Here is a 132714-nt window from a genome sequence, read left to right as displayed (position 1 = left end):
AGGCGTGATAACACCAGTAGTTCGGCATTCGCACAGTAAAGGGAAGTCTGTGTAAGCTCTCAGTCGTACAGGAGTTATCCATCTTCAATGAAGGTATTAAAGTTGTCTTCTGTACTCTGTACTCAGAAGACGACTTTAAGACCTTCATTGAAGACAGTAAAGGGAAGTTATTACTGCGCGGATTTCGAACTACTCCTGGTATTATTGCGCCTATTTATTGGCCTATTGCTTTAACCGAGTGCACTCCAGTTCAGCTTTACCCAAATCCACAAGGTCACAGCCTATAGGCCTCATTTGAAAGCTAAGACCTACAAAACTCATCTAAATGGAGCTTTTACCTCACATTTTCATCACTTTTTTGTCACTTTTCTGTTGCTCTTTTTTGACCTTTTTTTATTTTTCCATTGTTTTGTCGTCATGTTTTTGTCGCTATTTTGTTGCGTTTCCATCACATATTTTCATTAAGCTGTTATATTTGGGCGAAGCCAAACTGGAGAAAATGTTCTCGGTTAAGAGGTTGATGCCCTGATATTAATTTTGCCAGATTGATTTAATGCTGTTTAATGCCCTGTGGAAACAATTTGCCACAAACCTTTTGTTTTTTACGGATTGTCAAAAAACGGCACAAACGTTGTTGTGTGCAGGGTCCATTCAGTTTTCACACATTTTGTGTTTAAAGTGTATTATTTTAGGATAATTTGTGTAGTGTGTTTACCAATAGATTAAATATATATTGTTTTCTTATCAGACTGTTGTATCATTAAGTAAAAGTAGTAAAAGGAGTGGAGTTTTCCCAGTGTGTGGGTGGGTTTACTGCAGGTTTTCATGTCCCTCCAGTCCTACAATGTGCAATAGAATCTCTGCAGCTCAAACATGGGGTCAAATGCAGAGGATAATAATAAAGTAATATCACCTTGATCGAAAACTGCTTGGTATTGCAGCCGTAGCTCATGGTTTCAGTCTTTACCGCTCAAAATCACGAACGACGCGCCATAAAAGTGACTGATGCTTTTTCCTCCTCGCCGCGTCACTCCCGTCTCTCCGCTCATCCCGCTCTGATCCCTGAAGTTTTCCAAAAAATCCACCAAGAAATCCTCTACCAAGAATTCCCAAACTCAAACCTTATGGGGGAACGACAAAAAGGTCAAACCTCGTTACGTAACTGGGATATCTGGATGCACTGTTTTTCAGACGCATGTGCTGACTCACTTTGGCAAATGTTAGACTTTTAGTTGAACTTACAGAATGAAAAACAAATCAGTTTAGCGTTTTCAAGTAAGTGTCCCACCTAGATCCAAAAAGTGGCAAACAAAGATGTGTACATTTTGGTACGAGTGTCTTATATAATGTTTATTTTAACGCATGTGTTTCATTCAAAGTTACGCGGCTGGATCTGGTTTGGTTAAAATGCTCAGATGTGACAGCGTGTAGTCGCTCTCTGTGATATTTGACCGGGTATGTTTATGGTATAGAAGCTTCGGTGTTGTAAAAAAAAACACATCTGTACGGAGTTACGCTTAAAAAGTAGAAACAGACTGTGCAGGTACCAGAATATGGCTCGGTAAGTCCATGGTACTTACAGTGGTAAATACTAGTAGTTATGTGGTACATCTTAAAGGGACTATACAGAGTTTAAAAATGTTAAAAATAAGTATGTTCCTCCCCCTACATGTTCCCGCCATGTCCTAATGTGTAGAATGAGCCCAGATCTTTAATAATAATAATAATAATGCATCGGTTTTATATAGCGCTTTTCTGGACACTCAAAGACGCTTCACATTGCACTATTCATTCACTCCATACTTGGTGGTGGTAAGCTACTATTGTAGCCACAGCTGCCCTGGGGTAGACTGACAGAAGCGAGGCAACCAGTCTGCGCCATCGGCCCTTCCGACCACCACCAACCACTCACTCACTCACTACATTCGCTAGGCTTCCTGGTGTTACCAAACGGTCTCCCATCCAAGTACCGACCAGGCCCTTCCCTGCTTAGCTTCCAAGGTCTGACGGGATTGGGCATAGCAAAGGCGGTATGGCCACCTTTACACCACAACTGCCTCTAAAATCCTGCACTGTCACTCAAAAAGGTGTTAATTCGGGTCTGAAGTGCCTAATGTAGAAGCTGCAGTTACGCATAAGACCTGAGGTGGCAGTAGTGAGCATAAAATGACTAACTTGCATCTAGCCCCTTTAAGTAATTACAGTGGTACTTTTAGGTACATACAGTGGTAACTAATAGATAAAAAGGCTACGGTTTGCCCAACCTCCAAAAACATGCTGGTCAGGTTGACCCACAGCTCAGGACTAACACCTGAACAGTATGTCATTGCACGATTGTACAATGACAAAAAAAAGTACTTATTTCAATTCAGAATCAAATTGTACACAACATGAGCAACTTTTGAGCCAAAACAATGTGTGTAAAATGTGTACATTTCTGTATTTTTGACAAACCTTTGCAATAAAAATAATTGAGCAATGTCATTATTTTCCAAGCAATGTTATTTAATGCTCATTCTAATCCAATTTATTGCTTATCAATCACATTCATGTCCTTAATTTGAGCAAAATGTATTTAATGTCATCTGTCATGTTCATCTACAACATAAAAGTAGTTTTAATAAAAATCCTGGACCTTTCAAAGCGTGTGGGGCCATTCAGTGTTTTATTATAGGATTTATTGCTCCGATTTGGCTCCTTGTGAATGTTTTTTGCCTGATCTCCGCACCTCCGTTCCCTGTGTGTACTAAACCTGTTAATTACCACATTGTGAGTTCACATTGTTGTCAAACGCTCTTCCGTGACCTGTGAACTCCGCACTTCCTGGATCACACGGCGATTTGGGCAATTATATCAGGAAGCTGCGGACGATGTATGACAACCTTTGCTTCCTGTTTCTGTGGAGCGCTTACATAAGGAGCAGCAGAGACAAGATCCAGAGTTACTTAATTATTGAAGAGCATAATCCAGGGGAAAAACCTTGGAGGAATTCGGTTTTGTGAAGTTTCAGTGAAGCGACATGTTTACTTTCCAGGCATGGCACAAATGGTTAGTCTCATCTGTCAGATTCACTCCAGGGATTCTTGGTAAAAACAATATTTTTTCCCTCTTTGGAAAAATTGGTGCACATGTTAAAACCGACCAATTGGCAAATCAAATGTACTAAAATCATTTTAGTTTGTGCAGCTCAACAGCATCGCCCTCAAAAAACTCACTTTAGTTCTTCCCTTTTATTTTTCCCACAGACATTTTGTAGAAGAATGACAAAGGCTGACAATGTCATAATAATTTTAGATGCAAAATAATTTGAAATACTTGAAAATACAGCAAATTGCTTCAATAACTTTTTTTTTTTTTCAGATAAATATTGTAATTGAAATTGTGTGTTATATCCATGAGTTACACAGCTGTTTAAAGCTCTTATTGCCAGGCAATTCAATTGCAGTATATATGTCTTTACAGGGCCAGATTGTTCGGAGCCCCCACCAGCACCAATGGAAGCATGTGCAAGTTGAATAAGAGGGGTCCTAAGATTGATCCTTGGGGGACACCATGGGTGATGGCAAGTTTGCCTGAGGCACTGTTGCCAATTTCGACAAAGTACGTCCTGTCCTCTAGATAGGACGTAAATAAATAAAATAAAAATGCTAAAGTGTATTTGACCTCTTGACTCCCTTTTAAACAGAGCACATTTTCTCCAGTATGGCTTTACCCAAATCTAAAAGCTTCTTACAGCCTTCAGGCCACTGTAACGCCTCATCTAAAAACAAGATCTACAAAACTGATCTCAGATTTTTCCTTGTGTTTGCCATGCTGTCGTCACTTTTCCATCCTATTTTTGTCATGTTTTGGTAACTTTTTTTTATTGTGTTTACTATGTGTACTTTGTGGTCTTTTTGTTGCATTTTTGTAACGTTGTAGTTTTTTTTTTACTCCATTCTTTTGTCACATTTTTGGAAATTTTTAGTGTGTATTGTAACTTTTCTGTGTTGCGTTTTTTGTTTCTTTTTCATCACTTTTCGTTGTCTTTTTTGCTGCGATTTTGTTGCACTTTTGTAAAAATTTTGTTGCAAATTTGTTAATTTTTGTACTTTTTTTTTTGCATTTTTGTTGCGTTTTCATCTTCTTTATGTTCCCACTGTATAAAAGGACCATTACATTTTTGTTTCTGTTTGTTGTATCGTGTCTAAATCATCCCAAATCATGTATTTACATTTGTGCGAACACAGCCGTCCGTAAAGGTCACAAATCTGTCAGGAATCCTCAGAAACCAGACATGATTTTCTGAAAGCCTCTGCGGCGGGTTCACTGCGGTGCGTTCGAGTGGTCCGGGACATGTGACGGGGCGTTCGTGTGCGCTGGGAACTGCAAATCCTCGCCAGGCCCAGGCCGCAGCCCCTCTGGCGTTTTTACACACGCACTCGATGTGAACCTTTGAGGGGATTAACTGAGCTATGCCTGGTGTTTGGCCTGGCGCTCCCGACGCATCTGCGGAGCTTTGCTGGTCCACGCTGGAACAGACAGAGCGGCCAAAAACGTTCTCCGGCGCTGTTATTTGAAAACATTATTGTTCTGATAGAGGTGAAAAATAGCAGAGCAACTCAAGAACAATTTAGAGATATACCATTTGAGTCATTTTTTATATAGATACAGACGGCATCTAGTCATAGAAGGGGGCGTGGCTTCGCCGAGGGGGAAAATAGATTTTTTAGAGAAAAACTATTTTCCACTTTTTTTTAGCCATTTTCTGGTGGAATAGATACAGGCGGCATCTCTGGAATCGCCCATATATGGTCATGTTTGAAAACAGTTAAGGGGGAAAACAATTTTGAAAAAAATGTAAACTTTCTCAAATTATTCAAAAACTACTTTAACAAATGCTGAATTATGAATATAGTTTTCTACTAAATAAAGATACAAAGACACGCAGAGGAGCAAAGTGGTTCAACAGACCATAAATACATTAAAAAACGGAGAATCGGGCTAATGCTAATAGTCAGCTAGTGCTAGCTACAACTGCTGTTTTTTCACGTCTACGGAACAATCTGCTGTGAGAAAATATCCATATGGACCCGATTTACACTTGACTTTATTTATGTGATAAATAAGTTCATATTCCACCAGAAAATGGCTAAAAAGAGTGAAAAATGGTGTTTCCCAAAAGATTCTATTTTCCCCCTCGGCGAGGCCACGCCCCCTTCTATGACGAGATGCCGTCTGTATCTATATAAACTTATTTACCACACATAAATAAAGTCAAGTGTAAATCGGGCCCATGTGGATATTTTCTCACAGCAGTTCAGTAGAAGTGAAAAAACTGCAGTTGTAGGTAGCGCTAGCTAACCGCTAGCTTTAGCCCGATGCTAACATGAAGCATCAAGTTAGCATCTCCGTTATTTATGTATTTATGGGCTGTTGAACCACTTTGCTCCTCTGCGTGTCTTTGTATCTTTATTTAGTAGAAAACTATATTGATATTTCAGCATTTGTTAAAGTAATTTTTGAATAATTAAAGAAAGTTTAGATTTTTCTCCAAATTGTTTTCCCTCTTAACTGTTTTCAAACATGACCATATATGGGCGATTCCAGAGATGCCGTCTGTATCTATAGGAAAACAACAACAATTTAGACAGATTTTTCTCACGTGCTCCCCTCGTGAACCTTGGAAGGCAACAATAATTGAAATCGATGATTAAACAGGGCGAGATAATGAGCAGGTCACGCCAAAGCACATCTAGCCCCAGGACAGCTGCTCGATATACAGTACAGCAAATCATCTGCTTCCCGCTGTGCACTCGTTTCTATTGATCCTGTGTTGGCCTGTGGTGGTTCTCAAACTCCGGAGAGCGAACTATGGCTACATGGCTCCCGACAAGGGCAGGTTTGGTGTCGATGTTGGCAGGGATCAGAGGTTACATTCAGTTCATGTAGGCCTACTTGAGTAACTTTTTGAGGAGATTGTACTTCTTTAGAGTAGTTTTGTCATACACCGTTGTTCCATACTGAGATATGTTCTTACCTGAGCTTAGACGAGTTGATACGTACCTGTCTGGTCTTTGTGCCCGTGGAAGAGCGTGGTAGCTTCTAACTTCATTCCCATTTGGAGCTATAGGAATACATTGGGAGAGGCCAAACGCTAACAACATCTTTGGTCGTTTTGCGTGACTGAGGGCACAAAGAAAGACCAGACACGTACGTATCAACTCATCTAAGCCCAGGTAAGAACATATCTCAGTATGTAAAAACGGTGGCCTGTTCCTTTAAGAGGCAAATGCTTAAAATGGTCACAACAAGGCGCATTGAGTTGCCTTGTGTACGAAAGGCACATTTCACATTTATTTTGCGCCTTCCTACCTGCACTCAAAGCGCTTTACATCAAGGAAGCGCTCGTCCATTCATACACCAGTGTACGCAGAAGAGATGGCTTCGAAACACTGCGCTGGAGCCTGTTCCGGTAACAGCAGGTCACGTGACTAAAGTGTCTATTGTCTCGTAAAGGGCTTCACTCTGCGAGGTGTGTATCAGTGTCTCTAAACTACGGACATTTACTGGTCCGTACAACAGCGATATAAGTGATATATAAATATGCTGCGTTTCCCCCATTAACCAAGTTCATGTGGTGAAAGTGTCTGCGCTGCTGTGGGCCAGCCAGAATAAACGGCTATTCTTTGCAAAGTCCTGCTTTTGAAGAGACACAAAAGAATTTGTGGATGGCTGACGTGGTGAGGGAATTGTAAGGAGCGCCATCTACAGTAAACAGTGGCTAAATTAGCTCTGACTGAATGAAATGAAAAGGTCGTGCATTGATGTCCTGCCTCCGAGCAGCATAGGTGCAGGTGACTGAGACCCAGCCCACACAAGCTCTGTGAAGCACAGACCCACGTAACGTTACAAAGGAAATTACTCTTATTTATCGGCCTATTATTGATTTGATCATTCAAACGTCAATATCAGGTCTGTTTGAAACTTCTATTGCACACGTGATTGTGTTGGTGCTTCAGTCGTGTTCACGAGAAGTCGCAATAATGAAGTTTGTCCACATGAGGTCAGTGTTCAAACAAAATGGAAAAGCCCAGTACACTGTGTTGTTCTTGAGTAAAAGTATTTCAAAGTAACGTTACTCTGATTTAAGTAATAATTATGGATACTCTGCACAACTGGCAGGGATACAGAATAACCCCATGGGCAACACTCAAACCTACACCACCTTGGGTTTTGTGGTCTAATTTAGATCTGGAGTTCCCAAACCTTTCATCTCATGAGCACAATAAGGTCTTACTTTTTTGTCCTTATTTCCCCTCATTTTAGCCCTACCTGAATTAACCTCGATTCATCAGCCTTTGTCCCGTTGTTTTGGGTTGAAAAGTGCACGTGTGGCGTAGTATTGTTTGGTTTTAGAGGGAATACAATGCGTGCCCCTGAGCTCCAATACGGGACGGTCAAACAGAAGAGGCCAAAGCTTTTGTTTTTAGTTGTTCCCAGGGCAGTAGAATAAATAACCGTGTGTGTAACCAATGCTATGCGCCTCTTTGGGCTGTGTGAATGCATTTCCGTCACAAAAACTATTGCAGCGGCTGCGTTTGCTGAGGTATTTCTGGAAACTCTTTCCCACTAACCTCGATTTTTAAACATCGGTCCTGGTTTACACCTCCATAAGTCCTATGAATAAAGAGAGTCGGGAGTCACTGTGGGGGGAGGTGGTGCGTTCACAGGCAAACTCAGGTTGGGAAAATACGCGATTGACTAAATGGTCTCAATTTATATAGCGCTTTTTTTCCTTCATCAGGCCCAAAGTGCTTTGCAGCAAGAAACCAGTCACCCATTCACTCTCTCATTCATACACCAATGTGCGCAGACACAGGAGGTGAGGTGGGGGAAGTGTCTTGCCCAAGGACACAATGACAGTGTACATCTCCAGGAGCTGGGGTTTAAACCCCCAACCTTCCGATCATGAGACGACCCACTCTATCAACTGTGCCACAGTCGCCCTAGTAGCGCCTAAGGCTGGGACAGAATGTTGTTTTGCAGTATATCACAATATTACTACTATATTACTGTATCACAATACGTTTGATACTCAACTCAGTTATAAAAAAACATCTCAAGCAATTTTGAAAACATTTCCAAACGGAGATATCTGTTTTTGCAAATGAACTTTTCAAATGTTTTTGCCTTACAGCAACTCATGCCCCAAGAGTCCATAAGCCCCACTGCAGGTGTCGTAGCATGTTGCCATTTTTTTACTCATTAATTGTCCGTGAGAGTAAATACTACGCTGACAGAAAAGACAAATGGAGGGAGGGATATTGCACATCCAATTACACAATGGAGATAATTGTTTTCACTCAAAGTTGACTGTAAATACTGTTTAAGTGGCGCTACCCCGCAGTTAGCTTTGCCCGTTAGCCTGTTCTTTGTGATTCTATTAGTGTGTATTGGTGACTCCGACCCAGTGGCAGCAAAGTTGCAATTGTGGTTTTCTGGCCAGAGACACCAGGGGGAGATGAAAGACCCCATAATCATCCTTAACACTTGTATTACCCCCAGAACCACTAAAAGGAAAAGGATTTATTAAAGTAAACAAGTTACTAAGTACTGCTATAATGATAGTTGTGCAATGTCAAATACTGTATCAGAAGATTCAGTGCTTAATGAATAAATCGATCTGAGGTCCATGTTTAGCCTCTGGCCGCACTTTCCTTTGCCTGTGTTTTCGCTGTTTTTTCATATCTTGTTTAAAAATACTCCCCAGATAGCAATTTTGCAATAATCATTTGAACAAAAGTTCAAGGAATGTCCCGAAGCAATGAATGTTTTTTACAGTTATTTCGCCATTTCTGGAAATCCTCGCCACTTGTTTTTTTGCTCTTTGTTCTCTGAGGCATTTCTCTGGGACATGAGAAATGTGTGAAGTATTATCTGCGTAATCCCAGGAACAGGACATTGGTGTATTGACAAAACACGGTTCCAGTCAGATAGTGATCATTTTGTTTTGGGACATTTTGGAAAGTAGGTCTGTCGGTCAATGAGAGGATGTTTGGGGTTGAATAAAGTTTTGTCGGTCACATTTGATTGTTATTTGTGTCTCACGTTTCACAAGACACAGGACGCATGAAGAGCTTCGAGACGAGAAACTAGAAAAGAACGAGAAAATATTTGCTCAGCAGTTTTTACACTTTCATCATTTAACCTCTTAAACTGCGCACGTTTTCTATAGTTTGGCTTTACCCAAATTTAAAATCTTCTTGAAAAAGTGTTGAAAAAATGGCAAAAAATCCAAAAAAAAAGTGCTGAAAAGTGACAAAAAAAGTGATGAAAAAGTGACAAAAAATACCAAAAAAAGTGTTGAAAAGTGACAAAAAAGCCACAAAAAGTGATGACAAAGTGATGAAAAAGCGACAATAAAGCTGTGAAAAAGTAACAAAAAAGTGATGAAAAAGTGATAAAAAAAATTACAAAAAAGTGATGAAAAAGTGACCAAAAAAGATTAAAAAGTGATGAAAAAGTGACAAAAAAGGAACAAAAAAAAGACAAAAAAGTGATGAAAAAAGTGACTAAAAAGTGATGAAAAAGTGATGAAAAAGTGATGAAAAAGTGACAAAAAGTGATGGAAAAGTGACAAAAAAGTAAAAAAAAAAGTGATGTAAAGTGATAAAAAAAATTACAAAAAAGTGATGAAAAAGTGACCAAAAAAGATTAAAAAGTGATGAAAAAGTGACAAAAAAGGAACAAAAAAATACCAAAAAGTGATGAAAAAAGTGACTAAAAAGTGACAAAAAAGTGAAAAAAAAGTGATGAAAAAGTGATGGAAAAGTGACGAAAAAGTAACAAAAAAGAAAAAAAAAGTGATACAAAAGTGACAAAAATAAATAAAAAATTGACAAAAAAGTGATGAAAAAAGGTGACAAAAAAAGTGATGTGTGACAGAAAAGAAATATAAAATTGACAAAAAAATAAATTAAAAAAAATCTTTAAAAAGTGACAACAACACATGAGTTTTGTAGGTCTTAACTTTCAAATGAGGCCTTACTCTGACCTATAAGCTATAACCTTTGAGATTTGGGTAAAGCTGAACTGGAGGAAATGCACTTGGTTAAGGTGGAGGTTAACTTTGCTATACTGTGCTGTAAACCGGCTTGTTTTGGAGCTGCGCTGCTGTCGCCCACTTCCAGTCCTGACCTGTGGCTGCCCAGAGACGCGAAGGGTCAAATCTGACCTAACACAACTTTGTGAAACTGCACAGTATCTGCTCCCTGTCCTGTCCCGTCTTGTTGTTGCCTCCTTGTCAGTCAGTGCATCTCATCTCTTTTCTCAGAAGTACCTCTCGCTCGTCTTGCATAACGGGACATTCCTTCACGCTGATGTTCCACCTTAATATGACCCACTTCGGAGAAAGTCATGTACATTAAGGAACATCAACACAGCAATAATCGAAAATTAAGCTAAAGTTTCTTGAAGTACGATTATTTGACCTTGGTTTGAATAAGTAAATCATCTGCCAGGAATGTTTTTGCACTTAAAATAATAGTAAGAGGAAAAACAAGTATTACGCCTAAGATAAAGAACTTAAATGTTCCTTTTGATTTAATTTTGATAATGGCCTATTTCTCTTTTTCTTCACTATATCAGTATCATGCGTTAAAGTGGAGTCAAACTAGGCATATTTTCTTGGTTACATAACATTTTAAAAGTATTTCGGATGCTTTTCGTGATAAGTCGGTCTGGGTCCGGACATGAACCAGTGGGAGGACAGTGATTAAGACTGTCCTGTATCACAGCTGTTTTTCTTTGCTCCACAATCTCTTACTCGTGTCTGTGTTTTGAGATTTTAAAAGTGAAATGTGAGAATTTGTTGAGATGTGTGATGTTAAGTGGGCATCAAATCTAACGTGTTGTGTAAAAATGTTGTGGAAAAATTGCAATATTCTTGAATGTTGCAAGAACACTATTAATTCCAGACCATTTTTCACACTGTATGTTCCATTTAGCGCTTAAACCCCACCTGAACCTGAGCACATTTTCTCCAGTTCGGCTTTACCCAAATCTTCTCCATGCCTACAGGCCAGTGTAACGCCTCATTTGAAAGCTATGACCTGCAGAACAGATCCTAACTTTTCACGTTGTTGCAGCGTTTTGGATCACATTTTTGACATGTTTTTGCCTTTTTTTTAATAGCCTTTTTTGTCCTGTTTTCATCCATTGTCATCGCATTTTTTAGCTTTTTGTTGCCTCTTTTGTCATGTTTTTGTCACAATTTCGTCACGTTTTTGTCACAATTTCGTCACAATTTCGTCACGTTTTTGTCACAATTTCGTCCCATTTTTGTCACAATTTCATCACGTTATTGTCACAATTTCGTCACATTTTTGTCACAATTTCGTCCCATTTTTGTCACAATTTCGTCACAATTTTGTCACATTTTTGTCACAATTTCGTCACATTTTTGTCACAATTTCGTCCCATTTTTGTCACAATTTCGTCACGTTTTTGTCACAATTTCGTCACAATTTCGTCACGTTTTTGTCACAATTTCGTCCCATTTTTGTCACAATTTCATCACATTTTTGTCACAATTTCGTCACAATTTTGTCACATTTTTCTCACAATTTCGTCACATTTTTCTCACAATTTCGTTACATTCTTCCTCACAATTTCGACAAGTTGCTCTTTTGTGGCTTTTATGCTGCTTTTTCATCATTCTTTAGTCGTCTTTTTGTCGCTCTTTTGCCTCTTTTTGGGGGTTTTCATCCTCGTTATCATCTCTATTTTGATTTTTTTTTTTTTTTTCAAGAAGCTTGAAGACTGAACTGAAGAAAATGCGCTTGATTGAAGCGGGGGTTAAGAGGTTAAGTAAAAAAATAATAATTCTTGAGCCATTTGTTTTGTCATTGAACTGTGACTTTGCATAATCAGGACCAAAACCAGGCTAAAACTGAAGGGAATTGGAAAACTGAACATGGCTTCTGGTGATTCTTCTCAGGACGTTGATCACCTGATGTTGTGATAATGATCATTTTGTGCATGTTTGTGTTTTGCATCAGTCACCTCTGGATGCTCTGCTCTCTACTCGTGACAGACAGCTCCAAAAGCACAGAAGAATGTGGTTAAATGCAGGGCAGATTCAGGTCTTGCGCAATACCGAGGCACTAACTGTTCTTACTTATCCCCAACCCCTCTCTGTCTGTCATCTCAAAGAAAACCCAATTATTATTTTAGTCGATAAAACCTTCTGCAATTCACTTTCAGGGAAAAACTAATGTGCTCCTCGTGTTTTCCTTTGATAAAACTGACCATCATGATCTCTCCTGATTGGTTTAAGTCTGGGAAGTGGTCCTTAATGTAAACATGTTCTTGAAGCTCTTATGTAAGCTGCTTTGACCAAGTGGAAATATCAAATGAAATGGCCTCCCTTCATAAAACAAGCACTCAGATAAACAACGGAGGTGGTGATTGCTTTGGCTCAGGCTTGAAGCTGGAACACGGCGTTCCTGAGGCAAAGAAGTGAATATCATGGTGGAAATATGACTTAAAATGCATTAGACGAACAAAATCATAAAATATATAAGTTGAGACCATTTATATAAGTTGAGACCATTTACCATTTTACCATGTAGTTGTTTTGAAGAGTGTGATTTTAAGGTGATGTTAACCTCTTAACCCCCACCTGGACTGAGCATTTTCTCCAGGTTGGCTTTACCCAAATCTCAAAATAGCAACATAAATGATACGCAAACAAGTACGAAAATGCAACAAAAGAGCAAATAAATGTGACAAAAATGTGTGACAAAAACACAACAAAAAAGCCACAAAAAGTGATGAAAATGTGGCAAAAAAGGAATGGAAAATAATGTCAAAAATAGTGACAACAACACGAGAGTTTAGATGACTTTTCTCTTCTGATTGGCCGTTTCACAGGAAAGCTTCGCCTCATTGGTCAAAGTTCTGGCACCGGGGATTGTGATAAGTTGCTGAGATCAGCAAAGGGAGGGACTTCAGAAAAAAAAACAATTTTACTAAGGTTACGTCAGATTGCATGTTAATTACCGGTATATGCGATCTGTTACAGTTTTAAAGCAGCACTAAGTAACTCGTGCACCCTAGAGGTCATTAGCACAACTGCAGGTGACGTAGCAAGTTGCGATTTTTTTTACTTATTAATTGTCTTGGAGAGTAAATACTACGCTGACAGGAAAGACAAAGGGAGAGAGGGATATTGTACATCCAATTACACAATGGAAATATTTTTTTTCACTCAAACTTGGCTGTAAATACTGTTTATTTGACGCTAGCCCGCAGTTAGCTTTAACCGTTAGCTTCTCCTTCATGATTCCATTAGTGTGTATTGCGCCTCCGACCCGGTGGCAGTCAAGTTGCAATTGTTGTTTTCTGTCCAGAGACACAGGGGGGAGATGAGCGACCCCCAAATCATCCCATTAACACTTGTATTACTCCCAGAGGAACTACGAAAAGGATTTATTAAAGTAAACAAGTTACTAAGTACTGCTTTAAAACATTTAGCATTTAACATTCAGCAGTGGAGTCAAAGAAGCCATTTAAACATTATTACTGCAACCACTTACCTGCCGTCCACCTTGTGCAAGTTGTGTGTTACCCACATAGATCTTACACACATTTTCAAAGAACTACAAGGCCTTAGCTTGAAAAACGAGGCATTGCACTGGCCTATAGGCCCGAAAACCTAAAAGATACGCCACAACAAAACAACAAAAACAATGAAAAATGTGTCAAAAATGCAACCAAAACATGACGCGGTTTCAATGCAACCAAAAAAAACACGTTTATATTAGTTCTTAGCTTTCAAATGAGGCTCTCCAGTCACAAAGCTTTTAGAGAACAGATGCAGAACAGGAGAAAATGCACTGGTTGAGGTGGGAGTTAAGAGGTTAAACAATCTACAGCTTCAGCGTCCTCATAATGTGTTACTCAAAGGGCGGTGGTTTGCTGCCCTCTTGTGGTCGCAATGGCCAATCTCATCTCACAGCCACTGCAGCTGCACTTTGAAGTTTCCAGAGCCAGAGTATAGCCATAATATGTGGGGGTTTGGTGTGCCACTTGTCCCATGGGAAAAGGACAATGCAGAGATAGAGTGAGGGGGTGACGGGGTGGGGTGGAGGGGTGGAGGGTGGGGGGGTCCGGTGCAGGTGCCTGATAAAGATGTTTGGGCTGAGTTGTCCTTGTGGCTTGCGCATGGTGGAAAAAGGCAGAGTATTTCCTGGACATTCGGTGCATTTGGTTCTTATGTCGTTTGGAGAGAGTTTTGGTGGAAGGATAATGGATTGCAATAAAAAGAGGAAGGTCGTCCTCATCACCGGGTGCTCCTCTGGGATTGGACTCAGTTTGGCCGTAGCACTGGCCTCTGATCCCGAGAAAAGCTACAAAGGTAACGCCTGCTATTACTATGACTTGTCCCTCATCACATAAAGCAATGGAGACTGCCATTATGATGCATTTTTTACTGTATGAAAATGTACTGATATCTATGACAGGTCCATCCTAATGAATAAATAAAACAAATATATTTTGGTAATATTTTGGCAGGGGATAGAGCTACATTTTGCACAGAACATTCCCATATTATTCATTATTCCTTTTCATTAGTAGGTTCATAAAATTCTCGGTGCGATTGAGGGCCCGTATTTATTTCATTTATTCTTAACTGTGTCAATTAATAATGATTGTGCACTTGGAATATTGCAGAAATTGAGTTTTTCATGGATGGACACAAATGAAGTAAGTTTTAGAGTTTGCTGTAAATGATTCTCGAAAACTGGCCGAAGGATGTGCGAGCTTTGGGAGCAGAGAGGTTTATGCAGAGAATTTCCTATCCCCTGCACAGCCTTTCAAGGACACTTCTCATGCTGCATTGTTGTCATTCCTTATTAATAACTCCATCTACGCCCGGCGTCATCTCAGGGTGCTATTTGACCGTGAAAAACGCTTATCTGTTTTCCTTACAGAGGCCTTCTGCCACGAACTAATCATTGTGCCTTGGCCAGGTTGGCTCTTACAGCGTTACTGGCATTCTTGGCTCTCTTTTGACGCCACCTCTCAGACTTTTTAAACCCTCTCATCCGGCACAGTGTGTTGAGAATTCATGTCTCCTGGTCTCACGCTGATGGTAAACAAACATCCATGCCTCACTTTGCAACTCAAATATCTGCAACAGTAAAGTGTGTGGCTGGTTAACCGCGAGCTGAGGTATGGGTGGAGTTTGCCAATTGAAGATTTGTAACTAAACGGCAACCAATGAGTTTGCCTGCAAATGTGGAGGGAGGGCATTTTCACCAGGGAGCGTATGTTGTATGAGCAGAGCCGGTGCTGGCCCTTCTGGGGCCCTAAACAAAAATCCACATGGGGGGGCCCTACAGTACACGTCCCATGGTTGTTCGATGAAGAGCGAACTCATTTACTGTCAAAAACAGTTCCACTGCGCATTAGTGCAGGACAGAAGTGGAAAATAATGTTCTCAATTCAGGCCCTGCCCCTCTGTGTGAGAACCACTAACCACTAATCCACTGTGAGACTGGGATTTAGAACTACTACTAGTTTATTTCCCAACTTTTTAAAATGCTAAAAGGCAAACGGTGACATTCTCTCACCTCTGGTCCCTGACCCACAGTTTGGGAAGAAGAAGAAGATCTTTATTTATATAGGGCCTTTCACAGACATAGTCACAGACATAGTCACAAAGTGCGTTTGTAGCTTCAGTTTCAGTTTTCAGAGACTGACACACTGCACACGTCTGCGCCAACGGTCCCTCTGACCACCACCGTACATTCACTCACAAACATCATTCATCCTGTCCTATTGTACATGTTTTTAGTGGTAGGTGAACCTGGAGTACCTGGAGGAAACCTATGCAGACACGGGGAGAACATGCAAACTCCACACAGAAAGGCCCCTGATGGGAATTGAACCCGGACCTTCTAGCTGTGAGGCGAGAGTGCTAACCGCTGCGCTACCGTGCCGCCCACAACCACTGATTTATAAACTAACTGAAACCTGCACCTGACGGTTACTTCTGTCTGACCACTGAGAATGAGCCTGTGAGTCGCCCAGTTCGTTTTAGACATTCAGAGAACCAGAGTTACTGTAAGCAACTGTGCTCATGAGAACCGCGTGGATTCAAGTCATCTTTGAGACAAATAGGCCCGTAACAACGCATTGATTAATCAGTGAAACAACATCGTAGTTTGACTGAGATGCGGGGCCCTTAGGCTGCGGGGGCCTATGCATCGGAAAAAACGGCTCTGCGTATAACTCAACAGTTGCATGACCTTCGAAAGAGAAACAACAGAAAACTCACACATGTTTAATCATTATTTGCTTGGGATGAGGTCCGTAAATGTCTCAGGGCGACCAAAACACCACAATGGAACATGAAAGATGTCAAAACTAAAATTACTTCCTGCATCCGGGGTGGCTACAGTTGGTCAGCTCTAGACTCAGTAACATTACATGACCAACCAGCTGACCGTCTAATTACACTGAAACACCAGGTTATTCCATTTGAGGATTTCCTTCTCTTGCATGTTCTGTGTAGTGTACGCCACGCTGAGGACCCTGAATAAGAAGCAGCGCCTGTTGAAGAGTGTGACAGAGTTCCACAGAGACACTCTGGACATTCTGCAGATGGACGTGACTGACCGGGCCTCCATCATGAGCGCGCGGGACAGGGTGCAGGAGGGCCGAGTGGACATTTTAGGTATGCACAAGCCGTAAAGATTCTGAGTTTATGAACTAGTGATACGCATATAAAGATGTATATATATATAATGGCATTGATATTGCGTGTAATGGAATACAAGCACATTTAAGAGTCTATATAAATATTAATTGTAATGTATGAATGAGTAAAACCGGATTTATTCGCTTCACAGTGTGTAATGCAGGCGTGGGTCTCATGGGCCCTCTGGAGGTGCAGGACTCCAAGGTGATGAAGAATGTGATGGAGGTGAACCTGTTTGGGACGCTCCAAACGCTCCAGGCCTTTCTCCCCGACATGAAGTCCAGACGAGAGGGGCACATCCTGGTCACGGGCAGCACCGGGGGACTGCACGGTGGGACCATTCAAGCATTTCCAAATATTAAAGCTATTGTGTCATTGTAGAAAAACTTGTAAGTAATCAAATTAAATTATTTTAAAAAAAATACTCTCTGTTCGTAAACCTTATCAAACAAGGCAATAACACTGTCACTGCCACGAGTAAACTTTTAAATGACATCGATACTTGAGAGTGGGAAAAAGTGGCCATGTTCATTTATTTAACAAAGGCTTTTGATTCTGTTAGTCGTCAAATACTTGTAAAACAGAACACATTGGGTTTGAAAAAGGAATAAATAAGAAAAGACCGAAATTGTCTCAAACTAGCCTTCAAACAGAGCACAAGCGGTTGTAGCCGATGGTTTTCCACAGGGCTCTGTATTAGGTCCATTGTTGTTTTTATACATTTTTACCATTTTTATAACTTCTCTTGGGTACAATATCAAACATAGCTCTATTAAATTATATGATGCCAGTGCTCCCCCTGATGGCTGGATGATTTTGATGAAATTCAAAATTCATTCATACAAACTCAACCTTTAAATATTCATACATGTGGTGGCACAAATTATTCTTAAAACATATTTTTCAAAATCAGGCCATAGCCATAAATCTAAATCATCATTCAGGAACAAATCATGTATTCCCTTGATTTGCAGAAAAGTAACAAATAACTAAATAAGTGTAAAGCAAAAGGTCAGATTGTTTGATTAGCCAGATTCTTTTTTATTTATTCATTTTTTGTCATTTTGAAGCACTAATTAGCCTTTTTCAGGACATAATGTCACTGAAACATTAACATAAATATGAACCCTAAACACTGTGTACTGGTCTCTAAATAGATGGATCTTGAAAATTGCAAATATTTTTTTTCGTAATTGGTTTTTCCCTATAGCATCCCTATAGTGTCAGCAGAATAGCTGAAATTAATCGATGTCTAGTATACAGTGGCAATAAAAAAACAAAAAAATTAAAGCTCTTTTAGCTCATGTCCTGTGTCCTCTGTCACCAAATCATTCAAAATGCACATCTTTACCGCATTATTTCAGGCCTCCCTTTCAACGAGGTGTACTGCGCCAGTAAGTTTGCCATCGAGGGGCTTTGTGAGAGTCTGGCTGTTCTCCTGCAGCACTTCAACATACGGTGAGTCCTGTTATTAAGAACGTATTAAAAAACGATTAAAATTCTGTGATCGCTATTAGTAAATTCATTAATCATTCTAGCTTTAATGTAAATGCTCATTCCTGTTGTCTCCTCGTCATCAGCATGAGCATTATTGAGTGCGGTCCGGTGAACACAGACTTCATGTTGAATCTTCAGAAGACCGAGATCGGAGACTGCGCTCTGGACGCGCTGGACTCCCACACGCTCAGCCTCTACGAGAGGTTCCTGCTGCATTGTGGGACAGTTTTCCAAAACGCCGCGCAGGACACAGAGGATATTGTCAAGGTGAGTGCACAACCGACAGGTGAGGATCACACTTCTCTTTAATCCTCATGGGGGGTGTTGACATTGCTGCAATACCACCCTCTAGTGGCAAGGGCACTCCTGAAGGTTTGTTATGGAAACCAATGGGGACTTTACACGTCTCAAAAACAACTTAAAAGCCTGGCTCCAAATAGTTTTGTTTCTAAAAATACCATTTCCTCCTGTGACAACTTTGAGAAGAGAGTCAATGTGCCTTACCATGCTGTTTTTTGTTCTCTTGGATTTTAAAGTTTCACCTTGGGGCTTTGTTTGACAGGCCCTGGAGAATTGCCCTCCGCCTTTTTAGGAATTTGCTCTGTAAGAGGAGCAAGGAGGAGCAAGTTAATTTCACATAACACATGAGCCCATTACCATGAATGTGACGGAACAACAATAATGTATCTCTAAATATTATAACTATGTGCACAACACACAACAACCTGTTCATAGGGTCGTAGGGTCATAGGAGATTGAGAGTCCCGCCTTCGTTTTTGAAGCTGTGGAAGGAAATTTCTAATATATTTTCCTGAAGGTTGAAACAAATAAATAATCTTTTCATCTGCATTTGACTCATCCTTCAATGCCACTGGGGCAACCTGTAAAGAAGCAGTGGGCAACGACAGTGCCACGCCCGGTGACCCATCTCCAGATGTGGAGCCAGGCTGATGGTCCGAATCACCCGGCTGGAAGATTCACTTATTGTGCATGTTTTTAGTGGTAAGGGAAACTGTACCCAGAGGAAACCTACGCAGACACAGAGAGAACATGCAAACTCCACACAGAAAGGCCCCGTGTAGGTGGGGATCCCGGGACAAGCGTTGAGTGAATATAAATGGTCCCACGTAAAACGCTTAGTGACCATATCTGTGAAAGCCCTTGATTTCTTCTCAAGAGCTCAGAACGTTTTTTCCCAGGGACATTTACAAAGTATGTTTGACCAACTTGCAACAGCTACTGTTCAAAGCCTTATTTACTGTTGCAGGTGTTTTTGGATGCCATCCGCTCTCCAGAGCCGGCCTTCAGATACTTTGCCAGCGGAACAGTGCCTCCTTTTGCAAAACTGAAAACTACAAAACCGGACGGACTGGAGTACATCAGGGCGATGGGGGAACTCATCTTCCCACAAGACCACAAAGAACTACAGCAATAATTAATGTAGCAACATAAGTGATTAGAAATAAAGTAAAAGTCAGCTCATAAAGTGACTGAAATACTTTATTAATGATATTCGTGACTTTCTGCACCTGGAACACTAATGCATTTGTATCAGTATCAATAATCCACTAAATAAATATACATCACCCTGCAGTTATTGTCTTTTCCTCATGAACTACATTACAACCACAGCTTCTTCTTCTTCTTCTAATGCGTGGTGTAACTTTTTATGTTAGTTATAATGTTTTTGCCTTGTTTTGTGCCTGGATCAACCATCATTTAAAATAACTGTAGACCTGGTTTAATCTTATTTTGGAGCTTTGTGACAAACAAAGCAAACAACCAATGTGTTTGCAGGCTATGGAACATTATTTTAACACCAAGACACTTGCAATATCCGTTAGCTAACAATAACCATCAGATTCATTTTGTTTATTCATTTACTCAGTGTACACATTTACCTGTACCACCTGGTGGGAACAAAGGGGAGGTGTGGTCTGTGTCGGCCATTTTAAAATCTCAGGCCGAACCATGTGGCAGGGGGAAACTGGTTTAAAGTTTGCTTTGTGTTTCCTTTTGTGTATGATTTTTGATCATTTGTTGGAACTCATGAACTAATGGTACTAACCTGTGGGAGGTCCTTTCCCATTAGGGGAGTTATAAAAGCAGTCACTAGGGTGCCATTTTGTATGTGACATGTGGGTCACTGAGAAGTTTTAGAAATAAATGTGTGGCAAGAGCTATATTTGTCGAGTCTGCCTGCCCATTTTAACCCTCGTGGCCAGCTTCTTCACAGAACCAATGAACAAAAATAAGCCTCCACTTCACTGCAGACGCCGGCTCTTACGTACACGCCGTCCTTACCAAAGTCCATCGGCTCAAACTCGTCATAAACTCACCGTTCTTTACTGTAACTGATGTCATCCTGCCTGCGGGTTTTATACTTCACATCAATGATTGACATGGGCCCAGTCATTGAACTTTGCATGTGACGTTATCTGTCCCGTCACGTGTCACAGAGAGAAAGCTGCAACAAACGCCAAAACACAAACTTTCACAAAACGTCTATCGCAAAACCTACACCAAGCACATTTTCCCAAAATCTTAATACTTCTCAACTCGAGAGCAACTAACGCCTCATTTGAAAGCTAAGACCAACAAAAGTGATCATAACTTTTCAGTCATGTTATCGCCACGTTTTTGCTTTATTTTTGAAGCATTCTGTTGCTTTTTTGGCGAGTTTCGTCACATTTTTGACACTTTTTTCAAGAAGCTTTTAGATTTCTGTAAAGCCAAACAGGAAAAAATGGGCTCGGTTCAGGTGGGGGTTAAGAGGTTAAGCTGTTAAGCTGATCGTCGACAGTACAGAACGATTTGTCCGGGCGGTGTGGGGGCGACTTGTGTATATTTGCTCAAAGTCTGACTGCAAAGGACAAACGCAAAGACTTGGTTAAGCCCTCACAAGGACAAAAATTGGACGGGAAAATGTCAGTCAGTTTAATGTAAACTGACTGTCAGTAAAAACTGCAGTTCAACGTGTCTTGGTTCATAAATATTGCATCTTTACAGGAAAGAAAAGTCTATCGGTTATGCTATTTTCACAGAAATGTAGATTTACTGCCTGCTGGGATCAATTTCAATGTTTTTTAATGACATTTAAGACCTTCATTTTGTATCATTGATATAATTAATGCTTCGGTTGCCCTGTGGAAGCCCTGTGACTGAGTTGGTAGTTTCCGCAGCATATTTATGTAGGTTTTTTTTGTATAGTAAAGTCATTTTCCACCATACGTCAAACCTGATTTAGCCTATTCCAACTGTATTTTCTTCAGATACTGTATCCATACCATAATATGAGGACATCTGTTGTGGCATTTGTTTTATAGCAAGAAAACCCTGGGAAAGTTTTGATTCCCGGAGCATGAGCCTTTCTCTTTGGAGTCTCACCTCAAACATAGGTATAGGTTTCTACCCAGAGCTCAGGTTTCCCACTCAACCCGCCCAAGCGTCCAGCGAGAAGGATCCTATTACTCTACGAAAAATAAGGGAAAGGGTTTAGGGACGGGACCTTTAAACCTAAATGAGTCAAATCTGTGACTTAAGCATCGATTCTCCTTTCTCCGATAAAGACTTTGATTGATTTGATCTTTTCTTGAAGTCAGACTCCGACTGGACACTTATCTGGACTAATGCTGCTAATTACAGCGAGAAACAGAGAATCGTCACAGTTTAAGATAAGATAAACCAGCTAAACCAGTCAATCCCATCAGAGACACTGGACAAGAGAGATTAAAGAGGCCAGAGGAGCATGTTGCACAAAAAGACTATGCCAATGTCTTTTTGTGCAAAGAAAAAAAAAAGTTGTTTTTTTGAGATTCAAAACTCAACAAATCAGAGTAGGAGATAGGTAATTATCGAGGAAAAAAAAAAACTTACAATGTCCAACCCAATAACCCAATGCATTTTCTCCAGTTTGGCTTTACCCAAATCTAAAAGCTTCTTGATTGGAGCTTACAGCCTACTTCATTTGAAAGCTAAGACCTACAAAACTGATCTATTTTGCGTTTTCGTCACACATTTGTCTCATTTTTCCCGTCACTTTTCTGTTACTGTGTTTTCGTCACACATTTTTTGTCACCTTTTCATTGCCTTTTTGTCGCCCTTTTGTTGCATTTTCACACTCGTTCTCGTATAAATTTTGTTACTGTTTCAACACTTTATTCACGAAGCTTCAGCTTTCAGATTTGGGTAAAGCCAAACCGGAGAAAATGTGCTAGGTTCCGGTGGGGGTTAAGAGGTTGAATGGAGATATTGGAGACATTGCTCCTTAGAATTATGATTTCCCAAATGAATCTATGGAGAAACATTGAATCAGGGCAATAATGAGTTATTGTAAAGATTAGGTATTGTTTTCTTTCCAGGTAAAATGTATATTTATGGTGGCCATACCGCCTTTGCTCTGCCCAATCCCGTCAGACCTTGGAAGCTAAGCAGGGAAGGGCCTGGTCGGTACTTGGATGGGAGACCGTTTAGTAACACCAGGAAGCCTGGCAAATGTAGTGAGTGAGTGGTTGGTGGTGATCGGAGGGGCCGATGGCGCAGACTGGTTGCCTCGCTTCTGTCAGTCTACCCCAGGGCAGCTGTGGCTACAATAGTAGCTTACCACCACCGGGTATGGAGTGAATGAATAATGCAATGTAAAGCGTCTTTGAGTGTCCAGAAAAGCGCTATATATAACCGATGCATTATTATTATTTAAGAGAGACCAAATCAGAAAACTGGAAAAATGTCCGTTAGTTATGCCTGTAGTGTCATGTTTCCTATAGCAGTGTTTTTCAACCACTGTGCTGTCTGGTGATCGGCAGAGTAACAATATTATACTCTTCCATATCAGGTAGTTAATTTTCAATTAGAGAATTAGTGATGTATTGACGCATTGTGGCTAGTGAGACTATACGGTGTTCCTAGCCAAGACACTTTGATGAGAACATTTTCTGCTGGTGGTGTGCATCGTGATTATTTCAATGAAAAAAAATATAGTGTGTTTAGGAACCTGGCCTAAAAATATGTTTACATATTGTTTTTACTTTATTCATACTTTCCTTTCTGTCAGCAGACTTCTAAGAAAATATAATGATACCCATAGAAAAAAAAAAAAAAATCCAGGTATTGTGGCTATGCTCCAAGCCCCTCCCCCACCGCTAAATCACTGCGTCCTGATTGGCTGACAGTTTTCAGTTTCAGCCGTGGCTGCGCTACTACAACTTCCTACATCTCATTTCGCCGGGTCTGAAACGCGGAAGATAGATCTTAACTTCTTCGCCAGATATGTCTACCAGAACAAATCCGCGAGTTTTAAAGACGTTGTTGGGGTTTTCGGAGACTTATTTTTCAAGACACTCGAGGAGAGCGCTGCCACAAGCCAGGTTGGTTGGTTTCAGTTGCTTTCTACTTTCAATGGCAATGTAACTGTTGGCGTAACTTTGAAAAAAAAACATAAAACTTTCCACTAAACGGGCAAGACTTTTAATTTCCGTGTTTACCATAACAAGGATACTGCTGTCGATTTGTCAGTCGGTAATTGTTGCAGTTCAGCCTTAAAACGAATAAATTCAACAGTGTTCGGGAAAATCCGCTGTTACCATGGAGATCCGCCATGTTTGTGACTGTTAACATACATTTTCTATAGACTAACGTGAGCTAAAAACTGTATAAAAAGTGAAGAAAAGAGCCGTAGAACAACTGTTGAGTCACTGCCAGTAAATACATCTAATACTCTGTGGTGTCCAAGTGTTTTAATGTGAACAATAAAATAATCAATAAAATAAAATAAAATCAATAAAATCTCCGTTAGTTTATCATTGCAGCAAAGTACACCACAAACCTGAACTGGGCCTAACCTATTAGCCAAGAAGGCAAAAAAAAAAGTCAGATTATTATAACCTATGACGAAAATTCCCCTGAAACTAATAATAGCAGAGACGTTGTGGCCATATTCAGACAAGTTCTTCATTTTACTTTCATCTTCTTGGAAACGCATGTCGGGGATTTTGCGTTGTGGGAGCGGAGCGCATTCATGAACCGGTTTAAGCAACGCCGGAGGGAATTCGTCTCTCATGATTCACTGAAATATCTCACGCCACGATCAAAAATGAATGATGTTTGATGCGTCACGAGGGTGTAGTAAATGCTATGTCAAATACAATACAGGCTGGTCACATGATCATGGGATAGTCATAATTAATCCGGGTTAATAAGACCCACTTTTTGAAGCTTTTGATCTCTCATTTCTTTCTTTCTGTGCAGTTTGCAGGTTTTTGTCAGTACTCAAGTAGAAATAAAAGAAGGGGAAAAAAAGTACTTGAGTAAAATACTTCATAAAAATTCTAGGCTACATGAGCAAAGCCTACTACTACTACTTGAGTATTGAGTGAAAAGGTATGATTTAGGTATAAGTATAGTGGAAGTACTGTACATTTATACTTCAGTAAATGTAACAGAGTTCATCCTCTTGCAATTTTTTTTTTTTTACTAATTAGCCCCATTAGTCAAGATGCCTCACCCTGCCCTGGGGTGAATAGCGTGTTGTGATTGGTTTCGGTATCGAGGCCACAAGTAGAATGACAGCCATTTAGTGCTCTCAGTGTGAGTAGTGGCTGCAGAGTGACAGCTACAAGTCTAGATAATGAAAAGAGTAGAATTTGAAGCATGTGTGTGCATATATCTTCCATATTGTGTGTTTTTGCTGCTTACAGACATGTGGGCTCCTGTGGGACCTTGTTGTGCAGCAGGACTTCGGCTCCAGCTCCTGTCTCTTCCACAGTCACACCCAGCCGAGGCCTCATCAACCTGGCTGCCTCCATCAGTCAACGCAGGATCGAGCACTCTGAATGCAAGACGTTACAGTAAGTGCAACCGTTTTTACATTACAAAAGATGAGAAAAGCACGGGACGGGTTGTTCAAAATGGATCTTCTCAGGTACACACCGGAGCAGATGTATGACATCGTGGCCGACGTGGATCAGTACAGTCACTTCGTCCCGTGGTGTAAGAAGTCTCGGATGATGAAGAGCAGAAACGGCGAGGCTCTCGCAGAGCTGGAGATCGGATTTGCCCCGCTCCTCGAACGCTACGTCTCTGAGCTCACCTACGTCCCAAACCACCAAGTCCGGGTAAGAACTCCCAAACCATCATATTGTATTGTAATGTTAAAGGCAAATTCATACTTCACAAGACGCAAGAAGTTCTTGTTCTTGTTCTTGCACCCTGAGCTGCAGAACAAAATGAAGTCACTTTTGCCTTATGTCCATGGAAACGTTTTGTAACTGACGACAGTTCCATGGCAACAAGGCAAAAGTGACTTCATTTTGTTCTGCAGCATAGGGTGCAAGAACAAGAACTTCTTGCATCTTGTGAAGTATGAATGAACAAAAAGACATTTAACATGAACCTGGGAAGATTCGGACAGGAACAAAAAGGGGCGCTTTATGTATCATATTTGGTGATCCTGTGGCTTAACCTCTTAACTCCCACCTGAACCATCATTTACTCCAGTTTGGCTTTACCTGAATCTAAAAGCGTGGGAAAAAAAGCATGAAAAGCAGGCAAAACTAATTTGCCTGAAAGAATGAGTAACACAAGCACTGTGGATTTGATAAAACGGCCTCACAACTGAAGTTGAACTCACAACAAAGACCCCACACAGTGATGGAAGCAGACTTAATGATATGTGTCATGTTGAATAGACTTCTGTTTTCTCTCCAAACAGGCTGTGTGCAGAGAGGGGACGCTCTTCCGCCATCTTGAGACCGTCTGGAGCTTCTCCCCCGGTCCAGCCCCAAACTCCTGCAAAGTGGAACTCCACGTAAGGAACATTTAAAATAAATGTTTGTACGATGCTGTATTTGTGGTTTTGAAAATGCTACTGGAGGCTGCTTTACTTCAGGCAAGATATTGATTGGGGACAGTTCTAGTACCTAGAACAGTGGAAACAGGTTGAAAAATCACAGCTCATTATTATTATTCACTTGAAAAATGTTCTCTATACATGCGTTTTCAATGACATCACACAGAGTACCTTTCTCTGTGATTTTTAGCGTTTGTCATGGCAAAAGAGTCTCAGTCTGAGTGAGTGTTTAAGCTGCTCAAGACGTTAGCATGCCACCAGCAAGCAACTGTCAACCATTGTCATTGGCTTCAACATGATTAACACGTCCACATCTACTGAGGAAATACTACAGTAACAGCTCAGCTCTGACCCTTGTCACATGTTGTGTCCAAAGCTAGATGTTTGAAACGTGGTTCAGGACTTTCTCTTGGAGAGGCTAACCGGTAGCATGCTAACGTCTTAAGCAGCTTAAACACTGACTCACTGGTTTCTTCACATAAACATGCGTCTCTGGGGTCGTGTTTTTTACTGTTCTCTTCTTGAACAATGATTTCGAGTACATAAAAATGTCACTGTCAGTCAGTTGTCTTTCAGTTATAGCCTGTGTAACAATGTTGTTACATTTTGTAGTACTTAGTATACTAAGGTATTCAAAATGGCCGCCATAACAACAAAAGTCACATGTTATATTATATGTGGCCCGCAACCCGCAGTGGAAGCTGCATTTCGGCCCACGACCCAAAATGAATTTGACACCCATGTTCTAAACTGTAAAATGTATCAGTATTGACCTGTGACAGTAGGGGGCGCTTTATTACTGTCATTACCTCTAATATTTACCCTAATTTTCAGCTGAATTTGCACAAAAATCGTCCACTCTTCCGATATGGCATTTCCTTGTTTGCTTTATTTACACTACCAGTTTAGTTGATGTTTAATTCTGATATAGTAAGTTGGACTTTCTTGGCCAATGCATTTATTTAAAAGTCCAGCAGCTAAGATATCTGTATGTTTTCATCGTAGAAATAGCAATTACAAAAGCTGTGCTCGAGATGGTGACTGTGGTTAATCCTTTCACTCGTATTTGAGTAGAATCTCAGAGTCTCCTGTCTCATGTTGGTATTTCTCTTCTTCCAGGTTTCCTTTGAGTTCAAGTCGCTGTTTCACTCTCATCTGGCCGGCGTGCTTTTCGAAGAAGCTGCCAAAGAAATGATGGCGGCCTTCCAGTCCAGAGCTGCGAAGCTTTACAAAACTCGTTCCGCAGTATCTTTGAAGAAACCATCTTGACAATGAGCATTTTTATTTATTTATTTTCTTTCTTTCTTTCACTGAGAGGTTGTTTCTCCGTATGGCACATCATTACCACAAATATCTCTAACATGCGCCTTAGACTTGGCAAGTATTTATTTATGAACCGTGGGTTAATTTATTTTTATTGTAAATAGTAGATTTATTAATGTTTTTAAATTCTAGATTATCTTTTGCATATTTTGGAAGTTTGATCTGCACAGAACCTACCTCAGCAAATCATAATGTACTTGTGACTTTATTTTACTAAATAAAATTATGCTCAAGTTTATTTTCTGTTTTTCTTTCTGAAGCCACAGCAGTAAAACCTGAGCTTTCTTAGTATCTCCAGGACTAAACCAGGGCTAAGCTCTGTCTACCATAAAAACATTTCGAGGAGTTCAACTTTATTCACACATGTTTTAATAATCCGTCCTACACATGACTTTTTTTTATTGTTACAACGTTGGTGTTGTGGGACCAGTCCAGTTTATTGTTGAGGTGAACACCCAGGTACTTGAAACTGTCCACCGCCTTAATGCCTCCCCCTGGATGTTCAGCGATGTGTGCGGTACTTGTGTTCAAGCACAGGTGGTTGTGCCCACACCAGTCCACAAAGTCTATGATGACTGACCGGTACTCCAGGTCGTTCCCTCAGACACACAGCCCAGGAACTTCTGCAGATGACAGCTGTCCGTGTTGTGTGTGAAGTCCGATGTGAAGAAGGTGAAGAGAAACAGTGAGAGGACAGTGCCCTGAGGGCCCCTGGTGCTGCAGACGACCATCGATGGTCCATACAGTGAAATGTTCATCCACTCCTGCGTCCTCCAGCTTCCCCTGCAGCAGCGCCGGTCTGATGGTGTTAAAAGTGCTGGAGAAGTCAAAGAACATGACCCTCACAGCGATCCTGACGGGTTCCAGGTGGGCGCTCACCCACTGCCGGGGGTGGGGGCTGGACACGTAGGTGCAAGGGGGACTGGAGGCAGGTGAAGGTCGTCGGGGGAGGGGGGCAGTGTCCACTGGGCTGGAGACGTGTGAAGAGGAAGGAGCAGGGAGGCGGGCAGAGGGAGGGGGGGGGGAATCAAACCGGTTGAAATGTTTGTTGAATTCATCCACCCCGCGCTTGTCTCCATCAGCTGTCCCTCTGGCACTCTGTCCAAATCTGGAGATGTTCTTTAGACCTCTCCACACATCCTGTGCGTTGCCCTGCTCCAGCTTCTGCTCCAGCTTCTCTCCATAGTCCAATAATAGCCCTCTCCATATAGCGGTTGGCCCCAAAACACTGTAAAATTGATAATAAGTGGCTTGCTTTTTTGTTTGTTGTTATAATACTAATATTGCTACTGCTTTTATCCTGTCCCTTTCACATTAAAACAGGGGTGCCCAGAGTGGGATCCGCGGGCCAAATTTGGCCCATCAAAACAATTCTCTTGGCCCGCCAGAGAGTGACCTACTTTTGCGCTGCGTGTGGTTAATACTAACTCTCTTCCATGCATTCTCAATGGTAAATATGGATGCAATACACTTTTTGACCACCAGCGTCAAATTGGAGGCGCCGTTTCACTCCGTTCGCAATATTAAGGAAACACTGTTGTGGTGTCTTGGTATTTATTAATCACAGTGTTGTAGCAGCAACTTTCACAGTTTTCCAACTTTTATTGCAAAGGCTGTTGACATCAACAACAGTACATGTTAAAAATTGACTTATAAAAGAATTGAATAACGAATGAGGTAAAATTACTGTAGTGTAAATTGCTACAGATGTTGATTTTATTCTACAAAAATTAGGCTTTTGCTATAGTTACCATTTGTTTTAATATAGCATGTTATTTGCATAGATAGAATCAAATGCAAATGTGGGCTAGCGAAAAAATCAAAAGTAAATAAGACAAAGTAACTTTATAATTTGCAGTTACTCGACTCACAGGCACTTTTTTATTTTGGCCCTCGGAGACAAAACGTCTCCGAGGGCCAAAACGTTTGGGCACTCATGTATGCTGCCTGAGGTTTTGTATTTGTATTTATTTATTTAAAAGGGATCATGCATTTACACAAAGTACAGAATACTACCAAAATGCAGGATTATAGCTCAAGGTAATTTCCATCCTCTGTCCCCAACTGGACCAGGCCTGGCTACACACCACACACCCAGTAATTTGTGAAGGAGCATTTTCAGGAACACTTTTGGTCTGATGTGATAGATTGGGGGAACAAGCCAAAACATTTGCCAGAACACTCTCATTAGACACCATTATACCAGATAATTTTTTTTGCCGGATCCTCCAAAATATTTCCCGGATCCTTTACCCTGAACAAAATTGAATTGGGGGAATGCGTTCTCCAAACGGGGGATCAACTTAAGCACTGCACACACCACTCTCTCTGCAAAGCATCACACAGTCCTATACCCTCTAAAACCCACGCACTTTGCACCCGCACCCACCCGGATTCCCATACCCACATATTGTCCACCCGCACCCACCCGGATTCCCATACCCACACACATGACTTGAGGTGTTCCAAGTTTGAGAGGCTCGGTAGGAGAACACTGCCTGTCCAAAGGCACTTTTTCGGAAAGGAATTGTGCAATCACCTCTGGAACTTGCTCTTGTTGATCTGTTCTGATTCTTTTGAATACATTCTTGTAACGGGGGTGGGGCTAGTCCTTTGAAGATTTTACACACAAGAATGGAGTCCACATATTTGATGAGGTTTTCCCAGCTCAATATCTCAAACCTTTTCAGAATTTTACAATAATGGTATGTTTTGGTTTTCTATATAAGACCTTGAACGCTGCGTCTCGATAGGTTTCAGAGTGGTCTTGTCTGCACGCACCCAACTTGTCATACAGTACATCATGTGTGAAACAATCATTGCATTGAAATAAAGTTTAGCTGATTCAAGTGTTAGGTTATCTCTAATAAATCTAAAATTTGACAAGTTAAATTTCATTTTGTTCACTGTTTTTTTCACTTGTTGTTTAAATGAAAGTTTTGTGTCTACAATTACACCTAAATATTTAAATTCATGAACTGATTTGATTTAGGATCCCTGTATCAATACAGGAGGATTTGTATCTTCAGCATAAGCATTTTTTGAAGAAAACATGCTAACCGTTTTTGACACGTTGAGTACAAGTTGTGACTTTTGCAGCCACTCTGAAACCTCATGCATTGCCGACGACAGCTCTTGAGCTACTTGATGTTTTCTTTTTGAGTGGACAGATGATTGCATCATCCGCATACATCTGGCACTGTACATTGGGTGGGCAACTTTCAGGGAAATCATTTATGTAAAGACTGAATTATAATGGTGATAAGGCCAAGCCTTTTCTTGATAGTGAGTGCAAAAAATGACTAAGTGCATTTCCATGGTTTATTTTGAAACACAAGCTAATTTAACAGGCTGAATATTTTCTGATTATAAGGTCACGTAGGACATGATACACTGAAACTGTGTATCTGTGTCAACTTACATGTATAACCTGTAAGGTAGGCCTGTTACCAGAAATTCAGACTACATTTCCTGGTCTGGCATGTATAAAAGCTATTCAAAGCATCTCCCCACAGTACAGAGAAAGGGACAGAATGTCTATCATCATGTTGAAGACTGCAGTCCTGGTTTGCCTGATCAACTGGGCAGTGAGTGAGGAACATGTGGATCCATGCCGTGAAGGCTCTATGGCCATGACGTTGGGGGTCTGAGAGAAAAAGCTGCCCATCTCATGGACAAAATGAGCCAAGTGGAGACCAAGCTTCAAAACACAGAGAAAGAAGTTACAGAACTGAAAAGCATCACTAAAGGTTAGTAACATGACAACATTCTTCTGGCTTTATATTGTTGGGTCCATGGATCTAAATAGTGAGTTAAAGTAGACCTTAGGTGCAGAGTGGCAGCCACGTTCAAAAAGAATAATGTATTATTTTTCATTCTGATAATCATAGATTATCACACCAGAATGACCCAAATGGAGAAAGAGCTCACTGAACTGAAAAGCCTCACTCAAGGTAAGTATCATAACTACAGTAGCTCATGGTAGTTCATTTTATTCTACTGGTATCTTATGTTCTTGTGCTGTGGAAACATTTCAGGTTCTCCAAAAGTGGCTTTTTCTGCAGCTCTGTATAAGACAGGATCTGGAAACACTGGGCCTTTTAACGTTGATACTCCACTGAAGTACAAGAACGTATTTTCCAACATTGGCAACAACTATAATCCTGTAACAGGTACATGAAAGCAGTTTTAGATTAGAATGAATATATTTTATTATTGTTTGCTTCATTGCTCTGTATGGTGCTTGCCAAGTAAATGAAGGTGGAATGTTCACATTAACAACACTTTTGCATTCCATATTCATTACAGTCAAAACTAAAACCGTGCTTTTATTTATTTTACTGCAATAATAATCAGGTTACTTTCAAGGCAAAATGATCCAAACAGCTTATATGCTATATGTTTTTTTACACCACTAAAGTGATGTTTCGGGCATCAAATCAGCCCTTCATCAGACATGAGGCAAGAGAATGAAACACCTGTATTTTTAGGGGTATACACCTGTATACTCCTGACGAGGACTCGAGGCCAAAAATATATTTTTGCAAAATGCAAAGGTACCTTTGTGCAGGTCCATTTTTTACACAAGCAATGCAAAACATCAGATACATTCTCCTTAAATGTTGTGGCAAGTGCCCAGAGAGAAATTACAATCAGATCATATACAAGTATTTATAATTGGTTGATATTATCAACACCCACAACTGATATGTGTTATCGATCGAGTGTTGACAGGCAAAAAAAGGCACCCTCCACAATGGCGACGTGTTGATTTTTTGTCCGATAAGCAATGAATACACCACAGTTTACCCAAGATACATGTATTCAAAGAATAAATGCTATAACTATAAAAATAGTCAGTTTATTAAAAAAAATGGACAGAAATACAAATACACAAAATAGGGCTGATTTGACGCCCAAAATGCCACTTTAGGGGTGCAAGTAATGAAATCAGGTTAATAATCATCATTATAGTCAATCATGTTTATTTGTTAGTTTTCAATATCAACCTTTATTTAACCTAATTTTCTACCTCTGTCTTGTTTTAGGCATCTTCACAGCCACAGTTAAAGGCGTGTACTTCTTTCGCTTCTCAATGCATAACTCCCACAGGGCAAACTCAGTCGTGAGCCTGATGAAAAATGATGTGCGTGTGGTGTCTGTGTGGGACGCCCACACATCAGATAGAAATGACATGGGCTCTAATGCAGCAGTGCTGCCCCTGGAAGTCGGAGACAGCGTGTATGTGAAGCTGTATGTCAACAGAGAGGTCTACGACGATACCAACAATTATAACAGCTTCGCCGGGTTTCTGCTGTTCACCAACTAATTATCCAGCTTTAAACAAACCTTTTTTTCCCTTTTCATTCCAATATGTGGATGTTACAAGTTAAAACTAAAACTTAACAATTTAGACAAAAAGGCTATAGCTTATAGCTCGTATAGGGCTACTGTGTGCTTTGATAGACTATTAGACTAATGCTGAACTGAAATTTGAAAATGTACTGGTTCTAATCATGTTTCGTCTACAACAAGCTATAAGGGTGCGTGTGCATGTGCGTGTAGATCTGGTTTAGACTTGGGTTTGGGTAATACAGGTGTGATGAATGTCAACTTTTACTTTCTCAGTTTAACAGAATAATAAAGTGCTATTGCCACATGTCTGGAAAAGATTGATGTTTTTTGTTTATGTACAGTATTATGTTTGAATGCAGGTTAAAATGTTGTAAAAGCTGCACATGTTAATGTGAAAAATAATCATGTGCTTATGTAATGTACATTGAGCTCAGAATAAACAATCAATCAATTTTAATTTAAGACTTCATGGGCCAGATCTTGTAATGTGTAATGTGTAATTTAGATCCATGGACCCAACATATGTGCCATAGAGCACAAGTCATCTATGGCAATGTCTTTTTCTCCAATGACTCTACTATAAGGCTTCCCAGTGTATAGAAAAAAAGCTAGGTAAGACTAGTGCTCCCGTTATTTATGCAGTGCTCAATAAATGCTGCAAAGGCGTATACCTCAGAGAATGATGAAGACTGCCCAAATGAACCAAAATGCTAATGATAATAATAATCAGTGCTGCTCCATGGCTCAGTCTGACTCAAGGTTAGAGATATTGTCTGTTGCCATTATATCGGATTAACTTCCTGTAACCCTCGTCGACTTGGACCCAGTTAGTTCCGTTTACCCAGCCTCAGGAATCAGCGTTGTGATTGAGTGAGGCAGAAGTGGCCAGGTGTGGTGCACAGAGAAGGAGCACAGCAGACCCAGTGGTTCTTCTGGTTGTGGAACGTGCCGCAGGCAAATTTGTTCACAGTCAATGTCAGGTTATAACAGTTACTTGGCTCATGGAACAGAGCAAGAGAGCTATTAGTTGTCTAATTCTCACCATATAGGCCGCATATTAAATAACAATCTCTAATTATAGTGCAAACAGTAGACTGCTGCCACAAAAGCAGCACAGCTACACAACTGGACCTCATTAACAACTAGCGTAGTTTTCAACACAAATAAAAGTAACAAATCAAAGTTTTTAATTGCCAGAGAACAGGACCATAACCAATTAGGATGTCTCAGGCAAAATATTTAGTAAAAATAACCTGTAGATAGCTAATAAAAGCATAGATATTTATGGATTGCATTGAGAACAATAGACAGCGTGTAGGCTACGTTACGGAGTTAGAATGGAGAAAAATCGAAACTTTCTCTAATTATTCAAAAACTACTTTAACAAGTGCTGAATTATTGATTTAGTTTTCTACTAAATAAAGCTACAAAGACACGGAGAGGAGCAAAGAGCCCATAAATACATAATTGCTTCTACTGAACAAACTGCTGCAAATAAACATCCATATGGACCCGATTTAGACTTGACTTTATTTGTATGTGATAAATAAGGTTATATTTCGCCAGAAAATTGCTAAAAAGAGTGAAAAAAATCTATTTTCCCCCTTCTATCCAATCCAATCCAACTTTATTTATAATGCACTTTAAAAACAACATAGTTGACCAAAGTGCAGAACACAACAGCAAAAGGTCACAGTAAAAATTAAGAGCACATAGGTAAAAAGAAGGATAAGGAATACAGGCAAAAAAGATAAAATACAAAAGATTCTGAACTCAATTAAAAGCGACAGTGAACAGATAAGTTTTAAGAGCCGACTTAAAAACAGAAAGTGACTCGGCCTGTCTAAGGTGCGAGGGCAGTGCATTCCACAATGACGGGCCTGCAACTGAAAAGGCACGATCGCCTCTCAGTTTCCTTTGAGACCTTGGGACGACTAACAAAGACTGGTCTCCCGACCTGAGGCTGCGAGCCTGACGTGATGCCGTGTGTATCTCAATAACTAAAATGAAGCATTTACAAGCGCCCTACTCATAAACAAAAACAATCATGTAGGGCCTGTAATATTAAAACTTTGATCAAGTTGTTTTGCCTATTCATTGTGCTGGAGCTTTATAACCTTGTCTGCAAGCCAAAATGGCACAGTATTTGTGATTTGTAAACAGTGGCAGGCCTTCAGTAGCAGCCTGGGTTCACTCACTCAAACACATATAAACTGATCGACAAAGGTGTATTGATAAAACAGCTTTTTTACGTTTTTGTTCGCCAAAGGATGTATCAACAACGCTGTTTTAGATCATCTGGTTTTTATATTATTATTTAATTTATCTGGTGACACAGCTGGATTATCAGCTGTGTCACAAGATAAATTTAAACCATACATCAACAAAATGAGAATATAATACATCAGAACCTTCACACCTGTCAACTTTGCTTTGTGTATCATTGTTTGTGCGATCACAAGCACAATAGCACATTATCCTGGTCAGATTTTGTCAGTTGTCATGTGAGTCAAATAGAATAAACTTCAGCCAGTTACAGACGAGTTTTTACATTCACGGCACACATTAGTTTTTGTTTTTCCCATCACACTGGTGACATTTTCACAGAACTTAGGGTGCCAAAGTTTCATTTCGATGTGAACCAAAGCACAATTTCAGGTATGCTTTTGCTTTAATAGCTCATTAAAAAATAGCAAACTCAAAAGTTGTGAATGCGTGTTGCAAAATCGGAAAATCCAAACTCATTCGGTGAACAGCAGAAACCCAGTGAAGGTGTTGTAGTTCAAAACGTCATCGTAGACCATCCTGTCGGCGTGCAGCTGCACATACACGGTGTCTCCGACCTCGAGATGGAGCACTGCTGCGTTACTGCCGATGTCATTACCATCGGATTTAGCTGCATCCCACACAGTCACAATACGCACGTCGTTTTTCACCAGGCTCACGACTGAATTTGGAGAGTGGGTGTTGTGCATAGAGAAACGAAAGAAGTACACGCCTTTAACCGTTGCTGTGAAAAGGCCTATGGATGAAAAAGAACAGATGTATGGCATTAGAACTTTGCTTTGCTAAAGAAAAAAGTAGATAAATTGTCTTTACATAAAAAAACATTTGCATTGAAAAAAGTGTAGTATGCAGTTTTAAGTTAATTCTTCTCGTGCTTATATGTACCTGTTGCAGGATTGTAGTTGCTCCCGATGTTGGAAAACACTTTCTTGTACTTGAGTGGAGTATCAGTGTTAAAAGGCCCGTGGTTCCCAGAGCCAGATGCATACAGAGCTGCAGAAAAGGCCACTTTTGATGTACCTGAAATGACACAATCAAGGCGAGACACTGCAGGTGAATAGGGAAACTTTTTTAAATTCTAGGGATATCAATCTGAAATGTTTCCTGTCGATTACTGGCATGAATAATACATCTGTCATTTTATGTTTTCATCTGAAAGTAAGGCCGCTCATGCCTAAAAATTCCCCAAATTTGCTATATCCTACAAAATCTGAAAAATGGATCGAGCCACGTTAAAAAAAAAAATCTTGATACAAAGACTTTTTCAGAGCGGATTTTGGATATCTAGTTTTAAGATACGTTTAGGGATTAGATGTTAAAAAATCCATCAGAAAAAAAAATGGCACTCCTTTCCGGATCTCAGCAGCTAATCAAAGTGATGAGACGTGCTTTTCCTTTTCCTGGTTAACTTTTGAAAAATATGTTCCCGCTCTCCTCATTTTGCAAACGAAGAAGGCCTTTCTGGTTAAAGTGGGGACGAATTTGATTGTTTACATTCAAATTTCACTACATCTTTCCTCACTTTGCAAACTTACAGACTCTCGCTTTAAAGCATGCAGTCTTCATCAACACATTCATAAGTGCATGAAACGTCTTCCATGACGGAGTAAGATGTTAGTTGAAGGATTCCAACTGCCACAAGCTCCTGTCATATTAACCTTGAGTGAAGCTTTTCAGTTCAGTGACTTCATTCTCCATTTGAGTCATTTTGCCCATGAGGTTGTGAACTTTCTCGCTCAGAGCCCCCACAGCCATAGCCACAGAGCCCTCGCAGCAGGGAGGATGTTGAGCTCCATTCTGATCCACTTGGGGTTCACTCACTGCACTGCTGACCAGGAAAAACAGGACCACAGTCTTCATCATGTTCTAGACTCTCTCTTTCTGTCGCTCTGTCTCTCACTTCCCTTTTCTCTCTCTGCTGTTGGGTGAGGAGGCATCGGGAACTATTTAAGTGTGCCTGGCCAGGAAATGTCATCTAAAATAATATGGTTATATAATGACTGAATTCAATGTGAAAGTGTAAGTTGACAGGACGAAAACAATAAATGCATTTGTTATTACCTCCCTCAGCATTGTGGGTTTGTGTCCGGGCTCCGACAATTTCCTTTTTCTCTCACGAAATGGCCCAGTCCCAAAATGGACCGTTCATTGTTCATCTGAAAGTGTTGTTTCCTGTCTTGCTGATTTAACCTTGAAAATTTAATAGCTGTAAGAATCACACAACATAAAGACAGATCCAAGAACGAAAGCAGCATGGCAAACTAGAAAAAGGAAATCAAACTGTATGCAAAATTGTGTATGCAATATGTATCACGATAACACACACAGGACAGTTTAGTCGCAGGGAACAAGCTTTAATTTGCTCATACAATTTTGTGCCAATGATCTACTTGACCACCTTCAGAAACGCCCTCACACCAACACAATCAAATATTAGTCCCACCGAAACAATTTTGGTGAGAAATGTTGGTCACACACTTCCCCTTCTTAGGACCAGAAGCCTTACATTGAAATGAAGAGAGATCAGCTGAGAACTACAAATGTATGTCTGGAAAAAAAAGATAGAGTCATATTTATTTGTCCAATATGACAGGGATTCAAAGGAAGAGAGTTTTTACTTTTTCAGATTCACAGAGAGGGCAGGTAACATATTAAACTGGACACCTGAACCCTATTGGCAAACATATGTCAGTAAGATTTCCTTGAGCAACTTTTTTGTTTGTTTGTTTTGTTTATTGCTACCCAATGGCCGCTGGTTGTTCTGCTTCGTGACCACGACGCTGCCATTTCCCTCCATTGCTGCAGTACCACCATCAACAGAAAAAGCTTGTTTTCCATTAGAAAGCATTGCACCTGTGATATCGTTGGGTTAGGTAGAACTGGACACTTGAACCCCATTGGCAACCATATGTCAATATTTGCTCGAGTAACTTTTTTATTTGTTGTTGTAATACTAATATTGCTACCGCTTTTATTCTGTCCCTTTTACATTAAAATACATGCTGCTTACATTGAGGCTTTGTTGATTGTGAGTGCAATATATGATGTGCATTTCCATGGTTTATTTTGAAACACAAGCTAATCTAACAATGAATCATGAATTAGACCGAATGCTGAGCATGTTTAAACAGGCTGAATATTTACTGATTATAGGTCTTGTCTTGTCTTAGCCTTCAGAGAAATTCAGACTACATTTCCTGGTCTGGCATGTATAAAAGGTATTCAATGCCTCTCCCCACAGTACAGAGAAAGGGAGACACACAGACAGAATGTCGATCACCATGTTGAAGACTGCAGTCCTGGTTTGCCTGATCAACTGTGCAGTGAGTGAGGAACAAGTGGATCCAAATGAAACCAAACTATATCCGTGCTGTGAAGGCTTTATGGCCATGACGTTGGGGGCTCTGAAAGAAAAAGTCGCCAATCTCATGCACAAATTGAGCCAAGTGGAGACCAAGCTTCAAAACACAGAGAAAGAAGTTACTGAACTGAAAAGCATCACTCAAGGTTGGTAACATGACAACATTCTTCTGGCTTTGTATTGTTGGGTCCATGGATCTTTCCTTGCCTCAGTGCAGACAGTGAAAAGACTAATGCACTATTTTTCATACTGATAATCATAATTGTATAATAATGAGCGTTAGTTGTGTTAAAATATGTTTTTTCAGGTACTCCTCAAGTGGCTTTTTCTGCAGCTTTGTATGAGCTTGGCCATGGACCCACTGGGCCTTTTAACGTTGATACTCCACTGAAGTACAAGAAAGTATTTTCCAACATTGGCAGCAACTACAATCCTGCAACAGGTACATGAAGAAGACAGTGATCAGGCTTTGTTGATCATTTTTAGATTTGTTTTGTTTTGTTTCAGTTGGGAAATAAATAATGATTATTATTATTTTCCTCATTGTTGTCACTTTATGGCGTACAGTAATAAGGCACACATTACAGAGGCAAACTGTTCTATCAATATGTATAATTCTAATTTTGTCTTCTTCCAATCCTAGGCCTTTTCAGGGCAACAGTCAAAGGCATGTACTTCTTTCGCTACTCGATGCACAGCACTCATGTTGGTAACGCTGTAACGAGTCTGATGAAAAATGGTGTCTGTGTGGTGTCTGTGTGGGACACGGCTCCATCAGATGATCTGGACATGGGCAGTAACGCAGCAGTGCTCCCCCTGGAGGTCGGAGACACTGTGTATGTGCAGCTGTATGCCAACAGAAACATCTTTGGAGACAGTGACTACAATTATAACTCTTTCACTGGGTTTCTGCTGTTTGCTCTCAAAATCTAATTTACTTTCTTTAAATTCAAAAAATAAATAAAAGCAACATGGCTACTAACACTGTGTCCAGGCCTGTAGGTTTAGAATAATGCTAAACTGACATTTTGAATCTTCCTAGTTCTGATTATGTTAATTTTTACAACAAAAATAAACAAACCAAAAACAAAATGTGTGTGGTTTTACCTTCCATGTGAATCCGGTTGAGGATGCAAAGAATAACCTCTTAATCCAGTATGTGATCATGGGATAGAAGTCTGTCAGTAACTCATCCCCACTGACTAATTCACTTTAGCATAAACAACTTGTTATTACGACTCACGCAGAGGTCAAGTGTGGAGGTAATTTTAAAAAAAGTATACTATATCCAGAATTCAAAGCACAGCAAAGTGAAGGTATTACTGCGCAGATGTCGAACTACTCCTGTTATTATTACGCCTTACAATATAGTTCCCCTTTTTATCCGCTTAGAAAATCCACTTTATTGTGTAACACTTCACGTTCATTTAAATAGGGAAAACGTGGAAGAGCTTGGTAGCTTCTATCTTGACCTCGTTTGGAGCTATAGAGGAGAGGAGGAGAGGCTAAATGCTAACGCCGTCTGTGCTGTATTTACGTGACTGAGGACACGCATGAAGATCAGGCAGGTACAAATGAACTCATCTAAGGACTCTAAGCTAAGGTAAGAACATATCTTAGTGTGTAAAAACGGTGGCCTATTCCTTTAAATTCAACAGGAAAAAAATCTTTCTTTTTCTCCATCCATTTTCTTCCGCTTTATCCGGGGCCGGGTCGCAGGGGCAGCAGTCTCAGCAGTCTCAGCAGAGATGCCCAGACTTCCCGATCCACACACACCTCCTCCAGCTGTTCTGGGGGGACCCCGAGGCGACACCAGGCCAGCTCGGAGACATAGTCCCACCAGCGTGCCCTGGGCCTTCCACGAGGCCTTGTCCCACATTCACCTTTCTTTTTCTGCACAGGTGAAAGCTCTAAAGGCTGGGCCATTGTCTGAAAAGGAAGCTGAGTATCCAAAAAAGATGCAATATAAAATGTGCACTACTCGTATAAGAGTATTATTTTAAAGGACAACATTTGAGGCACAGTGAAACTTTATTTTAATTTACAAAAATAAGTTTTGAATAAACATAATCCAACATTAAGTGAGATTCACAGTATCACTGTTACAGCAAAAGAGAAGAGAATACTCTGTCTGTGCACATTGTTTTTGCCCAACTATCATAACATATTTAATACATTCATGTTGCAAAGCAAAGACCCGGATGACATAGCAATCTCTTGTATTGATTTCACTATAATTGCTTAACCTTTTAGAGATTAGATTTTAATTGCTAGACCGGATTAAATGATGATCTTTGTCTTGCTGTGAAAACTAAGACAGAGCAATAATAATGAGTGATGATGTGCATTCACTATTATTGTGCTTAGCCAGAGTGCATAATATAATTTGATTTAAAAGAATAGGCCACCGTTTTTATATACTAAGATATGTTCTTACCTAACCTTAGTCGAGTTAATATATCCCCGTCTGGTCTTTGTCCGTGTGCTCTGTCACGCAAACGGAGCACATACGCTGCCTCTCCCACATGTCACATAGCTCCAAAAAAGCTCACGATAGAAGCTACCAAGCTCTTCCACGTGTTCCCTATTTAAATAAAGTTACGTGAAGTGTTTTCATGCGAAGTATATTTACACAGAAATGTAACATGTCGATTTTATAAGCAGATAAAAAGGGGTACTATATTGTGAGGCGTAATGATACAGGAGCAAAACGTCCGCGCAGTAACTCCTAAAGACTTCCCCCGCTCACTTCCGTCAATAGAAGCTGCGTGACTTGTAGAGAGCCTTTTACAACAAGCAGAAAATATATTTTCGGAAAGTGCTGCGCATTCCTACCTCATGGTAGAGGTCCTGAGTCCTGTGTCGTCGTCCGGGGTGAGTTGGAAATCTGTGAAACATTACTACACTATATACTTTCTGCTTGTTATCACAGCTCGGTACGATGCACGTAAAAGGCATTGTTCACAAGTTATCGACGCTTCTTCAACTGTTCTCTGCGAGCTCTCTACAAGTCATGCAGCTTCTATTGACGGAAGTGAGCGGGGGAAGTCTTTAGGAGTTACTGCGCGGACGCTGTGCTCCTGTATCATTACGCCTCACAATATAGTACCCCTTTTTATCTGCTTGTAAAATCGACATGTTACATTTCTGTGTAAATATACTTCGCATGAAAACACTTCACGTAACTTTATTTAAATAGGGGACACGTGGAAGAGCTTGGTAGCTTCTATCGTGAGCTTTTTTGGAGCTATATGACATGTGGGAGAGGCTGCGTATGTGCTCCGTTTGCGTGACAGAGCGCACGGACAAAGACCAGACGGGTATGTATTAACACGTCTAAGGTTAGGTAAGAACATATCTTAGTATATAAAAACGGTGGCCTATTCCTTTAAACTACAGATATAGGATTTTTCTTTTCCTGTTGGGTAATAGCTTATTTTAACTACATTTGACTCATCCCTCAAAGTCACAGTGAGGGGGGGGGGGGGGCACTGTGCAATAGTTGTACAGTGCCTGGGAGTGGGATTCTTCTCTACTGCAGATTTTGTGTTTGTCAAATGAATGGCGGAAACCATCAACGATCCGACAAAGTTCACTCTCTTGTTCACCACATCCCTAAACACTTCGAACTGACTTCTATGTCATGGAAAACAAGGTTAATGCAGGCAGGGACAACAGTTTATGTGTTGTATGAATAGGACTCCGTGGGGCCATTGCTGCTGCTGGACGTATTTTGTAGGTGATAGACGTCTGAAAGAGAAGTACACTTTAAAACATTGCTCCACTTTGAACAAAACAAACAACTGTAGAATGCCATACTTCGTCTTCCTTGAATTCTGCTGATGAGGGTACTTAATGTAGCTCTACTAGTGCTCTGGAGAAAAAAAAAAATCAAATTAAGCACATTTTAAACCTTAAAATTCATAAGCTCAGTTCTCATCATTGACTCACTCTTGATCGATTGGAGCTAGAACTAGATGTTGGTGATTTTGTTACAAGGAGGGCACGGATCTGAAAGCACACATTTTTTTTTTACTTCTGTACATTACTGAATAAGATTTGACAGAAAACAAAAATTTGTCTGAAGTAAACTTACCTTAGAATCAGAAAGCGTCCCAAAGACAAGGATGAACAAACCCTGGAGAAAAACATAAGGACACCAGTTCAAATGACGTGGGATAAACGTTGGAGACTCCGGTCTGAGTTCATGCACATGTTGCCTTGATGAGTTAATCACTAGATTCTGTAGAGCAGCTTGATACTAAGTAAACATGAGTGAACATCTCACTCGATTGGAACGTTTCCAAAGACTTTGTAAAATGCAGTCATTCAGCCTCTCCTAAAGAAGAGCAGGTCTTGATGCCACAGTACTGAAACACTACTCCATACATATCGTACATATAAAACCTGCCATTTTACAGTGGACATGTCATGCATATGGAGTTTAAAAATAGACGTAAAATCCTTAATTTGGGTGCTTCAGCTTTGATATTTTACGTTTTATAGTTTGAAAATATGTCTCTGTAAGAATTTAATGGTAACAATGAAATGCAGGTTAGAGCTGGTGAAATCTTGACTGGGGCGCCTCCTCCTGGCAGCTATAGGAATCATTTTCTATAATGCTAGAATTTTCTCAAGGTTGTAGAACGGCGTGGTTAGCAACTCCAGCAGTGCGTGATGAACACACTTCAAATACAGAACGTCTCAGAATAGATACTGTTGGATTATGGGCTTTAAAAATGTGGGTTTAAACAATAATGCAGTTGTAATCAGGAAGTACAGAACAAGACGCTGATGCTGGAGAAGAAGAAATGGCTAAGTTGAATTGCTTTGTCGCTCTGTACAGTGTGAGCGTCTGCATCGTGGGGTCGTACACTTCTCGTATATGATTCAGACGCACAGTGTGACAAGGCTGGAACATGTAGGGGGAGGAAAATACTTAATTTTGACATTTTTTAACTCCGTATAGTCCCTTTAACAAGCTATAAAACAGCTTCAGTACATCCAGAATGTTGCTGCATAAGTGCTGGCTAGGACTAGGAAATACAACAATCAAATTAGTCCTAAGTGCTCAGATATCAGCACAGGTCAGTGAACCCTGTGCGGATAGCAGCAATCAACAAAGAAAGAGCGGTGTTTACTATAGATATGCTCAAATATGAATACGGACATGTATTGGCCCGATGTTTGCGCATTCGTTTTTGATTATATTAGAGTGTGGCTGTGTTTGCATGAACACCGGAACTTCATTAACACCTCGGCACTGTGGTGTCAATAAGTTGCCCCTTAAAAAGAGATTTGGATGAAATGCTGGCCATTTATCAAAATTAATAATGTATTCGACCAAAACTGCTTGGCCCAAACTGAACGTACCTGGAGGGAATTGAAGAATGCAAATGCGATGTGGAGCCCTTCGTTTGTAGGTGCCACCATCGTCCCCACTCCCAGAGACCAGGTCAGTCCGAATAAAGGTGTCAGGATGACCACACAGCGCACAATCACCTTCAGTGTGTGCGTCTCATCAGACGTCTCCCCGATCCCTCTACTCCTCAACATCTTGTACAGCACCACAAACAGAATGACAAAGTTAATAAACACTATAGTCAAGGCGGGTATGACCAAAGCTAAAAGTGCCATTGTCTCGTCCCAGTTCAACCAGCACGCCTCGGATTTTCGTATGTATCCGTTGCTCGGGGCGGTGGCAGCAACGGTGACGGCAGCGATGATCAGCGGAGCTCCATAACCCACGCAGAATCCGATGGCCAACATGGAAGACTTGGACATGTGCGAAAAGACCATGACGGTGCGGTGAAGCAACAACATCCCTGACACAAGCATCCAGAAGAACAGCGCTGAATAGAAATAGTGCATAAAAAATGTTGCTGCGCTACACGGTCCAACTGGAACCTTGTGGTTGTCATCTGGGTTTTCAAGAGGGTTCTTAGCAACAGAAGCTGCGATGATGAAGCATATATCAGCAATCAACAAAGAAAGAGCGGTGTTTACTATAGATACGTGTCGCATGAAAGCAGTGCTATTTCTTGTAACTTTTTTCCAAACATAGCCTTCGATTACGAGGCATATGACCAGGCTGGCCAAAGATATTCCAACACCAATGTACGTGATAATATCCAGAGCTTGCTTTATACGTTTGGGAATTTGCGTGGACATGAGTATGGAGAACGAGGTGAGATGGCTGCAGTTGCATGTCACTGTGTTGTTAATGTCCGAAACGAACGTACATCCCTCTGTGTCCCACGCTCCAAAGCGATCCAGAAGATCAAAATTCCAGAAGACGCATTGAGGACCCACCGATAAACTGCTATTCCGTTTCTTGTAAGCAAGCGTGACATTGTTAATCTCTCGGTTCACCTTGATGAGCACCACACCTGCATTGATAACATTGTTGAAAACGGGAAAACCAGTGGAATTGTCAGTGGAATTGGTTGTTGGGCTGCTGATGTTAAAATTGGCATCCCGCGGGGGCAGGATGTTGTTGAGGGAGTAGAAGGCAATGGTGGTGATGAAGACGTTGCTGAGTTGGGTGTCAAAGATTTCAACAGTGATGCTGGAGTTGAGGTTGGCACTAAAAGAGTTGCTGAATGTGGTTCTGTTGAGCATGATGCGCGGAGTGACGATGGAGAACACTCCCTCTAGGTCTTTGGACAGGTCTTCCAGGGCATTCAGTAGCTGAGAGCTGGCATTGCTTTTCTTGTTTGTGTTCAGGACTTGCCATGAGGCTGCGGCTTCTTCTGAGCTGAGCTCATCAACCACCTCAAGGACATTCTGTAAACAGGCAGAGCATACATACATCACAGTTTCTCAATTTTTCACCACCCCATAAATATTGGACTTTCCAAGTACAACTTTATAAAAATCACTTGACTTTCCCAGTTCGTTCAGGTCTAGATGAACATCAAATCATGACTAGACCAGTCTGATAAAATGTAAACTTTAAAGGAACAGGCCACCGTTTTGACATACTGTGATATGTTCTTACCTGAGCTTAGACGAGTTGATGCATACCTGTCTGGTCTTTGCGCGTGCCCGTGGAAGAGCGTGGTAGCTTCCAACTTCACCACATTTGGAGCTATAGGAATATGCTGGGAGAAGCCAAATGCTAGCAACATCTTTGGTTGTTGTGCGTGACTGAGGGCACGCACGAAGATCAGACAGTTACGCATCAACTCGTCTAAGCTCAGGTAAGAACATATCTCAGTATGGAAAAACTGTGGCCTGTTCCTTTAAAGCAGTACTAAGTAACTCTTCCCCCTAGAGGCCAGTAGCAAGTCAGGATTTTTTAACTTATTAATTTTCTTGGAGAGTAAATACTACGCTGACAGGAAAGGCGAAGGGAGAGAGGGATATTGTGCATCCAATTATACAATGGAAATATTTGTTTCACTCAAACTTGGCTGTAAATACTGTTTAAAGTGACGTTATCCCACAGTTAGCTTTGCCCGTTAGCCTGTTAGCTTCTTCTTCGTGATTCCATTAGTGTGTATTGCTTGCTCCGGACCGGTGGCAGTCAAGTTGCAAACATGGTTTTCTGGCCTGAGACACCAGGGGAGACCCTCCAATCATCCCAGAAACACTTGTATTACTCCTCAGGGACTACGAAAAGGATTTATTAAGGTAAACACGTTACTTAGTATTGCTTTAAATAAGCCTAAATTGAACTAAATTGTGTCTAAACTGGATGCAAACCATGACTAAACCAGAGAAACACCTACCGCAAATGCATTACAAAAAAAAGTCAAACATTTTACATGTCCTGGAACCATCAAAATAAACAATTGGCAGTTTTCGGATGACATACTAGCTTTATAGCTTTTGTCAGGTTCACACTTACAATCCAAAACCTCAATAGAAAAGTGCATGGACAACTACCAGCTTCAGAATACTTAAAGCTGCCATAAGCGATTTTTTTCATCAGTAGGTGGAGCAGTGAATTCTGCTCTGCTCCAACCCCCCCCCCCCCCCCCCCCCCCCCTCCCCTCTCCTGGCTTTCCCCTGTCACCCACTCCCCTCACTCCCCTCCACACTGTTTAGACCACACGCTGCTCTGATTGCATTCAATGAGCCACGGAAATCTCATTAATCTTGTGTGAACCACACATTCATCCGCATAAATATGATATGTACAAAGTAAATATATTGAGATTTACATTTATTTACTTTCATGAAAGTCTGTCACTTTTTTTGGGTCATTCAGAACATAATAATTCCATTTAGAACTAAGTTTACGGCGCAGTACTTTTTCCCCCCGCAACCCTTGAACGCCTCGGCCTCTCCTCCAGTGCTGCTTTGCTTTGTGAGGAAAAATAAGGAGGCAGAAGACCTGACAGCTCCTGTAGATATTAATAAACATTTCACAAGGATTTCCGCTGCATCAGAACAGGTCGGTCAGATGTTTGTCAGTTCACGATCTTTTTGTAAACTTCTATCACAATGCTAAACTGTTAGCCGCTAACTGTTGCTGCGTCTTCTGCTTCGAACATTTGCATCTCTTGTTCATCGCACATGGTGGCGCATCTTGAGGTGCTTATCGGTAATGCATCAGTGCCGGACCGGCGAAACGAGATCGATTCTTTTAGATTATTTCTTGTTAAGATACTGCAATAGAATAACAAACAAACCTCCATGACGGGTTCTGTCACTGTCACCGAGACGTTAGAAATTGTGTCAATCATTTCAACAATGGCCGAAATGGTGTTGGATGATTCAGCGATGGCCTCTTTCTGTGTTTCAACAACTTCACTTAGTTTATCTGCAAACTCTGGAACTTTTGCTTCATTCAAATCCTAAATCCAAAACAAAAGAGACATCGGTTTGAACTACAGAGTGATATGTTGCCATGTACATTTCAGAATACAGAATAAAGAATAAAATACCCCAGATTCGATTAACAACTCATTGATTTCTTCCACAATACAGACATCCTCAATGGGCTTCCAATTTCCATTTCTTTCACACTTTGCCGTCTTGTTGCCCATCTGGCCCGTCTCACAACCAATGACTGAGATGTCTCCTTCTCTGCCAATCCCATAGATGGCATCGTCACATGTGGGCACTGTTTGGTAGAACAAATAATGTTAAGCATCAAGAAAGCAAATGTATGAATAGAGATAGTACAAGCAATCCTTACGCTCCGGGAAGATGGTGAGTTTTGTGTTTTTTCTGTATTCTCTTAGGGTATTCTCCTGACATGTGTAGGTTTTGGTTATGACGCTCACACAGTTTTCCACAGTATTGTGTTTTATGCAGTAATCCCCAGCTTCAGGAGAGGAATCTGGAAGCAAAGATTCAAAGGGAGTGCGGTGAGTTGACAGAAAAGCTTCAGGTCATTTTTTATTTAACATCCAGAAATATTGCCTAACATTTGTAGAATACGGAAATCTGAACTGTTCAATTCATATAAGAAAAACATGCATTTGAGAATGTTTGAAGAGGTCTACAGACAAACCTTTTTGCAGGGTTTATGTATATTAAAGGAACACAGCCCACAGTTTTTACATACTGAGATATGTTCTTACCTTAGCTCAGACGAGTTGATGCGTACCTGTCTGGTCTTTGTGCGTGCCTTCAGTCACGCAAAACGACCAAAGACGTTGTTAGCATTTGGCCTCTCCCAGTATATTCCTATAGCTCCAAACGGGGGTGAAGTTGGAAGCGACCACACTCTTCCACGGACACGCACAAAGACCAAACAGGTAACAGGTGAACTCGTCTAAGCTCAGGTAAGAACATATCTCAGTATGGAAGAACGGTGGCCTGTTCCTTTAAGGCCTTTTGCGATGTGCTAATAACAACGATAGTTCAAACAGTTTTTCAGTATAGATTAGATGAGTAGCTTCCTACCTGCGGGTAATTCAGTTCCATCCAAAAACCATCGAACTCGATAGACTGACTGCACACAGCAAGTTAGTGCTATAGATGTGCCACATCTGGCATTTCTGGTGCTATCGAGTCGAATGTTGGGCGCTTGCTTGATGTTTTCTGCAGTTACGGACCCTTTTTGGATGTAGTTCAGGACTGTGCCTTTCAAAGTGCATTGATAATCTCCTGCGGCAGAGAATGAATAGGTTACCTTCAACAGCAACAGAATATACAGAATAGGATGGAGAATCATCTGAACCGGAATCAGCCTTCTCTGAGTGACCACTTCTGTCAAACGATTCCATGTGCATTGTGCAACAGGCTCATGCAGAACATCTCAAGGGATTTATGGCCTATCTATCATAATCAATATCAAGCTACCCAGCTGAATGCAAAGGACTGAGAGTGTCCATTTGCAAGGAGTTCAAAGACAAATAAACAAAACAAGTGAAGATTATCTTAACATATTTGAAGACGGAGCCAAACTGCAATATAATAGCAAAGATATGCAAAGCTATGAGTCAAGTTGAACAATTGTGGATTTTATGTTTAGATTTCCGGTTTAAAATGGTGCGTAAATGAAAGAAAGGCCGAAAAAACAATGCTTTGCAGACTTACCGATATCTGCCAAAATCACTTGGTTGATGGTGAGAAATGTCGTTGCCATCGAGTATCGACCTCCGCTAACAGGCAGTTCCTTAAACGTCCATTCAGCCCGACTGTCACTACCCAGGTTGATGTCTGGTGGTGGGGGGCCACACTGCAGCGTCATGCTCTTGCCAGTGTAGGTGAGAGGGGGGATAGTGATTGAGTCGGTGGCTTTAGGAAGGGTGTGTGTGAGTGTGTGTGTGTGGGGACGGGGGGTTTGGGGTATAAATAGACAGATAGACAAAAGGATTGTTAAAGAAAGATGTAAGACCATCAATATTCAACTGCCATATGTGACCTTTCATATTCTAGATCTTGTAATATGGACAAGAGACAAAGAAACAAACAAAATGTCTCTGATACTGACCAATAAATGAAGCAGTTACACCGCCAATGACAGGTGCCACCTTGTTCATCGCTTTGGTGACTCCTGCGTTTGCAGTATTCATCTCATCGGGATCAATCTGTGTGGCCTCAACAGTGTACTGTATCACTGTACTGCCTCGGCTGTAACAGAGCATAATATACATTATGAGTGCAGGTGAGTGAAATTACACACACTTCCAAACATTTCTTTCAGTGTAAAGCTTGTGTAACTTAAACATGTTTATAGTGGGTACAGTTTGATTAATCTTCTCTTAAAAGATTTTACCGGAAAGAATTAATAGTAACTCCAATAAATCCAGTAAGTCCGCTATAAGGAGTTTTCAGCTGTTGAGAGAAAGAAAAGGAACAGTTTATAAATGTATCTGTGTAAAAAAAAATAAAAAAAATAATAAGAGAGTACTATGTAACTCATGCCCCTAGAGGCCATAAACGCCACTGCAGGTGGCATGTTGCGTTTTTTTTTCTCATTAATTGTAAGGCTAAATATTACGCTGACAGAAAAGGGACAGAGGGATATTGTACATCCAATTACATGATGGAGATAATTTTTTTCACTCAAACTTGGCTGTAAATACTGTTTAAGTGGCTCTAGCCCACAGTTAACTTTGCTCATTAGCCTGTTAGCTTCTTCTTTGTGATTCTATTAGTGTGTATTGGTGCTCCGACCCGTAGGCAGCGAAGTTGCAATCGTGGTTTTCTGGCCAGAGACACCAGGGGGAGATGAAATACCCCCCAATCATCCCATCAACACTTGTATTGCCCCCAGAAGGACTACAATTGGAATTTATTTGGTAAATAAGTTACTTAGTACTGCTTTAATACTTACCACTGGCAGAACTTCATTTTCAAGGTTTCTAAAGGCTTCACTCAATGGATTAGACAGTTCTGGTTGAAACGGTTTGTCTAATTCTAATGACATTGTCACTTCCAATCCTGTGAATGGGTGAAAAAAAAAGACAGAGAAAAGGTTATCCTATATAGAAATAGATGAGGAGAAAACCCACCTACACTTGATGTGTGGAGAACATAGGTGAGCAAACTCCTAAAGTCCTCTGGCTAAAGAGTGAATATGCTGAACACTACTCAGGGATCATGCTGCTGAAACATTCCTTATGTAAGTGTTCAAGACATTTCACAATCTATAACACTATTCGAGTGATTGTGGCACAGTGGGCGTGGGTTCAACCATACCCACAGCGAGGACTGAACTGCCACTAACCTTTGGGTTCAGTATACCAGTAACCTGTCTAGCCATTTCATTTTCAAGCTATGCAGTCAATGGATGATGTTTAGGACTCAGTACCTTTTGCTGGGCTAGTAGCAGGAGTAGTGATGGTAGTATCAGTGATGTTAGTAGCAGGAGTAGTGATGGGAGTATCAGGAGTTGTATCAGTTGTATTGAGAGCTGCAGTTGTTGCATTAGGAGAAAAAAGAAATTCATATTAGACAATTGTACAACACAAGTACTTTTATACTCTTACTTGTACAGCAGTATTTTTGTAACCTTTTTTTCTAAATTTGTTTACACTTACTTTCGGTTTGAGTAGTGGCAGTGAGAAAGGAAATCAGAATTATTTTTCAAAATGCTTTATTGACAAGCTAGTATCAAAGGAGATTTTGGTGAAAATTCAGATGGAAGACCTCGTACACAGTTTTGCCATATTTTGTGGCATTTTGCGATGTGCATTTTGCATCAACTAATATTATAATAACAATAATTTAGCGATATATGTGCTGCCCAATTAAAAAAACAAAAGCAACTTATTCCTGTGGTCTGTGGAGTTGTGGTTAGAACTGCTGTAGCATCTAAAAAACATACCTTTGAAACTTAGAAATGAGGGATAATAACGAACTAAATGAAAATGTGTTAGTGACTCACTGGTGATCACAGTAGAGGGAGCCATTGTAGTGTTCATCTCTGCTGTAGCGTTAACCGTTGTGTCTGTGAAGATAAACCACGTCAAATATCTTTAGAATAGATTGACACTGTGTCATTTTGCAGCAGTCACTAAAGTTGTCACTACAGGACTTCTTATGGTTTTCTTTAAAAAATTGCTTGTTCCAGCCACTCTGTTATATTTATGCTTATGGTCCATAGAATGACAAAATGCTGTTGAGGAAAGTGAATAGGGGAAGGTCTGTGCGTTTAGCTGATGTCTAATGGTGTCCAGAGACTTTGAGACTCCAGAGACTGGAATCTTAATTATCACAGACACTTCAAACTCTGTTCCTGCGTATGGAAATGACATTTAAAAAAATAATAATTTCAACAACAATCAAGATTCCATGGCATTTTTTAAGTTAGATACAATTCTCTTATCCTGTTTTATTGTTACCTTACTGGTATTCGTAGTCATTGTAGTAGAAGGTTTTGAATGTCATGATCTCAAATGATAGACTTGGTTAAAATTATCAGAATTTTCTTGAAATTTGTTACCCGGCTGATTGAGTTGACAGGATGGGCCGTTCGTCGTCTGGTGTGTGATACATTTACAGGAATCTTGAACATTGTTATCGCAGACTTTATAGTTGTAGCATGTTTCATTGGACCAGCTGTAGCCGGACTCACAGCGACAATCGTACTCTGACACGTTACGGGGTGAATTGCTGCTTACAATATAAAAGCTATTGATGAAGCTTAACGCTTACTCATTGCTAGATATTGTCTAATTCATGGTATACCACTTGTCTTGTTCTTACCTTCAGTAGTAGTTATTGTAGTTGGTGCTGCAGTAGTAGTTGTAGTGTTTGGTGCTGAAATGAAATGTATACATAATTTAGATATTTTTTTTTATAAGTAAAAAACTGTTAAGTGTGATGTGCAAAGGTTCAGCCCCCCTTTCCTTTTAGTGCAAACAATTGCTTTCAGAAGTTGCCTGATGATTTCTGAATGATCACATGTTGACACAATGACTAAATAGAGTCGACCTGTGTGTAATATAATGTCAGTTCAAATACAGCTGCTCTGTGATGGTCTCAGAGGTTTGTTAAGAGACTATTGTGGAGCACAAGCATCATCAAGTCCTGGAACACACCAGACAGGTCTGAGATAAAGTTACTGAGAAGTATTAAGCTGGGTTAGGTTATAAAAAGATTTCCAAAGCTTTGAACATCTCTCAAAGAACAGTTAAATACACCATCCAGGAATGGAAAGAGCATGGACTGCATCAAGACCCGGCCGTCCTCCTCAACTTACTGACCTACCAAGGACAGCACTGACCAGAGCTGTTGCCAAGAAGCCTATGATAAGCCTTTGTGACAGAGTGGCATTTTTAAAAGAAAACCATAAGAAGTCCGGTTTTCTGTTTGCCAGAAGCCTCCATGTGGCCTCCATGTGGCTTCTGACGAACAGATAACAGGACTTCTTATGGTTTTCTTTAAAAAATTGCTTGTTCCAGCCACTCTGTTATATTTATGCTTATGGTCCATAGAATGACAAAATGCTGTTGAGGAAAGTGAATAGGGGAAGGTCTGTGCGTTTAGCTGATGTCTAATGGTGTCCAGAGACTCTGAGACTCCAGAGACTGGAATCTTTATTATCACAGACACTTCATACTCTGTTCCTGCGTGTGGAAACGACTTTTTTTTGTTTGTTGATAATTTCTATAACAATCAAGATTCAATTGGCATTTTTTAAGTTAGATACAATTCTCTTATCCTGTTTTATTGTTACCTTACTGGTATCCATAGTCATTGTAGTAGAAGGTTTTGAATGTCATGATCTCAAATGACGGACTTGGTTAAAATAATCAGAATTTTCTTGAAATATGTTACCCGGCTGATTGAGTTGACAGGATGGGCCGTTCGTCGTCTGGTGTGTGATACATTTACAGGAATCTTGAACATTGTTATCGCAGACTTTATAGTTGTAGCATGTTTCATTGGACCAGCTGTAGCCGGACTCACAGCGACAATCGTACTCTGACACGTTACGGGGGGAACACACTGGAAATAAACAAAAAGGCAACGTGAATATCAAGTGTTTTTCAAAATAAAAACTGTGGTCGTACCTGTTGTGATGTTGATTCCTGTGATCTGGACAGAATTGTTGAGTGTCAGGGGCAGTGACTGATTCCCCAACTCTTCTCTGAGCTTTTTCATGTCACTTACTCGGAGGACAACGCGCAGAGTGGTAGACTTCACAAATACTGCTGAGGAAAGAAGAGCCAGAGGGACAGGTTTATTTAAAAAAAGAAATCAGCAAATTCAAATTCCATTATTAATGAAACTTTTTTTTTAATAAAAAAGAAATACACCCAAAAATGCTGTTACGATTGATGGCGCTTGACGCTTAAGGCCTCTTTATACTCCACAAGACGCAAGAACTTTTTTCTTGTTCTTTTATCAGTCACGGTATTGCAAACAATTTGAAGATTGACTTCATGTTTAGCCACATCTCCCGCTGGTTTATTATGCCCGTGTGTTTCTCTCTGGGACTTTGTTGCCATGTGCGTGTCCTTGTAATCCTTCAGCGAATTATTTTACTGCCGCGAGCAGTGCCTCAAACCTATCCATGTTGTCTCCGTTTTCCGCACCGGTGTTAGGGCGTAAACATTGGATTCTCGCTTCCAGCTTCCGCCAAAATAACCCCACCTACTAAAAATCCAGCCAATCACAGCCAGAGTTCTCGCAGCCTTGCCGAAATAGTTCCGCTGAGCTGATGCGTCAGCAAGACCTGGCGAGCAGGAGCTGCGAGAACAAAATGACATCATTTTGTTCTCGCAGCTCTGGGTGCGAGAACAAAGTTCTCGCGTCTTGTGGAGTATGAATAGGCCTTAACTCATTGCTAGATATTGTCTAATTCATGGTATACCACTTGTCTTGTTCTTACCTTCAGAAGTAGTTATTGTAGTTGGTGCTGCAGTAGTTGTTGTAGTGTTTGGAGCTGCAGTAGTAGTTGTAGTGTTTGGTGCTGAAATGAAATGTATACATAATTTAGATTTTTTTATATATATATATAAATAAAAAACTGTTAAGTGTGATGTTCAAAGGTTCAGGCCCCCCTTTCCTTTTAGTGCAAACAATTGCCTTCAGAAGTTGCCTGATGATTTCTGAATGATCACATGTTGACACAATGACTAAATAGAGTCTACCTGTGTGTAATCTAATATCAGTTCAAATACAGCTGCTCTGTGATGGTCTCAGAGGTCTGTTAAGAGACTATTGTGGAGCACAAGCATCATCAAGTCCTGGAACACACCAGACAGGTCTGAGATAAAGTTACTGAGAAGTATTAAGCTGGGTTAGGTTATAAAAAGATTTCCAAAGCTTTGAACATCTCTCAAAGAACAGTTAAATACACCATCCAGGAATGGAAAGAGCATGGACTGCATCAAGACCCGGCCGTCCTCCTCAACTTACTGACCTAGCAAGGACAGCACTGACCAGAGCTGTTGCCAAGAAGCCTATGATAAGCCTTTGTGACAGAGTGGCATTTTTAAAAGAAAACCATAAGAAGTCCGGTTTTCTGTTTGCCAGAAGCCTCCACGTGGCCTCCATGTGGCTTCTGACGAACAGATAACAGGACTTCTTATGGTTTTCTTTAAAAAAAAATGCTTGTTCCAGCCACTCTGTTATATTTATGCTTATGGTCCATAGAATGACAAAATGCTGTTGAGGAAAGTGAATAGGGGAAGGTCTGTGCGTTTAGCTGCTGTCTAATGGTGTCCAGAGACTCTGAGACTCCAGAGACTGGAATCTTAATTATCACAGACACTTCATACTCTGTTCCTGCGTATGGAAATGTCATTTAAAAAAAAAAAAAATTCAATAACAATTCAATCAAGATTCCATGGCATTTTTTAAGTTAGATACAATTCTCTTATCCTGTTTTATTGTTACCTTACTGGTATCCGTAGTCATTGTAGTAGAAGGTTTTGAATGTCATGATCTCAAATGATAGACTTGGTTAAAATAATCTGAATTTTCTTGAAATATGTTACCCGGCTGATTGAGTTGACAGGACGGGCCGTTCGTCGTCTGGTGTGTGATACATTTACATGAATCTTGAACATTGTTATCGCAGACTTTATAGTTGTAGCATGTTTCATTGGACCAGCTGTAGCCGGACTCACAGCGACAATCGTACTCTGACACGTTACGGGGGGAACACACTGGAAATAAACAAAAAGGCAACGTGAATATCAAGTGTTTTTCAAAATATAAACTGTGGTCGTACCTGTTGTGATGTTGATTCCTGTGATCTGGACAGAATTGTTGAGTGTCAGGGGCAGTGACTGATTCCCCAACTCTTCTCTGAGCTTTTTCATGTCACTTACTCGGAGGACAACGCGCAGAGTGGTAGACTTCACAAATACTGCTGAGGAAAGAAGAGCCAGAGGGACAGGTTTATTAAAAAAAAAAATCAGCAAATTCAAAGTCCATTATTAATGAAACTTTTTTTTCGAATAAAAAAGAAATACACCCAAAAATGCAGTTTGCAATATAAAAACTACTGATGAAGCTTGACACTTACTCATTGCTAGATATTGTGTTATAGCACTTGTCTTATTCTTACCTTCAGTAGTAGTTATTGTAGTTACGGCTGCAGTAGTAGTTGTAGTGTTTGGCGCTGCAGTAGTAGTAGTAGTGTTTGGTGCTGCAGTAGTAGTTGTAGTATTTGGTGATGCAGTAGTAGTAGTAGTATTTGGCGCTGCAGTAGTAGTTGTAGTGTTTGGTGCTGCATTAGTAGTAGTAGTGTTTGGTGCTGCAGTAGTAGTTGTAGTATTTGGTGATGCAGTTGTAGTTGTAGTATTTGGCGCTGCAGTTGTAGTTGTAGTGTTTGGTGCTGCATTAGTAGTAGTAGTGTTTGGTGCTGCAGTAGTAGTTGTAGTATTTGGTGATGCAGTAGTAGTAGTAGTATTTGGCGCTGCAGTTGTAGTTGTAGTATTTGGTGCTGCAGTTGTAGTTGTAGTGTTTGGTGCTGCAGTTGTCGTTGTAGTATTTGGCGCTGCAGTAGTAGTAGTAGTATTTGGCGCTGCAGTAGTAGTTGTAGTATTTGGCGCTGCAGTAGTAGTTGTAGTATTTGGCGCTGCAGTAGTAGTTGTAGTATTTGGCGCTGCAGTAGTAGTTGTAGTATTTGGCGCTGCAGTAGCAGTTGTAGTATTTGGTGCTGCAGTAGTAGTTGTAGTATTTGGCGCTGCAGTAGTAGTAGTAGTATTTGGCGCTGCAGTAGTAGTTTGCAAATGATTATTAGTAGTGGGACCAAGAAGAGACACAACATGAGAGAAACGATACATAACTGATACATCGATGTTTGCACATAGATGATAACTGAGGGTAAACTGAACTCACTTGTGCGTGGCTGACAATACTGTCCATCTGTGGGCAGCCCATAAATGAAATCACATGAAGGCTGAATTGTGGCGTCGGCACATTCACTGTAGTTGTAACACTTGTCACATGGCCAGCTGTATTGGTCCTCACACTCACAACGGGTTTGATTAGATTCTGGAGCACAAACTAAAGACAGAAACATACTACTTTAATTATCAACAATTATTTTCTGTTGGTAAAAAAAATACAAATTAATACATGTATCACCCTTCAATACATGAAAAATATAAATGCAAAACGTTTTATAAGAAAATATAAAAAAGATATTTGAACAGTGGCATACGTTTCCATACTTTGTTTAGGTCTGTGGAAAATTCCATTCTTTTTTGTCGTTTATTAAAGGCACACTGCGTAACATTTTGGACTATACTGTTGCCATCTGTACAAAACATGCTCCTAATGACCAGCTCGACACAGAGCATTATATTTCTGCAGTGGGTAATCAAAGAATGTAATTGGATGCGAACCTGGCCTATTTAAATCTCAAATTCTGCTGACTTTAGTCACATCTCCATGGAGACGAGCTGGAGACGTACCCACTCCCGGTAAAGCTACAGTCATGTCTGAGGAGAGGTGAGCCACTCACAGCAAAGGCTCATATTTGTTTGTACATTTATGAAGTATTTTTCAATGATGAAAATAAATGCATGCATAAAATAAATGCTTGTTTTTCAATTTTATTTAATGGGTAAAATTCCAGGCAGTGTGGCTTTAAATAAAAATTTCAATGAGATTTCAAAAGACCATCACAGACTATAAACCTCCTCGACAAACCTGTGACAGTGACACCTCTCTGTTGAACGCTCTAAATGAATTCTTTGCTCGCTACGAGGCAGGGGCGGACTGGGACTGAAAAACAGCCCTGGACTCTGACTAGCCTGGCCCAAATTAGCGTAATTGTGCACTTCCACAAATACATATTTTAACCTCTAACCACCCGCCTTAACATTAACGAGTGCACCCAGAGGAGGAAAGTAAAACTGCAGTTGACCCTGATCACCACTTGAAGAAGCCCAAGTTCAGTGGTAAACGCACCACAGTTTGAGAAACACTGGCCTATGAGATAGAAAGGTACTAACATAGGAATAAATATATGATATGAAACACACTTTCAGGGTCAATTACCAAGAAATTTACACATATTTTACTCACACAGGTTTCTCTTCGTTACATATCATATTTGGGGCCCTATTTCTGTGTTACAGGCTATTTCAAATGTTCCTGCTTGCACTCGTTATTTAGCACCTGTCTTGATAAATGCCCCCTTTTATATCAGGATTGGTAAGTGTTACCTGTAGTTAAGTTGACAGATGAAACATTCAGTGTTGAGGAAAGTGAATAGAGGAAGGTCTGTGCGTTTAGCTGCTGTCTAATGGTGTCCAGAGACTCTGAGACTCCAGAGACTGGAATCTTTATTATCACAGAGACTTCATACTCTGTTCCTGCGTATGGAAATGAAAAAAACAATTTCAATAATTTAAATTACAATCAAGATCCCATGGCATTTTTTAAGTTAGATACAATTCACTTATCCTGTTTTATTCTTACCTTTGGGATTCATAGTCATTGTAGTAGCTGTAGTAGTTGTAGTATTTGGCGCTGCAGTAGTAGTTGTAGTGTTTGGTGCTGCAGTTGTAGTTGTAGTATTTGGTGCTGCAGTAGTAGTTGTAGTATTTGGCGCTGCAGTAGTAGTTTGCAAATGATTATTAGTAGTGGGACCAAGAAGAGACACAACATGAGAGAAACGATCCATAACTGATACATCGATGTTTGCACATAGATGATAACTGAGGGTAAACTGAACTCACTTGTGCGTGGCTGACAATACTGTCCATCTGTGGGCAGCCCATAAATGAAATCACATGAAGGCTGAATTGTGGCGTTGGCACATTCACTGTAGTTGTAACACTTGTCACATGGCCAGCTGTATTGGTCCTCACACTCACAACGGGTTTGATTAGATTCTGGAGCACAAACTAAAGACAGAAACATACTACTTTAATTATCAACAATTATTTTCTGTTGGTAAAAAAAATACAAATTAATACATGTATCACCCTTCAATACATTAAAAACATAAATGCAAAACGTTTTATAAGAAAATATAAAAAAGATATTTGAACAGTGGCATACGTTTCCATACTTTGTTTAGGTCTGTGGAAAATTCCATTCTTTTTTGTCGTTTATTAAAGGCACACTGCGTAACATTTTGGACTATACTGTTGCCATCTGTACAAAACATGCTCCTAATGACCAGCTCGACACAGAGCATTATATTTCTGCAGTGGGTAATCAACGAATGTAATTGGATGAGAACCTGGCCTATTTAAATCTCAAATTCTGCTGACTTTAGTCACATCTCCATGGAGACGAGCTGGAGACGTACCCACTCCCGGTAAAGCTACAGTCATGTCTGAGGAGAGGTGAGCCACTCACAGCAAAGGCTCATATTTGTTTGTACATTTATGAGGTATTTTTCAATGATGAAAATAAATGCATGCATAAAATAAATGCTTGTTTTTCAATTTTATTTAATGGGTAAAATTCCAGGCAGTGTGGCTTTAAATCAAAATTTCAATGAGATTTCAAAAGACCATCACAGACTATAAACCTCCTCGACAAACCTGTGACAGTGACACCTCTCTGTTGAACGCTCTAAATGAATTCTTTGCTAGCTACGAGGCAGGGGCGGACTGGGACTGAAAAACAGCCCTGGACTCTGACTAGCCTGGCCCAAATTAGCGTAATTGTGCACTTCCACAAATACATATTTTAACCTCTAACCACCCGCCTTAACATTAACGAGTGCACCCAGAGGAGAAAAGTAAAACTGCAGTTGACCCTGATCACCACTTGAAGAAGCCCAAGTTCAGTGGTAAACGCACCACAGTTTGAGAAACACTGGCCTATGAGATAGAAAGGTACTAACATAGGAATAAATATATGATATGAAACACACTTTCAGGGTCATTTACCAAGAAATTTACACATATTTTACTCACACAGGTTTCTCTTAGTTACATATCATATTTGGGGCCCTATTTCTGTGATACAGGCTATTTCAAATGTTCCTGCTTGCACTCGTTATTTAGCACCTGTCTTGATAAATGCCCCCTTTTATATCAGGATTGGTAAGTGTTACCTGTAGTTAAGTTGACAGATGAAACATTCAGTGTTGAGGAAAGTGAATAGAGGAAGGTCTGTGCGTTTAGCTGCTGTCTAATGGTGTCCAGAGACAGTGAGACTCCAGAGACTGGAATCTTTATTATCACAGACACTTCATACTCTGTTCCTGCGTATGGAAATGAAAAAAACAATTTCAATAATTTAAATTACAATCAAGATCCCATGGCATTTTTTAAGTTAGATACAATTCACTTATCCTGTTTTATTCTTACCTTTGGGATTCATAGTCATTGTAGTAGTTGTAGTAGTTGTAGTGTTTGGTGCTGCAGTTGTAGTTGTAGAGTTTGGTGCTGCAGTAGTTGTAGTAGTGTTTGGTGCTGCAGTAGTAGTTGTAGTGTTTGGCGCTGCAGTAGTAGTTGTAGTATTTGGCGCTGCAGTAGTAGTAGTAGTGTTTGGTGCTGCAGTAGTAGTTGTAGTATTTGGCGCTGCAGTAGTAGTTGTAGTATTTGGCGCTGCAGTAGTAGTAGTAGTGTTTGGTGCTGCAGTAGTAGTTGAAGTATTTGGCGCTGCAGTAGTAGTAGTAGTGTTTGGTGCTGCAGTAGTAGTTGTAGTATTTGGCGCTGCAGTAGTAGTTGTAGTATTTGGCGCTGCAGTAGTAGTTGTAGTATTTGGCGCTGCAGTAGTAGTAGTAGTATTTGGTGCTGCAGTAGTAGTAGTAGTATTTGGTGCTGCAGTAGTAGTAGTAGTATTTGGCGCTGCAGTAGTAGTTGTAGTGTTTGGTGCTGCATTAGTAGTAGTAGTGTTTGGTGCTGCAGTAGTAGTTGTAGTATTTGGTGATGCAGTTGTAGTTGTAGTATTTGGCGCTGCAGTTGTAGTTGTAGTGTTTGGTGCTGCATTAGTAGTAGTAGTGTTTGGTGCTGCAGTAGTAGTTGTAGTATTTGGTGATGCAGTAGTAGTAGTAGTATTTGGCGCTGCAGTTGTAGTTGTAGTATTTGGTGCTGCAGTTGTAGTTGTAGTGTTTGGTGCTGCAGTTGTCGTTGTAGTGTTTGGTGCTGCAGTTGTCGTTGTAGTATTTGGCGCTGCAGTAGTAGTAGTAGTATTTGGCGCTGCAGTAGTAGTTGTAGTATTTGGCGCTGCAGTAGTAGTTGTAGTATTTGGCGCTGCAGTAGTAGTTGTAGTATTTGGCGCTGCAGTAGTAGTTGTAGTATTTGGCGCTGCAGTAGCAGTTGTAGTATTTGGTGCTGCAGTAGTAGTTGTAGTATTTGGCGCTGCAGTAGTAGTAGTAGTATTTGGCGCTGCAGTAGTAGTTTGCAAATGATTATTAGTAGTGGGACCAAGAAGAGACACAACATGAGAGAAACGATACATAACTGATACATCGATGTTTGCACATAGATGATAACTGAGGGTAAACTGAACTCACTTGTGCGTGGCTGACAATACTGTCCATCTGTGGGCAGCCCATAAATGAAATCACATGAAGGCTGAATTGTGGCGTCGGCACATTCACTGTAGTTGTAACACTTGTCACATGGCCAGCTGTATTGGTCCTCACACTCACAACGGGTTTGATTAGATTCTGGAGCACAAACTAAAGACAGAAACATACTACTTTAATTATCAACAATTATTTTCTGTTGGTAAAAAAAATACAAATTAATACATGTATCACCCTTCAATACATGAAAAATATAAATGCAAAACGTTTTATAAGAAAATATAAAAAAGATATTTGAACAGTGGCATACGTTTCCATACTTTGTTTAGGTCTGTGGAAAATTCCATTCTTTTTTGTCGTTTATTAAAGGCACACTGCGTAACATTTTGGACTATACTGTTGCCATCTGTACAAAACATGCTCCTAATGACCAGCTCGACACAGAGCATTATATTTCTGCAGTGGGTAATCAACGAATGTAATTGGATGAGAACCTGGCCTATTTAAATCTCAAATTCTGCTGACTTTAGTCACATCTCCATGGAGACGAGCTGGAGACGTACCCACTCCCGGTAAAGCTACAGTCATGTCTGAGGAGAGGTGAGCCACTCACAGCAAAGGCTCATATTTGTTTGTACATTTATGAGGTATTTTTCAATGATGAAAATAAATGCATGCATAAAATAAATGCTTGTTTTTCAATTTTATTTAATGGGTAAAATTCCAGGCAGTGTGGCTTTAAATCAAAATTTCAATGAGATTTCAAAAGACCATCACAGACTATAAACCTCCTCGACAAACCTGTGACAGTGACACCTCTCTGTTGAACGCTCTAAATGAATTCTTTGCTAGCTACGAGGCAGGGGCGGACTGGGACTGAAAAACAGCCCTGGACTCTGACTAGCCTGGCCCAAATTAGCGTAATTGTGCACTTCCACAAATACATATTTTAACCTCTAACCACCCGCCTTAACATTAACGAGTGCACCCAGAGGAGAAAAGTAAAACTGCAGTTGACCCTGATCACCACTTGAAGAAGCCCAAGTTCAGTGGTAAACGCACCACAGTTTGAGAAACACTGGCCTATGAGATAGAAAGGTACTAACATAGGAATAAATATATGATATGAAACACACTTTCAGGGTCATTTACCAAGAAATTTACACATATTTTACTCACACAGGTTTCTCTTAGTTACATATCATATTTGGGGCCCTATTTCTGTGATACAGGCTATTTCAAATGTTCCTGCTTGCACTCGTTATTTAGCACCTGTCTTGATAAATGCCCCCTTTTATATCAGGATTGGTAAGTGTTACCTGTAGTTAAGTTGACAGATGAAACATTCAGTGTTGAGGAAAGTGAATAGAGGAAGGTCTGTGCGTTTAGCTGCTGTCTAATGGTGTCCGGAGACAGTGAGACTCCAGAGACTGGAATCTTTATTATCACAGACACTTCATACTCTGTTCCTGCGTATGGAAATGAAAAAAACAATTTCAATAATTTAAATTACAATCAAGATCCCAAGCCATTTTTTAAGTTAGATACAATTCACTTATCCTGTTTATTCTTACCTTTGGTATTCATAGTCATTGTAGTAGCTGTAGTAGTTGTAGTATGTGGCGCTGCAGTAGTAGTTGTTGTAGTGTTTGGTGCTGCAGTTGTAGTTGTAGTATTTGGTGCTGCAGTAGTAGTTGTAGTATTTGGTGCTGCAGTAGTAGTTGTAGTATTTGGTGCTGCAGTTGTAGTTGTAGTATTTGGTGCTGCAGTAGTAGTTGTAGTATTTGGTGCTGCAGTTGTAGTTGTAGTATTTGGTGCTGCAGTAGTAGTTGTAGTATTTGGCGCTGCAGTTGTAGTTGTAGTATTTGGCACTGCAGTTGTAGTTGTAGTATTTGGCGCTGCAGTTGTCGCTGTAGTATTTGGTGCTGCATTAGTAGTAGTAGTATTTGGCGCTGCAGTAGTAGTAGTAGTGTTTGGTGCTGCAGTTGTAGTTGTAGTATTTGGCACTGCAGTAGTAGTTGTAGTGTTTGGTGATGCAGTTGTAGTAGTAGTATTTGGTGCTGCAGTAGTAGTAGTAGTATTTGGCGCTGCAGTAGTAGTAGTAGTATTTGGCGCTGCAGTAGTAGTAGTAGTATTTGGTGCTGCAGTAGTCGTTGTAGTATTTGGTGCTGCAGTAGTAGTAGTAGTGTTTGGTGCTGCAGTAGTAGTTGTAGTATTTGGCGCTGCAGTTGTAGTTGTAGTATTTGGCGCTGCAGTAGTAGTTGTAGTATTTGGCGCTGCAGTAGTAGTTGTAGTATTTGGCGCTGCAGTAGTAGTAGTAGTATTTGGCACTGCAGTAGTAGTAGTAGTATTTGGTGCTGCAGTAGTAGTAGTTTGCAAATGATTATTAGTAGTGGGACCAAGAAGAGACACAACATGAGAGAAACGATCCATAACTGATACATCGATGTTTGCACATAGATGATAACTGAGGGTAAACTGAACTCACTTGTGTGTGGCTGACAATACTGTCCATCTGTGGGCAGCCCATAAATGAAATCACATGAAGGCTGAATTGTGGCGTCGGCACATTCACTGTAGTTGTAACACTTGTCACATGGCCAGCTGTATTGGTCCTCACACTCACAACGGGTTTGATTAGATTCTGGAGCACAAACTAAAGACGGAAACATACTACTTTGATTATTTTCTGTTGGTTAAAAAAAATAAATACACGTATTACCCTGCAATACATTGAAAACATAAAGGCAAAACATTTTCTAAGAAAATATAACAAAGATAATTAACAGTGGCATACGTTTTCATACTTTGTTTAGGCCTGTGGAAAATTCCATTATTTTTGTCCTTTAAGCCTAATTCTTCTTTTCAAAATGTGTTTAATCTACTTCAAAATATAAAGTGCTTTCTCAAGATTTCGCGATTTAGCGGCTTTTTAAAATCTAATTAATTTGGATTTAAAGTATAATTAATATTCAAATCGCAAAAAATTTAAAATACATATATTTTAAATGCTCCAGTCTATGTACAAAATGACTGAGACAGTACTTAAAGGAAGGGGGCCCGGGGGGCCTACTTAAAAAAATAATGGAAACAGTCTTTTAAACATAAGCTGCTTTTCCCTGTAGTCTGCAAGATAAATATAAAATAATATTTTTTATTTTAGTTGGTTTCTGACACTTTTTCTGTCAGTGGTTCCCCTGTAATGCCTCAGCCCCTGTATACTTGGATTCGCCCCTGCTCAAAGTAGATTCTGCACCGTCTTCAGTTCCTCTGTCACTGGGCTCTGTGTGGCTGCAGAAAATAACCTCTAAATGCTGTAACTTTCGAGGTGACGCCTTAAAACACCATTAATTTACAGTTTTCTCTTATTTAAATATCAGTCATGGGGCCCTAAAACTGTGATACAAACTGTGATACGCTATTTAGCACCTGTCTTGATAAATGCCCCCTTTTGTATCCAGATTGGCAAGTGTTACCTGTAGTTAAGTTGACAGATGAAACATTCAGTGTTGAGGAAAGTGAATAGAGGAAGGTCTGTGCGTTTAGCTGATGTCTAATGGTGTCCAGAGACTTTGAGACTCCAGAGACTGGAATCTTAATTATCACAGACACTTCATACTCTGTTCCTGCGTATGGAAATGAAAAAAACAATTTCAATAATTTCAATGACAATTAAGATGGCATTTTTTAAGTTAATACAAATTCTTTTATCCTGTTTTATTGTTACCTTTGGTATTCGTAGTCACTGTAGTAGCTGTAGTCGTTGGCACTGTAGTCGTAGTCACTGCAGTAGAAGGTTTTGAATGTCATGATCTCAAATGACAGACTTGGTTAAAATAATCTGAATTTTCTTTAAATATGTTACCCGGCTGATTGAGTTGACAGGACGGGCCGTTCGTCGTCTGGTGTGTGATACATTTACATGAATCTTCAACATTGTTATCGCAGACGGTATAGTTGTAGCATGTTTCATTGGACCAGCTGTAGCCGGACTCACAGTGACAATCGTACTCTGACACGTTACGGGGGGAACACACTGGAAATAAACAAAAAGGCAACATCAATTTCAAGTGTTTTTCAAAATAAAAACTGTGGTCGTACTTGTTGTGATGTTGATTCCTGTGATCTGGACAGAATCGTTGAGTGTCAGGGGCAGTGACTGATTCCCCAACTCTTCTCTGAACTTTTCCAGGTCACTTACTTCGAGGACAACGAGCAGAGTGCTAGACTTCACAAACACTGCTGAAGAAAGAATAGCCAGAGGGACAGGTTCATTTTAAAAACTCAGCCATCGTTACATTGTCGTTGGGTATCCTTAGCTGACTCCATGAGGTGCATGTAAATTCAGTACCCTTGCTTTATAACTAAACACTTGCCAGCTCTCTTCACCATCTCATGTGCAGGAGACACGTCCATCTTTCCATATTCCTGAAACATTTAACTTTATGTATTTATCCAACTTAGTCACAACACTAATGCGCTGATCAACTTGAAAATCTCACCTGGATCCAAAGTTGGTGGGCCTCACAGCTACACTGCAACAGCAGAACCATGACCCACAAGAAGGATCTTTGCGGTTCCATGTTCACTTGACATTTAACTAATGAACATCTGCAACAAACACAAAACAAACAGGAACAAAAAACATGAGACTCTGTTTCTCTCAAAGGAACAGGCCACCATTTTTAAATACTGAGATATGTTCTTACTTTAGCTTAGACGAGTTGATGCGTAACTGTCTGGTCTTTACGCGTGCTCTCAGTCACATAAAAAAGACCGCAGATATTGTTAGCATGTAGCCTCTCCTCCTCTTCTCTGTGGAGCCAAACAGGGGCGAAGTTAGAAGTGTGGAAGTTGAAATCTCATACAAAAACACCCAGATTTATTAACAAGAGTAAGGAGAGGAGCACAGAATCAGAGAGACAACATGCTTCGTTCAGAGCTCTTCCCACGTCTCTTCCAAACTGTCAAGGAAGTCACAGAGATTCACATCGAATTACATAACCGTTACAGTGTCTGTGGTCAATTTACCCGTAGCATTGTTCAGCAAGGTTACAAACAGAAAAACTGACAAATTATCTCCACAGAAGAGACCAAGCTCTTCCATGTTTCCCCCGTTCCCCTTTTCTAAGCGGATAAAAGGGGTGCTATATTGCAAGGCGTAGTCATATCTTAGCACTTTGACTTTACTGCACAGACGTCGAACTGTTAAGATATTACTACGCCTTGCAATATAACACCCCTTTTATCCGCTTAGAAAATCAATAAGTTTAATTTTGTTTGTTTTTACTTGGATTGTGTACCTCTTCACATAGCTGTATGTAAATAGGGGAAACATGGAAGAGCTTGGTCGCCTTTTACTTCCCCCCCATAGAGGAGGCTACATGCTAACAATATTTGGTCTTTTTGAGTGACTGAGTGCACGCGTAAAGACCAGACAGGTACGCATCAACTCGTCTAAGCTCAGGTAAGAACATCCATCCATCCATCCATCCATCCATCCATCCATCTATCCATCCATCCATCCATCCATCCATCCATTTTCTTCCACTCTTCCGTTTCATCACGTTGCACCAGCCCCTTATGGCTCCTCCTGCAGCTGGTGGGTCCACAGAAGGACGGCCTCATGGTTCTAACCGGGCCTGTTGGTCTCTCATAAGCGGCTTCTGAACCGCTCTTTGTCTGACCCGTCACCTAGGACCTGTTTGAACATATCTCAGTATTTTAAAATGGTGGCCTATTCTGTTATGGTTATTATGGTTATGATGAGATCAATGATTTCTCGCATATTGTCTTGCAGTATCAGAAATCTAGTTGTGGCAATATAAGGATAAATGTTTTAGCTCTGTATGGTTTGGGATGGAGCTGTGAAAGTCGCCATAGCAATTGCGATCATATTGAGGGTGCTACATGTGCATAGACTTATAATGTAAAAACTTGACCAGACACGGAGCTACAGCATCAGGCTTCGGCAAAGGCCGCTGGCTGCTCATCTTTATGATCACGACACTGGGGGCCGCCATTGCTGTTGTACCTCCATATCGCTGCTAGTGCCCCATTGAAAAGCATACGAGCGATCGCTGTTATTGTTTACTTCCGTAATTTTCGCCGGATGTTTGGTAGGCAGCTGATGCATATAGGCCTCTAACTCGGTTTTATAAAATGATAGATCTGTTACAGCGCAAGAGAAGCAATGCCCTGTTTATGAACATTGTTTTTGCTGATTATAGGATTTGAATACAATGTTTATCAAATATGAAAATGCAAAATGCCTACCACGGCCAACGGATGTGACGACATCGCGATCGCTCGTATTGGAGTTTAGACACCTAAAAAACAACTTTAACGCCTGGTTTCAATTTTTTAAACACTAGACAAGGCTAGATATTCCTCCTGAGATAACGCTGGGTTAGTCACAATTTAAGAAACCAAGCTGGTTTTCGTAAGAAGAATTTTAGAAATCTCGTACTTAATTAGGGTCGGACTGTTAGCATTGGAGCAGCGCGAGCTACACGTCACGCAAGGGCCGAGTCTACGGTGAAGATCCGCCCATATGTCCTTTTTAGGAAAATGCTTCGTCAGAGCTGGAGGAGGAGTCTGTAAATCTGCCATGACTTCCCCCACGACCGTGGTCATTATGGTAAACGGGGAGGAGTGAGCAGAAGACGTCCATTATTTTTTACAGTCTATGGGTTTCGGCCACTGTTTCATCTAACACATTGTAGCGTGAAAATGCTTCGAGATGAACGATCACTCCAGAATTTCCATTGGCTTATTTTTATGACATGCTCCCGGAATCCCACAAATAATAGCAGTTTTGACGACACAATCCAAAACTGTATGTATATTTTCTACTCACAGACGGGCAAGTTCTTCCAAAATGTTCAGTCAAAATCCCATCAGAAGAAACAACAAAAATATTCTCCAATGCCACGAAGAGCAGCGGTATTGCTTTTGAAGAAATGTAATGGTTTAACCTGTTTTGGTCCCAAATGTCCCTGCGAACAAGCAAACATGTTTACAAGCATCAATCTGTGTACACACTGAGACATAGTTATGGAATCCAGTCATCCTTTTTCCCGTAATACAACTTGGTCACGCCTCTCAGTCTAGTTCTGTGACCTTAATACTGTTGAGTCACATTATTATTGACTTCAATCCGGACACTAGAAAGATGGTCCATTTTTAAAGAAAAGACACACATAATTTAGTGTTGTTCTGAACCTCTTATCATGCAGAGTAAATTCACAGCTACAGAGCTCAGATTTGAATGATTTTTGTTTCACTTTTTGGAGTGGAGTTCCACCTGAGGCTTTAGGTGACAAAAAAGAATAAAGTGGAAACATCTGCTGTAGTCCTTTATTGAAAAACTGAGCAGGAAGCAAGAAAGTGAAATATGTCAATCGCTCCTTTTGTCTTACATTCCAGCACAATTATCCTCACACCACAAAAGATTAAAGGAATTGGCCACCGTTTTTACATACTGAGATATCTTCTTACCTTAGCTTAGACGAGTTCATCTGTACCTGTCTGGTCTTCACGCGTGCCCTCAGTCACGTAAACACAGCACAGACGGCGTTAGCATTTAAATTCAAACTACTCCTGGTATTTTTGCACCTTACAATATAGTTTCCCTTTTTATCCACTTAGAAAATCCACATTGTTTAATTTTGTGTAACTATACTTTATCGTGTAACACTTCACGTAACCATATTTAATTAGGGAAAACGTGGAAGAGCTTGGTAGCTTCTATCTTCACCTTGTTTGGAGCTATAGTGGAGAGGAGGAGAGGCTAAATGCTAACGCCGTCTGTGCTGTGTTTACGTGATTGAAGGCACGGATGAAGACCAGACAGGTACAGATGAACTCATCTAAGCTAAGGTAAGGACAGATGTCAGTATGTAAAAACGGTGGTATTAAAGTATTGAATTAAGTGACAAAATATCTGCACCTCAAAAGTGGAAGAAGACACTTTGTGGAAGACGCTGAGTGCACATGAGTGTTTTGTGATTATAAACCTGCTTTTGAGAACCTCATCATTGACATTTTAAGTTTTAAAACTTAAAATAATGAATGGAGAAGACACTAAACGAGGGCTTGTGTCCTTTTTAACGCTGAAATTTTCTTGTGGAGCTTCCACCACACAATTCTGCTCGCACTGAGTCTCACGTGGTAAGACTTTCTCTGACTGGACAAAAGTCAGTAATTCAAGTTAGTCTGAGTTGTGTCGGGCCTTAACCACAATAAGCCCAGACTCCTGCCAGTAATTGACACAGCTGTGTCAAACGTCAAAGACGGTAAATGAAGAATAGTAATTACGCTTTATTGAACACAGGAATGCCGTTGAACAGAACAGATTCCCACATTGACGCACACCCATGCCATAGACTTTATGTGAACTCCTTTGTATTGATGCACAACCCTTCTCACTGTGTGAGAATGGCATTTTGGCCTTGGTTTGTTGTCTATCATAACCGTATGTGGCAACCTCCTTGTAATTCTGTCCATTATTTATTTCTGACAATTTTAGACTCATCCTGTCTCTCGCGTGGCTGACCTGCTTATTAGATTTGTGGTCTTCCCTCTCACCATAGAGTTCTCCATTAGCTCATGTCTTTTTGAAAGGATCTGTTCTGCCAAATCCGCATCATGTCCCTTTGCACATCTTCTATTCTGCGTGTGGGGAAGCTGGCCACGAGTGGTCGAAATAAGCAGGCAGACTTGACAAACAACTCTTACCAGGCAAAATTTATTCTCCAAGCAAAAGAACTTCTCAGTGACACATGCATGAACAAAATGGCATCTCTCCCAGTGCCAAGCAGTCAGCTTTTATACCTCTCCTAATGGGGAAAGGACCTCCCACAGGTGAGTACCATTAGCTTGATGGGTATGTTCAAATATTAAGTTTAGCTGGTAAGTTTTATTTTTTACATAAAACAAGTAGTTGTCATCCAAAAAACATGTGTTCAAATCAAATGAATAAAGACAAAATAGAAACCCAAAAAATCCTATACAAAAAGAAAATCAAGCCAGTTCTCATTGGCTGACCCATACTCCGGAACAGTAGGAGGCGGTAATGCTCCTTTCAGCTGGTTGCCATCCGCCGTAAAACAAAAAAAAGAAGTTTAAACCATAGACTGTAAAAAAAAATGGACGTCTTATGCTCACTCCCCGCTTACCATAAAGACCACGGCCGTGGAGGAATTCATGGCGGATTTACAGACTCCCCCTCACCAGCTCTGACGAAACATGTTCCTAAAAGGGTCATACAGGCGGGATTTTCACCGTAGACTCGGCCCTTTGCCTGACGTGTAGCTCGCGCTGCTCCAATGCAGTCAAACAGTCCGAGCCTCATTAAGTACTAGATTTCAAAAATTCAAATTACGAAAACCAGCCTGGTTTCATATATTGTGATTAACCCAGCGTTATCTCAGGAGGAATATCTAGCCTAGTCTAGTGTTGAAAAATTTTAAACCAGGCGTTAAAGTTGTTTTTAAGGTGTCTAAACTCCAATGCTTTTCAATGGGGGCCTAGTGGCGATATGGAGGTACTACAGCAATGGCGGAGCAATGGCGGCCCCCACGTTCGTGGTCAAAAAGCAGGGCAGCCAGCGGCCATTGGTTTAAACCAGTTTCCCCCCTGCCACATGGTTCAGCCTGAGATTTTAACATGACTGACAAAGACCACGCCTTTCCTTTGTTTGAACCATGTGGTAAAGGTAAGCTTGTATACAGACAAAATTAACAAAAGCAACGTTTAAACAGACAATGTGAAGCGTAATTATTAACTTAATAAATGTATCCGATGGTTATTATTGATTGATTTATATGGCAAATTAAACAAACGAAGCAAAATGACCAAAAGAAAATGATGGGACAAACCCACTTTGTCACACTGCACCTGTGTTGTATTTCTATACACGGGTCTTCGACTTACAGGGATAGAATATATGACAATGTGGTTTTGGGTATGATCATGTGTACCCGGGTGGATTTCTGCTTTCACTGGAATCGGTCCTACAGTAATCTTTGTGGACATTGGGCTGGCGAAAAGCATGTCTTTTTACGCCCCAGTGTTTGTCTTGCTGTGTAAATATTTTAAGAGCGCAGAAGCAGGCACGCAGCATCCAAAGCACACTCAGAGTCAGTCAAATGGAAATAAGATAAGATAAGATAAGATAAGATAAGATAAGATAAGATAAGATAAAATAAGATAAGATAAGATAAGATAAGATAAGATAAGATAAGATAAGATAAGATAAGATAAGATAAGATAAGATAAGATAAGATAAGATAAGATAAGATAAGATAAGATAAGATAAGATAAGATAAGATAAGATAAGATAAGATAAGATGATACTTTATTGATCTCACAGATGGAGAAATTGCATTTGATGAGAGAGCATCCGGCAGCAGCACCCATTCAGTGCGCACCACTCTTTTTCCACTCTTTTTTTTTTCTTTGGTGAAAAGAAAAGGCGACCAAGACTTTAATGACCGTGATGGGGGTTTTCCTGCTTGCGAGCTGCCGTTCTACATTTGCACCACTGTCATATCTTTCAGCCCTGGTTCGCTTCTTCCCCTGAACTTCATAGAACTTTTCAACTTGCTTGCTCTCCTGAATTCAGTCCTCATCCCTTCATCGACACTTACTTCCATAGCTGGTTCTGAGCCGCCTTCAGATGATTATAACTAGGAGAATATTCATTTTTGAGTTCACAAATTCCAAGCTACAGTAAATCAGGATTTTTCATATAGAGCAGGGGTCTCCAAGTAAATTTCCCTGGGGGCCAAAATACTGTATATCGGGAGTGTATCGTCGGGGTCCATTAGCAAAAACTCCAGCAAAATGTGTTTTAATTGGGAAATTACTATTGAGGAAACTTCTTTCAGTAAACAAATAATAATGAGCCTGACAGGACTGTATCCTCGGCTTGCACTTGTATTGCACTAAACAAGCCCGTGTCACAAGTCTCTGAAGAAGATCTTTATTTATATTGGCTTCTGGCAAACAGCAAAGGGGATTTCTTATGGTTTTCTTTTAAAAATGCCACTCTGCCATAAATGGAGTTAATATTTATTGACTAGGTTCGGGAGCAGGACTACGCCTCAACCTATCACACTTTGCACAACAACCACTCTTGCTTTCACCTCACCACGCCTCTAATTACTCACAAGCCATTATATACCAAGCCAAGCCTCGTCTTCTCAGTTTGTTTGAAACTGTCGACCCCACCCTCCCTCCCTTCATGTCTGTTCCATTTCAGCAATGATTCTCCTGCTTAGAATGGGGGTTCCCGAATAGCTGGGTTCATCAGAGACGGAGCCCCCACCCACAGTCTCGCCCAGTTTCACTCTACACTATAACCTTGTGAATAAAATCTTAATTGCACTTGTGGCGTGGTCCTTGCTGGTGAAAGGCCATATTTGTGCAGTGTACGACTAATAGTTGTCCTGTGTACAGTTTCCCCCACCTGAGCTGTAGCTCTCTGCAGTTCATCCAGGTTCATCATAGGCTTCTTGGTAACAGCTCTGGTCAGTCCTGTCCTTGTTCGGTCAGTGACTTTAGAACGGCCGGGTCTTGGTAGGTTTGCAGTACTTTGAGAGATGTTCAAAGCTTTGGAAAACTTTTTTATAACCAAACCCAGCTTTGTACTTCTCAATTACTTTGTCCTGGACCTGTATGGTGTGTTCCTGGACTTGATGATGCTTCTGCTCCACAATAGTCTCTTAACAATAGAGTCTTAACATCGACTCTATTTAGTCATTGGGTGTGATCATTCAGAAATCATCAGGCAACTTCTGAAGGCAATTGGTTGCACTAAAAGGAAAGGGGGGCCTGAACCTTTGCACATCACACTTTTCCGTTTTTTTTATATAAAAAAAAAAATCTGAATCATGTGTAAATTTCATTTCACTTCACGATTGTGTGTCACTTAGTGTGTGTCTTCCACATAAAATTTCAATTAAATATATTTATGTTTATGGTCCATACTATGGCAAAAATGTCGAAACATTAAAGGGGGCCCATACTTATGCACACCACTGTAGAGGTTAAGATTAAAGGCACTATTCCAAATATTGTTTTGTCCTCCTTTAGTATATTGTTAACCCAGATTTTTGGACCTGATTAAGCATTTGTGTCAATTTCATGAATGTGCCTATAAACCTGTCCCTGTGATATTGCAAATATGTTAGAAAAGGTAGGAATGTGTTTGGACCACAACTAGCATTTTAATTTAGGTGCTTTATTTGTCATTATACAACTACTCTACAACGAAATTGGTGGTGGATGCCCAAGAATTGAATGTACTTGAGTAATGCTTTACTCTCGTCTCGTGATCGGAAGGTCGTGTGTGTTCGAATCCCAGTACCCGCAAATGCGCACTGTCATTGTGTCCTTGGGCAAGACACTTCACCCTACTTGCCTCCAGTGTGTGCGTTCATGTGTGACAGGTGACTGGTTCCTTACTGTAAAGTGCTTTGGGCCTGATAAAGGTAGAAAAGCGCTATAAGTTGAGTCCATTTACCATTTCATTTGAGTAACGCAACACTGTGAACCACATACTTACTTTGTGCAGTATGTGTTGACACAAAAATAATATATTAAACCTTTTGTTTGATGAAAAAGCAATGTTGTCTTTATAAGTCATAGTTGTGTGCCTATGAAGATTAGCTGGCTTTAAAGGCTCAGTACAGTGGAGCAAGTATCGGTCAGGTGAAACTCTTCATGATACTCGCGCCCTATGCCAGGTGGAAATTATAATGTGCATGATGTGCGTTGCTCAGGGACACCACAATAGCACCCTTTTGTTCAGACTTATTCCGCAGCACTACTGTAGCCTATAATCATGCGTAGACCATTATTAATTGAACACATCATGGTAATGGAATTATGCACAGATGGATTTTTCTCTGTGGTAGTCCAACACAAAAGAGTTCCTTGTTCCTTGATTCTAAAAATACTTTTCAGACTAACTGTGGTTACATTTTACAAAATTTACTTGACACATTTTTATTTTCAGGAAAATGTAATAACATGGTCCAATATGTAACAACACCGCCTTAAATAGCTATTAGTTAATGTAATCAGCACTTTAAGACAGTTTCTTGTTACTTATTATTGTGCATATTATATTATTGTTCTACCCTCTTGTTAAGTGATGATGTCCTCACTCCACTTCCGGGTCCAATGGAACTTTATTTTATTTTATTTTTTTGTCCAATGGAACTTTAGCCCTATTCACTTTGTTCCGCCCCGCCCACTTTTGCCTCTGTTTGCCTTTTCTCAGCACAGTTGTTTTGACACTTCCGGTAGAGCATGAAGCCCGTTCATTTAAATGGAGAATGAGGGACAATGTTTGCCGCCAAAATCTGATGTTTAGTCGATTGATTTGTGTAAAATGTCCAATGTTCATTTGCACCAACAAGTCAACACTGCACCGTTTCTCTGCGCGGCCTAAAAACGGCTTTGTTTTCGTGTATCAACTTGACTTCTCCAGTTCCATGTTAACAGATAGGAGAAAAGGGGCGGGCACGTTTAATGACGGCGCCAACGAGAACTTCCGGAATAAGGTGAAGAGATACAGTAAGTAAGTAAGTAAGTAAACTTTATTTGTATAGCGCCTTTCACAGACACAGTCACAAAGCGCTTCACAGTGTTAAAACATAATAATATTCAAAATTCAGTAATAATGATACAAATGGTGTCAGTATTGCATCAGCCGGACTCAAATGCTTTCGCAAACAGATGGGTTTTTAGGTGCTTTTTGAAAGTAGCTGCTGACTCCAGTGAGCGCAAGTCAAGAGGAAGTTCATTCCAAAGTCGGGGCGCTACGGCTTTGAAGGAGCGGTCTCCCCGGGTTTTAAAGTGTGTTCGTGGAACCATCAACAGGTTCTGCCCAGAGGACCTCAGGTTCCGAGACGTACTATAGGGTTTAAGTAGGTCGGCAATATAAGTGGGCGCCTGACCGTGTAGAGCTCGAAAGGTCAGCACCAAGATTTTAAACTGAACCCGATGTTCAGTAGGGAGCCAGTGCAAGGACTTCAACACAGGTGTGATGTGGGCTCTTCTGTTTGTCCTGGTCAGAAGTCTCGCAGCTGAGTTTTGAACTGACTGCAGACGAGCAAGCTCTTTCTTGCTCAGGCACGTAAAGAGACTGTTGCAGTGATCCAATCGCGAGGACACAAACGCATGGATGATCATTTCCAGTTCTTCTCTGGACACCATGGGTCTGAGTTTAGCGATGTTACGCAGATGGAAGTTGCAGTTTTTGACCAACTGCCTGACATGATGTTCAAGAGACATATTCTTATCAAGGATGACGCCAAGATCTCTCAGTTTTGTTTTTGCCGTGAGGCTCAAGTTGCCTAAGTGTTGCTTGATGGCGGGGAGGTCACCGTCAGGGGCAAAGATAAGTGTCTCATACAGACGGCATTGCGTCATAGAAGGGGGCGTGGCTTTGCCGAGGAGGAAAATAGAATTTTTGTCTCTTTTTAGCCATTTTCTGGTGGAATATGAGCTTATTTATCACACATAAATAAAGTCAAGTGTTAATCAGACCCATATTGATATTTTCTCACAGTACATTACTCAGAAAAAGTGAAAAAAAAAAAAACACAGACGTACCTAGCGCTAGCTAGCCGTTAGCTTCATGTTATCATCCAGCCTCTCTCCAGGAGTTTGGTTTGCTGTGCGCGGAGGTCAGCCCGATTATATATAGCCGGCTCAGACTCCTTCCCCCAGCGAGGTGACGTTCCATGGACCGAACGCTAGAAGCTGTGTGTACGGACCAGGTGGCTGCGCCAAACATTTGTCCCAGGTGGTGCTTAGGGGGTGCTGAGGTCTTTCTTGGGGGTGCTCACAAAAAAAATATTTTTGGGGGGCATTTAGACAACATAAACCACAATAAACGCACGTGCACCCTCAAATGTGTAATTTGCTGTTCACAACTGCGTCTGAGCGAACGGAACAGCGGTAAAAGTGCTGTAGTGGTGGACGAGGCTCTTTAACTCCAGCGTGCACCGAGGAGCCTCCGTGAGGTCCACAGGGGGGCGGGCCCATGTCGTCATTCCGGGCACGTAAGCCCCAACCCCAGGCCTGGCTCCAGGGTGGGGCGCCGGCTGCGCCACACTGGGCAACGTCACAGTCCTTGAATAATGTCACTTTTTCCCTTGCTTTTTGGTGCTTTAGGGTCACGTTTTTGTCACTTTTTAATCGTGTTTTTGTAGGGTTTATATTGTGTTATCGTTGCTTTTCCAGCATGTTTTGTGTTGCTGTTTTGTTGGGTCACTTTTTGTTGTATTTTCATCCTTGTTTTCGTTGCCATTTTAACACTTTGTTCAAGAAGCTTTTAGATATGGGTAAAGCCAAACTGAAGAAAATTGCTTGTTTCAGGTGGATGTTAGGATAAGAGGTTAAAGCATCGAAGTCAGTCCTTACAACTAATAATTAGAAGTTTAATAAAGTTATTTGTATTGTGTATTTAAACAAACTGCACGTATAATTATAAAATCGTTTACGACTAGAAAAGTCGTGTAGTGTGTGCTGACCTCTAAGGGCGGCGAAGTGACGCTAAACTTTGTTCGCGGTTGAAATGTAGCTTGAAAAGGTGGTTTTGGTGACAAAGTTATGTTGTTTCGTGTGGGGCTGTGGCCATGAAATGAGTTGTTTGTGCCGCTGTTTTGGCAGAGAGATGAGAAGGGAGGCGCGGCGGTGTTTTTCTGTCTTTCAAACATGTCTGATTTCCTATGACTGGAGTCTAGTCGCGTCTTTGTGCTGCCCACACTACACGATTCGAACGTGAGTCCAGTCGTGACCCCCCCACACTACACGGCCCGACTCTGTGTGACCGCCTTCGACTAGACACGACTGAGAAGACTCGGCGCGACTGAGAATTAGAGCAAAATCGGGCATAAAAGTCGTGTAGTGTGTGCTGACCTTCACTGGTTCATAGTTGATCATTTCAGGGGCTACAAACTCAGGCGTCCCCTGCATCACTTTGAGAGGTATGCTCACGCTGTTCATTAGTTTTATCGGGCCGGCTCCCTCTCCTTCGCTCTGCACCCTTTGTAAAACTTCCCCGTGCACACACTTTGTGCGTCAGCTTGTACGTGTGTCCCAACAGTTTTATTTCAAGTAAATTAAGGTTTTCTTTATCTATAGTTTTGAGTGCGGTGATTTCTTTTATCTTAATTAAGTGTAAATATCTTGGATAGATTTCTTGAAATTAGACTTTTAAATGAAGGACAAAAGTACTTATTTAAAAAATATTTTGCTTCTTGCAAGATTACGTTTTGCTGTGGAGAGCGAGAAGAAGCTTTGGAAGAAGCAAAGCATCCACAACTCGAATAAACTCCGGCCAGTAAACAATCATTGCAAGTGTCGACTGCAAAAGAAGTTAAAGATTTTGAATATAACAAATATCGAAGAAACATCCAGTATAACTCTCGTACCTATTTTCATATGAATGAACTAGCAAAGTGGACCATGCAAATACAGTTGCATTATCCTTGTATTAATAGTTTACTTATCATGTTTTTGTTCTTATGAGTTCATAATTGTAAATAATTTACCATCTTATCTGTAAATAACCCTCATTAAGAAAAACATGTGCCAAAGTGCTCAAGGTAAGTGCTAATTTATTCCTTCCGGACAGTCCCAGTAACATTTCCTGGTGTTGTAATAAGCCACGGACAAGTATAAAAACTGCCCTTTCCTCGATGAGAGAACAACCTAAACTACCAAAATGATGAAGATTACGGTCTTGGTTATTCTGATCAGCTGTGCAGTGTGTGGAGCCCAGGACGACCCCAGTGACAATGAGCAAACTCCACACTCCGACAGCTCTATGGTGACAATTGTCACAACTCTGATGGAGAAAGTTTCCAATCTCATGGACAAAATGACCTAAATGGAGAAGGAGCTCACTGAACTGAAAAGCCTCACTCAAGGTAAGTATCATAACTACAGTAGCTCATGGTAGTTCATTTTATTCTACTGGTATCTTATACTTGTTCTGTGGAAACATTTCAGGGACTCCAAAAGTGGCTTTTTCTGCAAATCTGTATGAGACAGGAACTGGAGACACTGGGCCTTTTAACGTCGATACTCCACTGAAGTAGAAGCGAGTATTTACCAACATTGGCAACAACTATAATCCTGTAACAGGTATATGAAAGCAGTTTTAGATTAGAATTAAGATATTTTATTATTATTTGTTTCATTGCTCTGTATGGTGCTTGCCAAATAAATGAAGGTGGAATGAAGGTGGAATGTTAACACTTTTGCATTCCATATTCATTACATTGAACTGTAATGACAATCAGGTTATAAGGCAAAACGATCCACAGCTTTTTTTATTACTTGCACCACTAAATTAAAGTGACGTTTGGGCACCTGTGTTTGTAGAAGCCCTGACGAGGTCTCGTGACCAAATATATATATATATACTGTATATATATATATATATATATTGCACAATGCAAATTGTAAAGTTACAGAAGCAATGCAAAACATCAGATTTAACCTATGTTCATAGGCTAATGTATATGCACCCTCCACAATTTACCCAAGATACAAAATAAAAAAATAGTCAGTATATATATATATAAACAAAATTGACAGTAACACAAATACAAAAAAGGGCTGATTTGACGCCCAAAATGCCACTTTAGGAGTGCAAGTATTGAAATCAGGTTAATAATCATCATTATAGTCAATCAGGTTTATTTGTTAGTTTTCAGTATCACCCTTTATACCTTTATGTTTCACAAACAATTGTCTAAGTTTCTACCTCTGTCTTGTTTTAGGCATCTTCACAGCCACAGTTAAAGGCGTGTACTTCTTTCGCTTCTCAATGCATAACTCCCACAGGGCAAACTCAGTCGTGAGCCTGATCAAAAATGATGTGCTTGTGGCGTCTGTGTGGGACACCAACAGATCAGATGATAATGACATGGGCTCTAATGCAGCAGTGCTGCCCCTGGAAGTCGGAGACTGCGTGTATGTGAAGCTGTATGTCAACAGAGAGGTCTACGACGATACCATGAATTACAACACCTTCGCTGGGTTTCTGCTGTTCACCAACTAATTGTCCTTTAAAGGGGCTGGATGCAAGTTAGCCATTTTATACTCACTACTGCCACCTCAGGCCATATGTGTAACTGCACCTTCTATATTAAGCTTGTGCATGACGGCAATTCGGGCCGAAGTGACACCTTTTTGAGTGACAGTGCAGGATTTTAGAGGCAGTTGTGGTGAACAGGTCTGGGCTCATTCTACACATTAGGACATGGCTGGAACATGTAGGGGAGGAAAATACTTAATTTTAACATTTTTAAACTCCCTATAGTCCCTTTAAGCTTTATCGAAAGTTTTTATTTTTACTTTAACCTTTAATTTTTTTTCCTTTATAATTCCAATATGTGGATTTTACAAGTTCAAATTACAACTTAACAATATAGACAAAAAGGCTATAGCTTATAGCTCGTATAGGGCTACTGTGTGCTTTGATATAGACGATTAGACTAATGCTGAGCTGTAATTTAAAAATGTACTGGTTCTAATAATGTTTCCTTTAGATCAAGCTAAAAGAAGAAAAACAAACATGTCTCGATGTGCTTTGTTTCTTGCCGTTGGTTAAATTCAACTTATGTCACTTTAGCATCATATCTTTTACAGAAATGTCACCATGTGTTGGGAAATAAAGTCTGTGATAAATGTCAACTTTTACTTTCTCTGTTTGACACAGATACAATAATGACATAATTTGACCAGAATAATAAAGTGCTATTGGCGTCTGGAGACAACACGGCAGGTTCTGATGCCACATGTCTGGAAAAGATTGACATTGATCGTTGCATAAAATTTCATGACTTTAACCTTTTTGTCTCTTCTTCTATTTCAACATGTGCTTGTAACCAGTTCAAAAACACATTTACGACTTGGAAAATAAGTGTTCTGCCTTTGGGCCTATTTTATATAATGGCTTGTGCTTAGGATTTGATATTAGACTAATGCAGAACTGACACTTTGACATTTCAAAGTAATGTTTCTCTTCCAAAAACAAATAAAATAAACATGACAATTGTGCTTGATTTCATGCAACATATTAAATTAAACTTGTGTCACAACTGGAAAGAAACATTGGCTCCAAATCTTTTGTGGATTTATTATTATTATTATTAGGCCCGAGTATTGTAATTGTACAGGCAGTGCGCGGAGCGACGATAATAGTAATAGGGGGGACGAAAGCGGCACATTTGTAAATGCTTGCATGAAAAAAGGTGAAAAATCCAGGCAAGGCGCAACATTGACAACACTACTAGAGTGACTCAGGGCATCGAGGCCTATCTGGTAATATAGGTATTTACCGCGAAAGCGGCATATTTGTAGTTGCAAGTGAAAAAAGTGTAGTTTTATGAAAAAAAAACGCATTTAGAAACATTGACAAAGAAGAGGTAAAATACGAGCGCAACAACCGAAACCACCAAAATGATGAAAATCACGGTCTTACGTACCAACTCCAGGCTCCAACAGCTCTATGGCTACAATTGTCACAACTCTGATGGAGAAAGTTTTCAGTCTCATGGACAGAGTGACTCAATTGGAGAAAGAGCTCACTGAACAGAAAGGTAAGTATCATAACTACAGTAGCTCGTGGTAGTTCAATTTATTCTACTGGTATCTTATACTCTTGTGCTGTGGAAACATTTCAGGTACTCCAAAAGTGGCTTTTTCTGCATATGATCTAGGAACTGGAAACACTGGGCCTTTTGGCGTCAATACTCCCCTGAAGTACAAGAGAGTATTTTCCAACATTGGCAACAACTATAATCCTGCGACAGGTATGAAAGCAGTTTTAGATTAAGATGTAAAAAGTAAAAGTAAAAATATTGCATTATTTGTTTCATTGTTCTGTATGGTGCTCTAACTGCAATGACAATCAGGTTTTATTCAATTATGTTTATCTGTTAGTTTTCATCATCAATATTTATGTTTCACAAACAATTGTCTAATTTTCTGTCTTGTTTTAGGCATCTTCACAGCCACAGTTAAAGGCGTGTACTTCTTTCGCTTCTCAATGCATAACTCCCACAGGGCAAACTCAGTCGTGAGCCTGATGAAAAATGATGTGCGTTTGGCATCCGTGTGGGACACCAACACATCAGATAGTAATGACATGGGCTCCAATGCAGCAGTGCTGCCCCTGGAAGTCGGAGACAACGTGTGTGTGATGCTGCATGCCCAAAAAACGGTTTACGACGATGCCATGAATTACCACACCTTCACCGGGTTTCTGCTGTTCACCAACTAATTATTCTTTCAGCTTTATGTGGCATGGTGCCTGTTGCACCTCCTCCCGCCAGCTGGTGGCGCCGCGGTTATATAAGCGCAATGCACTCACTCCTTCGTTCTCTGACGTCACTCACTTCCTGGTCCCGCCGGTGTCGGTGCGTTCCTCGCTCTTCCGAAGGACAGGTAGCGTTTGCTCTAGGTTTTCGAATTTAATGTAACTAATTACTGGCCCTAACTGGAGGTTTTGTGGTTTAGCTCCGCGTGGTAACGGTTCCACGATGTAGCCCCAGATGCTCCATGGGCAGGGATGGTGTGCGTCTGCTGTCATGGCCCCACACCCGTGTGTTGTCCCTGCGTTAGATGATACGTTTGGGGCAGAGTTTCACTATTCCACCAGTTAGGCTAGGTGTTAACGGTTTTAATTATTTACAGGTGATCTGGCCCGCGCTGGTGCGATGACGGCGCTGTCCTGTATGTTGCCTTGTCTTTTTAATCTGCTCCTCTCACGGACTTTACTTTTGTTGTTTTTAATACTGCCAAAATGAAGGGACTTTGCAGTTTGCTGCCAGGTTGTGGTAGTATATGAAATGTCTGTGCAAATGTAAACCTGTGGATCAACCGAACGTTTTATCAACGAAAGAGAAACAAAGTAACTTATTGAAACAAAATATATAGTAAATAAAACTACTTATTTTGCTAAGCATGGTCTCTGCCTGTGTCAATCTCAAACAAACCTGCGTGCCTTAAGGTCCGGAGCCTTCTCTCTGGTGGCGTTGTCAATATTTATGTTAACAGTTGTTTATTTTGGCTGAGATATTGTTTATAAGTCGCCATCACCGCTCGTCTTGCCACATTTATAAAAACTTTTTTACCTCCAGATCTTAAACCTTTTTTTTCTTTTTAATTCAATATGTGGATCTTACAAGTTCAAATTACAACTAAGCAATATAGACAAAAAGGCTATAGCTTGTATCATGTATAAGTCTACAATGTGTTTTTGAAAAAGTATTGAGAAAACGGCCACTGTTTGCCTGTTGTCTATGTAACTGTCTACGTGGAACTGTCTAACTATGTCCAAGGTAATCTACTTTTAGCAAAAATACCAAAATAAAAAGAGAAATATATATATGCTACATTAAGTACAATAAAGGAATTGAAAAGTCTCTGTCGTAATTAAGCCTAATGAAAACATGTGTTTTTCGAGCAAGTAAGAGGTGGAGTAAATGTTTCAGTCATGGCCACTTACGAGCGCTCGCCTTTCGTTCACAATTGTAAATAATTTACCATCTGCAAATAACTTGCAAAAAAGAAAAACAAGTGCCAAAGAAACATCGACCTATTTACTGTTTTATGTCAGGACAGTTTAGTTTGCTGGTGTTGTAATAGGCGACGGACAAGTATAAAAAGCACCTTTAATCCCCTTGACGAGAGAACAACCGAAACCACCAAAATGATGAAGATCACGGTCTTGGTTTTCCTGATCAGCTGTGCAGTGTGTGGAGCCCAGGACGACCCGAGTAACAATGAGCAAACTCCACAGTCTATGGCTACAATTGTCACAACTCTGATGGAGAAAGTTTTCAGTCTCATGGACAGAGTGACTCAATTGGAGAAAGAGCTCACTGAACAGAAAGGTAAGTATCATAACTACAGTAGCTCGTGGTAGTTCAATTTATTCTACTGGTATCTTATACTCTTGTGCTGTGGAAACATTTCAGGTACTCCAAAAGTGGCTTTTTCTGCATATGATCTAGGAACTGGAAACACTGGGCCTTATGGCGTCAATACTCCCCTGAAGTACAAGAGTGTATTTTCCAACATTGGCAACAACTATAATCCCGCGACAGGTATGAAAGCAGTTTTAGATTAAGATGTAAAAAGTAAAAGTAAAAATATTGCATTATTTGTTTCATTGTTCTGTATGGTGCTCTAACTGCAATGACAATCAGGTTTTATTCAATTATGTTTATCTGTTAGTTTTCATTATCAATATTTATGTTTCACAAACAATTGTCTAATTTTCTGTCTTGTTTTAGGCATCTTCACAGCCACAGTTAAAGGCGTGTACTTCTTTCGCTTCTCAATGCATAACTCCCACAGGGCAAACTCAGTCGTGAGCCTGATGAAAAATGATGTGCGTTTGGCGTCCGTGTGGGACACCAACACATCAGATAGTAATGACATGGGCTCCAATGCAGCAGTGCTGCCCCTGGAAGTCGGAGACAACGTGTATGTGATGCTGCATGCCCAAAAAACGGTTTACGACGATGTCATGAATTACCACACCTTCACCGGGTTTCTGCTGTTCACCAACTAATTTTTCTTTCAGGTTTATAAAAACTTTTTTTCCTCCAGATTTTAATCCAATATGTGGATCTTACAAGTTCAAATTACAACTAAGCAGTATAGACAAAAAGGCTATAGCTTGTATCATGTATAAGTCTACTATGTGTTTTTGAAAAAGTATTGAGAAAACGGCCACTGTTTGCCTGTTGTCTATGTAACTGTCTACGTGGAACTGTCTAGCTATGTCCAAGGTAATCTACTTTTAGCAAAAATACCAAAATAAAAAGAGAAATATATATATGCTACATTAAGTACAATAAAGGAATTGAAAAGTCTCTGTCGTAATTAAGCCTAATGAAAACATGTGTTTTTCGAGCAAGTAAGAGGTGGAGTAAATGTTTCAGTCATGGCCACTTACGAGCGCTCGCCTTTCGTTCACAATTGTAAATAATTTACCATCTGCAAATAACTTGCATAAAGAAAAACAAGTGCCAAAGAAACATCGACCTATTTACTGTTTCCCGTCAGGACAGTCCCAGTTTAGTTTGCTGGTGTTGTAATAGGCCACAAAAAGCACCTTTAATTCCCTCAACGAGAGAACAACTGAAACCACCAAAATGATGAAGATCACGGTCTTGGTTTTCCTGATCAGCTGTGCAGTGTGTGGAGCCCAGGACACTCCCAATCTCATCGACAAAATCACCCAAATGGAGAAAGAGCTCACTGAACTGAAAAGCCTCACTCAAGGTAAGTATCATAACTACAGTAGCTCGTGGTAGTTCATTTTATTCTACTGGTATCTTTTACTCTTGTGTTGTGGAAACATTTCAGGTACTCCAAAAGTGGCATTTTCTGCATATGATCTAGGAGCTGGAAACACTGGGCCTTTTGGCGTCAATACTCCCCTGAAGTACAAGAGTGTATTTTCCAACATTGGCAACAACTATAATCCCGCGACAGGTATGAAAGCAGTTTTAGATTAAGATGTAAAAAGAATATATTGCATTATTTGTTTAATTGTTCTGTATGGTGCTTTAACTGCAATGGCAATCAGGTTAAATCCAATTATGTTTGTCTGTTAGTGAAACATAAAGATTGATATAGAAAAGTAACAATTGTCTAAGTTTCTACCTCTGTCTTGTTTTAGGCATCTTCACAGCCACAGTTAAAGGCGTGTACTTCTTTCGCTTCTCAATGCATAACTCCCACAGAGCAAATTCAGTCGTGAGCCTGATGAAAAATGATGTGCGTTTGGTGTCCGTGTTTGACACCTACTCATCAGATTTTCATGACATGGGCTCTAATGCAGCAGTGCTGCCCCTGGAAGTTGGAGACAACGTGTATGTGAAGCTGTATGTCAACAGACTGGTTTACGACGATGCCAATACTTACAACACCTTCACTGGGTTTCTGCTGTTCACCAACTAATAATCCTTTCAGCCTCATTAAAAAACGTAAACCTTTTTTTCTTTTTATTCCAATATGTGGATCTTACAAGTTCAAATTACAACTTAATATAGACAAAACGGCTATAGCTTATATCTCATGTAGGGCTACTATGTGCTTTTGAAAGAGACAGTTAGACTAATTCTGAATCACTTTGGCATCATATCTTTTACAGGAATGTCACCATGTTCTGGGAAATAAAGTCTGTGATGAATGTCAACATTTACTTTACTTTACTACTCTCTGTTTAGCACAGATACAATAATGACATAATTTCCATCCATCCATCCATTTTCTTCCACTTTTCCGTTGCCGGGTCGTGGGGGCAGCTGTTGGAGCTGCCCAAATCACACTGCACCAGCCCATGACATAATTTGACCAGAATAATAAAGTGCTATTGGTGTCTGGAGCAGGCCCCATCCGATATGGATTTTCGAGGTCCGATACCCATATGAAGGGGTTTGCATGGCCGATAGCCGATATTAAGGCCGATAGTAATTTAATTTGATGTTGGTGTATTTTAGCCTTAAGTAAAGGATTTATTATTATAGTAAAGGTTCTATCATAGCGATACAGTATATATAGAAATATCGGTCGACCGATGTGGGGATTACAGATGGAAATTAGCATAGTGCTAAATCTGGTGCAGCATCTTTTTAATGTTACTGCACACTGTCCTTTCCATAAACTAGACTAAACTAAAGTAAGCAATTATCGGGTATTTTGTTTGGCCGATGCCGGTATGCACCACTGATATTTTTGGCCATATTTTAGAACTGTCTATAATCCTATGTATGAAGCTTCTGAATGTGTCAGTGTTGAACTGTGACAGCAGGGGGCGCTGCATAATTATGTTTAGTAGTTGCTTCAGAGGGAGCTTGTTTGAAAGATAAAAATCCGTAGATTCCAAAAGAAGAAACGGTAAATCTGTCTCTTATGGTTCCGAAATTATACGCAAAATTTTATAAACTAAAATATGTAAAATAGGTGTACAAACAATTTTCACTGCGATGTTTCTCCGCTCCCCTGAGGCCTAGGAAGTTGTGGGATGCCTCTTTTTAAAGCTCTGACTGAGCTTTTCCGGTGGGAAGTCTCTATCACTTTCGGTCCCGGAGATATCAGCCGACTTTTGCGGATATCCATCCATCCATCCATCCATCCATCCATCCATCCATCTTCTTCCACTTTTCCGTTTCATCACATTGCACCAGCCCCTTATGGCTCCTCCTGCAGGTGGTGGGTCCACAGAAGGACAGCCTCATGGTTCTAACCGGGCCTGTTGGGCTATCATAAGTGGCTTCTGAAAAGAATCGGCCAAACGGCTCCGTTCTCTTCCACTTTCTTACTTTCGTTCAGCTACCTCAAAAAAAGACTTCCTTTTACAGCTATGTTGGACAGAATTTTGGGGGGAACAGGACCATAATTACAAGAGTGCAGCCAATCAATTAACTGATTTTAGTTGTATCTGGCAACTTAATTTCTGTGGAAAATCCTCTTAATACATTTAAATCGCATGTGCACTGTACTGTTTTTCACAATTTCAAACTCAAGTTATCCAAGTAGCAGAGGTGTGCACACTTTGCACACAGGTCTTCAGTCATATGAAACCTTGTCAAATGATTTCCATGGTTTATTTTGAAACTCAAGCTAATCTAACTGAGCATGTTTACACAGGCTGAACATTTTGTGATCATCTGTCTCAATTTACATGTATAACCTGTAAGGTAGGCCTATTGCCAGAAATTCAGACTACATTTCCTGGTCTGGCATGTATAAAAGGTATTCAATGCCTCTCCCCACAGTACAGAGAAAGGGACAGAATGTCGATCACCATGTTGAAGACTGCAGTCCTTGTTTTCCTGATCAACTGGGCAGTGAGTGAGGAACAAGTGAATCCACATAAAACCAAACTATATCCATGCTGTGACGGCTCTATGGCCATGACGTTGGGGGGTCTGACAGTAAAAGTTGCCAATCTCATGGACAAATTGAGCCAAGTGGAGACCAAGCTTCAAAACACAGAGAAAGAAGTTACAGAACTGAAATGCATCACTCAAGGTTAGTAACATGACAACATTCTTCTGGCTTTATATTGTTGGGTCCATGGATCTAAATAGTGAGTTAAAGTAGACCTTAGGTGCAGAGTGGCAGCCACGTTCAAAAAGAATAATGCATTATTTTTCATTCTGATAATCATAGATTATCACACCAGAATGGTATTCTACTGGTATCTTATGTGCTGTGGAAACATTTCAGGTACTCCAAAAGTGGCTTTTTCTGCAGCTCTGTGTGAGAAAGGAAGAGGAAACACTGGGCCTTTTAACGTTGATACTCCACTGAAGTACAAGAAAGTATTTTCCAACATTGGCACCAACTATAATCCTGTAACAGGTATAACAGATTAGAATGAATATATTTTATTATTTGTCGTGGCAAGTGCCCACAGAGAAATTACAATCAGATCATATGCAAGTATTTAGTGAGTGTTGACAGGTTAATAAAGGCGCCCTCCACAATGGCGACATGTGGATTTTTTTGGTCCGATATGCAATAAATACAACACAGTTTACCCAAGATACATGTATTCAAAGAATAAATGCACTGTCTATAAAAATAGTCAGTATATTTAAAAAAATGGATAGAAATACAAATATATAAAAAAAAGTCTGATTTGCCGCCCAAAATGCCACTTTAGGGGTGCAAGTAATGAAATCAGGTTAATAATCATCATTATAGTCAATCAGGTTTATTTGTTAGTTTTCAATATCAACCTTTATTTAACCTAATTTTCTACCTCTGTCTTGTTTTAGGCATCTTCACAGCCACAGTTAAAGGCGTGTACTTCTTTCGCTTCTCAATGCATAACTCCCACAGGGCAAACTCAGTCGTGAGCCTGATGAAAAATGATGTGCTTGTGGCGTCTGTGTGGGACACCCAAACATCAGATAGAAATGACATGGGCTCTAATGCAGCAGTGCTGCCCCTGGAAGTCGGAGACTGCGTGTATGTGAAGCTGTATGCCCACAGAGAGGTCTATGACGATACCATGAATTACAACACCTTCGCCGGGTTTCTGCTGTTCACCAACTAATTATACTTTCAGCTTCATAAATGTGTTTTTGTTTTTTAACCTTTTTTTTTTTTCCAATATGTGGATTTTACAAGTTCAAAATTTAAAAAATTACAATTTAACAATATAGACAAAAAGGCTACAGCTTATAGCTCGTATAGGGCTACTGTGTGCTTTGATATAGACGATTAGACTAATGCTGAACTGAAATTTAAAAATGTACTGGTTCTAATAATGTTTCCTTTAGATCAAGCTAAAAGAAGAAAAACAAACATGTCTCCATGTGCTCGATGCCGTTGGTTCAATTCAACTTAAGTCACTTTGGCATCATATCTTTTACAGAAATGTCACCATGTGTTGGGAAATAAAGTCTGTGATAAATGTCAACTTTTACTTTCTCTGTTTAACTCAGATACAATAATGACATAATTTGACCAGAATAATAAAGTGCTATTGGCGTCTGGAGACAACACGGCAGGTTCTGATGCCACATGTCTGGCAAAGATTGACGTTGATCGTAATGTAAGATTTCATCAATTTAACCTTAATTACAAGAGTGCAACCGATCAATTAACTCATTTTAGTTGTATCTGGCAACTTAATTTCTGGGGGAAATCCTCTTAATACCTTTAAATCGCATGTGCACTGTACTGTTTTTCACAATTTCAAACTCAAGTTATCCAAATAATGAATTAGTTTTAACCAATGGAGTGGCAGAGATGTGCATCCTGCATATTGCACCACAGGTCTTCAGTCAGATGAAACCTAGTCACCTGATTTCCATGGTTTATTTTGCAACACAAGCTAAACTAACTGAGCATGTTTAAACAGGCTGAATATTTATTGATTTTAGGTCACGCAGAACATGATACACGGATACTGTGTGTATCTGTCACAAATTACATTTTCTATGTTATTAGTTGTAGGTAGGCCTGTTACCAGAAATTCAGACTACATTGCCTGGTCTGGCATGTAAAAAAGCTATTCAAAGCATCTCCCCACAGTACAGAGAAAGGGAGACAGACAGACAGAATGTCTATCATCATGTTGAAGACTGCAGTCCTAGTTTGCCTGATCAACTGTGCAGTGAGTAAGGAACAAGTGGATCCATGCCGTGAAGGCTCTATGGCTACTTTGAGGGCTCTGACAGAAAAGGCTGCCCATCTCATGGACAAAATGAGCCAAGTGGAGACCAAGCTTCAAAACACAGAGAAAGAGCTCACTGAACTGAAAAGCCTCACTCAAGGTAAGTATCACAACTACAGCTCATGGAAGTTCACTATATTCTACTGGTATCTTATGTTCTTGTGCTGTGGAAACATTTCAGGTACTCCAAAAGTGGCTTTTTCAGCAGCTCTGTATGAGACAGGACATGGAGACACTGGGCCTTTTAACGTTGATACTCCACTGAAGTACAAGAACGTGTTTTCCAACATTGGCAACAACTATAATCCTGTAACAGGTACATGAAAGCAGTTTTAGATTAGAATGAATGGTGAATGGTTAATGAAGGCACCCTCCACAATGGTGACGTGTTTTTTTTTTCTTTCCAATATGCAATAAATACAACACAGTTTACCCAAGATACATCTATTCAAAGAATAAATGCGCTGTCTATAAAAATAGTCAGTATATATTTAAAAAATGGACAGAAATACAAATATACAAAAAAAAGAGGTCCAAAATGCCACTTTTGTGGCAAGTAATGAAATCAGATTAATAATCATAATTATAGTCAATCATTTTTATTTGTTAGTTTTCAATATCAGCCTTTATGCCTTTATGTTTCACAAACAATTGTCTAAGTTTCTACCTCTGTCTTGTTTGAGGCATCTTCACAGCCACAGTTAAAGGCGTGTACTTCTTTCGCTTCTCAGTGCAAACCACCCACATTGCAAACACAGTCGTGAGCCTGATGAAAAATGATGTGCTTGTGGCGTCTGTGTGGGACACCAACAGATCAGATGATAATGACATCGGCTCTAATGCAGCAGTGCTGCCCCTGGAAGTCGGAGATCACGTGTATGTGAAGCTGTATGCCCACAGAGAGGTCTATGACGATGCCATGAATTACAACACCTTCGCTGGGTTTCTGCTGTTCACCAACTAATTATCCTTTCAACTTCATAAAATATCCAATATGTGCATGTTACAAGCTCTAATTACAATAAAGCAAAATAATCTACAAGGCTACTGTCATGGTTGTGGTGGAACGAAGAAAGTAAAAACCCAAAATGCAGACTGCAACAAAACTGGTGATGTTTAATGACGGAAACCAAAATAACAAAATCCAGAGACAAAACTAAAACAGACCAGGGCTGACATAGACAATGACGCGACAAAGGACAAGGGAAACACAGGGGTATAAATACAAGAGGAAACGGGGCACAGGTGAAACACATCAGGGCGGGGCAGGCAGGTAACGAGGGAAGCAAAGCAAAATCACAAGGACAGAACACATGTCAAAATAAAACACAGGACAAGACCAAACACAAGAAAACATGAACAAAAGACGAATCATGACAGTACCCCCCCACCAAGGGACGGCTCCCAGACGTCCCACGATATAAACAGCCCCGGGAGGGTGGAGGGGGTCCGGAGGAGGGAACAGAGTCCAAATCAGGGAAGCAACAAGAGGGACATGACACAGGAGGAGCCCACCCCGGACGGAGGTTCGGTCCGATGGTGGCCCCAGAACAGATGGAGCCCACCCTGGACGGAGAATAATGTTCAGCGGTGGCTCCGGGACAGAAGGGGCCCACCTCAAACCGAGGTCAGTGTCCGGCAGTGGCTCAGGGGAACAAACAGGGGGAACCCACCCCAGACGGAGGTCTCAGTCCTATGGTGGCCCCAGGACAAGAGAAGCCCACCCTAGACGGAGAAAGTGTCCAGCGGTAGCTCCGGAACGGAAGGGGCCCACCTCGGACGGAGGTCGGGGTCTGGCAGTGGCTCAGGGATAGGTGCAGGCACTGGAGGCAGCTGAGAGACTGGAGTGGGAAGGGCCCACCCAGGACAGAACAAGGTCCCGCAGTGGACCTGGGACACGAACAGGAGGCCACCCCAGACCGAGGTTCCAGTTCGATGGTGGCCCCAGGACAAGAAGAGCCCACCCTGGACGAAGAACAGTGTCCAGCGGTGGCTCAGGAACAGAAGGGGCCCACCTCGAACGAAGGAAGGAGTCTGGCGGTGGCTCAGGGCAGGAACGAGGGGAACGGGGTCTTCAGCTGCCAAAGGGCAGTCCGCTGGGTGTTGATGTGGTCGCGTCATTCTGTCATGGTTGTGGTGGAACGAAGAAAGTAAAAACCCAAAATGCAGACTGCAACAAAACTGGTGATGTTTAATGACGGAAACCAAAATAACAAAATCCAGAGACAAAACTAAAACAGACCAGGGCTGACATAGACAATGACGCGACAAAGGACAAGGGAAACACAGGGGTATAAATACAAGAGGAAACGGGGCACAGGTGAAACACATCAGGGCGGGGCAGGCAGGTAACGAGGGAAGCAAAGCAAAATCACAAGGACAGAACACATGTCAAAATAAAACACAGGACAAGACCAAACACAAGAAAACATGAACAAAAGACGAATCATGACAGCTACAGTTTATAACTCGTATAGGGCGTTGATTGTAATGTAAGATTTCATCACTTTAACTTTTTTGTCTCTTCTTCTATTTCAACATGTGCTTGTAACCAGTTCAAACACACATTTACGACTTGGAAAATAAGTGTTTAGCCTTGGGGCCTATTTTATATAATGGCTTGTGCTTAGGATTTGATATTAGACTAATGCAGACCTGACACTTTGACATTTCAAAGTAATTCCAAAAAAATAAATAATAATAAAATAAACTGGACGATTGTGCTTGATTTCATGCAATTTGTTAAAATAAAGTTATGTCAAAGAAAATTTTTATTTATATTTATTTCACATACAAAACATTAACTCACACACTTGCACAGACACAATTAGAGTTCCCACCCACACTCACACATATCCACACGATATAGTGGTTTCCTCCCACATTTGGCATTACAGGCTTGCTTTTAGGGCTGCATAATATATTGCAAAAAATCTTTATTTATTAGTTTTGGTCGGGACAATGGATGTTAAAGGGACTAGATGCAAGTTGGACATTTTATACTCACTACTGCCACCTCAGGTCTTACACGTAACTGCAGCTTCGATATTAAGCTGAATGAGGCAATTTGGAATTAACACCTTTTTGAGACAGTGCAGGATTTTAGAGGCAGTTGTGGTGAACAGGTCTGAGCTCATTCTACACATTAGGGGCCCGATCTTGTGCATCAAAACGGAGACGATAGCATGACATTTTGCACTCAGTAGGAGCACTTTGTGATCTTGCCACTCCAGACTTAGCGCATTTAAGTGGGTGGAGACACGCATTAACCTCCAACAAGATCAACTCCGCGTCCAGGAGAGTGGTTGTGTGGGAGTGGGGGGTGAACATGTGCTTTTGTTTTGCTTCGCGTTCACGCCGAGCGCGGCCGATCCGCGCCACAGCGGACGCTGTAGCTCTGTTTCTCTCGAGACGTGAACATCGTTGAGCTCACGATGGGGTAAATAAAGTTTTTAGTTTGACCTGTGAGAGCCTAAGGCTTAAGAAAGAACGCAAGACAGCGCAATGTAAACGAGGAAGTGAACGTCAGCCGTGCTTCCATCAGTGCAGTCGCCTCCTCTTGTGATGCCCCCTCACAGGTGGCGGAGGCGAATGGCACATACAGCGCCGCCACTCGGAAAATAATTCGCCAAGAGCCTGCGCCGCCCCGTGCGCCGCCACAAGATCTGGCCCTAGGACATGGCTGGAACATGTAGGGGGAGGAAAACACATAATTCTAACATTTTTAATCTCCATATTGTCCCTTTAATGTAATTTCTAATTTCCATCCACTGTCCCACACTCACACTCACAAACACACTCCTGCTCATCCTGGCCTATTGTACATGTTTTTAATGGGGTATTGTACATGTTTATTACCTGGAGTAAACACAGAAAGGCCCCGTCCCGGGATCGAACTCAGGGCCTTCTAGCTGTGAAACACGAGTGCTAACCAATGCGCCACCGCATTGTGCAACTCACACTGTTTTGCAACATTTTTAATATTTGTTTGAATATTTGCTGAAGTTTTCCCATTTTTTGTTTCCTTCTTTTCCTTTGTCCAAGTGTTTCATATAATCTCCATTATAGCAATGGTTAGTTAATAATCACTGTCTAATTTGTAGAACAGGTGAAGAAAAGGCGCTTCACACATTTGCTTCTATTCAAGGGGCGTATAGAAGTCATGTGTAACACTCGTACTTTTTAAATTCAGTTTTAAATTTGTAGAAAAAATGCTAATTGTTACGTGCACAAACAACAATAATGTGTTACATAATGATTGAACTTTGAACTTTAGGTTTAAATTCAGTAAAATTTTCACTTAAACCAGGCATCAATTATAAACCAGAATGACCAGGATTTAAATAGTTCTAAACCAGGTCTAAACAGACAAACACTAACAATTTAAACACTAACAACTAAAAGCAAAAACAGAAGGACATATAAACACATATTTATTTTTTCTGTCTCCTGTTTGTTGCTGTTTGAACATTTTCTGTTTTGTAGTTTTCTTAAACACACCAAAAGCTTGAAGTCGCTTTACAGGTTCATGCATTATTGCATTATTATTATTATTAAGTTGTACAGTATATAATACAGTATATATTTTCAGATTTAGACTTGATGTAGTTCTGAGCTAGCACTGGACTGTTATAGCTTCAGCCTTCGCTCTCTTGTAAGGTGGTTCAGTCTGAATCGAGTCCTGATTTCTTATCTTCTTCATGCGGCCAGTTCTTTCATTGCTGCGTAACGACGAGTCTGGCGGAGCACACTGCCTCCCCGTGGTCATTGGTGGCTTTGCAGGTATAAACACTGGCATCTTCAGCGGTGACTTTGGAGAGGACCAGGGTGCAGCGGCCATCTTCCTCGTATTCGATCTCCACAGACGCAGACTCAACCACCGGCTCATCTCCACAGAGCCACACCACCTCCGGGTCCGGGTAACCTGCCAACACCAGGAGACACATAGTTTAACGCCCTTTATAGAAGAAGTGGAGATGATGAGTTGCTGATGCAGTGGTCCGTTTCTTTCAAAAGTATTGTGGTTCTATGACGAGTAATGCTGGAGTTACCTGTGAGGTGGCAGGAGAGACGACCTTTGGAGCCCACTGTGACGGTTTGGTCTTGGAGCTTCTCTGTGAAGTGAGGAGGGCCCTGCATCTTCTTCTCCAGAGTCTGCAGCGCGTCCTCAGCCTCTGGGGAGAGCGGAGGACCTGAGGAGGGACGAGCAAAGACATTTCAGTGCAACTACATACGACTTCTACCACTACTCCTGCTTCTACTCACCATCCACAGGACTGATGGATCCAGAACTATCGCTCTTTGAAAGCAAAGCCATCCTCTTCAGGGCCAACATGGCTTTACCAGCTTTCTGTGGACACAAGTACAGGGATGGAAAGAAAGTAAATAGTTATTACATTATTATAATATAGGATACATAGGACACGTTTACAAGTTTGACAAGCTTCTCAAGGTGGGATCATCATTTATCCATCAGTCAAAGAACTTGAAGTATGGCTCTAAATCTGCTCCGACAGCTTCTTGGACCAATCCCTTTCATACATCCATACATAGGCAGGGCAAGTGTCTTGCTCAAGTACATATAGACAGTATGCACTCACTGCATGGTCAGAGCTGGGATCAAAACAACCTTCTAGTTACAACCCTTCTGTCTCCATGTTTATTTCTTTTGCTGTGTCACATCAAAACTAAATAAACAATCTTTTATTGAATCAGAATCTGTCACCAAATACTTTCTTACTCCTGTTTTTTTAATATGAAAAAAGAAAGCTTATATTTTCTGAACGTTAAGTAAAGTTATTTGTATTGTGTATTCGAACAAACTGCACGGCTGTGAATTGTACCTTCCATTTCTGTCGGGCTAAAAACTTCTTCATTTTCTCCTTAGAGAGACTCTTGGAGGAAGCAGTGTCTTCTGAGTCAAACGCTGCCATCCATGGGTGATCCAGTGCCTCTGCACATGTCATCCTGCGCCTGGAGGCAGATATTTTCAAGACCATTACTGCTGCTACTGAGACTACTATGACCATCACAAGACTATTACTGCAGCTGCAACTGGCCCTACTTTATACCTGGGCGCCTTGTTGAGCAGAGAGCTGATGAAGTTCTGGGCTTCGTCTGAGATCTCCTCAAAGCTCTCCTCGTCAAACTCGCACTGAGCGGCTGTGACCAGAGCTAACGTCTCTGCGTCACTGCTTCCCTGGAACGGAGACTCCCCACTCAGACTGCCACGAAACACAAGAGAATTGTAAGGTTAAAAGAAAGTCAGCGAAGACTCAAATCTGGGGCGGGATCTTGGCTTTTTCTGGTTTACTCACAGTATGTAGCAGATGACGCCGATGCTCCACATGTCTGTCGCGGGACTCACTGGTTCATAGTTGATGACTTCAGGGGCCACAAACTCAGGCGTCCCCTGCATCACTTTGAGAGGAACGCTGTCGTCTGTCAAAGGTAACCACATTACCTGTGTTTAGTTTAGGGCTCGAGTCGAGTTGACCCGTACAAGGGGGTCCTAAGAGGCCAAGAGCAGCACTTGATCTCTGGTCTCTTACCAAAGCGGCTGGCCAACCCAAAGTCGATGATTTTGATCTCGGTGCCGCTGGTGTCCACACAGACGATGTTCTCCGGCTTCAGGTCCAAGTGCAGGATCTTCTTCTGGTGCATGAAGGCCACGCCCTCCAGGATCTGCTGCATGTAGTGCACACTGGTCGTCTCCGTGTGCTCGAAACTGTCGTCCACAATTCGCTCGAACAACTCCCCGCCCGCTATGCTGTGGTACAGAGGAGTCGATTCAGGAAAACAAGTTAAAACTTGAAACAGGTCAAAAAGTCCTCCAAATCACCAACCAATCTACAGTCTTTAGCTTTACTAAAAGGAAGACATAGCAGGCAGCTCTCCCCCCTCAATCAGGGGCGGACTGGGACTGAAAATCAGCCCTGGACTCCGACCAGCCTGGCCCAAATTAGCGTAAATGTGCATTTCACAAATACATATTTTAACAAGGGCATTTTCTCAAGTTCGGCTTTACCCAAATCTAAAGCTTCTCGACAGAGTAACGCCAGAGTAAGACCTACAAAAGTGATAGTTTGTCACTTTTTGTCACGTCACCGCGTTTTTGTCACATTTTTGTGGCTTTTTTCATTGCTTTGTCGTTGTGTTTTAGTCTCTTTTTTGCTGGCCCCTTTTCTGTTCTGTTTTCATCCTTCGCTCTCTTTAATAATAATAATGATAATAATAATAACAAACGTAGCGCTTTTTTGGACACTCAAAGACGCTTTACATGGCTTTTAGATTTGGGTAAAGCTCGGTTAATGTGTCCTAATGTGTAGAATGAGTTCAGACCTGTTCACCACAACTGCCTCTAAAATCCTGTCACTCAAAAAGGTGTTAATTCGCGTCTGAAGTGCCGTCATGCGCAAGCTTAATATAGAAGCTGCAGTTACGCTTAAGACCTGAGGTGGCAGTAGTGAGTATAAGAATGACCAACTTGCATCTAGTCTCTTTAAGGCAGGGGTAAGAGGTAAATTCAGAGGCGGGACCGGTGACCCTAGAGCCAGTGGCCCTTCTGTGCTCTTCCAGAATGGACATATGGCCAGTCCGCCCCTGCTCTCAATGTTCAGGTTTTGTGACAGATTGCTTTCTTAACATATAAACTTTCATCCAGAGACAAATAAACTGCTTAATCTTTACAAAATGGTTTCTTCATAGAATCATAAGGGAAATTTTAACACCTTTTTTCTCAGGTGTATTTTTATTACATTTTGCAACCATATTTATTAGCCTCTAGAGACAGCAACACCTACACTGTACTTAACAATAACACTAATAATTGCCTTGATCAAAAACCTAAAAAATATTCAAAATTCTTTGTAACTAAACGTAGTGTGAGTGAGTGGTTGGTGGTGGTCGGAGGGGCCAGACTTGATGCCTTGCTTCCATCAGTCTATCCCAGGGCAGCTGTGGCTACAATTGTAGCTTACCATCACCAAGTATGGAGTGAACGAATAATGCAATGTAAAGCGTCTTTGAGTGTCCAGAAAGTGCTATATAAAACCGATGCATTATTATTATTGTTATTGTTATTGTTATTATTATTATTATTAATAAAATGTCAACAAATCATAAATTCAAAAATGTCTCTTAATATTAATATTTGTCCATTGGTTCATTAAAAATGCCTAATTTTGATTTGAAAACACTAAATGAAAGAAAACTTCCAAAACATTTATTTCTCATATATTTCAGTAAAATCTAACGCAAAATATCTCAAAATATTATTTATTTCTACTTATTTACCTGCAGTGTTTCGTCTTAACCTCTTAACCCCGACCTGAACCAAGCACATTTTCTCCAGTTTGGCTCTACCCAAATCTAAAAGCTTCTTGAAAAAAGCATCAAAATAGCGACGAAATCGAGGATGAAAACTCAAACAAAAAAGTGTCAAAAAAGCAGCAAAAACACGACTGAAGAGTGATGAAGAGCGACTGAGAAACATGACAGAAACATGACGAAAACAAAAGAAAAAAGCTACAAAAATGCGATGAGAAACTGAAGAAAACAACAAAGAAGCGTCCAAAAAAAAAAAAAGGCATGGACAAAGCATCAAAAACACGACAAGAAAACTAGAAAACACAGCAAAAAAGAGACAAAACATTGCAAAAACGCTTCAAAAATCTAGCGACAACAGAAGTTACAATCAGTTTTGCAGGTCTTAGCTTTCAAATGAGCCATTAAACTGGACAAGAAGCTTTTTGATTTGGATAAAGTCAAACTGGAAAAAAGCACTTGGTTAAAGAGGTTAAAACAAGAGGTTAAAACAGTTGCCAGCAGAGGGCGCCAAAACTAAGACTTTTTCAATGTAGTGGAGATGAATACGACATTTGAATCCTTCAGAGATACACATTATTTCAAGACATACACATCACGCACAAAAATGTCCAAAACTCTTCCAAAAAGATGGACGGTTTTAATGTGAAAGCAGCACTCACAACTCCATGACCATGACCATCTCGAGGCGGTGGTCGTAGGCGCCCAGACACTGCACCAGTTTGGGATGGTGCAGGTGGTTCATGAGCTCTATCTCTTTACGGGCCGCCTCCCTCTCCTTCGCTCTGCGCCCTTTGTAGAACTTCCCCGCGCACACACTGCCGTTCTCTCTGTGCGTCAGCTTGTACACGTGTCCGAACTTACCCCTGTGAAGCAAAGAATATATATCAATGCTCACAACATAGACAAAGCTGCGATTGATCCAATGAGTTTAACAAAATTAATCCAGAGTAAACGACTAGGATTAAACAATTAAAATATGGAATTGGCTAAAATGTGAACAAAACTACAACTTCAAAATTCCAAGACCAAAATGTGCTGCTTTTGGCATCACACAATAAGAAACCCCTGGGAAGTAGCTTGTGTAAAACTGAACCAGAGCCGGTGCTGGCCCTTCTGGGGCCCTAAGCAAAAATCCAGACAGGGGCCCTACAGTACGCATCCCAGGGCAGAAGTGGAACATAATGACCTCAATTCAGGCCCTGTCCCCTGTGTGAGAACCGCTAACCACGAAGCCACTGGCAGACTATTACAATCAATTTCACCCACTTTTTAAAATGGTAAATGGTCCCATTCTCACCTCTGATTTAAAACTAACTGACACCTGTGTGACAGAGTGGATGTTTTAGCTTAGTTCAGTTGCAGATAGAAGAAGGACCACAGGTTAGTTTAACTGATTGACAGAGACATTTATTTTTAGGAGTACTTATAATTTAAAGATGTCACTTTAAAACATAGGTGATAGCAGGTAGCCCCATAAATTCATTGTTGCAGTTCATGTTTCACATTTTCCATCCATTAAACCAAAAATAAACACTTTGAATGTCCATTATGTTAAATGTCCTCATTCCCGTTTCCTTTTACCTCCAGTCAGTAGGCCACATAACGAATGCTTATTTATCCACCTCCACATGACTCCGTGGTCCGTGGACCATGCGCCAGAAGCAAACATGAGCGCTCTGTAGCAGCAGACGACATGGAAGATGTACAGGTAGGGGTAGACAGGACCGAACATCCGCATAAAGGAAAGGCTCACCGCCCGCAGCAGCCGATAGTTGGTGTCAGTATCTGCGGCACCCAAATGTGGCCAACCCAACGCACGGAGTCCAGGGCCACCACCATGCGACGATTCCCCACAGCACTGCCCAGTCACTGGCCTTGACGGCTTTACAAAATGACCCTAGTGCGCCTAATCGTCCTCTTAGCTCGGTCTCCAGTGTGGCGGCCATGACGGCGCGTGACGTCGGAGGGTCAAAGGTCAGGTGAGGGGACAAACGTAGGTAGTAACGCTCTTTTATAGTTGGGTTTGCAGGGCAGACAAACCCGTCCCATTACACCTGCACCTGACGGTTATTTCTGTCTGACCACTGAGAATTAACCTGTGAGTAGCCCAATTCGTAATAGACTGTGCACATTCAGAGAACCAGATTTACTGTAAGTAACTGTGCTCATGAGAACTGTGTGGATTCAACTCCTCTTTGAGACAAAAATGCCACGTAGAACGGCTCTACTCTCATCTATTCGCCAAACTACTGTCCTGATACTCCGCTAGAGACAATAAGAAGAGAGTTTAAATGAATGTGTGGCCGATGCCTGGCTCCACAGGGAAACAAAACAATGAGCTCAAAACTGGGACGTTTGGTCACCCAAAACTGTAATTCACAAAAACATGTTAATGATACTGCGCCTGCATTAGATACTCACACTCCCAGTTTCTCTTGGAGGATGTAGTGTTCTGTGACTTTGTGCGCGGAGTCGATGGTGACGTGGGAATAAGCAGCAGGAGCCTCCTCTGACTGAGACCTGCTCGATTCTGGAACAAACAAAGTCACATTTACAGTTTCTAGTTTATTTCAGTTTTTAGGTGCGTCTAGTGGATGTTTTTTTGTGCTAACAATTGCCGACACCTGGTTCAGAAAGAGACAGTATATTATCAACACTTCAAGAAATAGACAATTAGTATCATGTTAAAGGTTGTTTGTGTTAAGCAAATATATGTATTTTCCTCTGAAGTCGAACAACTAAGTAACTCTTGCTCCTAGAGGCCATAAGTGCAACTGCAGGTGTCGTAGCAAGTTGCGATTTTTTTTACTTATTAATTGTCCGTGAGAGTAAATACTACGCTGACAGAAAAGACAAAGGGAGAGAGGGATATTGCACATCCAATTAAAATACAATTGTAATACAAATCCAATTGTAAATACTGTTTAAGTGGCGCTAGCCCACAGTTAGCTTTGCCCGTTAGCCTGTTAGCTTCTTCTTCGTGATTCTATTAATGTGTATTGGTGGCTTCGGTCCGGTGGCAGTCAAGTTGCAATTGTGGTTTTCTGGCCAGAGACACCAGGGGGAGATGAAAGACCCTACAATCATCCCATCAACACTTGCATTACCCCCAGAGGGACTACGAAAAGGATTTATTAATGTAAACAAGTTACTTAGTACTGCTTTCTAACTGCATTAAATAAAATAAAAAATATGTCAAATTCATTGTTAAGGAAATCTAAATCTCGAAAGAAAGAGCGATGAAAGCAAGACATAAAATAAGGATGAAAACGCAACCAAAAAAACACACAACAAAAACATGACAAAAACATGACAAAAGAAGCAACAAAAAAGTGACAAAAAAGCACAAAAAAGCGTCAAGAATACAACAACGTGGCAACAACGCAAGGAAAAGTCTTAGCTTTCAAATGAGGCGTTACACCGGCCTATAAACTGCAAGTCTACAGTCAAGAAGCTTTTAGATTTGGGCAAAAATATAGTTTGTTGTGTCCAAAACAAAGCTACATTTCTCCATTGAAATTCAAGTCCCATCTTAACTCATCTTATACATTTGACTTCAAAATACAAACTTAACAACATCCTTTTTAAAACACCATTCCAATACTATTCAGTTAAACATTTATTATTTAATCTGATATAATCCCAAGTACCTCCTGCTTAGTACTTGTTTACCCCGAGGTGAAAGCTGGGTTCAGTGTCATTCATTTCCACACTCACCTTTCTTCTCCATCCTGACCGGCGTTGACTCAGGCCCTGGTTGGCTCACCCCCACCGCGTTCAAGGCCTTGACCCGGAAACAGTACTCCTTTTGGGGCTCGAGCCCTGACGTGACCCTGTAGGACGTGCTGGTGCAGTTATGGGTGACTTCAGTCCAGTGGGTGCAGTTGCTCTCCTTCACCTGCGGAGGGCACTGTATCAGTTATTACCTCAGACATAGTGGGTCAACCTCTTAAGCCCCGCCTTAACTGAGAGCATTTTCTCCAGTTCGGCTTTACCCAAATCTGAAAGCTTCACAGTGTAATGCCTCATTTGAAAGCTATGGCCTGCAAAACTGATTCTAACTTTTTGTCGCGGCATTTTTGTTGCTTTGTTTTTTTTTGGTGCCCTTATGTTGTGTTTTCATCACGTGTTGGTCATCCTGTTGTCGCTCTTTAGTCACTTTTTGTTGCATTTTCTGGCACATTTAGTCACTCTTTTATTGCTACTTTGTATGTATTAGTTGCGTTTTTGACCCTCTTTTGTGGCCTTTTGTTCATTGCTTTTTTTGTCACATTTTGGTTGTGTTTCGTCTCTGTTTTGATGCTTTTTTCCAAGAAGCTTTGAGATTTGGGTAAACTTTGGACTTGGTTGAGAGAATTATCTCTCACATAAAACCAAACTGACTCAACTCTGAACCTAATCCAATGATCCCCAAATAAGCTAAATTTAGCTCAAAAGTCACATTAAAAAGTTTTTTTTAAAAAACTATAGTTACATACGGCATCTCTGGAATAGCCCATATATGGTCATGTTTGAAAACAGTTAAGGGGGAAAACAATTGAGAAAAACCAAAACTTTCTCTAATTATTCAAAAACTATGTTAAACTACTTTTATAGTTTTCTACTAAATAAAGATACAAAGATAGACAGAGTGGTTCAACAGCCCATATATCCATAAATAATGTAGAATGCTAATATGATGCTTCATGTTAGCATCGTGCTAATGCTAACACTAGCTAACGCCAGCTACGACTGCTGTTTTTTCGCTTCTACTGAACAATCTGCTGTGAATAAACATCCATGTGGACCCGATTTAGACTTGACTTTATTTGTATGTGATAAATAAGTTTATATTTCACCAGAAAACGTCTAAAAAGAGTGAAAAATTGTGTTTCCCATAAGATTCTATTTCCCCCCCTCGACGAAGCCATGCCCCCTTCTATGACGAGATGCCGTCTGTATCTATGACTGAATTGTTAAATAATATTTTTAAAGACTGCTCCTTCACCTCGACCACGTATCCCAGGACAGCGCTGCCCCCGTCGTAGCACGGGCCGGACCAGGACAGTATCGCGGTGCAGGGGGGCACCAGGGCGACCACGGGACAGGAGGCCGGGGGCTGGGGTCTTTCTGAAGGAGAGAGAGGGAATATAGAATCGAATGGCTGGATGGCTGGTTTCTAATTGTAATAGTTATTGATATTTAAGCCCATGTTTGAGTCTCACCTTTGACAGACAGCGTGAGTATGTGTTGGGCGGAGCTGTTTCTGTCCTTTATGACGACGGTGTACCTCCCGCTGTGCTGCGCCTGAGCCTGAGCGATCACCAACGTGCTGCCCCGGTCCGAATTCTCCACCCACTGCTCCGAATCCTCAACTATCTGGAAAAAAAAAACAATTGACAATCAGCCACTTCTGTGTCACTGAGGGTACTTGGGCTTCTTCAGGGGGTGCTCTCAGGGACCGGGCCCAACAGCAGATTTCCTTTAGACATTTTAATCATGGCCAGTCCATATAAACACATAAACACTGCGGGGGAACTAGTCTGAATGCCCCACTGCCTGAATGTGCCACCTCTGGTCCGGATGCCCCACTTCCTCGTCTGAATGCTCCACTCCTAATCTGAATGTTTCAAATATGTACATAGAATAACATATCATTTCTTTTAATTTTATTACACTTTATGGAAAATACTCCAAAATTTAGTATCTTCTAAGGTATTTTTAAACACACTTCAGTGATATTTTAACTGTGTAACATTTTTTATTAAACTGTTTCCATTAGTGCAAAACAGGCTTTGTATAGTTTGTTAAGTGGTGACATCACAGCTCTACTTCCGGGTCCGCAGATGTGCGAGAAACTAAAAAAAGTCTTCAAAACAACCATCAATATTTCTGAAACTCAACAGAGAGTTACTGAACATACTTATTTATCAGGCCCATTAGCCAAAAATGATGAACCTACTGCTATAAAAGTAATATTTACCTAAATCGGTACATCCAGGTTAGCGGGAAAAATGCTAACGGCGCAGCAGCTACGCTAACCCTGGAAGTGCCGACCATACTGTCAATGGTACCGACTTTAGAAAAATAATACTTTTTCAGTAGTAGGTGCGGCATTTTTGGCTGCTGAGTCTGAGAAATAAGTAGGTTCAGGAACTCTCTGTCGAGCTTCAGAAATATTGATTGCGGTATTAAAGTTTTTAATGTTTTTTTTCTCGCATATTAGCCGGTATGCTAGGACCCGGAACACAAAACTTATTGAGCAGTTTGACACAGATTATGCTATTACTGCAGAGAATAATCAAAGAATGGATTTGGATGAGAATTTAACCTGTTTAAATCTCAAATTCTACTGACTTTAGTCACATCTCCATGGAGACGAGCTGGAGACGTCCCCACTCCCGGAAAAGTTACAGTCATGTCTTAAGAGAGCTGAGCCGCTCACAGCAAAAACACATGTTTGTTTGTACATTTATGAGGTATTTCCAATGATGAAATGATCTGTCATAAAATAAATGCTAGTATTTCAATTTTATTTATAAGTAAAATTCTACACAGTGTGCCTTTAAGTGTAATTAAAATATAGTTTTCAAATAAGAATCTTTCAGTATAAAATTTCCCAAAATTAATGATATACATTCCTTGGAATTGTTAGAAAATAAAACAAGCAGAACATGTCAAGTACATTTTACTTCACTACTTTCACATAAAACTGCACATGAGTCTCTACCTGGCAGGGTATTGTTGGCAAACTGTTCCTAAGCTGTAAACCATTCACACAATAAGGCCTCCATACAAATTACATTCACACCTGGAGGTCGGGGCATTCAGACCACTCAGTAGGGCATTCGGACCGGGGAATTCAGACCAACACCCGTCTGCATATAGGAAGAACTGGCTCTGACACCTGTTCACAACATGGATGTATTTTTGAGCAATGCTGCCATCAAGTGGCAGTACAGTGAAATCGCATAATTATAACTTTTTTTTTTCTTACATTAAGTAAATGTATAAAATTGTGTAGTGCTACATTAAATGACGTCGGGTGCCGTGATTGGCCCGCGGGTTGGACTTTGGGCATGTCTGGCCTCAGGTGAATAACTTCCCAATCCCTTAGACAAAAATCATTTGCTTCAAAATGTGCATATGTTTTGTTTGGATATTCCTCCTCATCAAAAGACTCATCTTAGCTCTTGCCTTCATCTGAGATTTTGACATTGTGCACCCATTATCCACTATTCTTCACAACAATAGGCCTGACTCTGAGCAGCGTTTTGTTACCCACCTGTTGTTTGTTCCTGATCCAGCAGGATGCGATGGGGGGGCAGCCCACGAAGGTGCACGTCAGACGGGCCGGTTCCCCCGCCTTCACCTCCAGATGCTGCGGAGGGTTTTCAAAGCGCAGAAGGACGACTGGAAACACAACGTAGACAAAACAGATGGTTCGATAAGTTTCAGTACACAACAATCAGTGCTGAGATGATGAGGAGGTTGAAAAATGGAAGTAATCCTCCATTTCCATCCCTCAGCCCCTGGGCAGATGATTGACTGTCCAAAGTAAAGCCACTTCGAGGACACTGAGATGCAGCACTCAAAACCAATGACTTATCCTTCTTTTCTCTATATCTGGCACTGCCCACTATTAGCTTCTTTAATAAAGCTCTGGACGAGGAAGGAAGCCGGTCACATTAGATAAAGGCATATCTGTGGCGTCTGTGGCCGAGTCGAGCACATTCCCTTGTTATTATTGCACACACATGACATGTCTTAAATGGAAACAAGTGGGAAATGGCAAGGACATTCAATCCCCTGACACCAGCACAACCAGTCCTTATGTACTCAGCTCTTCAAACAGTCTTAGCACACAAGAGCAAACAGGTTTTTTTTTAAGGTTTTTCAAAAGTGGTTCGGCAAATATTACTCCTTTAATTGCTTTTAACGTCCTGCTTTAAATCCCCCGCCTCAACCGAGCACCTTTTCTCCAGTTTGACTTTACCCAAATAAAAGCGTCTTGGAGAAAGAGTCAAAATAGAGACAAAAACGAGGATGAAAACGCAACAAAAGAGCAACAAAAGCATGACAAAAAATTAAAAGGTGACAGAAATATGATGAAAAAGTGACAAAAATATAATGAAAAAGTGTCAAAAATATGATGAAAAAGTGACAAAAATATGATGAAAAAGTGACAAAAATATAATGAAAAAGTGTCAAAAATATGATGAAAAAGTGACAAAAATATGATGAAAAAGTGACAAAAATATGATGAAAAAGTAACAAAAATATGACAAAAATATAATGAAAAAGTAACAAAAACATGACAAAAATATAATGAAAAAGTGACAAAAATCTGATGAAAATGTGACAAAAACTATGATTAAAAAGTGACAAAAATATGATGAAAAAGTGACAAAAACATGATAAAAATAAAATGAAAAAGTGACAAAAACATGATAAAAATATAATGAAAAAGTGACAAAAATCGGATGAAAAAGTGACAAAAACTATGATTAAAAAGTGACAAAAATATGATGAAAAAGTGACAAATATAATGAAAAAGTGACAAAAGCATGACAAGAAAGTGACAAAAAGTTGACTTACACAAAGATGAAAATGCAACAAAAAGGCTATGAAAGAGCCACAAAGATATGACCGAAAAAGCAATCAAAAACGTAAAAAAAGTGAAAACTAAACAGCACGAAGAAAATTACCCATTTAGATGAGTTTTGTTGGCGTCACCCTGGCCTATTGGCTGTAGCTTTTAGATTTTGGTAAAGGTGAACTGATAATGTGCTCAGTAAGGATGGGGATAAATAAAGAGGATAAATGGGCAGAAAATAATGTCCCAGTTTCAATATAAATCATATAAATCCTCACATAAGAGCAGATGTCATAGCTCTGCTGCAACTCATTGGGCTTCATCATGTGCAAACCTTCAACACAGACGGGCATTTGTTTCTGAGTTGTTGTGCTAACGGTCCTCAATCTCACTCTCTCGACAAACCATATACTTGCCCCATTGCGGCACACGGATGCTTTTAGCAAAATCAGACTATTTACGTATATTTTCTTAACACAGAGATGCAAAACGGCCTTTTAAGTGGAAGTAACCAGCCGTACGATTTCACTACTGTAAAAGGACTGTTTCATTTGCCTGGAAACTGTCTGATAACCCTCTCATTTGCTTAAAAGGCACTGATGGCATTAGGCTTCGTGAGCACAGGAGTGGCTGAAGTAATAGACCACAAAACAGAAAGAAGGAATATGTCAAACAACTAGCCACACTACATTAGATTAACAGAACAATACTAAGATACTGCATTGAAAATAAAGTCTATTGTCTGATTTGAGTCGAACCGGTAACAAAGTACTGCACAAACCACATCTGAACATCGATACAATCTATTCCTGCAAATGTCACCATTAAACTGGAGCCTGAGCTGCCACATTTCTTGCGTAACACTTCGAACAATAAATTTGGCCAAACCCATAATAACAAAGCTGGAGCCGACCACATCAGACACTAAAGCTCTGGTGCCTTTGCCACACAATTGTCATGTCGAGGTCAAAGAAAACTGAAAGTAAAATTTTGTATTTCATTTGTACAAATAACTTTGATAAAGCTGCTGGAACTATGGACTGGAAGCAGAGAATGGAATGTTTCTTTACTGCTGTTTTATAAGGGCAAAGTAAAGACTGACTTAAAAGTGCATTATGCAACTTTTTATGTGTGTACAATACTTTTCAAAGCTTAAGGTGAGACACTGCAGGTGAATAGGACAACTTTTTAAAGTGAGAGATATCAATTTGTGTCTCTACTTAAAGGTGCATTGTGCAACTTTTAATGTGGAAAAAAAACATTGATATTTGTGAGTATTTGACCTTGTGACGCAGTGGCTGTATGAGTGGTCAGCGTGGCGTCTTTACTTTCCATCACAGTGGTCTCTACAATGCTCCAGGATCGTTTGTTTTGATTGTTTGGAAGGTTTTCATTACTGACGGACCCTCCCACCAGAAAAGCTACAAAACAATTGATCCTGGAGCATTGTAGAGACCACTGTGATGGAAAGTAAAGACGCCACGCTGACCACTCATACAGCCACAGGTCACTACAAGGTCAAATGCTCACAAATATCACACAATGCACCTTTAAGTAGAGACACTGCAGATAAAACTCTTTTTGTTTGGGGCCAAATTGGTCTCTTAACATGTAAACTTTCATCTGTAAACAAAGGAAACACCTCATCTTCACAAAAACATGTTTAACTATTGCACTGATTCAATGTTTCACAATAGATTTATATAAGAAATCTTAAAGAGGGGGTATTATGCTTTTTTCAGCCACATAGCACCAGTCTATAGCACACTACAATGATGACCAAACCTTCTGTTGGTCTGTAAATGCAGTAAATTAGAATAACTGCCTTGTATAAAATTGCTCTTTCAAAATGGCGGTTGCAAATGACTTGAAATAGGCCCCTGTCTCTTTAAGAACCTCTGACCCTTTGCGACACGCCCCCTCCACACGCTGTCTGTGGCATCACAACACTCCGCTCGTCTCCACAGTATTGAAACTACGATCGGTGCATTTTATTTTTTATTGTTGGAAAGGAGCTACTGTTTATCACTTTGTGAACAATGGCCACACAGGATATTATTTGGAGACGAACCTTCCACACCGGACGCTTGGAAGGGGCTCTTGCCTGAAAAATAACTGCTGTTTGGAGGCTCTCTCTTTGCATCTGCCATGCCCTATGGATCTCTAACTATACCCCCATGGACTACACCAGGATCTGCAGGAGCCCATACGATTCAAAAGACGGACATTATCTGTGCAGGTGGACAGTGGTTTTTCGAGGTTACCCCGTTAGCTTGTTATTATCGACTACAGCTCATTGTTGATGAAAAGTCTGTAATAAACCACAAATGTGTAAAGCCAGGCTCATGGTGTGATCATCGTAAAGGCTGCTTCGAGTAGTTGCTGCTTTATTGACGTTATTTGTGCATAATATGCTGCCTGTTTTCAATGAATGTTGTGAAGGTGAAGGTTGTTAGCTTGTCGCGGCTAATAGTGCCTTAGCTCCGGGAGAAAACCACTCGGCTACGACTCACTGTAGATGAAATGTGAGCAATAGACTACAAAATCAACAAGCCAAGCTCTGTGTGTGATCATCATAAAGGCTGCTTCAAGCAGTTGCCTGTTTAGTGACGTTTTCAATGCATAATATGCTGCTTGTATTCAGTGAATTTTCCCGTTAGCTTGTCGCGGCTAGCTTGTTAGCTCCGGGAGAAAACCACTCGGCTATGACACATTGTAGATGAAATGTGAGCAATAAACTTCCAAATCAACAAGCCAGGCTCCGTGTGTGATCATTGTTAAACGGTTCTTTATGTGTGTGGTGGTTTTATTGACTTTATGTGTGCATATTTCTCGTTTTCACGTGATGACTCGAGGTTTAGCTTAGCATTAGCTTTCTCCGGAGGCTCTGTGCATCATCAAGGCCCAGCGCAGAACCAGACACTGAAATAAGTGTTCTTGTCACCGGTTTTAATCCTGGGTGTTTCGGTAACAGAAACACTGATGTGTGTCTTTGTAAAAGTCTGCTGTGGCTCCGGTTCACAACACATGAAGCTAATCCTCCATCATGACTCTGTTTACGTCTTAGGGCTAGACACTGCGGGGAGGGGGTTCTGCTGAGGAGCAGTGGTTGGTTACTCGGCTGGTGACGAAAGGTCGGAGGCGTATCCTGGAGGTCGAGGGCGTTTCCTGAAGGAATCAGGCGTTTTATCCCTAAAATGGCCGCCATCAGAGTTTCTACAGATTACTCGAAAATACGTGAATGTGCTAAGGCAACACTTCAGGCATGGTTTTAATGAGGGAATGACTTAATAACATGATGTAAAGCTTGAAAAAGTCCATTTTGCATAATACCCCCCCTTTAATTTCAGGGTCCATTTTGTCTCATTTGTGCGACAACACCTCCAAATACGAAGCACCTGCAGACTTCAAACTTTTCAGCCTCGGATTGAACAATATTTTGAAGGTTTTTTTCAGCTGGATTTTTCTCTATTCCTAATCTATTCCTCTCTAATTCCTAACCTGATTAATTCAGTTTTAAATCTCAAAAAACAAGGCTAAATTTCAATTTGTACAGACGTTTCCTCTAATAAACCACTTATTTTAAAACTAAACAAGAAATCCAAAATCCCCTCTGAAAAAGTCTTTGTAATAACTATGTCAACAACATAAAACTATACATTTAAACCTGTCTCACTGTAAACATGGGACATTTTGGGTCATTTTTATGCACAAAACGCCTTATTTTTATATGAAAACGTAAAATGACAGAAAACTTGCAATATATTTTTTTCTCATATTCAGACCAGTAATGTAGAGCAAAAGTTTCATATTGATATCTCTCACTTTAAAAAGTTTCCCTATTCACCTGCAGTGTCTCACCTTAAGCTTTGAAAAGTATTGCTAAGTCTTTACAATGCACTTGTTCAGCATCTAAATACATTCCCACCAATGCCTTTACAATTGATGTGTTAAATAGAATATCCAAACTGAGAAACTGCTGTGTTTCTTACCTGTGCCGGAGTTGGCTCTCTTCTTTGGGACGACTTCTGTGGAGAGGGATAAAGGGCAGGTGAAAGTTTGAAGAGGCGTGGCACAGTTCTCTCATAAGGCTATCAGACACGCCGCTATAGTTGCACTGTGTTCCAACAGGGAAGTCGTGCGTCTGGTTTCGCCCTGGTTCAAATTGCGCCAGCTTCTCCCTACATGGACAAGTGGCCTGGGACCTCGGTGCATAATGGAGCTTTATGTATTGTGCTGGAAGCCTATCGCAACAGGCCAGAAGTGACACGTTTCCCTTGTGGCCAAAACATGCACAGGAAGGATAACAAAGCGCAGTCGAGTGGCTGGATGTTTACCGGAAATGCTTTAAAGTGTGAGAACGCCGATGGATAAAAAGCATTGGACATGGCTGGCGTAATGCGTGTTTTATTTGCATTTGAAAAAGTGAAGTTAAAGGAGCTATACGGAGTTTAAAAATGTTGAAACTAAGTATTTTCCTCCCTCTATATGTTCCAGCCATGTCCTAATTCAGACCTGTTCACCACAACTGCAAAAAAATCCTGCACTGTCACTCAAAGTTGTTGCTCCGGGTCCGAAGTGCCGTCATGCACGAGCTTAATATAGAGACTGCGGTTACGCGTAAGACCTGAGGAGGTGGTAGCGAGTGTTAAATGACCAACTTGCATCTAGTCTCTTTAAGCTTTGAAGATTTCTAAAGTGTATGCTTGTATCTTGTTTAAAAACTCTTATTAACTGAGCATGTTTTCTCCGGTTCGACTTTATCCAAATCTAAAAGCTTCCTCAAAAGACAAAAACATAAAAATAGCGACAAAAATGCTGCAAAACGGGTGAAAAAACACAGCAAAACAGGTAAATAACTGCAGCAAAACAGGTGGAAAAAAAAGCAGCAAAACAGCTAGAAAAAAAGCAGCAAAACAGGTGGAAAAAACGCAGCAAAACTGGTGAAAAAAACTCAGCAAAACAGGTGGAAAAAACGCAGCAAAACTGGTGAAAAAACTCAGCAAAACAGGTGGAAAAACACAGCAAAACTGGTGAAAAAAAAACACTGCAAAAAGCGATGAAAAAGGGCGTAAAAAAAAGTGATGTAAAAGTACAAACAAATAAAAAACTGTTTTGCTATAACACTAAATTCTAATGTTATGTATATCAAATGTATACCATATCAAATAAACAAATAAAAATAGTTAAAAAACAGGCAACAAAACAGTGACAAAAATGTGACAAAGAAGCAACAAAAATGAGCTAAAAAACTGCCGACAATTTAGGCTAAAATCTCTCACCTCTCGGAGACATCACTGGACTTGAGTCGGTCGGCGAGGTGAACGTACGAGACTTCAGGATCTTGTCTATGGGAGAACATGGGGAGGCTCCATTTCCCATGATGCACTTGGTCGGGGAAGTGAGAGTTTTTGAGGCCTGCTGTTTGACGTTGCAGATTGTTTCAAAGTCTGGTTCGGTATCAGTGAGTTGGAGAAAAGAGGAAGAAAGAACAAACCATTAGCGTGAATAAAGCTGTCGATATACTGTACGTAGCAGATCCTAAAGATTGTCAATGGGGTGAAGATCTGGACTCTGTGAACCTAGACCTCAGATCATAAGAGTCCAGGTGACACAAACTAGATTATCTCCCCCCTCCATGTGCAGGTTTACACATATACATCTTTAAAGAAGGTTCTTGAGTCATCTTCTGTGCTCTGTAGAAGTGTCGAACGTTCAGCTCAGCCCACAGTCCAGATTAAGATTATGAGAAGGGGCAGAGCTTGGCGGTTTGAGGGTGTTTCGACCGCCAAAAGTGAACCAGTCCGCTGCTAAAGGGGGTCCAAAGCGCTCCAGTCCCAGACCACTTCAGCCATGGGGTCTGGAGCGGTTTGCAAACTAGACCGGTTTGGGGGGGAAAGGGGAGGTGGGCATGGTCAGGCCTTTGAAAGGGGATGGTCGACTTGCATATTCAAAGTTTTCTCTTCACAAATTTAAACCAGACTCTATCATGACTTTTGAATCATGAATTATATAATGAATTTTGGCCCCTCTCCTCATAGCCTACATGCCTGATTTTGATGTGGAAACATTTTAACATACATATTACGTACCACAAGTGCAAAATTCCAAGATCTTGTTGCTGCTGCTTTTTTGGCCTGACTGTCTAAAAGTGAAAGTTAACAGACATGGCACTGCTGATTTTTACTTTCACTTCTATATGGATTGAGCCTAGAGGCCAATCAGAGATGTGCAGGTTATATTAAAGTGTATTTTATAAATTAGTTTAGGAAAACATTTGCAAAGCACAGTATCAGGCTGAGGCATAGACTGTATATATAAATGGACAGCTTCTGCTCACTTCTCCCCGTTTACCATAATGACCACGTTCGAGGGGGAATCATGGCGGATTTACAGACTCCCCCTCCCCAGCTCTGACGGAGCATGTTCCTAAAAAGGGCATACGAGCGGGATCTTCAATGTAGACTCGGCCCTTGCGTGACGTGTAGCTCGCGCTGCTCCAATGCTAACAGTCTCTCTAAAAGTCGAAAACCACACTGGTTTCTTTATTTGTAACTAACCAAGTGTTATCACAGGAGGAATATCTAGCCTTGTCTAGTGTTAAAAAAAAAATAGAAACCAGGCGTTAAAGTTCTTTTTAACGTGTCTAAAGTCCAATGCTTTTCAATGGGGCACTAGCGGCGATGTGGAGGTACTACAGCAATGGCGGCCTCTAGTGTTGTGGGCATAAAGCAGAGCAGCCAGCGGCCATTGGGCTGAGGTTGTTGCCACATGAATATACATTTCCTTGGCCACTTCCATAACGACCCAGACCACCGGTTCTTGGCACCAGTTATTAATTATTATACCAGCAACTTATTACAACCTTTATTTTTTAGGTCTGAGCCTTTATTTTGAAATCCACACCAAAATGTAACACTTAATGGATATTACTCTTCAATAGCTTCTACAGTTTTCAATGTAGTGACACTAAATTTACACCAGCTACCAATTATTATACTAGAAACTTACTACAACCTTTACTTTTACAGTGTGGAACTTTATTTTGAAATGTATATAAAGTGATATGTTGATATGAATTTAAAATTGCACATTTGCAACAGCAGATGCACGGCCTGTTCTCCCGGTGAGCATAAAGCACTTTTTTCTTGTCTAATTCAGAGTAAAAGGAATACGTTACAAAATACATTTTCAGGAAAGTTTTCAGTTATCTGTAACGGAATACATAAGGCGAGACACTGCAGGTGAATAGGGAAAAAATGTATATTAACAGATATCAATTTGAAACTTTTGCTGTAGATTACTGGCATAAATGTGAGAAAAAACTACATTGCACATTTTCTGTCATTTTATCTTTTCATATAAGAACAAGGTGTTTTATGCCTAAAAATTATCCAAATTTCCCATCTTTTCGGCGACGAAATCTGAATAATGGATAGAGCTACATTCAAATTCATGGTTTCATTTTATTGATAAATAAGTTACCACGACTTTTTCAGAGGGGATTTTGGATTTCTATAGTTTTAAAATAAGCTGTTTTTTAGTGGAAAAATTTGTAAAAATGTAATTTTCGCCTTATTTTTTGACATTCAAAACTCAATAAATGGGGCTTAGGGATTAAATAATAAAAATCCCTCTGAATAAATCTTCCAAATATTGTTCAGTCCAAGGCTGGAAAATTTTAAGTCTTTAGGTCTGACTGACGTGGACATAGTGTCGCCACAATGACAGAAAAATGTGTTTTGAGAAAAAGGCCCTTGAAATTGCATTGTCCCATATAAGTCTATGGGCAAACATTGAATCAGCGCAATATTTAATCATGTTATTGTGAAGATTAGGCATATTTTCTGTTTCCGGGTGAAAGCTTGTATGTTCAGAGACCAATTTGGCCCAAAACCTGAAAACTGAAAAAATTTAGTTTTGCCCGTAGTGTCTCCCGTTAAAGTATTCTCCTAGACCGAAACTCTGGGGTGAGCAGGTCGTAGAGACGCTCTGCCCTCAGCTCCTCCTTGTGGTCTTTATCTGAACTGTGGTCTGAGCTGAACCTAGTCCACTGACGAAGCCTTTTGGATGAGAAGCGAAACGTTCGAGACTTCTGCAGAGCACAGAAGATGACTCAAGGACCTTCACTGAAGGATGACTGAGAGCCTACACAGACAGCTTACATATATATTCCATTATTTACACACATATAAAACAGCTGCTTAGTTCAAAAGTATATTAAAAGAGAGAATAATGCATAAAGGAGCATAAACATACAACAATACCGTACCTCTGACGAAGACGGCGGCACAGGAGGAGCTCTTCCCTGAGATGTTCTCGACCAAACAGGTGTAGGCTCCTGCATCCTCCGGTAAACACTCCCGCACCGCGAACTTCACCTCTGCCCCGTCCACAGAAGACTGACCGAAACGAGCCGCTTTACCTGAACACAACCAACAGATCAATGAGCGAGGAGACGACAATGAAAGATACGAGTACAAATCCAAAACGTCTGTGTAGGCTCTCTGTCGTACAGGAGTTGTCCATCTTCAATGAAGGCTCTTGAGTCATTTTCTGTACTCTGTATTGTCAAACGTTTCACCTCTCATCCAAAAGGCTTTGTCAGCGACATTAAAGGGATATTTCAGGATTTTTGACATAGGGCCTCATTTCCTAGTTATCCAGAGTGTTGCTAATTTCTAGAGATATTTTTTTTGTAATTCATGCAGTTCTTATATTTGAAGAGTTTCGTGGCGCTAGGCTTATGCAAGGCTAGCACATTTCTATAGTATCAGCTAGCCTGCATTAAACACAGTCTGACCCGCTCCACAGAGCACCTGAGGCAAATCACTTATAACACCAGACTAACCATATAAATGTCTGTGTCGATAGAACAATTTTAACCATTTTGCATTTACAATAACTTATATTTGAGCAGCATCTGCTTTGTGGTTTATAAGCTACGCGGCGGCGGAGTGATCTGCTAGAAAATAGTCCCTCAAAATTCAATCATTCATGTGATGCAAGGTCAGTTATATTCCAAAAATGATTCTATCGACACAGACATTTAAACGGTTGGTCTGGCGTTATAAGTGATTTGCCTCAGGTGCACTGTGGAGCGGGTCAGACTGTTTTTAATGCAGGTTAGCTGATACCGTAGAAATGCCTAGCACCACGGAACTCTTCAAATATAGGAACTGCATGAATTACAAAAAAAAATCTCCAGAAATCAGCAACACTCTGGATAACTAGGAAATGAGGCCCTATGTCAAAAATCCTGAAATATCCCTTTAAGTTTCAGCTCAGCCCGCAGACTATACTATATTGACCGCAAGAGCCGTTGTTCCACATGCTCAACCACGCACGGCACGATCACGTGGGCAGCACCCCCACAGAGGAGCACGCTGCACAGATCGTCATTACATTTTGTAAGCTGCGCTGAGAACATATGTGGGCCAATGCTGCCTTCTGGTGGGGGTTATGGAGTCATTCAGAGGCGCCAAGGCTAATAAAACAGAAAAGAAACCGCTAAAATACAAACTATGAAGGTAAGCAAGTTGCAAATGTGATGCTAACACGAGCTAAAGTCGCACTAAGAGCGGCTAAATGCTAGTATTGACAAAATCCCCTTTTAGGACAGCGGTATGATGTTCCGTATGACCTGCGTGTCTATAGTGAGGGTTATCCTCTCTCTCATTTGCCAAGCAGAGGCCAGCAGTCTATCCAGCTGAAACACTGGATATGTCGCAGGAGCAAGTGGCAGGAAGTCTCTTCAAAAACCTTGGAACACTTCCAACGCTGTTTCTTGCTGAAAGAGCAGAAGGAAACACTGTATCAGTCAACGCGCCGCCATCTTAAATGTTTTGGAAGAGTATGGTGACCGCTTCTTCTCGGTGCATGATTTGACTGATATGGGTAAAATCAGGAAATTATTGGCTGCCCAGGCTAGCTGGCCAAGCATGGAGGTTCCTGTGCAGTGGAGACAGGTGAAATCTAAGTCCGCCATTCGTGTTCATGGAGGGATGACGAAACCTTTTGGATGAGAGGCGAAACGTTCGACACTTCATCTACAGAGTACAGAAGATGACTCAAGAACCTTTATTCAAGACAAAAATCCAAAAGTTATGCTTCATCTGAACTCTATACTCACGGTTGTTTTTTTAATACACTGTTTAATCAAACCTTCAGCCAGAACTTTTCCTTTAAGAGAAAATAATTGAAAACATTTGTCTAAACGCTTGACCTTTTCCTCCCACGCATCACGAAATATGGTGTTCGGTTTTGACTTGTCATTGTAGGCAAAGATTAAACCAGGGGTTAGCAGTGGTTTTGCATCAATTTGAAGTTTTAACCAGGGTGGGACGGAGGAAAGATACAGTTTTGCTTTTAGACCCTCGGGCTTCTTTGGTTTATTGGTAGGTCTGGATCTTGTTGATTGATTCCTGATTTGTTCTTGATTTCGTCCTTCTTTGGTCAAAGTCTTTAGATTCTGAAATGGCTTTGTTCGATACCGTCCATCGTTCTTCCCTCACCATTGTGCATCCAGGACACTCTCAAGGGCTGGCTCCCTCGGACGGTCCCGCTCAGGGTGAAGTCCGCTCCCTCGTCCACGCAGCAGTCCTGCAGGGGGCGAACGAACACCGGGGGCTCGGGTCGTCCCGCGCCGGAACAGGCTAAAAACACAAGAGAGGAGGTCCCGTGAGCATGTTTGTTCTAGTCTTGTCCAGTTTTGCTTAAAAAAAAAAAAGAAAAAGTATGAGGCAGCATTTGTTTTCATCAATGCACACATTTATTTTGGCTTCTCTGGGAATATTTGAAGAGCTAAACGCGGGGGAGGAACAGGGAGGAAGAGACTTGGGGCATAATAGCAGCACATCTGTTAAGTGAAGCGTGGGCAGGGTTTGATTAATTTCAGCAGAAACTATTGCACAATCCAGCAAGCCAATCATACATTTCCCCAACAGGCCAGGGAATAATGAATTCAACTGTACTCTGAAGAAACATTACTGGCATTTTGAGTGCGAAAGAGCCAGAGAGACTAAAAATAATGATCGGAGTCAGTATGAAATTGAACCGGTGCTGCAATGGATGGTGTGAGAGACAGGAGAAGGAAGAGAAAGAAGTGTCTGGGAAGATGGAAGTCTGAGCATTTGAGCCTCTTACCCTGGCCCGTTTCAATAAGTAACCGTTGCTAAAGTTGCTACACTCATGCTGAACCTAATATAACACTTGCACTTGAATGGCAGCCAACCAGGAGATGACAATTCCCAGGAAAACGCCTGGGGATCTTCTTTAAAACAACATTCCTGAATATGACATTGGTGTTTTCAATAAAGCTATGATTATTTCAAATGCAGAACAATGATTCCTCTGCACTCGCATGCATCACCTATCTCAAGTTTACTAGCTTTTTAAGATAAGATTCGACAGATACTGACGACGCAATTTGTTTATTTAACCTCTTACTCCCTCCCTTAAAGGGACTATACGGAGTTTAAAAACGTAAAAATTATGTATTTTCCTCCCACTACATGTCCCAGTCATGTCCGAATGTATAGAATGAGCTCAGACCTGGTCACCACAACTGCCTCTAAAATCCTGCACTGTCACTCAAAAGTGGCTGCTTCGGGTCTGAAGTGCCGTCATGCACAAGTTTAATATAGAAGCTGCAGTTACGCGTGTGACCTGAGGTGGCAGTAGTGAGTATAAAATGCATCCAGCCCCTTTAACTGAGTACATTTTCTTCAGTTTGGCATTACCCAACTCTAAAAGCTTCTTGACTGGAGAGCAACAGTGTAATCCCTCATTTGAAAGCTAAGACCTACACAACTGATTGTAACTTTTTTGTCATATTTTTAAGCGTTTTCTTTTTTTGTCACTTTATTGTCACTAAATTTCACATTTGCAATTTACACAATCAGCATGTCAGAATGAACACAACATATATATAACTTGTTTTTTTTTTTTTTACACCCAGTGCAATAAAAAAAATATAAGAAAAATAATAATAGTAATAATAATAATAATAATACTTTAAAAAATAAAATATTAATAATTCTACTACTAATTATAGTAATTATTGAAGAAACATATAAGCATATATACACGTTTTTTGTCGCGTTTTCGCTGTTTTTTTTGTCGCTTTTTTGTCATGTTAATGTATTTTTTGTCACTTTTTTTGTTGTGTTTTTGTCACTTTTTGACATGTTTTTTTTTGTGTCATATTCTTGTTGCCTTTTCAAAGTTTTTTTCCCCAAACTTTGTTTTCTTGGTTATGCTACATTTTTGTCACTTTTTTGTTGCTACTTTGTGGCTTTATTATTGTGTTTTTGTCACTTATGAGTCAGACTTTTGTTGCTTTTTCTTGCTCGTTTACGTCGCTATTTCAATGCTTTTCTCACAAAGCTTTTAGATTTGGGCAAAGCCAAACTCCAGAGGTTAAATCCTTACAAGATCACGTTTGCCTGATTTCACCGACTAAAGGCGCTGAACTGAAGATATGATCTGTTATTCACTTCATAGTCATAATGTTATGGCTGATTTTTGCTGTTGCTATGACGAGTCCCCACCTTCAACCTGAACCTACGTTTATGACACAGAAATATGCAAACAGTAAATATAGAAAATGGGCAGGACGTTTTTCACAGAGCTTTTTTCACACCTCTTTCACAACTTAGCACTTTGCTCTATGTTCAAATGGCACATGCAGAACAAAAAAATAACACTTTTAAGCAACAAAGTGAAAGCGTGTGCTATAACTCTTTCTTTAAGTGAGGTAAGTAAGTGATAAGTTATATTTACAAATTCCATGTGTGCTTTAGAGAGGCAATTATTCTAGGTTCAAATTTATTTTGGCTTCTCTGTGAATATTTGATGAGTGAAACGTGGAGGAGGAGAAGAGACTCGGGGCATGATAGAAACTCGTCTGTTCAGTAAAGCATGACGGGGATTTGATTAATTTCAGGATAAATATTACACAGGCTTTGAAAATGACATCATTTTTACACTATCCACTTTGCAACAGCCAGCGCAGCATCGAGTAAGAAAGACAATTGTTAACAAGAAGCAAAAATACAACCTCAAATATCATAATCTCGATTCCAACATGAATCTAGCTGTTTGTGTCAGAGTGTCAGACCCTTTTACAATCTGCTTAATCTGATCTTGATCTGTGGTGCTGCTTGGAAAGTGAAGCATGTTATGAGGTTGCACTTCATCAATCGCTTTTCTGACATCTTGAGTGAGGCTGACTGACAGACGTGGCCCCTAAACTGTGCAAATAGCCGTCCCTCACTCATACACTAATCATGCAGACAATCTGAGTGTCTAGGCTACTGGACACGATACAACATGTGCTGACCATGGCTGGGCTTGACCATCAACCACCGAACGATGCACTGCCTGAGCCACTGTCATGAGAGCTCAATCTGGACTGCAGAAACAAAATGTATGGGCCACTGTGGAAACATGTGGTTTTGCTGACATGGGTGCACCACTTCCCCTATGCACTGTTGTAATCTGAGATGTAAGACAGGCATTGGTAAGTCTAAAAACAATACTAATTCCTCTTATGAAAATGCACAATGGTCTATACAGCACCATTTGTTCTTCTTGTTCACATCAGGGTGATTCTAACAGGTCTGTAGGCTGCAGGGGTGTCAGATTACAAACTGTAAGCAGCCTTCTTATTAGCATAATGAGGTGAACCAACTTTAGGCTTTACTTAGAATATTGTATGACGCTTAAGATGTGAGAATTATTACCTGGACAAGTTTTACTAACGTTTTCTCATGACATGATCTTTCCTTCTCATGTAAGTCAAAACGGCTACAACCAGACATCATATCTGAGATTAAAGGATAGTTCCCACAGCTCTATGTTCCAAGACATTGTAGTTAGCATAGCACACACAAAAACAGGCTGGAGGTTTGATTCCTGAGTCAAGTTGGTGCTTTTCTGTGTGGATTTTGCCTCTTTCCATACTCTATTGGTACTCAGTTTATCTATATTGCAAATAAAGATAAAAAAAAATGCAATAGGTTCCCATCTGGAGCCTCTGAAAAAACACATTCTAAATCCCCAGTGGAACTTTCCCGGTTGAATTAAAGCTAAATTAATAAAACTTGATAGTCTGGACTGTGCAGGAGTTGTTGGGAAAACAGAAAAAAACAACAACATTGGGATGGACTTGGCTGCCAGATTCTCCCAGTGCAGGTGTGGCTAAAGGGGTAAACTTAACAACACTGCATAAGCAATACATAATGGTCCTTTAATGCAGTGGTTCTCAACCTGGGGGTCGGGACCCACAAGGGGGTCGCGAGACAAATTTGGGGGGTCGCCAGATCATGTAGATTACATATACATATTTTTATTAGCGAATATAATAATATTTTATTGTCGCAAGTGTGTGCTATTATACCAGAGTGCCATTATGTGTTCGAAATTTGATGAATTTTATTTTAGCCCTTTGTTTTTTCAGAATTATGTAGGCTAATGTTCCAATTTCTCACGGTGTGACCCGGGCGGGGGGTCCCGAACCCCTTTAACCCCTGAACTCCCACCTGAACCGAGCACATTTTCTCCAGTTTGGCTTTACCCCAGTCCAAAAGCTTCTGGAAAAAAGCTGTGAAAATAATATAATAACAAAACTGAGACGAAAACAATGATGGAAATATGACAAAAAAGTGAGAAAACATTGACAAAAAAGTGACGAAAAATGTCACAAAAATGTCACAAGAAATTGACAAAAAATTTATGAAAAAATTACAAAACTGTGACAAAATGTGACAAAAAAATTACAAAAATGTGATAAAAATTTGACAAACATATTACAAAAATGTGACAGAACAATTAACGAAAATGTGACAAAAAAATGACAAAAAAGTCACAAAAATTAGTTGAATACCCAACAAAAAAATGATGGAAAAAAAACTAATGACGTGAGGAAAAAGATCCTCTCGGTTCAGTTCAGAGTTAAGAGGTTAGTTAACTGTTATAATGGGGGTCGCGGCTCCAAAAGGTTGAGAACCACTGCTTTAATGTGCTATGATGGGATGTGACAATTAACAAGAGTAAAATAAATGTTCTAAATTGTGTTTAAGTCCTATGAAGCTTTAGACAGCAGGAAACCTTAAAAGCAATAAACTCCTGACACAAGATAACCTCATGTTTTTCCAGAGGATTAATTTGTTAAACATGTTCGTGACTCTGTCTAGACTTGTCTGTAGATGGTATCACTTGAGCTCATTGCAACTAAAGCACCAAACATGGAGGTGGTGAGAGAAGCCAAAAGCTGTACAGTACAAGTACAAGTACAGTTTTGCTATTCAAATGTTGAAAGTACAATATCCGTCTTTATTGAGGCTTTATTAGGCTTTCATAAATAATTTCAGCACACTAGCCTTAGCATTTTGTTGTGCAATAGTGAATGTGTCTAAAATACCCCGATTTAGACAAATGTATTGAAACAAAATGCCAGCAGAGGGCGCACAGTTTCCCTTTGTGTGTCTGTGCATAGTTTTATTTTGCAAAAATAATACTATGAAAACTCTGTCTTTGATGAGTAAAAAATATATTTGACAATTTTACTTCTTAACACCTTAAAGGGGATAGATGCAAGTTGGTCATTATATACTCACTACTGCCACCTCAGGTCTTATGTGTAACTGCAGCTTCTATATTAAGCTCGTGCATGACGGCACTTCGGACCCGAAGTAACAACCTTTTGAGTGACAGTGCAGGATTTTAGAGGCAGTTGTGATGAAAAGGTCTGGGCTCATTCTACACCAGACTTGTCAAGATGGCGGCCTGCAGGCCCAATCCGGCCCGTGAGATGATTTAATCCGGACCCTGATTTGTAGAGTACAAATTCCTGAGAATGTAAAAAAAAAAACTCCAGTGCGGAGTTATGCATTTTTAAAGAAATAGCCAGTAGGAATTCCAGCCACTAGGGGGCAGCTTTAATTTGAAAAAGGAAAGAATTCTACACGTGTATAAACAATATGGCCACGTGGTAAAAGCGCAATACAAGTGTAACCCATTATTATTATTTATTACAATCCTTTCTTGCTTTTATTTTAAAATCACAGCTCATTCTTATTCATTTATAAGAAACATGTTTTCTCAATGCATTAAATTATGTTTACATTACATGTGGCCCGTGATCCGCCGAGGGAGCTGGATATCGGCCCACCATCCAAATGAGTTTGACACTCCTGTTCTACACATTAGGACATGGCTGGAACATGTAGGGGGATCATTTTCTCCTGTTCGGCACTACCCAAATCTGAACGCTTCTTGCCCTTCTTGTTGCGTTTTTGTTGCTTTTTTGTATCATTTTTTGTCATAGTTTTGTCACTTTATCATTGATTTTGTGATTTGCATTTCCATCCTCATTTACTTCTCATTTTAAATTTGGGCAAAGCCTAACTGGAGAAATTGTGCTTGGTTCATGTGTGGGTTTAGAGGTTAATCAAGTGAAAGCCCAAAGGAACTTAATCAGACTGCCACAGACTGTTCTTGATGACATTATAATACTTTTAGGGAGCTTTACTTTCACTTTAATGTCATTTTCAATGTAGCAAGCATCTGTCCAGCATGGGTTAGGACTCAGTACATGATCATACTCTACACCGGGGTTAGGCAACGTCAGGCCCAGGTGCAAAATCCGGCCCTCTAGCATAAAACATCTGGCCCCTAAGATGATTTTGAGAAAGATCATTACACACATCAGAGATCAAATACCGGCTAAAGTGTAAAATGTTGTCAATCCTTTTCAAATTTCCCCCCAAACCCACTCTTCGGTAAATATGATGCACAACATTGGGATTTGGAAAGTGCGGCTTTTAGGAAATTCGACCCCTGGACTTTAGACGAGGGAGAGGATTGTCACAAAACAGTTGTAGGCCTACCTCTGTTTTCACAACAAACAGCACACGGCCGCTGCCTGGCGGGCTGCTAAACACTGACGACGAATACCACCTTTTGATGGAGTTTACTTAGAGGTGGCAAGCCAAAAACTAAAGGAAAGCAGCTGATAGAGTTCGGGAAATTCCACTGTCACCATGGAGATCCGCCATCTTTGCAGCTGTTAGCATACATTTCCATTGACTAACATCAGCTAAAAACAGTACAAACAACTCCCTTAGCTGCTGAGGTACTGCTGGTAAATGCATCTAACTCACTGGGGTGTCCAAGTGTTTTAATGTGAACAATAACTCCAGTATTTTAACTTTTAAAATCTCCATTAGCTTACAATTGCTGCTAATCCCATAATGTTTAGCGATATGACATCACATTCCCGAACTCTATAGACAGTCTATGAAGGTAAGCAACATATGGATTTCATGCTAGCAACAGCTAAAGTTGTGCTAACAGCGACTAAATGCTACAATGAGCAAAATCACCTTTTTCATTATACTATATTTACACTATATATAATGTTGTGAAATATTTAATCTCATAGAACATGGCTGGTTTACTCAGGGCTGTCTGTCTCTCCTTTAGCAAATCAGAGGCTAGCAGTCTGTTAGCACGTCCTGTTAGCACGTCACGCTAGCAACAGTTTTAGCACCTTTATTGACAAAACTAATTAGCTATACTAGCAGAAAAAAATCAAATCAAATCAAATACATGGTCTTTAATTGTTATAAAGATCTGGAATTCGAGAAGATCACAGCCTTCCCCAGCTGCTTGGAGCTTTAGGCGGCAGATACGGTTTTGACAAACAGTGGCTAATTGAAGAGCTGTTGTGATTTAGTGACAGACAAGAATTCACTCTTTACACTTGGGTTTGTTGTTGCAGTTGTTTTACGGACACCAATTCACTCCAGCTCTGCAGAGGTGAAAGGGTTAACGGCCGGGAACTTTAACCTGCCATAAAACTATGCGAGAAATGTTTCTGTTTCAACTTAACAAATCAACAAGAAGATTATTTCAATGAGCAAATCCCAAAGACTGCAATTATTTTTGGTAATGGAATAAAGTATATGTAAGTAAATGTGCAAACTGCAACATAGAAAACAAGCTAAACCTCAACAAACATGATACGAAATGTTCATGATTCTTGCATTAGTTTTATTTATTTTTTTAAATAGTGTTCCTCAGTGAGTTTATAATGCATATACCGAATCATGATATAAATCACAAATATAATCACTATTGCGATACGATTGCGATTGAAAAACTGCAATCATACAACTGTATTAAAATAGTAAATGGGGCAAATACAGTTTATATGAAATCTTATTAGTATTTTGGATTCCTTATTAAGTGTCCATTTACTGGCCTCCATCACAGAGGTTCTCAACAACTGTAGGAGACAACAATAAAGTGGATTATCATGTTTTACAATTGAGTATTGTTATCGTGAAACATTTCTATTGTGTCATAAAAGTGAAAAATGATCTTGTTTCCAGCTAAAAGATTATTACAGATTAAAAATATGATGATGAAATACTCAGATGAGTGAATGACCCTCCTACAATATTGTCAAATACTTTGAAATAAGGTATTTCAAATAATACAGAGAAAAGTGCAACTTTTTTTTAATCATATTTCCTAGCTCAAGAAGATTTTGTCGCCCAGGGTTACAGTTGTTTTTGTTTTTTTTAAGTTACAACAAAGCTGTCATACAATTACATTATTAGTCCACCCCTCATTAAATTAAACAAGTTGTTGCACATACTTCCCTTAGGCAAGGCAAGTTTATTTATACAGCACATTTCACGCACAAGGCAAGCACTGTAATGATTGAGCAAATTGCAAACAAATACTGTGACTTTATGAACTGCCTTTGATGCACAGCAGGTGATACATCCCATAACTCATTACTGTTTAGAGTCCGGGCATCACTTACCTGTATTTGTGACATTCTTGCACATCAGGGTGGCTTTGACCCCGCTCCTGGAGCCCGGCACAGTGGAGCTGGCAGCGGGCGCCTTGAAGTGCATCTTGAAGGTTGAGACATACCTGGGTTGGCTTGTCGTCTCCCCATTCATTTCTACGGGGAGGCCTTTGCTGCAGTTCCGCTCTAAACCCAAACTTCCTCAGACATTTCCCACATGCACAGTGTTTATCAGACTTCCTCCCGTCTGTGGCTCAGGGCTGCAGCTGCGCGTGTGTCTCTGCTGCTGCGAACACTTCACTCACTTCTCACTTCGTTTTTCTCACCCCTCCCACACTGCCACGCTTAACCCCACCCCCCATTACAAACCCTATTGCTTTGCCAGACAAGAAGCAGATTATGGCAGGAGGGGACAGTCACTAATACTATCACTTATACGATACAACTAACTTCCTCTACCTTTTAATGAAGACAAATGATAAATATATAGATCAATAGATAATACAATTTGGGTATTTAAAGTAAGATACTACTTGATACTACCTTTTTTTGGATGTTTGAAGTTTTTTTTTGCAGCAACACCGCCCAAATGGCTGCTGGAACTGCGTGATAGTGAAAGGGAACTGAGTTTAAACTAGGACTGAAGAATTCAACATCATCGGAACACAAGATCCATACGACAAGAAGCCACAAACAAGCTCAAAATCACTCACTTCTTCCATCTGACTGAGATTTACACTGTTTTTATGTAATTTTCCAAAGTTAGTTTTACTCAAACCATTCCTAAATGTCCTAGTGTCTGTGCTTAAAGTCCGCACTGAGCTGGGCAGAAAGGCTCTGAACTTTGCTGCACCATCTGCATGGAATCTGCTTCAGGATGAACTGCAACCGGTGTCTTGTGCTCAATTTAACTGTACCTTAAAGGAACTTGCGACACAACAATGGTTTTGTCACTGTTTTAACTGAAATGATGATGCTATGATGTGTTGAAATGTAAATTCTGTATAATTCTGTGTTGCTGCCTTTTGGCCCCGGGCACTCTTGCAAAAGAGATTTTTGAACTCAATGAGATTTGTTCCTGGTTGGTGCTTTTAGTCCTAGGTTTGGCACAATTCAAAGACAAAACTTTAGTTTAATGGAACAGTCCCGTACATTCCATTTGAGATGGCAATATTTTATTACAAAATACAAGTAAAGGCGCTAATGTCTGACTATTCAAGGTAGTTATTGACTTGCACAGCTTTTCCTCATTTATCATGCAACTCTTGTCTAAACTGAGACCAGATCTGACTTCGTAACCCAATATTCAGATTTAGTGCAGTATTCAAATGAAAAACCCAATCAAGCTGGCACTTGCCCGGTTTTGCCCAACCTTACTGGCACACCGGGGCCCTTATCTCCCCCTCAGTGTTTCTACAACATGCCACCCTCCCACAAACTGGGGTTATATTGCGCCAATGAAACCACAAAGACTCCCATAAACAACACAAAAACGAGGAAACAGCTCAAAGAGAAAGAGTGGGAGAAAGGCAGTGGCGTTATCTGTCTGTCCAGGCAAAGGTCGTCCCGTCAGCTGTGACATAACATCGATCCGCCTGTTTACTCGCTCCCTTATCAATGCCACACTTGAACTTTGGGACCGAAAGCTGATTTTAGCTGGCAAGTTGTACAGTAAAGGTTTATTTGTAAAGCAAAATAGAGATGAGTGCATCAGTTGGACCAGAGTAGTTAAAAAATTATCAGCCGCTCGGCCATGGGGGCTAGTTAGCGGCAGGCTCCGCTCGGCTCCAGCCGGGCTTGGAGCGGGAACAGATATCAGCAGACCCCCCTCGGGCCATGGGGCACGGCTGCGGGCAGGTATACCGAGAACACAGCAGCGAGGCACTCGACCTCGCGACCCATGACAATATACGTCTCGAAATGTTGAAATGAACTGAAACACGAAACTATCATCCCTCCATATGACAAAAGTCACAAACAACGTGCTACAACTTTCTAAATGTTGTAGAAGTACTTATTGATGATGTTTGTGAATTCATTTTGCCAGTCTTAAAGGAACAGGTCACCGTTTTTCCATACTGTCCGTACCTGAGCTTAGACGAGTTGAGAGCTTGGTCGCTTCCAACCTCACTCCGTTTGGAGCTATAGGAATACATTGGGAGAGGCCAAATGCTAACACCATCTTTGGTCTTTTTGTGTGACTGAGGGCACACAGTTCTTCCATACTGAGATATGTTCTTACCTGAGCTCAGACGAGTTGATACGTACCTGTCTGGTCTTTGTGTGTGCCTGTGGAAGAGTGCGGTAGCTTCCAACTTCACCGCTGTTTGGAGCTGTAGGAATATGCAAGGAGAGGCCAAATACTAACAAAGACCAGACAGGTACGTATCAGCTCGTCTAAGCTCAGGCAAGAACATATCTCAGTATGGAAAAACGGTGGCCTTTAATATCTGAAAAAGCTCAGTTTGCACCCGTTCCCCTCTGCCCCGTCCACTTTTGCCTCTTTTTGCCTTGTCTCGGCACTTCTGCTTCATTGACACTTCGGGTAGAGCGTGAAGCCCGTTCATTTAAACGGAGAACGAGGGAAAATGTTCACCGCTAAAATCTGATGTTTAGTCGATTGATTTGTGTAAAATGTCCAATGTTCATTCGCACCAACAAGTCAACACTGCACCGTTTCTCTGCGCGGCCTATAATCAGCTTTTCTTTCGTGTAGTAACTGATTTTTATCTTGACTTCTCCAGCTCTATGTTAAATGATGGGAGAAAATGGGTGGGCACAATTCATGGCGCCGCCCAAGCGACGTTCCAGAATAAGGTGAATAGGGCTCTCCGGTGTTACAAATCAAAATGGCGGTTAGCAAAGGTGAAATCGCTGGCACTGGGTGGTTGTCATTGGACTTGAGAGGATTTATTAAGCTGAATAATTGTCGTATTGTGATAAAATGTCATTTGATTACCATGATAACCTGCCTATTGACACAAAAGTTCGATATAACGAGAGTGTGGATGCTTCATCGCCGTCACTGGTAGTGGCACTGCTCGATAGGCTAAACGACTGCCTGCCAGGAGTATACATTGCCTTCCTTGTAATCGGTTTGATCCCTTTTAAACTTATTAATTTTCATATATATATAAGTGCTTTTGAGCCTCTATGTTCACACGAATGTTGTTCTCTGGAAGGGCTACGTCATCCCTGTCAGCATGTGTGCAAAAACAGCGCATCTTCTAAGTAACTTCCCTTCCCATTTATTTTCCTGGGTTGACATTTGTTTAGCAGGAATCCTGTCTTCTAGAGAAATGGCATCAACTTTCTTTTTCCAATCATTTTTTGTTGGAGCGTTGGAGGTCTGTGATGTCATTAAAATGTTGTACGAACATCTAGACTAGACAGTACTTGTCAGACAGAGACACTCACCAAAGAGCCGCAGGCAAGCTCAAATGGATGCAAAGCAAGATAATGAAGAGTGCATTAGTGGGTCCAGAGCAGTTAAACGATGATCTTTGAGGATAAAACCCTTGAAAACATGCATGGACTAAGAGGAAAAGTGGAATGTCCGAGGCACTGTGATAAAGGGCTTTTTGTTTTGTTCGTTTTCACGCCAAATTCTCACTCTTATAAGAGTTTCAAAGTCTCCATATTCAGCTAAAATGACTCTTTTGAGAGTCATGTCACAAGGAAAGTCCAGACACCTTGGATTTGCTCTGATCATTTCAGCGCACAAATTGCCTCAATTAAAAAGTATGAGGTAATGCCGCCTTTGCTATGCCCAATCCCGTCAGACCTTGGAAGCTAAGCAGGGAAGGGTCTGGAAGGACTTGAATGGGAGACCGTTTGGTAACACCAGGAAGCCTGGCGAATGTAGTGAGTGAGTGAGTGAGTGGTCGGAGGGGCTGATGGCGCAGACTGGTTGCCTCGCTTCCGTCAGTCTACCCCAGGGCAGCTGTGGCTACAATAGTAGCTTACCACCACCGAGTATGGAGTGTATGAATAGTGCAATGTAAAGCGTCTTTGAGTGTCCAGAAAAGTGCTATATAAAACCAATGCACTATCATCATCATCATCATCATCATCATCATCATCATCATCTCAATCATCATCATCATCATCATCTCAATCATCATATCAATCATCATCTCAATCATCATATCAATCATCATATCAATCATCATCATCATCAATCATCTCAATCATCATCTCAATCATCATATCAATCATCATATCAATCATCATCATCATCAATCATCTCAATCATATAAATCATCAATCATCAATCATCATCATCATCATCATCATCATCATCATCATCTCAATCATCATCTCAATCATCATATCAATCATCATATCAATCATCATCATCATCATCATCATCATCTCAATCATCATATCAATCATCATATCAATCATCATATCAATCATCATCATCATCATCATCATCATCATCAATCATCATCATCAATCATTATCATCATTAAACAGAAGGTAGTCTTTGGTTTTAGCTTTTTTAAAACTTCACTACCTTCTTTTCCTAAAATAAGATTGTGGAAGTATGCTGAGAAACCTGCAGGGCTGAATTACTTTGGCCGCTTTTCCTTATCCATTATAATAAGATACAGTTTGTGGAATATCAATACTAAGGAATAGAAAAGTGCTAATGTGTCTGCTCTTTTATAGACTAAATACATACTTTAAAATCATACAAAAAATAGACTAAGAATTGGAAAAAGTACAGGACGTAACACAAGAACAGCCAACAACAGTCATCCAATTCAACCATCAGATTTATAGAGCTCTGGGCCCTGCCATCAAATTTAGCTTTGTTACATATTGATGTTCGCCACTAAGCCTTCAAATTTGTCAGCTCCCATAGCAACCATTCTACTCTGTGGTATTGTGCCATCACTGCTTGTTTAAACTTGGCAGTAAACCAAGACAATTTGGGCCAATTGCGCAGGACTCGTGAGGGCTAACAAAGAATTAACTGAGGACCCCTCTTTGGACGTAGTTTGGACACCCCTTGTACTAGAGTGGGAGCCAGAATCCGGGCTTGGTGCAGTCATGTAGAAGTGAATGAAAACAATGAAACCTCTGACGTCTGCAGACTCCTCTCCAGCCGTCCCATCCCAGATTCCACTCCAATGACCACACAAAATACCGCCACCAAGGGCTCGTTTTAACAGAATTTACTGATCAAACACAGACCCCGAAGCTGCACAAACACCGGTGCACTTGTTTACGGTGCTTCAACCTCACGATTTACTTTCATGTTGGATTCAACAATCACCGAGGTGGCTGAGGTGGAAACAACATCTCGCCACATGACAAGAGAGTCTCGGATTAGATTCCTGGACTATACGAGGCCTTTCCGTGGAGAATTAGCATGTTCTCTGTGTGTCTGGGTGGGTTTCCTCCCCACAGCAACCAAAAACAAGCATCTTATAATCCCTAACCACAATCAAGATTCAACATCTGAAGCGACACCTTTGATGGCACAATATAGGTCATTTAACTTTGGGAGTAGGACGCGGTGACTTCACTGCCTTTCAACAAAGATGGACAGATCTGGGTGACGCTTTAAGTGGGACGGCGTTAACACCTGATGAGACTAGAGGCTGTAAACTGAACCAAGTACAATCGGAAAGTCTCTCTGTACTTTCTCTCAAGTTTCTTTTTCTTACCACTGTCCCATTCTTCTGACTTCCACCTCGCCACAGGTGATGTGTTTGGGAATAACAGAAGAATGAAGTCACACATGAGAACGGAAAACAGGGTCAATCACATTTCAAAACATGCACATTATGCTCAAACCTACAGGTCGTGACCAAAGATTAAGATCAGGAGATATGGCCCGGCATGCAGTCCCCAATTCTACAGATGGATTACCCAGGATCCTACTGGGGCAATAAAGTATACCATGACCAATCAACTGAATTACAATAGTATGTTTGAACTTTAAGTGGACACATCAAAGCAAAATTGAAACCATGTTTAACGTTAAAACATAGTTGCTCCCTTGTCAAAGAACGTAAATGTAGCTGTTAAATAGCTGTTTCTTCTTCTACAGCATCAGCGCCTCGTTCTGTACTTCCTGATTACAGTTGCATCATTGTTTAAAGGATCAGGCCACCGATTTTCCACTCTGAGATATGTTCTTGCCTGCGCTTAGACGAGTTGATGCGTACCTGTCTGGTCTGTGTGTGTGCCCTCAGTCACGCAAAACGACTAAAGATGTTGTTAGCATTTGGCCTCTCCCAGTATATTCCTATAGCTCCAAACTGGGGTGAAGTTAGAAGCGACCACGCTCTTCCACGGGCACGCACACTGACCAGACAGGTACGTATCAACTTGTCTAAGCTCAGGTAAAAACATATCACAGCATGGAAAAAACTGTGTGCCCTCAGTCATGCAAAAAGACCAACGATGCTGTTAGCATTTGGCCTCTCCCAATGTATTCCAATAGCTCCAAACAGGGGTGAGGTTAGACGCGTTGAAGCTCTTCCACAGGCGCAAAGACCAGACAGGTATGTATCAACTCATCTAAGCTCAGGTAAGAACATATCTCAGTATTGAAAAACTGTGGCCTGTTCCTTTAAACCCCATAACTGTCCTCCACATTTTTAAAGCCCTTTAATCCAACATTATTGATTCTTAGCCGTTCTGCGCTGGAGCTGCTCACCACGCCGTATCCAACCTCTAAGTTATTTCTGAGAAAACTATTTCTATAGCTGCCAGCAGGAGGAGCTCCAGTCAAGATTTTTCACCAGCTCTTTCGCCTACACTTCATTGTTCCTATTTAATTACAGACATTTTTTCAAATATCAAAACTGAGCCACCCAAAACAGGTTTTTAAGTCTATTTTTAGGCTCCATATGTATGACATATCCACATTAAAGGTTGCAGGGCAGAGCAATGCGAGTTGAGCAAACATCTAAACCAAATTCATACAGTATGACTTCATTGGTTCCATAGTCATACGGTTTATATCTATATATGCGTTTGTCCTCCTTCAGTAAATGATAAGTTGTTTATTAGAATTACTGCGAGTGACCTTCTGTGAAGAACTGGAATGTTAGGTAGGCTATAGACTTCCAGACCTACATAATAGTGTTAGGGAGAACAGCAGCAGCTCTTAAAGGCACAACTGAAACTCACACAATGCAAACAAGGGCTTCCACACAATGGGCACAATTAAGGAGACATTCTGGCTGGACCACTACCTCGAACTGGTTGGTTCTTAAGACGTACAATTCCACAATTCCAAACTATTTTACACTCACCATCGACTGTACTTCAGAGTATGTGCAAGTAATGGTATTGTTACTTGAGTAAAAACGTTGACTTGCCCAATAAGAGCAAGCTATGATAAGATTTTAAAGTGTTTTTGTGTTTTGCCTGTTTCCATAATGAACAAAAAGAAGTTCTTGGGTTATCATGTGGATAACAGAAGCATATGTTTAACTTCTTCCCTAATCCAGATTAAAATGATTTGAAGCGGATGTTGTCTTAAA

General features: G+C 40.7%; 8 protein-coding genes and 2 long non-coding RNA genes across 12 annotated transcripts; 6 read left to right on the top strand and 4 right to left on the bottom strand.

The window, feature by feature from the left end:
* Positions 1-14292: 14292 nt before the first annotated feature.
* On the top strand, positions 14293-19682 carry hsd17b1 (hydroxysteroid (17-beta) dehydrogenase 1; the record flags this gene model as incomplete). The annotated part of the gene is made up of 6 exons (XM_079564727.1): positions 14293-14401; positions 16565-16726; positions 16902-17081; positions 18115-18208; positions 18331-18514; positions 19515-19682. 6 exons carry the CDS (start codon positions 14293-14295, stop codon positions 19680-19682), a joined length of 897 nt encoding a protein of 298 aa, XP_079420853.1.
* A 3816-nt stretch (positions 19683-23498) lies between these two features.
* Positions 23499-27362, top strand: LOC306969266 (coenzyme Q-binding protein COQ10 homolog, mitochondrial; the record flags this gene model as incomplete). The annotated part of the gene is made up of 5 exons (XM_079564866.1): positions 23499-23613; positions 24943-25092; positions 25167-25359; positions 25956-26051; positions 27213-27362. The coding sequence occupies exons 1-5, from the start codon at positions 23516-23518 to the stop codon at positions 27360-27362; spliced, it is 687 nt and encodes a 228-aa protein (XP_079420992.1). The 5' UTR covers positions 23499-23515.
* A 3960-nt stretch (positions 27363-31322) lies between these two features.
* Positions 31323-81560, top strand: LOC306969017 (complement C1q-like protein 2). 2 transcript variants are annotated; one of them, XM_079564627.1, is made up of 3 exons: positions 31323-31369; positions 80950-81078; positions 81268-81560. In XM_079564627.1, the coding sequence occupies exons 1-3, from the start codon at positions 31330-31332 to the stop codon at positions 81546-81548; spliced, it is 450 nt and encodes a 149-aa protein (XP_079420753.1). In that variant the 5' UTR covers positions 31323-31329; the 3' UTR covers positions 81549-81560. The 2 variants fall into 2 exon arrangements, with proteins under 2 accessions (XP_079420753.1, XP_079420752.1); XM_079564626.1 differs by lacking the exon at positions 31323-31369 and adding an exon at positions 77956-78183.
* On the top strand, positions 38327-39351 carry LOC306969125 (complement C1q-like protein 2; the record flags this gene model as incomplete). The annotated part of the gene is made up of 3 exons (XM_079564726.1): positions 38327-38564; positions 38726-38860; positions 39062-39351. 3 exons carry the CDS (start codon positions 38327-38329, stop codon positions 39349-39351), a joined length of 663 nt encoding a protein of 220 aa, XP_079420852.1.
* On the bottom strand, positions 39193-47635 carry LOC306969124 (adhesion G-protein coupled receptor F1-like; the record flags this gene model as incomplete). Its single annotated transcript, XM_079564725.1, has 6 exons — positions 47567-47635; positions 47313-47491; positions 47058-47222; positions 43792-45204; positions 42515-42556; positions 39193-39264 (listed from the first exon to the last, which is right to left on the bottom strand). The coding sequence occupies exons 2-6, from the start codon at positions 47412-47414 to the stop codon at positions 39193-39195; spliced, it is 1794 nt and encodes a 597-aa protein (XP_079420851.1). The 5' UTR covers positions 47415-47491; positions 47567-47635.
* LOC306969053 lies at positions 49363-50266 on the bottom strand. Its single transcript, XR_013793295.1, has 3 exons — positions 50159-50266; positions 49598-49656; positions 49363-49452 (listed from the first exon to the last, which is right to left on the bottom strand). It is a non-coding gene; the product is annotated as an uncharacterized lncRNA (long non-coding RNA).
* LOC306969052 lies at positions 63726-65262 on the bottom strand. The gene is made up of 4 exons (XR_013793294.1): positions 65097-65262; positions 64959-65015; positions 64708-64857; positions 63726-63887 (listed from the first exon to the last, which is right to left on the bottom strand). It is a non-coding gene; the product is annotated as an uncharacterized lncRNA (long non-coding RNA).
* A 2852-nt stretch (positions 81561-84412) lies between the features above and the next one.
* Positions 84413-85352, top strand: LOC306969009 (complement C1q-like protein 2). The gene is made up of 3 exons (XM_079564616.1): positions 84413-84562; positions 84647-84775; positions 84963-85352. The coding sequence occupies exons 1-3, from the start codon at positions 84433-84435 to the stop codon at positions 85241-85243; spliced, it is 540 nt and encodes a 179-aa protein (XP_079420742.1). The 5' UTR covers positions 84413-84432; the 3' UTR covers positions 85244-85352.
* A 4104-nt stretch (positions 85353-89456) lies between these two features.
* LOC306969123 (complement C1q-like protein 2) lies at positions 89457-90445 on the top strand (the record flags this gene model as incomplete). Its single annotated transcript, XM_079564724.1, has 3 exons — positions 89457-89577; positions 89659-89793; positions 90161-90445. 3 exons carry the CDS (start codon positions 89457-89459, stop codon positions 90439-90441), a joined length of 537 nt encoding a protein of 178 aa, XP_079420850.1. The 3' UTR covers positions 90442-90445.
* A 3701-nt stretch (positions 90446-94146) lies between these two features.
* mylk5 (myosin, light chain kinase 5) lies at positions 94147-125445 on the bottom strand. 2 transcript variants are annotated; one of them, XM_079564385.1, is made up of 18 exons: positions 125219-125445; positions 116895-117035; positions 114653-114805; positions 111663-111830; positions 110373-110408; positions 105070-105197; positions 103010-103163; positions 102793-102914; positions 101523-101703; positions 100227-100335; positions 98465-98668; positions 96029-96246; positions 95795-95918; positions 95549-95701; positions 95321-95450; positions 94743-94827; positions 94529-94669; positions 94147-94401 (listed from the first exon to the last, which is right to left on the bottom strand). In XM_079564385.1, the coding sequence occupies exons 1-18, from the start codon at positions 125358-125360 to the stop codon at positions 94193-94195; spliced, it is 2598 nt and encodes an 865-aa protein (XP_079420511.1). In that variant the 5' UTR covers positions 125361-125445; the 3' UTR covers positions 94147-94192. The 2 variants fall into 2 exon arrangements, with proteins under 2 accessions (XP_079420511.1, XP_079420512.1); XM_079564386.1 differs by lacking the exon at positions 116895-117035.
* Between the last annotated feature and the right edge of the window lie 7269 nt (positions 125446-132714).

Source organism: Gobius niger (assembly GCF_951799975.1).
Source record: "Gobius niger genome assembly, chromosome: 10".
Lineage (NCBI taxonomy): Eukaryota > Metazoa > Chordata > Actinopteri > Gobiiformes > Gobiidae > Gobius > Gobius niger.
Note: the sequence above shows the minus strand (reverse complement) of the source record. Positions and strands in the feature narration are given on the sequence as shown.

Coding starts and splice junctions, on each gene's coding strand:
- LOC306969017 (XM_079564627.1), top strand. CDS start 31,330: ATGGAGAAAGAGCTCACTGAACTGAAAAGCCTCACTCAAG. Junction 31,370..80,949: donor ACTGAAAAGCCTCACTCAAG/GTAAGTATCATA, acceptor GAAACATTTCAG/GTACTCCAAAAGTGGCTTTT. Junction 81,079..81,267: donor CAACTATAATCCTGCGACAG/GTATGAAAGCAG, acceptor GTCTTGTTTTAG/GCATCTTCACAGCCACAGTT.
- LOC306969009 (XM_079564616.1), top strand. CDS start 84,433: ATGATGAAGATCACGGTCTTGGTTTTCCTGATCAGCTGTGCAGTGTGT. Junction 84,563..84,646: donor ACTGAAAAGCCTCACTCAAG/GTAAGTATCATA, acceptor GAAACATTTCAG/GTACTCCAAAAGTGGCATTT. Junction 84,776..84,962: donor CAACTATAATCCCGCGACAG/GTATGAAAGCAG, acceptor GTCTTGTTTTAG/GCATCTTCACAGCCACAGTT.
- mylk5 (XM_079564385.1), bottom strand. CDS start 125,360: ATGAATGGGGAGACGACAAGCCAACCCAGGTATGTCTCAACCTTCAAG. Junction 110,409..111,662: donor TCCAGTGATGTCTCCGAGAG/GTGAGAGATTTT, acceptor CCCTCTCCACAG/AAGTCGTCCCAAAGAAGAGA. Junction 103,164..105,069: donor GGATCAGGAACAAACAACAG/GTGGGTAACAAA, acceptor TTTTTTTTCCAG/ATAGTTGAGGATTCGGAGCA.